This window comes from Diabrotica undecimpunctata, unplaced genomic scaffold (genome assembly GCF_040954645.1).
Source record: "Diabrotica undecimpunctata isolate CICGRU unplaced genomic scaffold, icDiaUnde3 ctg00000568.1, whole genome shotgun sequence".
In the NCBI taxonomy this organism is placed as follows: domain Eukaryota; kingdom Metazoa; phylum Arthropoda; class Insecta; order Coleoptera; family Chrysomelidae; genus Diabrotica; species Diabrotica undecimpunctata.
In genome coordinates this window covers 4,898,562-5,042,740 of record NW_027311885.1, presented here as the reverse complement: position 1 = coordinate 5,042,740, position 144,179 = coordinate 4,898,562, and the positions used below count along the sequence as shown (strand labels likewise).

At 32.6% G+C, this 144,179-nt stretch overlaps 4 protein-coding genes and 4 long non-coding RNA genes across 8 annotated transcripts; 4 read left to right on the top strand and 4 right to left on the bottom strand.

The window, feature by feature from the left end:
- Positions 1–43,236: 43,236 nt before the first annotated feature.
- LOC140431110 (uncharacterized) lies at positions 43,237–44,430 on the bottom strand. The gene has a single exon (XM_072519028.1). It carries the CDS (start codon positions 44,428–44,430, stop codon positions 43,237–43,239), a length of 1,194 nt encoding a protein of 397 aa, XP_072375129.1.
- A 29,334-nt stretch (positions 44,431–73,764) lies between these two features.
- Positions 73,765–83,966, top strand: LOC140431109 (uncharacterized). Its single transcript, XM_072519027.1, has 6 exons — positions 73,765–74,032; positions 74,150–74,916; positions 80,472–81,368; positions 81,938–82,916; positions 83,199–83,633; positions 83,734–83,966. The coding sequence occupies exons 1-6, from the start codon at positions 73,765–73,767 to the stop codon at positions 83,964–83,966; spliced, it is 3,579 nt and encodes a 1,192-aa protein (XP_072375128.1).
- A 9,555-nt stretch (positions 83,967–93,521) lies between these two features.
- LOC140431106 (uncharacterized) lies at positions 93,522–94,933 on the bottom strand. Its single transcript, XR_011949610.1, has 3 exons — positions 94,210–94,933; positions 93,863–94,106; positions 93,522–93,803 (listed from the first exon to the last, which is right to left on the bottom strand). It is a non-coding gene; the product is annotated as an uncharacterized lncRNA (long non-coding RNA).
- A 6,417-nt stretch (positions 94,934–101,350) lies between these two features.
- Positions 101,351–109,163, top strand: LOC140431108 (uncharacterized). Its single transcript, XM_072519026.1, has 4 exons — positions 101,351–101,674; positions 102,986–104,131; positions 104,693–105,795; positions 108,713–109,163. The coding sequence occupies exons 1-4, from the start codon at positions 101,351–101,353 to the stop codon at positions 109,161–109,163; spliced, it is 3,024 nt and encodes a 1,007-aa protein (XP_072375127.1).
- A 272-nt stretch (positions 109,164–109,435) lies between these two features.
- On the top strand, positions 109,436–118,008 carry LOC140452990 (uncharacterized). Its single transcript, XM_072547296.1, has 2 exons — positions 109,436–110,220; positions 115,444–118,008. The coding sequence occupies exons 1-2, from the start codon at positions 110,195–110,197 to the stop codon at positions 117,398–117,400; spliced, it is 1,983 nt and encodes a 660-aa protein (XP_072403397.1). The 5' UTR covers positions 109,436–110,194; the 3' UTR covers positions 117,401–118,008.
- A 4,287-nt stretch (positions 118,009–122,295) lies between these two features.
- LOC140431123 (uncharacterized) lies at positions 122,296–123,179 on the bottom strand. Its single transcript, XR_011949611.1, has 2 exons — positions 122,849–123,179; positions 122,296–122,794 (listed from the first exon to the last, which is right to left on the bottom strand). It is a non-coding gene; the product is annotated as an uncharacterized lncRNA (long non-coding RNA).
- A 6,289-nt stretch (positions 123,180–129,468) lies between these two features.
- Positions 129,469–131,173, bottom strand: LOC140431125 (uncharacterized). The gene is made up of 3 exons (XR_011949613.1): positions 131,041–131,173; positions 130,386–130,499; positions 129,469–130,072 (listed from the first exon to the last, which is right to left on the bottom strand). It is a non-coding gene; the product is annotated as an uncharacterized lncRNA (long non-coding RNA).
- Positions 131,174–139,726: 8,553 nt separating this feature from the next.
- LOC140453005 (uncharacterized) lies at positions 139,727–141,012 on the top strand. The gene is made up of 4 exons (XR_011952279.1): positions 139,727–139,883; positions 140,085–140,258; positions 140,634–140,857; positions 140,942–141,012. It is a non-coding gene; the product is annotated as an uncharacterized lncRNA (long non-coding RNA).
- The last annotated feature ends 3,167 nt before the right edge of the window (positions 141,013–144,179 follow it).

The following is a 144,179-nucleotide window of genomic DNA, read 5'->3' as shown; positions in this document are numbered from 1 at the left end:
CAAAATAACACAATAAAAGTAAAAGTAGAAGAAGAACCAACCGACCCTAATAAAGCTGACAATGGGATAAGACAGGGATATTTCCTGAGTCCTCTATTGTTCAACCTGATTATGGATGAAATAATAAAAAAGTAAGAACTAAAATAAGATACCAAATGAAAGAAAAACAAATTAAAATAATCTGCTGTGCAAACGACGCAATACTACTCTTTCAAAATGAAGATGATTTACAACGTATGCTGCACCAATTTCATATAACTGCCAGAAAATTTAACATGTTAATTTCCACAAAAGAGACAAAATTCATGGTTACAACAGCAAAGTTACTAAGATGTTAATTGGAGCTGAAAGGTCAGATAATAGAACAAGTGATGGAGTTTAAATATCTAGCCATCACATTATCTAGCTACGGAAAGCTCGAAACTGAAGTGGAAGATCCAGTGAATAGAGCAAACAGAGCCGCAGGCTGCCTAAATGAAACAATATGAAGCAATAAAACTATCGGGAAAGAAACGAAAGGCAGAATTTACAAAACAGTCATCAGACCAATGACATACGCGGCAGAAACAAGACCTGACACAGAGAGGACAAAAAGGATATTAGAAACAGCAGAGATGAAAACACTTAGAAAAATTGATGGTAAGACACTATGGGACAGAGCTAGAAGTACAGATATACGACGTAGATGCAAGGTGGAGAACATCAAGAACTGGTTAAGAAATAGAAGAGTAGAATGGAACAATCATATAAGCCGAATGACAACAAATAGAGTAGTAAAGACGGCAAGAGACGGTTAACCCGTAGGAAGACGATTAGTAGGAAGATCACGAAAACGATGGAACGGCAACTTATTGGAGGCACATTGAAAAATGACAGTCATGTCTATATAAAAAGAAGAAGAAGAAGAAGAAGAAGATACACAGGATAAACATTAATATTGCTGCAAGAAAGATAAAATAAATCAGTCATATTAATGTAGAATAGCAGAGGACAGAGTGTTTAGAGAAAATAATGAATCAGTCATATTAATGTAGAATAGTAGAGGACAGAGTATTTGTCATAGCTTTGGACAGGTGCCCAATTAAAAAAAGAACACAGGTCGTTCAAAAAAGACGGAACTCTAAAAAGAAAATAGAATAGATTTAAAAAAATAAAGGCATAAACATTTCTTTTCCTACTTTTTTAATATTGAAAATACGTAAATAGAACATTGAATTAAAATGTAATCTTTGATAATCTGTGATAAAACCATCACCTGAACAGTGGCGCCGATATATGTAGTTGAAATTGTTTACACTTATTTTAACTTTTTATTTTGTTATTATTTAGATATGAGTTGCGACCGATATCACAAACTTATTTATTTTTCACAAAGAGGCTCTTTAATACCTAAAATTATTACTATACAAATCTGATTCGAAATATCGTCAAAAAGTAATACACGGCATGTAAAATTTAAATTTTTAATAAAAAGTAAAAGATTAGGCATTACTTATGGGATTCAAAGAACGAGCGTTAAGGAAGATTGTAGTACTAATAAGATCACCGCAATCGGGCATACCCCGGGTAATGATTAATTAATTAATCGGCTAATTCTTCAGTCACCCCTTTAATATGATTTTGTCAAATTGGTCCTTTTTAGGACCAACTATTCTAATAACATATGTCTATAACTGTTAAGGGTATATCTAGAGATCAAGAAACTTTACTTTACTTAAACTTATCAGACATATGAGCTAAACACGAATGTAACTTATTTCTAGTGCAGGAAACACATATAGGGCCTAACCTAGGGTATTTGGTATATAGCTGATCGCTGAAAACCACATCATAGATATAGACATGCTATTTCTGTCGGAAAAGAAGCAAAGAATAACTTAAAGTAAGAAAGGACAAAACCAGTCAGCCGAGAGAACCTTTTAACGATGCTGAGCTTGGATCCACCATCTACATATTTAATGAAAAATAATACAACTACCGACATTGAGGATCTGAGCACAAAGCTTATTACGAAACCTGGACCAAAATGGATGATGAACAACTGTATTCAAATTATGGAGATACCCAAAATTTAGTGACAAGCCAAAGTTGTTACCTTGCTTAAACCTGGCAAAAAAAGACGGGTACGAAAAATATCCGGTATCAGGGGTGGTATTTTTCAATCTAAATGCCGCTTACGACACCTGAAATTACAGAATATTTCTCCAAAAACTATATGATTTTCCCTTAGATAACAAGCTCACTTACATTATCTGCGTATGCCAACATAAGAGAATATTTTTTGTATCACTCACTGGTAAGAATAGCAGATGAAGCTTGCTTGGGGTAGCATAAAGGCACCTACACTGTATAACATTTACACAAACAAACGATCCATACCGGTAGATACTAGGACTTCTATTATATAGACAAGACACCTATTATTGCACAATAAAAATAAACTATAAATCAATTTTCAGCCAAAACCCCTGAAAAACTCGTGGGTGCTCCTTCAATTTCCTCAACATAGACGTTTTCACAAAACTGAACATCCAATCTTGTCATAAAATCATTGAACTGTAGACTTCCTATAAATTCCTTGAAAATAGTTTGTATCACACCGGGTCAGTCACAGATTATTGTTTAAAACTAAAAGGTAAATTGAGGACCAGAAATAATATTCTTCGCAAGCTTGTCAGCTAAAAATGAGGCGCACATGAGGCGCACGTCCTTCCGCCGTTAAAACATAGACGCTTGTACTATATGCTTCTGCTGCCGAATATACCTTGTTAGACAAATTAACCATTCTTTCTTTTTGTGCACACTCCTACCCATTTTAACACAAAAATATCTATTGTAGCACTTAACCATATTTATTTTGAGATAACCTTCTATCGAGATACCATATGTAGTACACAAATAAGACCAGAACTAAAATATTAAAAAAGCTTTATACAATATATCGCAGAAGATTGGATAAAATAAAAGTAGTTTTTATTAATCAGATGCTTACATAAAATGTACAAAGACATACTCACGTAAACAAAATATATTACGAAATTTCTGTAATTAAAAAAAAAACATCAAATTCGGCATTGAACTAATAAAATTATATTAAATAAAAAAAAACAACATCTTTAAAAATACAGAAAAAATAAAATTTTCTATGCAAACGAACATTCCATTCAATAATAAGCCCAAATCCTTTTGTATCTACATACCTGTTTTTTAAAGAACCAGTTACATTTTAGTACTTAGTTATATCAGGTAATATGATATCCTCTGTTACACAGTGTAATGCGTATAACATTCCACTGTCTACAAACAGTAGATAAAAATAAGGAGCTCATATAAACCGTTCAGGGTATATGTTGAAAATATACGGTATAATCGCACAGTTGCCAAACTCTCAGAGCTTACTTAAACCGATAAACGTATGGTTCAAATATACAATGAAGAAGATCTGAACGACCCCTATAATATATACACGTGAACTAAGCCATATACATTTATGATACAGGGGTATTTACGGGCTCCAAAATTTTTTTATAAATTATTAAACTCTACATCTTGATGAATCGACTGAACCAATATTACGGAATTGTCAAGTGAGCTCCGTATATCGGTATCCACTTGACCACGGAGCTCAATTGAACCTGAATTTTAACATGGGCGGAGTTCACTTAATGCCGTAGATATATATATATATATATATATATATATATATATATATATATATATATATATTGTTTATTTTACAATTATTATATGCTAATTTCTTAAAAATGCCCTCACATAAATATATTTTTATAAAATTCTCTAGTATATAACTTATTAAAATAACCAAATACTTTTTATATCTAATATTATCTAGTAGTGTAACTTATAAATTATTTTCTATAAACACCAATCATATCAATATATATATATATATATATATATATATATATATATATATATATATATATATATATATATATATATATATATATATATATATATATATATATATATATATATATATTATTCAGCCTATATACAGGGTGGTTCTTAAGTAATTGTACAAAAAGAAACAGTAGATTGTACACTTTAAAATATTCCGATTTAAGCCAAATTGATTTAATAAGATGTTGATATTAAAAAAGATACAGGGTGTTAAAATGCAAATTTAAAATTTTATTTTTCGCTATAACTTTCATGTTTGTAAACATGTATCTATAAAAATTTACAACTGGGTACTTTTAAATATGAGAAATTAAAATTTGATGCACACTTTGATGTAGCTAAGAGAGGACGCCACATATGCCACATTTGTGGCATAAATTTGCACCTTACTTTTTTGCTCTTTAAGTTACCTGTATTTGTGATAAAAAATATTAAAGATACTATATTTTAACAAAAAAAAAGTAAACCTAATACTAACTTCAAAACTCAACAGTTTTCGAGGTAATCTCATTTTACAAATCAGCTGCATAATTCTGATTTAAGGCAATTACTTCAGGCAACGAAGGAAAAATAGACAAAAACATTAATATTTCTGAATTTTGGTATAAAATACCTTTAACTAAAGTTAATAGTTAACGAAATATTAAATAAAATATATATATCAGCAGGATAATTAATAATAGGATTTGACAAACTAACAGAATAATACGATTTTACATCAAACATTTTACGTTTTATGTTAAATTAAAGTCATAATCAAAACATTATGTTTACAAACCAAATTAAGAAATAGTTAAACTAAATAACATAACTTTTTGTCAAATTAAGTGTTCGATATGTCCACCATTTTCTTTAATTCATTTGTCAATATATTCCATAAAAGATCGTCTAATATTTTTTTTTATTTAAATTAACGTGCATGTGACATCTATGGTCATTAGCACGAGTTACGATTTACATGGTAATATCATATAAATTACAAAATAATGTAGTTAACATTTAACATAAAGAGAAAATAACAAAAACTTGTAATATAACATTTATATTTTGTTGAGCAGTTGACTTTTCTCGAGGAATTTAATAACCTTGTTGATTTGGTCTGTGCTGTTTATAACCTCTTTAAAGTTAGTACTGATATCGAGCTGTTGGCGTATTTTGGCATAAAAAGGGCATTCCATAAGTATATGCCTGATTCGGAGAGTCGAATTGCAGTGCTGACATTTTGATTGTGGAGATGATGTCATCAGGTAGCGATGAGTTAGACGGGTATGTCCTATACGCAATCTCCGTATGATTGCCATATTTTTTCGAGATAAACTGGGATAAGTAAGAAGGTTCACTGAGCGTTTAATTTCATGCAGCGCTGAAGTAACATTATTCCAGTGAATCTGCCAGGTGGATAGATTAAGCTTCTTCAGTCTAGCTTTGAGATCGTTGCAAATTTGTATATCGATAATGGTGTCCGTGGATGATACGGCTTTTTTGGCAAGGCAATCAGCTTTTTCGTTACCACTAATACCAACATGGGATGGTACCCATATCAGAGTAATAGTTGTATTTTGGTTTACAAGAAGCTGATATGTGTCATGAATATCTTGGACGATAGGGTGGTTGGTGGATATAGCATTAATGGAGTGTATAGAGGAAAGTGAATCAGAGCATATGGCTATGTGTGTATTTGGATATTGTTGGGCATATTTGAAAGCATGTGAGATAGTTAGTAGTCCACCAGTGTGGATACTACACCAAGGAGAAATTTTAGAGTTCGATAGGCTGTTGTACAGTGGTTACAGAATATCCAACACAACTTTCAGTCTTTGACGCGTCAGTGTAAAGAACTACTATGTTATATTTATTTTTATTTATAAGTTCTAGAACGAGAATTCTTAATGTACTAATACTGGTATCTTCCTTGTTAAACTTAGTGAGGGAAATATCATGATGTGGGAGTATGTTGGTCCAATAGGGATTATTGGAGAATGGTAGAGTTTTGGTTTCAGACAAATTTATATCTTTTAGTAACGGTTGTAGAAGACTAGGTATAGGATGTATAATTAAGTTAGAAGGGTTGTTATGGGGATGGTGTGATGATGTAATTAAATGATATACTGGATTGGACGGATTGAAAGAAATTGCAGCAGCATAGGAGAGAAGAAGGTTTTCTCGCCTAAGCCATAGAGGAGGTTCATTAGCTTCACAGTAAAGACTTTCTGCCAGACTAGAACGGAATGCTCCAAGACATGGACGAATAGCTGTGTTGTGTACTGTATTTAGTGAATTTAAGATTGATTTAGTTCCAGACATATGTACGAAACATCCATAGTCGAGCTTGGAGCGGATAAGTAATCTGTAAACTTTCAGTAACGTAGTTTCTTCCGCGCCCCAATGATAATGTGAGAGTGTTTTGATTATATTTAACCTTTTTAGGCCAACTCCTTTAAGTTTCTGTATGTGTTGTTTCCAGGTTAATCTTAAATCAAATATCAGCCCTAATATTTTGCAATTATTAACAACCGCTAATTTGAAGTTGTTGATAGTGATTTCAGGATCAAAAGAACTCATTCTTCTGCTAAATTTAATAACTTTGGATTTAGAGTGGGAGAGGGTAAGTCCTAGAGAATCTACTTTGTTTTGTAGGTCATTTACTCCTAATTGTAGAATTTTACTAGTAGTTGCGTTGGATTTACCATGACAGTACATTATTAGGTCATCGGCATATAATACGCATTTGATTGGTGGAGCTATATTTTCACTTAACTTGCTAATCGAAAGAATGAATAAGGATGTGCTTAAAACTGAACCTTGAGGAACTCCATCATGTTGGATGTGTGGAGAAGAAAGGAAGTTATTGACAGAAATCCTGAACGATCTAGATGTTAGGAAGTTTTTGATAAATGCGTATATGTTGCCAGTAAGGTTACATTCAAAAAGTTTGTCTAGGATTGCATTTCTAGAGATGGTATCAAATGCGCCTTCAATATCAAAGATAGTTGCTATCAAATCTTGCTTACAATTTGTTGCATTGGAGATATGGGTTTGGAGTATTACCAGATTATCTCTTGTGGAGCGCTGTCTTTGGTAACCAGATTGTTCTTTTGGAATAATCTTGTGTTTTTCAAAATACCATAAAAGACGTTTGTTGATCATTTTTTCCATTAGCTTACACATAGTGCATGTGAGCGAGATGGGCCTGTAAGATTGTGGAAAGATAGTTGGCTGTTTTGGCTTGAGTGTTGGTATAACAATAGATTTGCTCCACTGAGATGGAAATTTATGGGAAGTACAGATTATATTGTATAAATTGAGGAGTTTATTAAGAATATAATTAGACAAATGCTTTAGGAATGCATAAGGAATATCATCAGGACCAGCTGCAGTGATCTACTATATTCGGATGATATTAGACGATTTCTGTGTGAATATAAGTTATGATGAGATAAAGTAATATTATTGGTTTTATTCTTGAACTTTTCTTCGAAATGTATGGCAAAAGCGTTAGGAATAAGTTCATGTGAAGTGATCTCTATACCATTTGAAATTAAACGAGTAATTTTTGAATTAGTTTTGTGACCTTGAATTTGTCGTATTTTTTTCCAAAGTTGGCTAGGATTGGAGTTTTCGTTGATAGATGATACGTAATCTTGCCAGGATGATTTTTTACTTTTTGTAACTACGTGTTTGGGTTTGGCTTTGAATTTTTTGTAATTTATTAGATTTTCAAGGCTTCTACTTTTTTGGTACTTATTTAAAGCTTTTTTGGATAGACGAATCGCCACTTCACAAGAAGGGTTCCACCAAGGAACTGTTTTATGATTTGGAGATAATGATGTTTTGCCAATGTGAGTCTTAGCAGCTGAATGAATAGTGTCTGTTATTGACGTAAATAAAAAGTCTACATCATTGATTATTAGATGATCATGAGCGAGCAAGAGAGTGTCAACAGCTTTTAAATACTCTGGCCAGTTTGCTTTATTAAGGCGCCAATAGCTTTTGGCAGAGGTAGTCCCATTACAATTGTTGGAAATTATTATAGGATAATGATTGCTATCAAAGAGATCGTCAGCTGTTTGCCAGGTTAAAAAAGGTGCAGATTTAGGGTCACTAATACTAAGATCTATAGCAGAGAAAGATCCAGAGGAAATATTAAAATGAGTATTAGATCCTGTGTTAAGAAGACATGAGTTTGTGCAGTTAATAATATTTTCAAGTACTTTTCCCCGTCCAAATGTTGATTGAGAACCCCACATACTGTTATGTGCATTGAAGTCTCCTGTGAGTATAAACGGCTGTGGAAGTTGGAATATAAGGTCTAGGAGCTCTTCTTCTTTTAGAGAATGGTTTGGGGGAATATATATGGAACAGATGGTAAGTTTATTAGGGCAATATGTAGTTATGGCAATTGCCTCAAGATTCGTTATTAATGGTAGCATTGTTGAGAAGATTTCGCTGGACGCAAATATTGATGCACCTCCACTAGCTCTGAAGCAGTTCGTCCTAATAAAGTGGTATGCTTCAAAGGATTTAGGATGAGGAATATTAGTTGTATTAAAATTAGTCTCTTGGAGACAAAGAAAATCTGGATGGTAAATTGATATAAGATATTGAACATGTTCAAGCCGCGGATAGTATCCGTCGCAGTTTCATTGTAAAATAGTGAATTTAAAAACTTATTTGATTAGTAGAAAGAATATACCTTGTACTAATTACGTAATTTTAGAAATGATCGATATCATTGCAGTTAGAGTCACATGAATTATTGGACGTAAGGCTGGTAAGTTCGTCAGCGTCTATAGAATTTAATGTGCGTTTTAGCTTTTTCGTTATTCTTGTAATGCGATTTTTAAGTGGTCTATCGGATACAGGTTGGTATATTTGTGTAAGATCTTCGAGGAGAGAATGAATGTTCGTGGTGAAATTATGAGCTTCTTTGAGATGATCACTACTCCCAAAGGAATTTTCTAGGAAAGCAATTATTTGTAATGCTGATAACGAAAATTTTTCTGGATTAGCACAAATTAATTTTTCAATACTTGAATGGGCAGAAGAATTAATTTTACCAATTTCTTTGTCATCAGTTTTTGTTTTCTTTTTAGGAGCTGATTAAGGAGTTTCGAAGGTTGTTGTGTTTGGTGTGTTATTAGAGTTTAAGTTTAGAGGGCTAGCGGTAACCAGTAAAGAAGGTGATTCAAGACTTGTGTCAGTGGAATGAGTTCTTTTTATCCCAGAGTTAGAAGAGACAGATAATGGTGTTATAGACTGCTCATTTGGGATTGTTATATCAGTAGGTGGGTTATTTGAATGTATTTCTTCTTTTGAGGGGGGTGAAAGAGGAGATATACTAGAAGGAGGATCAATTGGGATTTGGCTAGAAGTTGTATTTGGAGAGGGATTGCTAGATATTTCTTGAGGGTTATGGCAGGAGTCTGCAGTGTGTCCAGATTGCTTACATAAAAAGCATTCTAGTTTGTCCGAAGTAATAAAGATCCTATAATTTGTATTTTCATATGAGATTACAATTGAAGTATTTAACTCAACGTATTCTTTATCTGGTATCACAAAGACTGAGCTTTGTGAAAAGCTCTGAAAGATGTGAGCATATTCGTCTTCCGGTGAACTACAACGAATAAGCGAGATAGGGGAAGCAAGTTGTAATCCAAGTTCATTTTTAAGTGCTTGCTCTATGAGTGCATTCGGAATCAAAGGACACACGTTAGAAAGTAGTAGAGTTTTTGCAGGTGTGATAAGTCTGCGAATAGATATTAACTATTTCCGTAAACTACGGTTACGGAAGAAAGATAGATGCAAATACGCTGGTCAGAAATACGTGAAGCAAAGGTTATTTCTTTAGGGGTAACAATTTCGCCGATTGCCTTTATGTAATCAAATAGCACTACGTCTGGGATAGCGTTCATAACAATGGCTTGAGTTCTACTGGGACATGTAGTTGCTGTTATAGATTTTTTCTGTGTGATTTTGGTTACTGCAGCCAAGCTAGGTTGAGCTGTTTGTGATGATGATGCCATAATTTGATTTTAATATTTTGGATGCCAAAATATTAAGTATTGCCAGAAACGACTGGTCTAATTTTATTTGTCGAAAGTATTTAAGTGATATTGACTTACCAATATTTACTTGATAAACAATCACATTAAACTAACAAGTTTTTATTAAAAATACTATTAGTAGAAGCCTGATGTTCACTCGTTGGCTTCTGAAATAGGAATGTCTAATATTAAATAGCATCATAGGTTTTAAAGAAACTGCTGCAGTATTTATTTCTTCCCATATTTGGTTGCGAATGTTTATGGGATTGTTATAAACACGTTGACTTAATGTGCCCCATACACCAAAATCAAGCGGATTAAATTCTGGGCTACGTGGTGGCTATAATGTTTAATGGATGAATATATTCTTTTGGCTACATTTTCAAATCTTATGGTATATTGTGGAACTACATCTTATTTGTCGCAGAGGTTAAATAATGTATGAAACTATGATGTATCTCGTTCATTGGTTACTTAGATACACACGGAATAACCTATCGATGATATTACTTATTTATATGATTACGTTACAGCTTACGAGTAACTATAATTACATCTCGAACAAATGGACTATCATGATTTACTAACGAACTAATATTGTGCTGAACTAAATTGCCTGTGTGTTTACTGTGTAATGAATAATAAGTATTCTTTTGGGATTTTTTATGAATTCAATAATTATATCAATATCTCACCACATTGCCAAGGAATAGGACTACCACGACCAATTCAACGTTCAGAAAAGTTGTATTTAAGTATGTTCTCACTTCCTTCTCTCTAGAATGTGGAGGTATACCATATAACATAAACCACATATTTTGGGTTTTGAGCATTTTACAATAGAGAAAAAGTAAAACAACGCCAGTGTAGAATTTTAAGAAGCGATAGAAAAGGGAAATTGTAAACATAATGACGGTCAACGTCTGAATACGGACACGGCACCTAAAGAAGAAGATGAAAATCTTTTCTCCAATAAGACATTTAGCAGCCATAATAAACCATTTTGTGATGTAACATCATCTTTGAGTTGTTTTAATAATAATGAATTATGCTTATCTACAGATATTCAGTGCTTTACCACACAAATAATATTATGCAGCTGACTTATAAAATTCGATTATCTCGAAAACGGTTGAATTTTCAGGTTACTGACAAGTATACCTTTTATTTGTAAAATAATGTATCTTTATTATTTTTTAACACAAATGCAGCTAACTTAAAGAGCAAAAAAATTAAGCGCAAATTGATGCCACACATGTGACATATGTGGCGCCCTCTATCTGTTACATTAAAGTATGTATAAAATTATAATTTATCCTACTTAAAAGGATCCAATTATAAATTTTTGTCTAAAAATATTTACAAACGTAAAAGTTATAGCGAAAAATTAAATTTTAAATTTCCACTTTAACACCCTGTGTCTTTCTTAATAACAACATTTTATTAAAGCAAGTTTGCTTAAATCGTAATATTTTATATTTCAGAATCTACTTTTTCTGTTTGTACAATTACTTAAGGACCACCCTATATATATATATATATATATATATATATATATATATATATATATATATATATATGTATATATTTTTTACGATTTTTAGCCAACTTGCGTTTATAAAATGTTAATATCAAGAAAGATACAGGGTGTTAAAGTGGAGATTTAAAATTTTATTTTTTGCTATAACTTTCACGTTTGTAAATATTTATGGATAAAAATTTACAATTGGATGCTTTTGAGTAGGAGAAATTTAAATTTTATACATACTGTGATGTAGCTGATAAAGGGCGCCACATCTGCTGTTGTGTAACAACAATATTTAATATTTTTATTTTAATTTGTATCATATTATTTTATATCACACTGTATATTAGTTTAAGATGTATAAAATTCTTTTGTACCATCTAATAATCTGTACGGCGCCGATAGCTTGCATTCAAATAACTTTCTAGACATAAACTGATAAAATCGTCAAATAATCATAACAATGAAGGGATTAATGATTTCCAAATTATCGGTTTAAGTCATTCGAAAATTCCCAATATTAACGAAAGTTGAAAAAGTACCCTTTTTAGGTAATTAATTTTACCAATGAAAGCAAAGTCGACGGTATTTTAAATGTAAACATATCCTTTACATACGTCGAGGGTCAGGGGGGAGATTTCGAAATTTCAAGAAACGAGTGTAGTAATTCAGGGGAGTTTGCATCAGTTCGAATCCAGGGTCCTGATTCTATTTCATTTCGATGTCGAAATTTAAAAGCGACTACGCCATGACAGTCGCAATCGCTAGCGATTCTCATTCATTTCGATTGTAGTTAAAACTGGAAATATTTACTTTATCATTTTGACACTGCTGAAAATTTGGGTTGGCCCTGTTGTTTATTGGCTGCATACGCATAGCACACTACCACCAGGTGTAATTTTATCTATGCTGCCTACGCTAGTTGAATGTTTGATTTGTTTACGTTTATACGTTATGTGAACGTCTGTTTTTTCTTGTTTGAGTTGTTAAATCATAAATAGTGGCTATTCTCAATTATATTTTGAATTGAAAGAAAAGATGGCAAGAAAAAAAAGGCGATGTGGGAGATCCTTAAGTTATAACCACTAAGATTTGACTTAGTGGTTATGTTCTAATATATTTTTAAATTTACTGCAGCTTAGTAACACCAACCCTAAACATTTTGGGTATTCTAGAGGCATAAACACCTTCCAAATATGGTTCTAATACCCTTATTAAATAATTTGCAGCTTGTTTATTATGCCGGAATTGCTGCCTAAATTGAGCATCGCTTAGTGAAAAAGAATTTTGAGTATCCCGTAACATTCTTCTTATCCTCCGTTGTGAGCGTCGGATATCTATCGTCAGTTTTCCTTGCAAGGATCAAAACACAACACCGCCTACCTAAACTGAACCTAAGTTCACTTCTCCCAGTTCAGCCCAACAGCCATGTCATGTCAGATGTCAGATTAATTTCGACTCGAAATTAAATTTCAACCACTTTCTTGAAGTTGAAATTAATTTCGATAAATCGAAAATTAGTGACGTCGTTTGGTTAGTTCAGCTGAAATCCACAAGGTTCGCAAAGTCGCATTTCGACGTCGCCATATTAATTTCGACATGTTTTGAGTCGAAATCTCAATTAGAATCAGGGCCCAGCATTGGATGAGCGCTAGGCTCCTGTCCGGGCTAGCCGCACCTCAGAAGGTCTAACACAGTCGGTATATTAATAAGTTTATTCAGTTCGTGTCAATATTGTGTCCCCGACAAGTTATCTAGTTTTGCACATAAATTCAAACTAAATTTCTTAAATTAGCTATCGTAAGCAAGTTATCGGCGCCAAAATACGTTGTTGTAATAATTATTTAAAAAGACATGTTAAAACGTTCTTTTCGAAACTTTCATTTCTCCCAGTTTTCTGGGTGGTCCTTCAAAGAAGTATATAAAGTGAACCTATATCCCTAAGGACAAATCATGTTCCCCAAGGGAAAAAACCAGCGACCTGCATGACCTAAGGACAAACACACCTGCATCTTCTTTCATGTTTCTTCGAACCGTGTATCTTCACATTTCAACTTCGAATCAGAGATCTTCGCATGTCTCATCTTCAAATTAGACATTAACGCAGCATCTTCAGGGTCGTCCATATTTTCGCTATCTCTCTGCGTTTATTACTATTCTTCTGTTTTTAATTTAAAAATCAAATTGTTTCACATATTTCTCGCTCATCATATTTTTATCTAATTCACTCAGCTAATCATAAATAAAACGGTTGATGATCTTGTTAAAGTAAAAGATAACCTTGTTAAGGCAAGAGGTCGAAGTAAAGCTTCGATAACTAGATTGGAGAATTCGTTTAAAGAAAATGAAAAAATTAATATTTCAAAAAATGAACTGATTTCTAGAAAAGACTATTTATCAAAAGTTTTTGACAAATATCTCAAGGTTCAAAATCAATTAGAAACAATAGACGATGCATTTTCTGTTGACATGGCAGATGTAGAAGACAGATTTTTCCCCTTAGAATCAGCTCTAAAGGATAAAATTGATAAAATTTCAGTTAATTCTGTTGTGAGCACCTCAGCTCAACAAAATTCTATATATTCAAATAACTTTCATATCCGCCTACCGGAAATAAAAATTCCACATTTCGATGGAAATATAGCAAATTGGCCTAGTTTCATCAAGGTATTTACAAAACTTATCGTAAATGATTTAAATCTTTCAGATATTGAAAAACTAATTTACTTAAAATCAATTCTCAAGAACGAGCCTCTACAACTAATTGAAAATTTGGAAGTTGTAGGCTCAAATTTTTCCGTTGCTCCCGATACATTTAAGAATAGATTTGAAAACAAATGTTTAATAATTAACACTTATTTAAAACAACTTTTGAACGTTCCTTCATTAGCAAAAAATACTGCTCAAAACTTGCGAGAATTCTTAACTCACATAAAAGAGAATTTAAGTGCACCAAATAATTTATATATCTCCAACAATCTTGCAGATTTAATTTTAATTCACATATTCACACAAAAATTAGATTTTAATATGAAACGATACTTTGAATACGAAAGAGATTTCAACGAACTTCCTACAATAGATGAGTGTTTGAATTTCATTGAAAAGAAATGTAAGATATTGGAAAATTTGATCTTTGAAGAAAAAACAGTTTATAAATCAAAACCGTCTCTTTTTACTTCTGTAAATAATAGAGATACCTTTTAAATGTTTCGTATGCAATTCTAACTGACACAAAGTATACTCTTGCCAACAATTTTTAAATTTTTCCGCTCAAGAGCGTATACAAAAAGTAAAAAACAAAAGTTTTTGTCTCAATTGCCTTGCTAGAGGTCATATATCTAATTCCTGTTCCTCATCTTTGAATTGCAAAACCTTCAAGGCAAAGTTCGTATAGGTCGAATTCTGAAAGTCAACCCGTCCAAAATCAATTTGTTCGTAATTCACGTCATCAACGTCCAAATCAGCATTCGTCTCAATCTACTTCGGAGAATATTCAAGCAAATTCGCAGAACAACTCTGTTCCAAATGCAATTCCGCAATGTTTAGCAGATATGCAAAATCTTCCAGGTCCGAGCAATATTTCGCCCCACTCCGTATATTCGAAAAATCTACAAATTTTACTCGCAACTGCTTTGGTAACTGTTCACGATGTTCAAAATAATCCCATCTCTGTTCGTTGTTTAACAGACTCCGGTAGCAAAGTTTCGTTCATAGCAGACAGGTTAGCCAAAAGAATTTGTTATTCACCCTATACCAGAAATCTTCAAATATCAGGTATAGCTCAAACTTCTTCTGTTTCAAACAAGATGGTAGACCTTAAAATCTATTCAAACACATCTCCTGGTAAAAACTTTAGCCGCATCTGCCACATATGTGGCATACATTTGCGATTAACTTTTTTTTCCTTTAACATAACGCTGTTTGTGTTAAAAAATATTAAAAGCACATTATTTTTACAAAGAAAAGATATACTTGTTAAGAACTTAAAAATTCAACCGTTTTCGAGTTAATCGCATTTTATAAGTCAGCTACATAATAATTCTTAGTTGTGATATTTGTGCGGTAAAGCACTAAATACCTGTGTATAAGCATAATTAATAGTTTGTTCCTATCAAAACAACTCAAAAATGATAATGTAACATCACAAAATGCTTTGTTATGACTGCTAATGCCTTATTGGAGAGAAGCATCTATCTTCTTCTTTAGGTGCCGTGTCCGTAGTCAGACGTTGGTCGTCATCATGTTTACAATTTTCTTTCTCTATTGCTTGTATAAGTTTCTGGCGTTGCATTACTTTTTCTCTAATGTAAAATGCTGAGGTGAGCGTCACGGAAGAAGCGCTATGAGGCGGCGTCACGAGTACCTTCACGAAATAACGGTCTTCACATCGATTTATTCTATTAATTCGTTTCTAGTAATCATATATTTTTTAACGTTAGCTGTTAATAAATTCCTTTCAAATTATAATCATATTTTATTTTTAAAGATCTTATTTATTTTATATAATAATTTAATTTACTATCAAATTATTGATCAAATTTATATTTTATTCTTCTTCTTCTTAGGGGCCTGTCCGTTCCGAACGTTGGCGATCATTCTGGCTATGATGACTTTGGTGGTGGCTATACGGAATATCTGTGTTGTGGTCTTTCTATACCATGCTCTTAGGTTAGTAAGCCAGGATATTCTTCTTCGTCCTGAGGTCCTTTTTCCTTAAATTTTACCTTGAAAAATGCATTGTTGTAGCTCGTATCTGCCTTGATTTCTCATTATACGTCCCAAGCTTACAGCAGTTTACGGCACTTCACGATGTTGATCAAATCCGCGGTTATGTTCATCTTCCGCAGTACTTCTTCATTGGTGACTTTGTCTATCCATGTTATCTTGAGGATCCTTCTGTATAACCATAGCTCAAAAGCCTGAAGTTTTGATTATAGTTTTCAAGTAGTTGTATTGTGAGACACGTTTAATTCTCATTTGGTTCACATACAGATTTGCTCCAGTTATGTTTTCCTTGCTGATCATTAACTTGGTTTTGCTGGTGTTTATATCCAGTCCATATGTTCTACTTGTTTCCGTTATTTTGTTCATTAAGTTTTGCAGCCCTTCTGTGGTATTGGAAAATACTATTGTATCATCTGCATACCTCAGATTATTAAACTTTACTCTATTTATTAAGATGCCTTTATCAATATCTTTTAGAGCCTCTTCAAAAATGTGCTCCGAGTACAGAATTAATATCAGTGGTGAAATTATGCACCCCTGTCTCACTCCCCTTAAGATTTTGACCTGATTTGTATATTCTCCATCTATTCTCGATCTATTTTATAAATAATTTAATATTTAGTCATACTTTGACGGGTCTGTATTTTGTTGATACGTTAGTAAGTGGCGCTACTATCAAACATATTTTATTGAATTATTTTAATATGATTTAATTTGTTTAAAATATACGTTATAAATGAATATTAAAATTACTTTATTGCATGTTAAAAATATTAATTAAAAAATATAGAAAACATAGTATGAAGCTTCGCGCTAGTTTACAGTGCCAGCTACTGTACCTACCACCTTTTTTTGAAGCCAGTTTTAATGCCAGTAGACAACCCCAATGCATTACGGGAAATTTTAACATACCTAGTAAGCTGATATCACGAATGCTTTTGATAACTAAAAATAAGTCTTGTTTTGATTAGTCAGTGATTTTTGTAATATCTAGTTTATTTCGGTTTATTAAAGAAAAGCAGAAAATGCCGAGACATAATAATTTTTCTACCATGGATATGAGAAGGAATATTTAAAAAGATACCCAAACAGGCTACAACCAAATCACCAAACCTTTAAACATCTTTTTCGGAATTTAGGCGAAAGTGGTTTATTTCGTCCTAAACGTGAGAACTTCGACCGAACGAGAATGCCGACCGAAAATCATTACGCCTGATCAGAAAGATGAAATAATGGTTCGCGTTGACGATGATTCCCAAATAAGTACACAACATTTATTTTCAGCTTTAAAAATCCTACACCGTAAGCATTTTCATCCTTACCATTTTACACGTATGTATTGACTAATGAATTAAAGACAATGGTGCACATATCGAGCACTAACTTTGACAAAAAGTTTAATGTTATTTAGTTTACCTATTTCTTAATTTAGTTTGTAAATGAAATGTTTTGATTATGAATTTAATTTAATATACAACGTAAAATGTTTGATGTAAAATCCTATTATTCTGTTCTTAATTATCCTGCGGATATATTCATTTTATTTAATATTCCGTTAACGGTTAACTTTAGTGAAAGGTATCTCATACCAAAATTCAGAAGTACTTCACAAATATCATAACTAAGAATAATTATGCAGCTGATTTGTAAAAGGCAATTATCTAGAAAGCTGTTGGGTTTTGAAGTTATTAACAGGTATACCTTATTTCAGTTAAAATAATGTATCTTTAATATTTTATATCACAAATACCAATAACTTGAACATCAAAAAAGTTAAGTGCAAATTTAAGCCGCGACATATGTGGCGCCCTTTGTCAGCTAAATCATAGTATGCATCAAATTATAATTCCTCATATTTGAAAGTACCCAGTTGTAAATTTTTATACATAAATTTTTATAAACATGAAAGTTATAGCGAAAAATTAAATTTTAAAATTCTACTTCAACACTCTGTATCTTTCTTAATTGTATCAACATTTTATTAAAGCAATTTGGCTTAAATCGTAATATTTTAAAGAGTGTAGAATCTGCGGTTTCTTTTTGTAGAATTACTTAAGGACCCTGTATATATATATTATTATATATATATATATATATATATATATATATATATATATATATATATATATATATATATAAATATATATATATATATATATATATATATATATATATATATATATATTGATATGATTGGTGTTTATAGAAAATAATTTATAAGTTACTATACTAGATAATATTAGATATAAAAAGTATTTGGTTATTTTAATAAGTTATATACTAGAGAATTTTATAAAAATATATTTATGTGAGGGCATTTTTTAGAAATTAGCATATAATAATTGTAAAAAGTTGTATTTTAGTAATTATAATGTGGTAGATATATTTAAGTGAGCCATGTGACTAGACAACCAACTACACATTTGAGTGACAGACAGATATACATACTCTGAAAGTGACATTTTAAATAATTATTACGAATATAAAGTGGGGTTATAATAATATGTTGTTTAAAATGTGTAGTTTATTAAATTAGAGTGTAAGTTACTGGTTTAAGTGTATATTCTGATCTGAAAAGCCTAAATGTCTGCCAAGATGGCCAGTTTAGTATGAAAGTTAGTTAGAGTACATTCAGTTAGTAAGAAGAATTCAGATCAGTTACAGTTTAGTCAGAATTAGGAAGAAAGTATAAAGTATGTAATAATCGGTGATTTAGTATTAAAATTTGATAATATTGGAAAGTATATTAGAAGAATATTGGTTGGATATTGGAAGAAATTAAAAATTATATTATGATTGGAGATTAGTATAAATCAACTTATGATAATTATATGGTGATTGGATATTGGTATATTGAAAAGAAGAATAAATATAAATGCTGTTTTCTGGTTTGCTTGGTGGTTTATAAATGCTTAAGAAGAAATATATTTTAAATTGGTGGAAGCTGATAATTGGAAAAAGTAATTTCACAAAAACAAGGATATCCTTGTGATCACCGAAGCACGAAGATATTGAGTTGTGATTAGAATCTATATAGTGGAAAACAGTTCATTTAGGCATTCAGTGACAGAAAGGTACAAAATTTTGTTAATATAATTTAGTTAGTGTCATAACAATTTCAATTTTGAAGATAGTTTGTTTAAATTTTACATTGTCTATAGAATTTAATTAGTTTCATAAGAATTTTAATTTAAAGATAATTTATTTTAAATTTACATTGGCTAGGTTAGATATATATGTGTGTTTCATAATAGATATAATAAAGATAATTTAAAAAAGTACTTACAAACTAATTCTTTGAGAACCGCGATAAAAAACCTATATTATTAAAAACACTCATTGCTCATCATTCACAAACAATACATCATAACAATTTGACGCGCTCCGCGGGGCTCTCTATTTAAAAGAATTAGTTTGGGAAGATAAGTGCTCTCATATAATTAAATTAATTATCAGTAGAAAGAAAAAATTATAGATTTTATTTTTAATTATATTTGAACAAGTAAAGTCTCAAAATGTCTCAAGGAAAGAAAGGTACAAGAAGCAAAAAGAATGAAGAAGATGTGGAAGTAGAAACACAACCTATACAAGAGGAAAGTTTAGTTCAAGTTCTACAAGATACTGCAGAAATGAATCCAGAAAGAGAGGAAAATGTCAATATGGCAGCTTTGATGACATTAATGATGCAGATGAACAAGACAATGGAAGAGAATTCAAAAGAAATTAAAGAAGACATGAGAAAAATGGAACAGAAAATGGAAGAGAATACAAAAAAAATGGAAGATAATTCAAAAGAAATCAAAGAAGACATAAAAAAATTGGAAGAGAATTCAAAAGAAGTCAAAGAAGACATGAAAAAAATGGAACAGAAATTAGAAGAGAATTATAGAAAATTAGAAAAGAAAATAGAAGATAATAATAATAAAATTGTAAAACAAATAGAAAAACAAATGGATAAAAAACTTGAAACTGCAGAGAAAAAAGTAGCAAATGAAATAAAAAATATACGGAATGACTACAAGAAAAGGATAGAATACAAAGAGGCAATATGACAAGTAATAATAACAACAGAAAAAACAATAATAACTTTCAATATAATAAAAATGATAATCAACAATATAGACAATCATATAATAATTATAGATATGGTGATAGTTTACAAAATTTTAATAATAATATCAGTAATCAAAATAGACAGAACTTTAATAACAATACTAGTTATAATAGACAAAATTTTAATAACAATATTAATTATAATAGACAAGATTTTAACAATAGAAGAAATACAGAGCGGCCTAACTATAACAGACAGGTAAATTGTGTACGAAGGAATAGAAGCTGCGAAGACAGGGAACGAAATAGTACAAGGCAAGAAAATGTGAGTAGAAGTCATAGTAGGGAAAGACATAGGACATCAGATCCAAGTGGTCAGAAACAATCTAAAAATGAGAATAATCAAAATTTTGTTCAGTAAACTTTCTGAATTACAAGTTAGGCCATTGCTATTATGAAAAACCTTCTGAATTTATTTCTTTAGATGAAGATAAAATTATTGAATCTATTAATTTAATTTATATAAATGCTTTGGCCAAAAATAAAATGATTAAGATTATGATAAATACTGGTTCAGAAAGTACTTTAGTCTCGGAGAATTTTATTTTTAATACATTAAAACTATCAGATATAATAAAGATTCCAAAAATTAAAATTGTTAGTGCAAATAATAAGAAATTGGGTGAAATTGATAAACTAGCCAATTTTAAAATTAATATTCTTAATAAAGAAATTAATATGCAAGGATTTATTGTCAAGGATTTATGTGTTGATATATTAATGGGAAATGATGAATTGGAAAAGAAGAAACTAAGAAAGATTTATAAGAAAAAATGGTAACTTTGGAAGGGCAAATAATTAAATTTATGCAGAAAGATGAGGGGGAAGAAGGAATAAGAGTTGATAGGATATTGTTAAAAGAAAATAATGATATTTATAAAGAAGAAATATATTTTGATGATAGGGAAATGTCACAAAAGAATGTAAAGAATAATTATTATGGTGAATATTTAAGGAATCGAAATTTTAAGCAGATGGATGCCTACTAGGTGGAGTGCGTAAAATTGGAAGCATTTTGATGATAGGGAAATGTCACAAAAGAATGTAAAGAATAATTATTATGGTGAATATTTAAGGAATCGAAATTTTAAGCAGATGGATGCCTACTAGGTGGAGTGCGTAAAATTGGAAGCAAGGAATAATGAGTACATAATGAAGAATAATTTTATTTGTAAAGAAGAAGATATGATAAAAGTTTTAAATTGCCCTGAAGAACATAAATCAATAGTCGTTTCCATATTGCAGCAACACAAGGGACTTGTCAATAAAGAAAATAGAATTGCACAAAATTATATCCATAGTATAAAAGTTAAAGAAGAAAAAGATTTTAAAACAAAATCATACCCAATACCATATAAATAAGAGAAGAAGTAAATAGAACGATTAATAATATGTTAGAAGATGGAATCATTGAGAAGGCAGATACACGTTTTATAAACCCTATAGTAGTAGTGCGTAAAAGATCAGGTGAAATCAGGTTATGTTTGGATGCAAGGAATATTAACAAGATCACTGAAAAGCAATTTGAAGCACCAATGAGTATAGATGGAATACTAGGAAGAATTACAGGAATGTCATTTTTCACTAAAATTGATTTACAGCATAGCTTTTGGTTAATACCTCTAGAAAGAAAAAGTAGACAGTATACAGGATTTCAGATAGATGGAGTAGTATATCAATTCAAAGTAGTACCATTTGGACTTCCATCATCTTGCAGTGCTCTATGTAGATGTCTTCATGATATTTTGGATCAATATGAACATTTTGTAATTCACTACATTGATGATATATTAATTTTTTCTAAAACGGCTGAAGATCATGAGAAACACCTAAAAATTATAATCAACAGATTAGATAAAGTTGGACTAAAAATAAATCAAGAAAAATGTACATTTTTTCAAAAAGAAGTAATATATCTAGGTTATAAACTTAACACTAAGGGAATCGAAATGGATTCAGAACGGACACAAGTCATTCAGGAATATAAAACACCACACAATTTAAGAACTTTAAGAGGATTTATTGGAATAATTAATTATTATAAAAGGATGATACCAGATCTAAGTATAAAAGAAATTCCATTACTTGAACTACTAAAAAAAGGTGTTAAATGGAGATGGGATCAGAGAAGAGAACTAGCATTCCAAGAAATCAAAAACATTTTTCTGTCAAATTTAAAAATATATCACCCAGACTACACAAAGCCATTCATATTAAGAACAGATGCATCAATATAGAGATTTTCAGGGGTATTATTACAAATACATGATGGGGTCGAATACCCAATACAATTCATTTCAAGAATTACAAAGCCACATGAAAAGGGTTACTCAGTTTCAGAATTAGAACTAGCAAGTATTATACACTGTGTCCCAAAATTAAGATTTTATTTGTTGGGTAATGAATTTACAATAGAAACAGATCACCAAGCTTTAACATCTATATTAAATAACAAATATGGAAAGAGTAGAATACATAGGTGGAGTCTAATATTGAGTGAATACTCCTTTGAAATCAAATACATTTCTGGAAAATCCAACATAGTGGCAGATGCTTTATCAAGGTTAGAAAATACATCACAAAAAGGGCAGCGAACAATTAAAATTGGATTAAATCTGTTAGTAGAAAGCACTGGATTATATTCTAAAGAAGAAATCATAAGAGATCAGATCAATTTGAGTGAAAAACAAAAAGTCCTTAAGAAAGATGGGGTTTATTATAAAATAATAAATGGCATAGAAGTATATGTAATAAGTAGAACTTTGGCAAGGAAAATATTGAAAAATTTACATAACAATTACATGCATATTGGTTCAAGAAAGCTATGGATGCTATTTAGGGACAATTATTTTGCAAAGAATGACATAAGTATAGCAAAAGAAATTACTATCCAATGCCCAATATGTCAAATAAACAAAGAAAAGAATTTCAAAAACCAGAACACATATAGATCTAATGTTGTATATGAAAAACTAAATACAGTGCCCATGGATTTTATCTCAAATTTAGTTCCAAGTCCAACAGGAAAAAAGCATATACTAGTGATAGTTGATTTATATACAAAATTTATTAAACTATATCCCTGTTCAAGAACAAATGTTAAAAAACTGAAATTATATATTAATCAATTTTTCGAAGAAATAGGACCATTTAGAAATTGCATAATAGATAATGCTACATATTTTAACAACCAAAAATTTCGGGCATTTTGTGAGAAAAAGGGAATCAACATTCATTTTACAAGTATCAGACATCCTCAGGCAAATCCTGCAGAAAGATATATTAAAGAAGTTATAAAATATTTAAGAATAGTGTGCCAGAATCAACATGAAACGTGGCAGCAACATATACCACAAGTAGAATATTTTTTAAATAATACACATAATTTAAATACAGAGGAAGTACCAGAATATTTAATGTTTGGCCATATAGGAAACAGAAAATGGATTAGTAAATATAATCAGGATATGTTAGAACAAGTAATGCAGAAAGTGAATAACCGAATTAGGAGGAAAGCTGAAAAATATATCAGAAGACAAAATCGAAAAATAAAAAAACCAATCACATTTCAAAAAGGACATAAAGTGTTAATTCGTTCACTTAGAAAAAGTAATGTTAAAGAAAACCGTTGTAAGAAATTACAACCAATGTTTGAAGGTCCATACAGAATTGAAAATCAGAATGGACTAAATAGTTATGTGTTAATAGATGCAGAGAATAGACTAAGAGGCATGTTTCATATCAATGACGTCTTTAAATATTATGAAGAGAATGAATAATGTTTTCTATTCTTTTAACACTAATAATAACAACACTAACAGCTTACTGATATATCCATTTTATTCAATAGACTTGATAGATGGTAGATTTCATTATTGTGAATCAATGTGACATCATACTTGTTGTCTTGTACATATGGAAATTATTTTGTACCCTAAAAATCATAATTTGGGGTTAGATACAAAATTGATTCTATAAATGTCTTTCTAATATAATAAAGTGTAAAACTTGCCAATTCATATGGATGAAAGCCTTTTGAATGGAAATAATTCCTAGATTTGTATCCTAACATCCATTGTAAAATCTAAACACACAACACACAAACTTCCATTTGACATGACAGTTTGACATAGACAGCGAACAGGGATGTATTTAATAGAACAATTTTTAAATAAGAAATTAAATTAGTGAACAAGAAAATTAATATTTAAAAAAATAATAAGTAAATTATTTATTTTAAATATTATTTTGGGGTATTGATATGATTGGTGTTTATAGAAAATAATTTATAAGTTACTATACTAGATAATATTAGATATAAAAAGTATTTGGTTATTTTAATAAGTTATATACTAGAGAATTTTATAAAAATATATTTATGTGAGGGCATTTTTAAGAAATTAGCATATAATAATTGTAAAAAGTTGTATTTTAGTAATTATAATGTGGTAGATATATTTAAGTGAGCCATGTGACTAGACAACCAACTATACATTTGAGTGACAGACAGATATACATACTCTGAAAGTGACATTTTAAATAAATATTACGAATATAAAGTGGGGTTATAATAATATGTTGTTTAAAATGTGTAGTTTATTAAATTATAGTGTAAGTTACTGGTTTAAGTGTATATTCTAATCTGAAAAGCCTAAATGTCAACAAAATTATTAATAGAAAATTAAAGAATTCTCCAGAATACAGAATTTGACCTTTGTTTACGGTCGAACATTCTCGAATAATGGTTATGTCTGTGGATCGAACATATACTTTTTCTAGAACATCCATATAGAGGAAATAGAACAAAATCGAATAGGATTTCTTACCAGATGGTTCTGGAAGATTGAAAAGGTATAAATACTCGGTGATTTGGATTCAAGATGACCAGTTTAGTATGAAAGTTAGTTAGAGTTCATTCAGTTAGTAAGAAGAATTCAGATCAGTTACAGTTTAGTCAGAATTAGGAAGAAAGTATAAAGTATGTAATAATCGGTGATTTAGTATTAAAATTTGATAATATTGGAAAGTATATTAGAAGAATATTGGTTGGATATTGGAAGAAATTAAAAATTATATTATGATTGGAGATTAGTATAAATCAACTTATGATAATTATATGGTGATTGGATATTGGTATATTGAAAAGAAGAATAAATATAAATGCTGTTTGCTGGTTTGCTTGGTGGTTTATAAATGCTTAAGAAGAAATATATTTTAAATTGGTGGAAGCTGATAATTGGAAAAAGTAATTTCACAAAAACAAGGATAACCGAAGCACGAAGATATTGAGTGGTGATTAGAATCTATATAGTGGAAAACAGTTCATTTAGGCATTCAGTGACAGAAAGGTACAAAATTTTGTTAATATAATTTAGTTAGTGTCATAACAATTTCAATTTTGAAAATAGTTTGTTTAAATTTTACATTGTCTATAGAATTTAATTAGTTTCATAAGAATTTTTCCGAGGAGGAGGTTGTCAATCCTCTACCGGACGCATCCCCAGGTGGCGGATAGGGGAATGCCTCCCAGATATGGGTGGTATCGGGGAAATGAAATACCCGACGCGGACCAAAACTGACAACAGTAGCGTCTGACCCAGAGTGGGCGGCTGCAAACAGCGTCTGACCCAGAGTGGGCGGCTGAACAATAGGTCCTCCAAAAGGGGGTTGTGGCGTTAGGCGTTAGCAACCTAGCACACTTAAAAAAATCCAAGGGCTAACGAACAATTGGCAGAAATGAAAAATTTTAAAATTAATCCCCGGGTGGCAATCCACACCTCCGAAGGAGGGAGCCCCATCGGATACGGGGGGGCACTTCTGCTTTGAGTTCAACAAACCCGGCTTCGAAACTCAACCGAAGACAAAGACAGAGAAAACTAAGAATCGGCACATGGAATGTGCAGGGCTGGAGAACAAAAGCCAGTGAAGTAACATCAGAATTCGAAAAGATGAATCTCGATATCCTCGTCACAACGGAAACAAAATAGAAAGGAAACGGCACGGAAAGAATAGGGGAACTAATCCATTGTTGGAGCGGAGTAGAAAAGAAAGACCGCGCAAAAGCTGGAGTTGGAATTCTACTAAAGAAGAAATGGGAAAAATCTATAGACGATTGGGAACCCATAAACGAGAGAATTGCCAAACTGAAAATCAAGATATATGGCAGAGAAATTATAATACTAGCAACATACGGTCCAACGGAAGACAGTCCAGCCAATGAGAAAGAACGATTTATCGAACAACTTCAAGAACAAATGGATAAGAGAAAACCTAAACAAGAAATAATAATAGTGGGGGATCTAAATGGAAGAGTCGGAAGAAAAGACAATGACAGAACAGTTGGTCCATTTGGAGAAGACACAATTAACGACAACGGAGAAAGATTGGTAGAACTATGTGAAGTAAATGATTTGAAAATTATGAACGGATTTTACAAACACAAAAATATACATAAATACACATGGTCTCAAGAGACAAGAAAACTAAGATCCATTATTGACTACATTATCATGAACCACAAAAGCTCCATCAAAGTGAAAGACATCAGAGTGAAAAGAGGGGCAGAGTGTGGAACAGATCACAAACTTGTGGTGGCATGGATGGAATTCCCCTATATCTGGACAAAACAAAAACATACATCGATTGTTACAACGGGAACGACAATAAACGAAAAGAGGCTCAAATTACATCTATTGCAGGAAGAATCAATAAAAGATTTATACAAAAGAAGACTAGACCAAAAACTAGAAGAATTCAGATATGACACGTTAGATGAAATGCATGAACACATAAAAACCTGCCTGATTTCAGCGGCCTTAGAAGCTCTTGGAGAAGACGACCAAAGGAACACCCATCAGAATATCAAATTAAGGGAAGACACATTGAAATGCATAAAAGAAAAGAAAAAACTACACATAAAATACCTAAACACCAAAAAACAGGAAGACTTAGACCTATATAGAGCGAAAAACAGAGAGGTAAAGAAAAGAGTAACAAATGAAAAGAACGAACGATGGGAACAAGCATGCACAGAGATAGAACGACATATCGGAGGAACGAGAAATTCAGAATCATGGCGAATATTAAAAGCACTTCAACGAAATAAGACAGAGAAAACCCAGATCGGCAAAATTAGTGAAAACGAGTGGCAAGAATACTACGTAGAACTACTTACAGAAAACCGTCCCCAATTTCAGGAAGAGAATATAGAACATGCAGGAAATGGGGCATACGACCAGATAGAAATAAGCCTGGCAGAAGTTAAGAGAGCAATCAAGACATTGAAGAACAAAAAAGCCAAAGGACCCGGAGGAATACCAAACGAACTAATTAAAAACGGAACGGAAAAGTTATTCCGCATGCTACATAGAATGTTCGAAAGAGGACTAAATGGAGAAGAAATACCTGCGGAATGGACACAAGCATACATCACATCCATACATAAGAAAGGAAACAGGAAAAAATGTGAAAACTATAGAGGAATTAGTATAATATCGTCGGTAGGTAGACTTTACGGGAAAATTATTAAAGACAAATTAGAAATTGAAATAATAGGAAAAATTGGAGAAGACCAAGCAGGGTTCACAGTAGGAAAATCATGCCTAGATCATACGTACACATTAGAACAACTGATAGAGAAGAAAATGGCAAAAGGTAGACCGGTCCATCTGGCCTTTGTTGATCTAAAGAAAGCATATGACTCAATACCTAGAGTCAAATTATGGGAAGCAATGAACGATCTCGGAATCCGACAAACACTAATAAAAGCAGTTAAAGCACTATACAAAGAAAACAAAGTAGCTATTAAATGTGGAAATAAAGCCTACAATCCATTTAAGACGACAAAAGGACTTCTACAAGGCTGTGCTACGTCCCCTACTATGTTTAAAATATTCTTGGAAAAGACACTCAAGCCATGGAGGAGAAAGTGCGAAGGAATGGGCATATCAGTAAGAGACGAATACCTATACACCTTAAGTTTTGCCGACGATCAAGTAGTCATCGCACAAGATGAAGAAGATCTCAGCTTTATGCTCAGAAAACTAAAAGAAGAATATAAAAACAACGGAATGGAAATAAACTTAGAGAAAACCGAATACCTAACAACAGAAAACAAGGATATGAGAAACCTTGAGATAGACGAGGGAAGACAAATAAATGGAACAGATAAATTCAAGTATTTAGGAACCATAATATCCAACCAGGGAACAACAGAAGAAGATATAAACAACAGACTGAGACAAATAAAAAACTGTATAAGACAACTAAACTCAGTGTTGTGGGATAAGAACATTACGATAAAGACAAAAAAGAGAATATATAACACCCTGACAAGAAGTATCCTGACATATGGGTCCGAAAACTGGACAATAAACAAGAGAAATAGAGGTAGAATAAGAGCAGTAGAAATGGAGTTCCTGAGGAGAAGCTGTAGACTTACAAAAAGAGACAGAATTGAAAACGCAGAGATTAAGCGGAGAATGGGAGTGCAATCAGACATAATCGACTATATAGAGGAGAAGAGACTATCCTGGTACGGCCAGGATTTCAATAAAGATAAAATGTACAAAGTGTTAAATTTGAAAAATAAAGTAACTGATAATATTAGAAAAACGGTAAACCTGACAACGTTACGAACATCAAGTTTCAAATCTTCATATTGTAAAATAGATGTATTCCTGGTTTTGTATTACTCCGACCATCCATTTAATAGATAATTAGGCGTTTTCAGACTTTTGGTCCACTCCGTATATATACACTGACTGTTGTTTACAATTTTATTGTCTTGTCTGCGGTGGTCTCCAATTAATACTGTACGCCTCGCACAGTATTTCGCCATATTATGTCGCGTCTGTATGCTTTATATTCTTTAGGTTTTTGTTCAAAAATTATTTTATCGTTAATATCAAACAATTTTGATATTAAAAGAATTATTTGTTTCTTTTTTTTATACAATTTTAAGGTTATAACATGTGCAATAAAAATACAAAGAAACATTATAACTTAAACAGGCAGATGTTAAATATAAGATTTATTCTTGAATTAGCTTGCTTCTGAGTTGTAATATAATTCTGGCCGAAATAGTTCGCTACATATGCCATAAAAGTATTCAAAGGAACTTAAACCTGTTTTAGATTTTCAATTTCTTTTAAATTACTTTTTAAATGAAACAAAAAATTGTAAACAAGTTTATTTAGTACGTTTACATCATGTAATAAAGTAAAAAAGAAGGGTTAAGGAGCTAGACGACAAAATGAATGTGACAAAAAGCAACTAGGAAGAGCAAAATATTAGAGCGAGTGGCTAATAAAAGCATATGAAAAGTTAATCATTTGCAAAAGTGGAATATTGAAGAAACCAGACGATATGGCAATCCTGATGAGAGATTCAGTAGCTAATGCGGGAATGAGGGGTAATTTAGGGCAAAGAGCTCCCAGAATTGTTCACAGAACAAGATTAAAATGAAGAAATTGGGACAATGTCCCAAATAATAAATACTAAAATTAGATTAACTAGGTAAGAAGATGTGATCCTAGAGTTAGGAGGATTCCGGGTGATATCGGAATAAGTCAAAAAGTTTGTGGCGCCAAAAACATAAAACATGGGGGACTGTTAAAGGTATCAAGGAATATATCAGGAAGGTCTAGCTCACAGTGTAAGTTTTAGTAAAGATAGTAAAGATTCGTGCAGATAAGAAGTTGAAAAGATACTATAGACATCAAACACATCGTTATATAGCTAAACATTGCGAAAGAGAAACCAAAGAAGGGTGCTAAGAGTCCGGGCATGGAGGGTCATGAGTAATCCTAGTGCAAGAGCAATACAGTATGCTGCTTTAATTGTAGCGAGGAAGGTCATAGATCAATATCGATTGTTGTCCAAATTTAGGCGAGGCTACTGAGTGAGTTAAGATAGATATAAGTCTGAAAGAACGCGCGTGTGTTAAGAGTGCTACAAACAAATATAGGGACGGCTACGTTAGCTCACACTGAAGTGCATAATAGATTTGTGATGATATGAGGAAACGTTTAAAAAATAAGAAAGAGAAAGAGTTATTATAATAAGGTAAGTTAAATAGGACGAGCTACGAGTGTCCGATGTTCCTTTCATACAAGGATCCTGGGAATTACAGCGTCACATATCTCACAACTATCCTCAAACAAAAATCATTTCAGATACACAGCCCAAAAATATTGACAATATCATTTTATTCATCTATTTTAAAATCTATAATATATATGTGAATTGGCATTATGGAAGAGGTAGATAAAATTAAATCAGATTTTGTTGTTGTTTTACTGAAACAAAATAATTTGTTTAGTTTGTATTTTGAGAACAGTTTAAGTGGAAATCGAAATATCAAAATAAACATTTTGTTTTAACTAAAATTATGGTTAATTTTCATTAGAAGTAACAATTAAAACAGGCCCCAACAAATTAGCTTCATAAATATAAGAGATCATTTCAAATATGCTTAAAAACATATTGAAGGACAGAATATTTCTAGTTTCTTTTAATTTTTTTTAGGAGTTGCAAAAGGAAGCGGGACGGCCGAATATTTCGATCCACTGAAAGTGGAGCGGAGGGAAGAGGTCAATTTTAAAATCTTAAATGAGAATCCCCATTTTTATTACAGATTTGAATTTTTTATGCAAAAGATATTTTTTTGAATCGTTAATACATCGCGCTATAATCATTGAAAACGATTTATCCTGATACTCTAAGAAAATTATTGAAAAGATCTAATATCTCGAGAAATATATTGTTAAAGGAAAAACCAAAAAACAGATATTTATTAATTGATGGATACGACCGTTACTTGATGGAAATTTATTTATAAATGATGGAAATAAATTTATTTTAAATTCTTATCACTACAGCTGTTTCGGCTGATTGCCTTTCTCAAGTGATCTGTTTTTGGCATGGGTTTACACTTTATAGTCTCTAATGAAATAGGTTGAGGAGGGGAGAACTGTTTATGAATTATTCAGAATTATATCTGTGTTTTTTAATTTGTTGATTTCCATAGATTCTAACAAAGATAGCTTAAGGCCTTTATTTTGAATGTGAAGAATTTTAAATTCGTCATTAAAAGAATGATTATGATCTAGAAGGTGAAGTGCGTAATGTAGAATCTGTTTTTCTATTTTTGAAAGGTCTTTTATGTTCTGCTATTCGTTTATTAAAAGTTGTACCAGTTTGACCAATGTAAGTTTTTGGACAGTCGCCACATTTAAGTTTGTACACACCACTGTGTAAGTGTTTTTTATGTTGGCTCTTGTTGTTTTTAATACCTTATTCATTCATAATTCATTCATTCATCATTAAGATATTTAATACCTTTTAAAAATCTATCGAATGACATCAAGCAAGACTCCCTACTAATACCCACTGGGAGTGGAGTGGGTGGAACTTTGAAATCTTAAATAAAAACCCCCAATTTATTCAGTACGCTAACAATTAGATTGCAGATACTGTGCTGACTTCGTACTGTGTATTTGTTTTTCTGCGATTACAGCGCCATCTATCGCTGTTAAAAAATAATAAAGCTTGTTTATTTTGTAGAATCCGAAACTGCAATAAAAGATTATGTTTTCTGATCAAGATGTCAAAATTGCCCCTTGCCTCACCCTCAGCCCTCAGGGGGTGGATCTGGGGAATCGTGTTTGGTGTCATTCCATAAATTTTAAAAAATATTGAACGCTTTTTTTTAATGTTTTTCGATCCGTTGCCAATTAGGCGAAATATTCAATCGTACCGCTTCTTTTATCACACCTTGTATACTTAACAATGTAACTTTTAAACGCAAATATATACCAATTGATAACACCATAAAATAACGTGATCGGGAAATCTCTTTTATGTTTAAAAATAATGACTTTTAAATAGTGGTACTTAATAACAGGAAAAAAATAAGTATTTTTTCACCAAGTTAGGACCATTCAACAAAAAGCCTTGGAATATCATCAAAGATGATAACACATCCTTATTTGTGGCCACAACATATTTAGTTGTTCACAAATTATTACAAATTTGCGATAATAATATATTATCATTCTAATGCTCTCTATTTTCTCTACAATAATTATTTTACTAAATCATATTATGTTAGTCCACCTATGTTAAGCTTTTATTTGCCCAGTCGCCGTCATTATCCAGCCTTCTGCGTCCAAGTTAAACATAAGCAAACATTTTATTTAAAAAATATTTTATTAAAAGGCATATTTATTTAAAAAGAACCCTTTCGGGTTACTTCACAGAACCTTTTCGGAATAACAATTCCATCATCCGTGCTGCTGGTATAATGGCACCAGGTATAATGAGTGAAGCCACTAAATATATGTACCTATGGGTACAAACTCTTTAAATGTTCTTTAAAAAAAATTGTTTTAAATAAATGTTAAAGTTTTAAAGAGATTTACTTCATTGCAACGTAAAACTCTTGGGGTTGCTGGCCCTAAAATGTCCTCTCTATACGGACCTTAAGTAGCAACATACTGAATTAGATTTAATTAAAACAACGCCTTTATCTCTAAATCTCCAAAATCTTCATTTTCTTGAATTTTACTTCCTTTTTGGTACGGTTTCATTTTCTGGTTTCTGGTATCTGTACCATAATCATCTGTATCTTAATAACGAAACCATTTTTGTTGTAGATTCAAAGGTAATTCAAGCTGTCCGAAAATCAGAAAACAATAAATTTGTAGTACCTATAAAAGGTAATGTTATCCTTAAAGAGTCGGCATGCACTTCGCAGAAGGTAACAAGGTTAAGAAGCACTGAAAAAAATAAAAATACTACTAAATTGGTCATAGAAAATGCAAGGCAGCAGAGCATTGCATTTCCAACTAAACACTTTACAGATTTTAAAGATCAGATGGAATTTACGAAAAAGGTGTGTAGACTAGCTCAAATTAAACCTTTTTCAACAAATGTGGCTTCCAATTTGCCACATAAAAATATTAACACAAAAAATTTCAGTGGCATAAGATCACGTAAACCAATAGAAATAAACAGTAAAAATTCTTCTGATTTAAAATATCATCAAATTCTCAAAGAAAATAAAATTCCTACTAATATTGATAACACCCAAAAATCAAAGGAAAATGATTTTAAGCCTCTTAAAGAATATATTGATGTCAATAAGGTTACAAGTTATCATCTTGAAGATAACAAAGGAGAAGTAATGTTTTTAAATAATTTTCAAAGGGAAAAAGGTTACATACAAGAAACTGAATGTATAAAAGACGGTTTTTACGAAAATACCAGTAGGAAAGATGACACTGAAACAAATCAGATATTTTACAAAAACGTTGACAAGACAAAAGTTACTACTAAATGATATTCTAAAAAAAGATGCAAAAGTAGATTACTTAAAACAACACAGTAATACTGCAGAAAATGCAGAAAAAAAATCATATTTTGTTGTTAAACAGATAAGTGAAGAAACTGTTACAATTCTTATAAAAAATAAAGCTATTAATAAGCCCATAGATGCAAGAAAACTAAATTTTCAGGAAAGGCCATTTTCTAGAGGCAGGCTAAGAGGAGAAGACTTTTCTAACAACGAAAAACAAACTTGTACTAAATATAAGCAAAAGCCTAGCTCGTATATGGAACTTGCTTTGCTAAAAGACAGTTCAAATCGAGAAAAGCATATCTACAATAATACTCATAACATTTTATGCCCAAACACAAATGCTGAACAAGATGAAAACACAATAAACACAGATAATGAAATAAATAAGATTTTGGCCTCCAAAGATTTTATTTTAGAAAACGGTAAAATGATATTTAAAATACCAAAATTTAGACCTAAACTAAGTACGCCAGGCATTAATTAAAGATTTATACACCGAAATACTAGATAATAGTGTACAAGCCTCAAACATTGTAAATTATGCAGAAATATCTTCCATGGAGAAACAACAACTACCAAAATCTATCGCAAAATAGAATATCTCCGAAAAGGTTTTACAAATACCTAAACCTAATATTAAGATTAGTCTTCCTGATTTAGTTTCTTGTGACCATTGGTCCTTATTAAATAAACAGAAAAAACAAAAGTTGGATAATCCAATTAAAATTAAAGAGCTGGAAGCTAATAAGACATTAATATCTGATGGAGGTGTTTGCCAAATTGGCACTGTGACAGAAAATATAACAAAAAAACCTTCGATAAAGACAGACTCACAAGCTACATCTGGTCATAAAGATGATACCATTAAAAATATTTTACGTAAACCTAAAATTTTCCCATTTTGGTGAAAAACGAAAGTTAGATGAACATTCAATAATGGTAAATAAATTAGATCCTCAAAAAAACTTAAAATATGATAAAGATGTCTGTAATACTTTCAACTATAATAGCAATATTTTAAAAAGACCATCAGTGGAGAAAGAAATAAGTCACAACAAACAATATGATGAGGCAAAAGTTTTTTCAGGAAAATTATCACCTATTACAAAAATGAAGCTGCCCAATTTACGTGAAAAATATAAGTTACACCTGGATCCTATTAAACCAAAAATGATGGATCTAAATAATCAATTGAAATCCTATATAGATACTTGTCAAAGTATTATTCTAAATGGAAATAAAGTGGAAAGACCGTCGATACGAAAAGAACTCCTTCAAATAAAAAAGAAGATAAGGATAAAAAGAATCCAAGAAAGCCCAAACCAGCTATCAGATTTCCTCCATCAAGTCATCAAGAAAAACCCAAGCTTTACGACGACCCAATAAAGTCAAAAGAACTAGGTACCAAAAATGAATTAAAATTTGATATAGATATTGGTCAAAGCGATACAGCTCAACAAAATAAAGCAGATAAAAACGTAATAAACAACGATTTTATACTAAGAGAAAGACTTAAGTCCGTTATTGCGTATGTTAAAGAACTCCAAAATAAAAATGAGAACAGTAACTTAATAAAGCAAGCGGAGCAAATAGATAACTTAAGTACAAAATCGAGAAAATATTCAAAGTTATCCCAGCAAGTTTTTGATAAATATAAAAATAGAACCCATGAAAACTGTTTCATTAAAATGAATGGATCTAAAACAATCTCTGAGCAACTAATGAAGGTTTTAAAATTAAATTTCAATGAACTAAGTATCGAAAATATTAAGGTAAGTTTTATTTGGTAAATACTTTTTATATACTACTGGACCATCGAGTCAGTAGTTTATGACTTATTTTACTTTATCTGTCTTTTTCTACCAATATTGAAAAGGTGGTGGCTATTCTTTGTCATAATCTAGTTTTTAGATAATAAAGTTTTTAGACACTTAGTTATTAAATGTTATATTGGTTTGTTCCTTCTTGGCTTATAAGTCACTTTTGTTTTTGCTTTTTGTTCTCTAGGCACTTAATATAGATATTTAAGTGCCTTAAACACCTTTATAGGAGAAATATATTTATAACCTATTCTCTAGCAAAATCTTGCAGAAACTAACTGCGGAGCAAGCTGGCTGTAGATCAAATTATAGCTGTGACCAGGTACTAGCACTTACCACCTATACCGAGGCTTGTTTTCAGAATTGTCTTTCAGAAACATCCGTAGTGTTTATAGTTCACCCAGCAGCTTATGTACAAGGTGTAAGAAATAATTTCTAGCTAAACAACAGCTCGACCAATCAAGCACATGCTATATAACAGTAAATTCCAAGTTGTTATTTTTAACAAAATAAGTAAAAAAGGCAACTGAACAATGAGCTTTTACATCACTTAGTCCTTGCAACATTTTTCTTTTATTCTATATTTTTCTTCCACATACCAGTTCTCGTTAATTTTGTTATGCTAACGGTATAACACTTGATTCTAGACATAAATTTATAGAATCAACAGAAGAAACTTTAACGAAAGTTTAAAGAGAAACTCTTCTTTAAGAACAGTTAAAAAAAATCTCTGCCAAATGAAAAATAAGAGATAATATAATTCAAAAGTATCATGGGACAACTTAGAAATCTCCAGCTGCTACTCTGCGATGAGCCTGGTGTATTCCGTAGTGGAATATTACGCTCCTGTAAGGATAAACATATTATAAACGATATACCGATGCCCAACTTTACAGTACTATGATCATAATAAGCATATCTGGTGTCTTTGGATAATGAAATGATGGATTGATGGAATCATCCAATTGGTTTAGAAACAGCTTCAGCTGATACCTAAAGAAAGAGTGCGCTAGTCTTTTCTTTCTTACGTTGACTATTCGTTCCGGATATTAGCGATCAGCATGGCTATCCTAACTTTGTTTGCATCTATTCGGAATAATAAAACTGTAGCCGTATTAAACCACTTTCTGAGGTTTTGAAGCAAATTTAATATAATTTCTAATAAATATGTATATTACTTATACAAACATATTCTAACAATTTCCTGCGTAATATTTTTTTCTAAACAAATTAGTTTGAAAAAATGTACCTTTTGGCGTTTTTATTATATTATTAAAAAATATAAGGTTTTAATGGTTTGAAAGAATCTGCAAAAGGCTTGAGAATAGTTCTATTGGGTGAACTGTAAAGATGATGTAAGAATATGGTGCCAACAATTTGAACTGTGTGCAACCAGTAATGGTATAGTTGGTAAAAGGAGGGCACCCATGAAACACTATGTTGGTAGTCTTATGGAAAGCGTAGTACACGACATTGCAGGTCCATTTCCAGAGACGGATGATGAAAATAAATATATCCAGGTAGCTGTGGATTATTTTACGAAATGGACTAAGGCCTATGCGATACCAAATCAAAAAACTGCTACCATTGCAGTGATACTGGTTAAAAAATTCTTCAGACGATTTGGTGTTTCGTTGGAGATCCACTCCGACCAAGGGCGAAACTTCGAGTTAACCTTCTTCCAAAACGTTTGTAAAATGATTGGTATCAATAAGACCAAAATAACACCCCTACATCCTTAATCATATGGAATGGTCAAGAGGATGAACCGAACGATGGGTAAACACCTGTCCAAAGTTGTATCCGAACATCAAAGAGATTGGGACCAGCACATTCATTTATTCCTAATGGCCTACCGCTCGGACCTGAATGAAACTATAGGCCAGACCCCTACCTGTCTGATGTTGGGTCGTGAATTCGAACATTCGAATGAACAACATTTATGAACTTGCCCTCCAACACATTTAGTTAGCCAGTGACATAATGAAAGATCAAGATGATTCTAGATGCAAGGATAAAAGATTTGAAGTATGTGGTATTAAATAGGTTTGGTGGTAGGTTGAGGTGCCTTTTAGGTAATCAACAGGTAGTCTTAGGTAGTCAAATAAATTCATAATAGACGTATTTAAATTACTATATTGGTTTAATTATAATGTTTATACTTTCGACTATTCACTGGATAGATATAATAAACAATAACACCATTGCTTGCGTGATTCATACTAACTTAGTTTATTATTAACCCAATAACGTTTGATCCTTGTTCTTATACCATCTTGAATTATATGATTTCATCTGATCAAAAAACAATTTTACAGTAACAAAAAAAATGTTTTTAAATAATAAAGTTATCTGATAAATCAATATAGGCCTTATGTTTGTTGTATTCCAACACACTTTTGGGCTTCAATAATTCACCTGAACGTCTGTTGACCACCACCATTTCCGGTAAAAATTTTGTGTTTAGCATAAGGACATCCCTCTTGTCCTTCCATTTTTCTACAAAAACGCCAGTATTGCTTTCTTCTGCAATAACTTCTACACGTTTTAATTTGGCTTGCAAAACAGTTTTTGGGTTTAATTTTCTGTTGCTACGAAGAGTTCCAATTATATGGGCATTATTCTCTAGCATTTTATGTGCCAATTCTACTGATGTGTAATAATTGTCCACTACAATAGTTCTTCCGTTGTTTAGCAAGTCTCTGGTTAAGTTCAGAACAACCTGAGATGGAACAGAATGCTCTTCTGAAACCTCTTTTTCCCTTCCACAGTACACCTTTGGGTCATATAAACAACCCCCCTCCAAACACAGTTTAAAATGTTTAATTCCAAATTTAAATCGTTTATTTGAGATATATTGCTTAAACTTTAGCTTTCCTTTAAAAGGAACAAGTGTCTCATCTAGAACACAATATACACCAGGTACTATGGAAGCTTGAAAAGTTTCCTGTAACTTTGATAGTAAGGGACCGATTTTATGTAGCCTGTCGTTCATATTAGATAGCTCGTTGTTCGTAAAATGCCACATTTTTAACAAAACTTGAAAGCGGTTTCTAGACAAAACATGTTTTAGTGAATTTTGATACAAACTTTTTTTTGACCAGTAGGCAGAAAGGGAAGGAAAATGAACTAATCCCATCCACATAAGGCATCCTAGAAATGCTTCCATTTTAATTCTCCGTGCTTTCTTTCCAAGTTTGAACTCGGGAGTGATTAGAGGTATTTTTAGCTTTTTGTTGATGTGCACAGATATTGGTTTCCGAACAAATAATTGAATAATTTCATCTTTTATCATCATTTTGTAAAAAAAAAATATGGAGTCGGTTCATATTGTTTGTAAACAGTTGTCTTGATTCCTGAATCATTTATAGTAACAGGAATATTTTTCCAATAATTTCCTGTTACCTGGCCCCATGTAACGGGATTTAATTAAGCATCAGATTTAAGTAATCTTTTAAATTACGTGACACACATTTGCCAAAATATATTATTTGTTTAGGACATTGAAAATATCGGTGTAACTGGAACGCGCTTTGACCTAGTGAAATTTGCAATGTAATCAAAAGCTTATTAAATAATGTGTACAAATTAAACAAGTAAAAACAATAATATATCAACAAGCGCACGTGAGGTAAATAGCTGGAAATCACAGGATTATTGGTATTATTATCAATATTGTTAAGAATGAAGAATCAAGAGAACGGTCTAAGTTAGTCAAAGTCAACTGAGTACTATCTAGTATTGTACTTAGATAACTAATAAACTAAATCATGAGTATCTAGTGTCTTTTAAATAAATCTACCATACGAGACGATAAGTGAAGCATTATTTATTACATGGCGATCCTGCCATGTAATAAATTTTATTTACGATGCAAGAGGAAATATCAAGACCTTCGGAGAGACTTGGTGAGATTTTGGCTCACAAATGTGAGTGCAGAAGATTATAAAGAAAATGATAACAATGAAATGAGAATAAAACGAGATGAAAAAAGAATCAACCAATTCTTAATGAAATACGAAGAGAAAAATAATAATTTTTTTAAGGAAAGTATAAAAACTTGTATAGTACAAGATAAACATAATACAATCAATACATAATATAGTACAAGATAAGCCGATCAAGAAGAGTTATAATTAATGACTTCCACATGTTAGAGGAAGGATATGGAAGAATAAATAGGATATATTAAATACAGAAATATAAGTTAATACTATTTCTGGAACGAATTACGAAGAAATGTTGAGAAATATGTGAAATATGAAGAGATGCGACGACTGCCAAAGGCATAAGCACTAAATCATAAACAAGGAATCCATGAAAATGTACATGGATGAAAATGGAAACAGATATATTGACGTACAATGCGAATTAAGCAACTACGTAGAAGAATATGTAATAGAAAATAAAATAAGCCAAAACAGTAGCCAAATCATTGGTAGAAAAATTTATCTTGAGGTATGGAGTACCCAGAAAAATAATAGCAGACCAAGGCACAGATTTTATAGCTAGAATAATTAAGGAAACAATACTTTGCTACAATTATGAGTCAATGAATATACTCGTAATATATACATGTACTTTTGAATGCAAATAATATAAAAATATATTTAAATGAATATAATGTGTAAATATAGTTTTAAGTTCGTACAATATATATATTTAAAATGTGTATAACAAAAAGAAAAATGTTAGACTGTATAGTAGTAGTTAAACAAAAGAAATAGGGATAAATGAATAAATGAATAAAACAACAAAACTTTATTGTAAGATGTCAAACTTATTAATAGTGTATATGAAAAGTGAAAATAGAACTATTACTTGGTACCAAGAATTAATATAAGATTTTGTTATTATAAATTTTTATTTATTATTTAAAATATGTAAAGGTTATTGTAAATATTATGTGCACATAATAGGGAGTAAGATATAATATGTAATCAACCACATAATAGGGGGTAAGATATAATATATAATATAATCTAAATGATTTAACGTTAAAAAAAAAACGTAGGTAAAATATTAAGCTAATCTAAGGCATAATAAAGGATAATAAATAGCATATTACAAGGGAACAATCATGGTAACTTTATAATATGCTGATGTTAGGTTAGGCGAGGTTACTAAATTGAAAAAAAAAAATTTAGATATAAGGAAATATGTACCACAAATTTGTATATAATTGTATAAATATGTATATGTAAATACTGAATGTATATATGTACACTAATCAGTTGATGATGACACGAGAAATTTTCTTCTTTCGGAAGGGAAGAGTAAAAACAGTTCATGTAATTGATTGAAAACGAACAGCACTCAGAAAATTTTTCTTCTGAGGGATAGGGATGTAACGGGATTTAATTAAGCATCAGATTTAAGTAATCTTTTAAATTACGTAACACACATTTGCCAAAATATCTTATTTGTTTACGACATTGAAATTTGCAATGTAATCAAAAGCTTATTAAATAATGTGTACAAGTTAAACAAGTAAAAACAATAATATATCAACAAGCGCACGTGAGGTAAATAGCTGGAAATCACAGGATTATTGGTATTATTATCAATATTGTTAAGAATGAAGAATCAAGAGAACGGTCTAAGTTAGTCAAAGTCAACTGAGTACTATCTAGTATTGTACTTAGATAACTAATAAACTAAATCATGAGTATCTAGTAACTTTTAAATAAATCTACCACACCAGACGATAAGTGAAGCATTATTTATTACACCCATTCAAAATTTATTATTGGCGAAGCTTCAGAGTCATCATCAATACAGTCCATATTATGTTGTGCTATTACCGACTCAATTATGTGGTCTATATTAGTGGATGCCGTATTTATGCAACTAGACGTGAATGGTTGGGGGTCTTCATTATTACTTTGTATCTCTGATTTTGGAGAAACGTTTACTTGTTGGTCAAATTTTATAACTTTTGTTACCCGCTGACATTTTTTATCAAAACTAGATAAGGTAAATGTACCTTTCACCGACCACCTAAGGTTTTCCTTATAAGCAGATTCAATAATAACAAGAATACATATTTATTTTTCTTTGCATAATTTTTAAAAATAAGTTTTAATCTTTCCGATTCAGCTAGTAATATAGAAAAAATAATATTATACAAGTTTAATTATTGTTTTAAATGTTTTAGTAATTATGTACAATTTCATTAAACTGCTCCCTTCACCGACCGGTCTGAAAAATATTTACTTATCACCGACCGATTTTGTTGCTATTACCGACCACAAGCACCTAATTATCGGAAATTTCAGTCTTATCAGCGACCTGCTTAGGGACTACTTATTTAAGTAATTATAACAACATAATATTAACTTATTTATTTAAAATTAATCATATCTACTGGCTTAATTGAAAAAACAAACTCAGTTGAAGATTTTAATATTTTTAAAAATATAAATTTATAAAAATATATTATTACATTACATAATATATTGGGCATGTATAATAGATTCAACTTTGGTATGAAATAATTTTATTTTTTTATTATTATAGTTTTTATTGCATCCATCTCTGGAATTGCATAGATGCCCCTTTTATTCACGAGTTTTGGAGGATTAATTTTTGAAAATATTTCATTTTCTGAATATGCTAAAATATCCTCTTTCTCAGGCCATTTCCAATGTGAACCACTTCTTATCACAGTCTTCACTCTTAATCCCGCACCGTCAAAGCCAAGACTCACTCCAGGAAAGTACTCTCCTTCATAAATAATCACAGCATATTCTCCTTCAGAAATATTAAATTTATTTTTTGTTATCTTTTCTTGTTTCACCACATTTTTTGTTTTCTTTTTGTTTGTATTTGATTTTAAAATCATCTTCCTTTTCTTATTCTCCAATAATTTTTCTTCTTTTTTTTTTCTTTTCGGCATCGATTTTCCGTTGGTAATCTACAAATTCTTCCGATGTGGCGACTGTAGGAGTAATTTTTTTCACTACCTTTTTATTTGTTTCAATATAATTTTTTTCTGGCCAGAATAAAGCTTTTTTAAAAGGAGTTGCAACATTTTTAAGAAGAGGAGGAATATTTTCCGAGGGCGTCTCCGGTGTAGATTTTTTCTTTTCTGAAGGTTCATGATCAATAGTGTTTTCTTCTGGGGTAGTATTATGCTGCTCCAAGAATGGAAGCTTAATAGTTGCTAAAAGAGAGCCGCTTGTTTGAGTTACTGGAATATTTTTCGAGGGTGTCTCCGGTGCAGTTTTTTTCTTTTCTGAAAGGTTATCTTCAATAGTTTTTTCTTCTGGTATTGTATTATGGTGCTCCAAGAATGGAAGCTCAATTGTTGCTAAAAGAGGGCCCCTTGTTTCAGTTACTGGAAACAGAGTATCTTCCGAAACAATGGAGTTTTCACATTCTGCTTCCTGTACTAAAGTACCATCAGGTTGTACCAGCATGATTTGCTCTTGGTCCCAAATAGAACTATCTAAATCCAAATTGATGTTCGAAATCTCATTATATTCTGGCATATTTGCTTCTAGAGTTACGTCATGGATATTATTTTCATGTTGGACGTTCGGTGTTTCGTTTTTAACTTTTTTCCAGAAATAGAACAATCCTTCGTTTGAGAGACTTCCTTTCCAAATATCGCCACAATTATAAAATTCTTCTAGAAGTTGTCTGTCAATTCTTTTTTCGATTTCAATTAAAAATGGACTTTTCTTTAAAACACCTGCCATTTCTTCTTGCGTTTTTGACTCAACTTGAGCAAGGTAGTTTGCTAAAGTCAAAGTTATTTTGATTATATGGAAACAATCCACAAGTTCTAAAACCATTTCTTACTGTATCTTCGGTAACGCTAACCCTAATACATTTGTCCGGTTCCTCTGCAAAATCTTCGCGTTTTAGTTTTTTGCCATTATTCTCAATACTCCAATTATGAATCCTGTTTTTCCAGGAAAGTTTAAGAGGCCTAAAAATAGCAACATCTAATGGTTGCAATATATGTGTAGAGTTGGGCAGAAGAGCAATTAGTATAATACCTTTGCTTTTGCAGAACTCAGTTAGATGGAGCGTTAAATGTGAAGAATGTCCATCTAGAAAAAGCACAACAGGTAAAGGAACGTTCTTTTCAACAATCCATTTTTTATAGAATACATTCGTAATGAATTCATAAAAACATTCTCCAGTCATCCACCCGGAGTCAGAATGGCCAATACCCCAGCCCAGGGGCATTTTCAAATGAATACTGGCTGGTACTCTTTTATAGGGAAAGAGAACAGTAGGTTTCACAACTTGTCCTTCTGCCGACATTGTTAAAAGTACCGTGAGGCATTCTTTCTCGTCATTAGCGATTCTGGTATAAACTTTTTTCGAACCTTTTCTTACGATTACACATTTTTCTTTTGGTGAAAGGAAAAACGCTGATTCGTCGCAATTAAAAATTCTTTTTGGGTCTGATAGAATTTCCTCTAAATTATTTGTTTTTAAATATTCTGAAACTCTATCAAACCAACCTCTTACACTTTTTTCTGTTATATTTGCCCGAGGTTTGGTTAGATTCTGGCATACTCGATGAGAGAGCTCCGGATGCCTGGCGAAGAAATTTTCGTACCAATGACGACCTGGAATTCCGTGTTTAAATTTATTTGCTCGTTCTAGACGGCGAACTAGTTCTGCAACACACCCCAACAGCTGATTTTTTGTTACAGGAAAACCAATAGTTTCTAAATATAGAATCCAATCTACTACGGTTTGTTCTTCAGCTGCAGTCAGGACACAGTGAGCCCCACTTGTAGTACCTTGTTCATATTTGTTATGAATTTTATCAACTAGAGTGCTTTTTGTAATTTTGAATTCTCTGGATGCTTCTCCAAACGACATTCCATCTCGAATTGAATCCAATGCTTGCTGAAGAATTTCAGTGGTATAGTTTTTTTGTTTTTCAGACATAGCTCAAAGTTTTTCTTGAATCTGGAAAAAAACGTTCATAATATTGTTACGTAAAAATATGAGTCATAGTTTTAACCTGTAAACATGTTTTTATTCACTAATATGTTTTAGATTATACGAGACCTTTCGACCAGCTGGCATAAACCCCAAGTAATAAAAAACTGGTTCCATTCGAATCTTCCGGAATTAGGCCTGTCCATTCGAGACGAAACCAGGTCAATTGAGGTCAACATCCATGGAGTTCTAGAGCAGCTGTTTTCGTATAAATATGAGGGAACTTTTATTTTGAAAACAGTTAATAAAGAAGATTCGCGCTCGCGATATTTATTGTTACGCTCGCCTTTTAATAAATTATGTATATTTAGTGATAAATAAATTAATATCAGTTATTGTGCTTTTTAATAAATTTAGATAAGAACCTTTTGATAAAGACATTATAAATTAAAGACATAACAATTAATAAATACACAACAAATGGTGTCAGAAGTGGGATCGAACATAAATTAGACTTATAATAATAATACAAGTGAATATTTGTAAATTGTGAAAATGACGACGATTTATGAGCTGACAGTGACTAATTTAAGAAGACATCTTGAAGACAGAGAATTAGCTTCTACCGGAAAAAAGGCTGAGTTAGTCCAACGACTAAAGAACGCTTTGCTAGAAAAAGGACTAGATCCAGAGACTTACATATTTGAAGATGCTGTCATCTCGTCGATTTCGAAATTAGAGAACAAAGTTTCTGGCGATATTTCGAAAGTTTCCGGCGACATCGCATCATTAGAGAACAAAGTTTCCGGCGACATCGCTTCTTTGGAAGACAAAGTTTCTAACGAGATTTCTTCGCTGGAAAGCAAAGTCTCTGCTAATATCTCTTTGGAAATCTCTAAAGTAACTTCTGAGATGTCTGCCCTCGACGATAGAATGTCTTCGCTAAAAAACCAAGTTGCTGCCGATATGTCGGCCTTCGAAGAAAAGATTAAAGAGATAGAAAGGAAGATGGAGGAAACCGGGACAGCAGAGAGAGGAAACAATCCAATTACAGTGGAGACAAAAGAAGACGAGACGAAATGTAAGTTGGAAACACGACCGAAATTTGAAGGAAGTGGAGGTTCTGTCCATGTGAAAGTCCCAACTTTCGACGGAAAATCATCATGGAACAACTACATGAAACAGTTCGAATCAGCCGCAAGAGCAAATGGATGGTCTGAAAAAGAAAAGGCTGTAAACCTGACTATCGCTCTTCGAGGAGATGCCTTAGATGTGCTTCAGACCATAGCCGTAGAGGAGACCGATGATTTCGAACAACTGAAGAAGAGGTTAAATATGCGATATGGCCACGAACATTTGGAGCATGTATATCAGTCACAGCTTAAAAATCGTAGACAGAAGAAAGATGAGGCTCTTCAAGAATATGAGGTAGATATTGCCAGATTAGTACGATATGCTTATCCAACAGCTCCCGAAGACATGATGGAAAAATTGGCCGTTCAAACGTTTATTGATGGTCTTCGTGATCATGAAATGCAGAGAACACTGCGATTAGCTCGTCATAAAACGCTGGTTGATGTCTTATCCGCCGCCCTCGAATACGAGTCAGCTACGCAGGCCTCTGGCGGGTACAGTAAAGTTAGAACTGTAAAAGAGGAAGGAGATGAAGATAAACTTGACCAGCTCGTTAATATGATAAAAAGCATGACATACAAGAAAACGAAGACCATCAGATGCTGCAATTGTGGCGAAATAGGACACGTACGAAGCTCCTGTAAGCACCCTAGGTACGACGCAAATCAAGAACCTCACCATCAGGAAAACTAGAACGGGTCAGCCTTAGGGGGGCAGTTTCGACCCAGAACTTTTCCAAAGACCCTCTCATACTAATAGCTTCTTTGAAATGTCGTGAAGATAGTGTATATGTAGATGGAGACATAAATGGTAAAAAGCATACGTTGTTGGTGGATACCGGAGCGACCAGAACCATTATACGCCCGACAGTTATAAACAGCCGAAAGAAACTGTTACCAACGAGGTTGCGACTTCGGACCGCTACAGGTGAAAATGCTAACATTCATGGAGAAATCCAGGTACAATTGGGAATTGGAGCAGAAAAGTTCGTCCATACTGTTATAGTTGCTGACATCGAAGAGGATGTTATATTAGGAATGGACGTAATGAATATGCATGGATTCCAATTGGATTTTAAGAATAAGGTAATCAAAGTTGGCAACGAGGAGGTATTTCTCCATCCACATAATGACAACACTGTGCAAGCAGCCATTACAGAAGATACAGTCGTGCCTGCGAGAAGCGAAACGATCATAGTAGCGCGGCTACAGGGATTTGTGGACGAAGGGAGACCTGTTATGATGGAGCCTTGGAACCACGACGATGAGGTTGGCCGTGGAATCATAATTGGAAAGGAATTGGTGACTTCGGCTAAGGAAATTCCTGTGAGACTTATCAATGTCAACGACTACCCAGTGACCATAAAGAAAGAGACAAAAGTAGGAACTTGTGTACCTGTGACATCCATAATCCGTCAGGCGACAACATCTGATAATTCCAACGATAAATTCGACCAAATGGTTGCAGTTGCAGGACAGTCTTTAAATCAGATGGAGAAAAGGAAATTAAGGGAATTTCTTCGGCAGTATCGTGATATTTTCGTACCGAAAGGAGGAAAGACGGGAAGAACTACGGTTGTTAAGCATAAAATTGATACTGGTAATGCTAAGCCAATTCGTCAAACAGCTCGACGATTACCACAGGCGAAAAGATAGGAAGCTGAAACGATTGTTCAGGAAATGAAGAAAGACGGAGTGATAGAACCTTCTACGAGTCCATGGGTCTCTCCGGTGGTCCTGGTTAAGAAGAAAGACGGAACGACGAGGTTCTGTGTGGACTACCGTTTGCTGAACAACGTTACCAAGAAAGATAGTTATCCTCTGCCTCGGATCGATGACACATTGGACACATTGGCTGGAAGTAAATTGTTTTCTACTTTAGATTTGAAGTCTGGATACTGGCAGGTAGAAATGGACCCAGTAGATAAAGAAAATACAGCCTTCACCACAGGATCTGGATTGTGGCAATTCAACGTTATGCCATTCGGACTTTGTAATACTCCTGCGACATTTGAGAGGCTTATGGAAAATGTGTTGAGAGGGTTATCTTGGAAAACATGCCTGGTTTATTTAGATGACATAATCGTCTTGGGGGAGACATTCGAAGATCATTTGAGGAATTTAGAAAACGTTTTTAATCGACTTAAAGCTGCCCAATTGATGCTAAACCCCAAGAAGTGCCAGCTATTTCAAGGTAAAGTCAATTATCTGGGTCATATAGTCAGTAAAGAAGGAGTGGCCGTGGATAAGGGAAAAATCGATTCCATTAAGGAATGGCCAAAACCAACTGACAAACATCAAGTGAGAAGTTTTCTTGGACTATGTACTTACTACCGGAGGTTTATTAAGAAGTTTGCAGATATCGCTAAGCCATTAACGCGACTTACAGAGGAAGCAAGAGAATACCGCTGGGATACAGACTGCCAAAATGCCTTTGAGACGTTGAAAAAGCATTTAATAACAGCACCATACCACCAACAGAAAATATTTTTAAAATCTTACAATATTCAAGGACTGCATTCACCTTATTCCAACCGCTTGGTCGGTAAAGGGTTCATTTTAAGTTTTAAAGCACCTTTTACCGACCATTTTTTAATTGTAAATAAATTTTAATTGGAGAAAATAATTAACCAACGAACACAATAAATCTTTAAAAAACGTGGTTTTGTGCCATTTCTGGTTATAAAAGTGCAATACTAACCTTGATATATTAACAAATGCTAACACACGTGCGTAACGATTCTTATAACCTGCCTTACGGAGTCTTGCAACACTACTGAGAAATCGGTTAAAATTTGTCAATTTTGGCATTAGTCATCGGCTGGCTTATGTTTGTAATGTTGCCATATGTATTGTTTATTAAAGGAAACTGTTAAAAGTTTTAGTAGTTATATGGACTTTTCATAATGCGTCCAATACTGAAAAAATTCATTGCGGTCGGTGATAGGAAATGGTCGGTAAAGAGTACAGTTACCTTAATCTTGTTCTTTTTTTTTTGGCGTCACAGGATCATCAGAATCAGAACTTTCGCTATCTGAGGGCTCGTAGTCGCTTACATCTAGCGAAAAATTGTGTTCATCTCCAGAAAGAACTTCGTCCCACAATATCTGCAATCTTTTATGTTCACGTTCGTATTCACCCATAATTCACAAACTAAACTTGAAACTACTAAATTCAAAAAATAAAAACTAATAAATTCACAAACTAGTCAGTCTATATTATAATTCCACTATTTGGAAGTGTGATTCATAGTTTGAAGGCGGAGAAGTGGGGAAAGACGTATGAAAATCCAGTGGCGTACACTCACTTTTATTTCAACGTTAATTATATTATATTGTTTTAATATTATTGTTCGAAATAGGCCACAATATATTTATCTGCAGATTTTTACTGAAGTTTCCATCTCTATATTCAAAGACCGTTTTCAAAGATATAAATTATAGTTAGATTTATTTTATTTGTTTATTATTACATATTTATATAATCTTATATTATTTATTTTCTTTTTTTTTTAACTATAAAAACGGTCTCTCGGTGAAATAGAGATCGAAACGTCACTAAATTAAACATGTAAATAGGCTAAATGTGGCTTATTTTTAACATTCTCCCTAAAAATATGGAATGTCACAAGCAAAAAGCTATAGAAAAATAAATATATCTATCATTTGTATATTTGAAAACGATCTCTTTATATGGAGATCGTAACGTCAGTAAATTAAACATTTGAATAAATATATTGTTACTTATTCCCAGCATTATTTCTAAAAATACAGAACGGCAAGCAAAAAGCCACAGAAAAATAAATATTACTATCATTTGTACATTTGAAAACGATCTCTTATAGAGATCGAAACGTCAGTAAATTAAACCTATAAATAAATATTTTGTGGCTTATTCCCTACAGTCTCATACAAATACAGAATGCCACAAACAAAAAGCTATAAAAAACAAGTAATTTTGGAGAAAGCTTACTGATGCCACCCGGCTATCGCGGAAGTTACGCTAAAACGTCTTTTGACGTGACCCGTCCTTAAAGAGTTACACAATGAAATTTTTTTAAAACAAATTTTAGGACAGTTTCCACACCACCCCAGAGGTATGTCTTGTGGCGCGTTACTTTTTTTAAATGGGTGTTCGCCAAGAGCCATATTGTCCCATTAAATAAAATAAACAAAACACTTAAACAGTATTAAACAAAACAAAATAAAATCCTATAAAACAAAATTAAATTCTATAAAAACAAAATAAAAATAATTTTTGATGTAACAAAACATTGTTCTATTCTATTTAAACACAAACACTATACACACTTACTGTGTTCTTCTCGTTTTTTTTTTGTTTTTGGTTTTTTTATGCTGATATTCTTACTAAACTGTTACAAAATATTATTCGTTGTCTAAATCTGAAGATGAAGTGCTGCTGTCATTATCTTCACCTGATGTAATTATAATTGGCTCTATAAAACTTCGACATGAGTGTCAAGTTCCCACATACGATGTTCTTCTTTAATTATGTGGCCTATACATTTAGCCCATTTCTCTGATGTTACATGGAGGATTGCTTGATTGGTTCAATGGGATTAAGTTCGCAATGATAAGGTGGTAGACGCAGAACTTTGAAACCATAATCTTTTGCAGTTTCATCCACAGTATATTTAAGATATTCACTTTTCCTTAACCGTGCAATGTCAAGTAGCTGAATTTTGAGCATTGATTCTTCGTATGCAATCTCCTTTGCTGTAAGCCATTCTTGAATTCTCCCTTTCCGCCATGCCGTCGTCGGTAATTGTTCTAGTCTGCGACTATGATATGGCACATTGTCCATAACAACCACAGACCCAGGTTCCAATGTTGGTAAGATTCTCTTAAACCAGCGCTCAAATACTTCGGAAGTCATTTCTTCATGATAATCACCTGTTTTTTTTTCGACTCAAATTGACGCAAACCATCATCAAGGAACTCTGTGTCACTTCCTATATGGGTGATGATTAAACGCCGTCCCTTTCCTGATGGAGCTTTTAATCCTGTAGACCAGCCTTCTATAAATGCTTCGCGTTTACTTTTGACATTTAAATCTTGCCAAACTTTTCCAACCGTATGACCTTCGTTAATTTAGGTTTTATCCAAATAATATATTTTGCGTCCTGTGCTGCAAATTTTGCGTATTTCTTCTAAATATTTTTTTCTCCACAGAATAATTTCATTTTTTTCTAATAGCATACTTTTTCTATTGCGTTTTTCAGTGTTGGAATTTTACTCCGAAAATAAAATGAATGAATTTTTCAACGTATAATATTCCTTGTCTCGTCATCTAAAACAATGCTTTTCCTACCTCTAGTTTCACCTTTTTCTTGCTTTTTATTTTTCGTGTATGTATTTTTGTATGTATTTTTAAGTACACGATAAATACAGCTAACGGATACTTTTGTTAAACTGCTACCAATGCCGACTGCTTGGCTAACATTTAATGCCATTTTTTGCCGAGAATTCCTTCATAAACGTTTCGTATCATTACCTTCTCTTCGGACGTTAACATTTTCCGTCTCTTTTGCGGCTTTTCATTTTTGGAATCAACATCAGAATTTTGCTGTCTTCTCTTGGATCAACTCGGTTTTTCGTCCATTGTATTTCAATAATCACAGAATATAACTAAAAATTCTATATAAACCAAAACTTCAATAAAACTCAAATCAAATAATTACAGAATATAACTAAAAATTCACTATAAACCAAAACTCCAATAAAACTCAAACCAAATAATCACAGAATATAACTAAAAATTTATTATAAAACGACAAACTATAACACTCGTATTATCAATAACACGTTTTATCAATACTACAATACAGTATTGATAAAACAGTATTGACAACAATAAGTTTACAAACTTATCACATAAAATATACTCACAAACTGCAACACACGCACTACCCTCAGAAACGCCAATAGAAATGTACCATTGTTAATTTCTTGATCGGCACTTGTTCAGCCATAAAATAACAAAAACGAGTTTTACGACTATCTCTGGGTCGGAATTGTAAATCGGAGTTTCCTCGCTAATTCCAAAGTTGCCAAACGATTGAAAAATAATGTTTTAAAATATCGACTTTACTTTTACAAACTTAAATATGTAACGAAACGGAACATATAAATACAATTTATGTCATTACAATTTTGTGCTTTATTTTTACTATTAAAAAAATCATGTTTTTTGGTATTTTTATGACGGTAATAATTGCTGCGTGGAAGAATACAGGTTTGGTATGACCATAATTACTACTTGTGAACAAGAATTGGATACACTGTACGACAACTCCTGGTCAAGTCTTCTATAGAGAAGCACACATAAATATACTACTTTATATTTTCTTATGAGAAAACGCAAATTGCAATTGAGAAAACAGGTAGTTTTCGAGGACCGCTGTGTGCTGTGTAGCTAAACGATGAAATCACTCTTCGAAATTGAGGATTTATAGTATAAACACGAAAACGCGTCAAACGCGCGTGCTTCATGTGTGATGTGTGGGACACACATGTCCCCGACGGCCGTGTTGAAAAAAACATGTGTTATCGCCATGGGGGACAAATGGTGTCAGACAGAAAAAAAAATTTTTTGTTTAAAAAATATTAGTTTATAAATAAAATAAGTTATTCATATATTTAAAATAATAAAAACATTGCGGCACTTTAGGTGTTATATATCACTTATGTATCTCGTTCATCTAATTGTCATCTATTCATCTAATTTCATATTCATACATCACTTATATATCTTTATTCATCTGTTTTCCGCACATCGTAATCCTAAATTCTGCTTCGATCCATATGCACAAGCCTTAGCATGATATGATTAACTCAAAAGATTAGAATCGACACATAATATATGCGTTTTTAATTCTTCTTCTATATTTCTCATAACTCTTTATCCTGTTTTGATCCATATGCTTGTCCTCAAACCAGCTATGGTAACCTTCAAAAACCAGAATGGATAATATCTAAGCTTCTAAACTTTTATAACTTCTTTTTGTACATTTTTTCTTGTGACAGGAGCAGTCCGTTCCTGATTATGTTTGATTATAATTTTAAGTTTGTCTTATAATTTAGCTTTCGCTTATACTTTTTTTCTGATTTATATAATTCTTTCTTCTTAAAATTTATTTTCCAGTGTCTAACAGTTGCTTATTGCAATGTTCCACTCCATGCTTTTTATGTAAACACTAATCGTTATATTAATAAAAAAAAAATCATTAAGATCTCATTTGTAGACAATATACTAATATTCAGGTCCACATAAAAATAATTTGACATAAAAATCAATGGTAATGTATAATAAACATTGATAATAATACAGTTATAAAAAATAATAAAATATTCAAAAATAAAACATACAATAATAAAAACAATTGTTACACAGTTTTTATAAAAATAAATGAAATTTCTACTACCATATTATATTCTGTGTCTTTCCACCAGTCTTTTTCTTCTAGTCCATCCGGGATTGTCCAATGTTCATTTTGAAGGGCTTTGAGCCTGGTAACGGGTACTATTCATACAAAATGACTAAAACTCTAATAAACATAATAAAATAGATGCAGGTTACACACGTTATCAAACCAAATAAAAATAATGTACATAAAAAAATTAACACAACAAAATTGAATAACCTATATATAATAAATTGAAAAATAGAAAACTTTTGAGCTGGATAAAAAACAATTTATTTTAAATATTTATTGAAGCATGGTATACAATCATAAATCTAAGATTATTTCACTATCAGAATCTGAGCTGCTTATATTACTAGTGTCTATTATGATTGATTGAATGTTAATGACAATCCTAAGTTTTTTTTTAGATACACTGTTTATTAATTTCATGAGTATGCCAACCTATTTTTACCAAATTTCTCTGTTATATTGTTTCTTTTCAGATATTTATAATAACATCAGAATGTTCATCTCTACCAATATGCTTATTGTAATATAACTTACAGTTTGCCAAATTAATTCAATAGCGTTGAATTCGCAGTGATAAAGAGGTAGTCTCAACACTTCATGGCTGTGTTCTCTTAGTAGCTTAATCAATCATATACACATTTTCTTTTCCATTCATTTTCGCAATTTTTAATAATTCAGGTTTTGTGAGTTTTGCTTCATACTTGATCTTGTTTGTTATCAACCAGGTAATAATTTCCATTCTAGTTGAAATAGTGGAAGGTTGCTTTTCTAAAAGAACACTATGGTATGGAGCATTATCCGTCAATTATTGGAATTAATTATTTACTGATCTATTTAGTAAAAATTTCATTGTTTATTTTCCCATGATAATCAGCTATTTTAGATTTTGAACAAAATAATGCTTGCTTGCTTTAATAACAGATTCTTGTGAAGAACCAGCGTAAACAATTCTAAAATGTTTGTTTACCATCATACCCTTCTGGTTTACGTACACTTTTAACATTTTTGTCTTGCCAAGAAATTGTTTTATTTCCCTTTGAATAAATTCACGTTTCGCAAAAAAAACTAGGTCTCTAGGATGCAGATTATTTATATTTTTTATATATTTACGAAGGACCTTGGTTCTTAAAGCAGCAATACTGGTGAGCTCAATTATTGCTTTTCGATTATTGTCCTTTTCGTATTTAAATCCCAATTCTTTTAACAAAATGCTAACAAATGTTTTGCCAATAAATACAACTTTTTTATTCCTTAATTACTTATACTTTGAAAAGTAACACGTTTCTCTAAAAAAAAAACACAGATAAGTACAGAATAAATCGCACTAATTCACGGTAAACAAATTAATATTTTGTTTTTATAAAACTATAAATTATTTCAAATTGAAATAATCATTTAGCATAAATTTTCTTAAACTACTTTCATCAATATTTTTTACAACATACATTTATAAAAAGTATTGATTAAAAAATACCTTCTGGTTTATATTTAATTCAGGTTGAAGAAATTTGTACTCACTTTGTTGGTACATATCATACTGTATTCCGCACTGTCATTTTTGATCCCTAAGATGGATCAGTTGTCTTGTTTTGCGGACGAGTTCTACTTTTTCCGTAGTGATATTTTTAATGCATCAGCGACTCCCTTAAATAAAGAATTTTTAAATGATTTTGTTAAACGAATATACATTTAAATATGTTACCTGCTGAAAAGTGGCCCCAGAGCCCCTCCATTCATTCCTAATTTGAAATACTCCAACACATTTACCACAAGCTTGAGAGGATAATGGTTTACCAGGCATACTCTAAAAATAAAAGCCTTAAAAATATTTCATATTACTCCGTGGAGGTGGTTTTAGCCATATTGAAACAACTAAATGTCAATTTAGATTTAAAAATATATTATTTATAATTATATATAAAAATATGTATATTTAAAAACGAAAAGAAATTGAATATTTAAATCAAACAAAAATAATTTATAAACACACTACAAACTCTAAGGCTACAAACTCTGTCAAAACAAAATTTTTAATTATTGTCAATTTTCAGCAGATAAATCAATTACCGACCATCGATCTATGTCTGTCTTTGTTATAGTTTATTTTTATGAACGAGAGAGTAATTAGCATAATTTTAACTGGTACCTCCGACCACTCCATGGGCGTGCTCAAGATTAATTGAAAAATTACTTTGAATAATTGTAAAAAATAAATGAATTATTTCAGTGTTATAAAGTGTTATGTGTATGTAAACAAAAGTGACCTCTTTTATCACACACTATATTAGAACTGACTGGCCTACATTAAAAAGGGTTTTAAAAAATTCACATTTTTTTTAATTTTTAAAAATTACAAAAGAGAAAAAGAGTTTTTAAAACCGTCTAAGGTATGTTAAATAGATGAATAAAAATATTAATATAAAACTTACAGCTACTTGTTACAAATCCAAATCAGATTCAGAAGATGAACTTTCAGAACCAAGATTTATAATAACTGGCTCGATCATTTTATCAGTAATATTCTCCAGCTTCCACATTTTTTCCTCTTCTTTAATAGTGTGATTTACTGCCTTTTCCCAGTTTTCAGGTTTTACATTATTTACGGCCTTCAAAAACAACTGTTTAACATCATGAATTTTAAAAGTGGTATTTTTTCTTGAAACTTCACTCTTTATCTGTGCCCATACCAGTTCAATCGGGTTTAATTCACAATGATATGGTGGGGATCTAAGTACTGTCATTCCACGATTTTTGGCAATTTCATCAATTTCGTATTTTTTAAATTTTTCTTTATGAAGGGCACACAACGAATAAAGTTCCTTTCTTATAGATCCGGGATGGTACGTAATATTTTTTGAACTCAGCCAATTCTGCAAGTCTTTTTTTAACCACTTGGTTGTGGGCAGTCCTTCTATAAGTCTGGAGTGATAACTTGCATTATCCATTACTATTACACAGTTCTTAGGAAGAAGATCTATCATTTGTTCGAACCAAAGACATCAGCGTTCATGTCTTCATGGTAGTCACCGGTACGAGTTGATTCAAAAGTTAATATACCACCTTCAACAAAACCGTCTGAACTGCCAATGTGTACTATTATCAGCCTGCGTCCCTTTCCTAATGGTGGGTTTAAACCAGTAGATAAGTAATTTACAAAAGCGTGCCTTTGACTTGTAACAGTTTCATCCTGCCAAAATTTATTTGGTGTATGACCCTCGTTGATCCATGTTTCATCAAGATAAAATATTTTTCTTTTTTGGTTTCTCATTTCCTTTATGGTTCTTAGAAAATGTCTTCTCCATATGACAATATCGCTTCTTTCTAATAAAATAGACTTTCTGAGATTCTTTTTCCAGCGGAAGCCTATTTCTTTTAAAAGTTTCCATAACGTACTTCGACTCATTTCTGGGTAATCCTTATCATCTCGAACTGAGACAAGAACTTTATCCAATGTTGGAAATTCTTGTCTAAAGAAGAATTCATGCACTTTCCGTCGAAGTCCTTCTTTAAAATGATATTCTATTTGAAATTTTGGTTTCCCTGGAGCATTACGTGGCATTTGAATACTACCACATTTCTCTTCTTTAATAACTCTGTAAATCGTAGATTTCCCAACACCAAGTGTACTGCTAACTAACTCAACGGTCTCATCAACACTTTCACATAAACGTTTGTCTGTAAATGATTTAAAACAATTAAATATTAATGTTTTTTCATTAACTGTTAAAGGACCAATTTTTCGGCGTTTACACGGCACTTCCAAATTTTCCATAACACTAGTATACACAATAAACTGCACCTTGTAACTGAAGTACCTACTTTTAGTGAACTGTTAAGAATTTTGAATACGCCACTTGGACCTTCCTACAAAATGGAAAAACCCACTATCACATTTTCTGTGGAATAAGTTTAGAAGGTAATTATCTAGTCAATTACTGTCGTAGATTCCTGGAATTAAAGAATTAAATGTTTGATTGTTGAAACCCTTACTTCGTGGAATGCACTCATTTCAGATAAAATAAAACGTTTTATTTTATCTAAAGAATTAAACTTTATTTTGCAAATAGGTAGGTACTTATTAAACTTTTATTGGTTATATATAACCAATAAAATAAACATCTTACATTTCTTGCAAATTCATTAGTACCTGTTAACCTCCATCACTCCGACACTGGCAACCTTATTTAGGGATTAGTAACCCTCACAACTATTGGATTCTATTCTGCTCCAACCTTTATACCTGGTGGTCATAGTCAATTTAAAATTGTTTTCCTATATACTTCTGTAAACTTGTTGACAAATATCTGTTTTTCATTGAGTCACCCGTATCAACAGTTTAGGGATTTGCATACATAATTTATTGTTTTATTACTCTCTCATACATAAAAATACACTATAAAGGCATAGTATTGTGTATGGACAGGCGGCTAAGTTAATCGTTTTAGTTTCTGGGAGTAGAAAATACACACATCACAAAACCACACACCACACACAATACTATTAAATTTAAAAGCCTAACACGAACATCAAAGATTAGAATGTATAAAACGGTGATTAGACCGGTACTCATGTATGGGTGTGAAACGTGACCCTGACCAAAGAAACTGAAAGAAAACTTAGATGTTTTAAGAGGAAAATCCTCAGAAGAATCTTTGGCCCTTATCACGACATTAATAGCAACCAATACCGAATGAGAACAAATGCTGCAGTCAAGAAGGTGTATAGAGTGAGCGATATAGTCCAAGAGATTAAATCCCAACGTCTAAGATGGCCATGATAACCGCCAAGTTGCCAAGTTAATATGGGAGGAAGCCCCTCACAGCAGCCATAGGACGAAATCCCTTGGGACGTCCACGAATGCGATGGAGAGACAATATATGGTCAGATATAAGAACAACTTTGGGTCAGTGGGGGCTACCCACTGACCCAACTATTATGGACAACTGTTCAAGATGAAAGCAAGTTGTGCAGTCAGCCAAAACTCACCCCGGGTTGTAGTGCTACGGGAAGAAGAAGAAGTAGAAAAGAGACGTAATATAAAAAAAATTCGTGAATAATGTCATACTTGTGCAAATATCCAGTGGATAAACTGTATATTATTTTTAAGGTGTCCGAATAAAATAGTTCCCTTCCTTCCCCTCCACGAGGTCAGTGTTTGTACTTCATTTTTGAAACTTTACTGACGACTTTCCTGTAGTGAAAATTGAACCAATTGTTTTTTACATAAACTTTAAATATTCAAAATTAAAATGACGTAAATTATATGCCATAATTGTTATAACTAATCACACAATCTGTGAATTTTTAAATAAGTTTGGCTAATTTTGCCCGATTTAACTTTAATTGATTTAATTTTCTTTTGAATTCGTTAGTGTATAAAAATATACGCTTTCCGAATATGTAAAAATAATTATTTTGTAAGAAAAAAAAATATTTTATTTGCTTATAAGTAAAATATGAGCATATTTTTGTAAAATTGGTTTTTAATAATAAATTTATTTTTTATTTAATTTTTTAACTATTTTCAAAGAAGAAGACTTTCTCTTTCATTTGCTACCCAAAAAAATTATGCTAACTGCATTTTTTCTGAGTTATTTTCTCTGTTATTTCAAAAAACATCTTTTTGGGATTAACAAATAAAATACAATTTAAACAATTCAACAAATCTTTTTGAAATTTTCATAAATGTTAAGCATTACAAAATACAACTTTGAGGTAAATATCACGCCGTTTTAAAGCATTTCGCATACTTACACAAATTATCCTTAAATACCTTACGTTTTTTAGTGATAGAATAAACGTGCAGACGTGCATTTCCTCACACTAATTTATAAATAAAAATTACCAATAAATCCCATGCAGGAAATGGTTGGGATGTGTGTGTAGAAGTATTATACATCAAAATATCTTTTAGTACCCTAGTTTTTTAGTGTCACGGCAAAAACCTTATTACCCTTAACTACATGACCAAGATATTCTAATTTGCGCTCTTTGATTGCATCAATAATCTCGTATTCCTTCCGATTCTACTTAGGACTTTAACATTAGTGACACGATCTATGCATAAAATTCTTAAGATGCGTATGCAACACCACATCTCGAAGGCCTCGAGCTTTCTTAAAGAAGCTTCAGAAAGTGTCCAGGACTCTACTCCATATAATAACGTAGAAAATTCATAGCATCTGATAATAGAGATTTTGGTAAGTGGTAAATCGTGAATTCTAAAAACAGACTTCATCTTTACGAACGCTTATCTTGGGTTTTCTATGCGTTGTTTTATTTCCGTTTGAGTGGTCCCATTGGCTGTTTATGTTGGTACCAAGCTATATGTACCTAACTGTTTATCAGGTCCATTGGTTTTTGCTTAACCATAAGCCGTGTATTTAATATTTCACGCTTACTAATTACAATCGCAGTCGAATAGTACGGGTCTCGCGACGGCCAGCGTTGAGAGAGGTACAGACGAGAAGTAGCGAAAGCGAAAATCGTCCCGTGTATTATCGATACGCAGATGAATGGTAAATCAGAATATAACTAAACCGAGGGGTGTTATTTTTACCGACTCCTCTCGGAGGTTAGACCTCTGAGGAACCGTTAAAGAAAAAAATCGGGTTAAACACAGCGTCCGTTTAGGGATGACACTTTGAACGTTGAATAATTGCATTTAACGTTGGCAGAAACGGCCCCGGTGCCTGTGTTTAGAGAACAGCAAGAGAAACCCTGCCTTAATAGGGTAGTGAACAACCGTGTAAGGGCCTGGGAGACACCCAGAATCCAATCGACAGCGGTCGATTTTTAAAGAGTCTTTTAAATAGTAAATCCAAAATTTCCGTCGATTGCAACATGCAATCACCAAGCGCTTCCGCTTACGAGGTCGAAAGCCTTCCTCCCCTTTCCCCTGATCCATCAACGGATTCAGAGCTAGTGTCCTTAGATGATACGGCTTTTGACTCCGCCCCCTGCAGTCCAGCGCCCACATCTGAATCGGAGGCAGATGCGGACGAACAACAATACCCTAACGTCACGGAATCTTTCGTAAAGCGTCAACAACACAATAAAACCGAACCGCTAATGGTAATTTATTCCGGATTACAGGCCTCTCAGGCAATAGAAACCAATTTTAACACAAGTATAAATGAAAAACAGACCCCTCAGGTACTAGAAAATAACTATAACATTAAAATAAATTCCCTTCAGGATAACGAAATATTTCTAACTCCGATTGTAAACACTTTGACTAACTTAAAAGAAAATTCAACGTACGAAGCAATTATAAATGCCCCTCAGGCACTTAATTTTGTAGAGAAAATTAATCATAATGACAATCTAGGAACTGCTCAGGACGCCGTAGATGAGTTTGTTACAAATAAGCAAAGAAACAAAAGGCAGCACGCTATAAGAGATATCTACTCCGAGGAAGGAAAAACCAAAAAATCGAAAGAAATGGAAGATAATGCAATGGCACAGTCGATTAAAACGCTAACAAAAGAAATAGAACAACTAAGAAAAGAAATACAATATCTCCACACATCCTACGGAGACCAAATACGGGGATTAAGTGGTCAGATAAATCAGTTACAAAAAACCATTGACTTCAAAGACAAACAAAATAGCGAATTAACAACGCAAATACTAAAAATATCTAGCGACATAAACTCCAAACACGATAAAAAACAGCCAAGCCAAAAGCAAACAGCCACCCGTAGTGAGGAGCCTGAAGACCAGGGAAAAGACTCTGAAATAGAGACAATAATGGACATAGAGAAGAAAACCAACCAAGCTCAGATTGGAAAATACAACAAAACAGAAAATCAAAAAAGGCGAAAAAAGCCGATAAACCTGTCGAAAAGACAGACGAAACCGTAAAAACAAAAACAGTGAAGAACAACAGCACTAAAAAAGTAGAAAAAACTGACAAAGTCACTCCAAAAAACAACTGCGAACAAGCAGAAATAACAAAAGAAAATAAGTCAACTGAAACAGGGACAAAACCAAAACCAAAGCCCAAAAAAATCGAAAAGCCGGAAACTGTTTCTGAAACAGAAATAGTACAAGAGGCTGAAATAACAAAAAAAGCAGAGCCTAAACCTCCAGCTATAATCCTTAAGTCTGTGGATTACAGCCAGCAAATCTTGAAAGTAGCAGCAAACAGAGGTATCGGTTCCTCAAACAAATTTGCGAAATCAGAAAGAAGCATTATTATGCAAACGAAGGATAGAGTAAACTACCTGAAAATGGTCAAAATTCTGGAAGAATTTGACGAAGAACTAAAAAGAAAAGAAAATAAAAATATAGAATACATCGCGTATCCTATAGACCTGGAAAGGACAAAAAGGGTAGTGCTCAGAGGTTTAGCAGCCAAAACTGACGTCGAAACCATCCACCAAGCATTGGAGGATCAAGACATAGACGTCATAAGAGTGACTAGCATGATCTCGAAAACAGACAAAAAGCCAATGCCGATGTTCTACGTCACGATCAAAGAATCAGATGACCAGAAAATAAAGAACATAAAAACCTATGTTACATGAAAGTGTACATAGAAGACGAGTATAAAAACAAAAAAGAGAGTGCTACAACTGCCAGGGTTTCTTCCATGGTTCGAAGGCTTGTCACTGCGGTTCGAAATGTGTAAAATGTGGAGAAAACCACAAGTCAGGAGACTGCGAAAAGGATAGAAACACTCCCCCAAAGTGCGCTAATTGCAACGAGGCTCACACGGCAAACTACAGAGGGTGCAAAAAGTACCTAAAAGAAAGCCAACACAACAACAACAGGCAACAAATAGGAATACACAAAGTATTCCCACAAAACAAAACGTAAGTTACGCCCAAATGGCCAAAAAGAACAATAATGTGGAACTGGAGGCAAATATAAACACAAACGTGCTGAATGAAAAACTAATTGCTACCTTCCAGGAGCAAATAAACCACGTCTCAACAATGTTTGAGAAATTAACAACCGTTATGAGCGCCTTGAGCAGTTTCGGGACAAACCAATAATGCCAGTACAATTGGACGATCTACAAATAGGATCATGGAATTCTGGCGGATTGAGACAAAAAATTAACGATCTGGATGAGTTTACCAATAGGCTCAATCTAGACGTTGTAGCCTTACAAGAGACTCATCTTACGGAAAGGGTGAAAACCAAATTTCCGGGTTACAGCGTCTACAGGAATGACCATAGATCACGTTCTGGAGGCACGGCCATTATGGTGAAAAAAGGAATAGAACACCAATCAATTCCTACACCAGGTGGTCTGGTCACTATGGAAGCCACCATAGTTCGGACCATTACGGCCAACGACACGCTGAAGATTGTCTCAGCTTATGTCCGACCGAATGAGCCGATCCAGGGCGAGGATCTGGATTCTTGATACAGAAGAACCAACCGTCATAATTGGTGACCTAAATGCGAGATCGCCCAATTGGTTTGACAGAACTAGTAATAGAAACGGGAGATTCTTGTGTGAATATCTGGAAAACCAAATAAATACAGTTGTCACAGGTCCTATGGAGCCCACATGCTTCCATGGAGGGGACAGACTACCTACTTATTTGGACATTGCAATTCTTCACAACGTGGGACAACAACACGATATAATCTCACTCAATGAAGGAGACTCTAACCACAACCTAATCGTGCTAACTCTAGGCGCCGTAGAAACAAACTACGTGCAGCCATACAAGAAAAAGAGGACAAGCTGGCCCAACTTCAAACGTATCGTCTCTGAAACAATAGGAATAGTTCCTGACATCAACAACAAACGGGAACTAGAAGAGTATGTGTTGAAATTCGAAAGAACCATACAAAATGCGCTGGAAACCAGCACAAAAGAAGAAACCTCAACAACACCCAGAGGAAGATTCAGAGACATCAGCAACGAATTAAAAACTCTCATAAGAGAGAAAAACAGACAGCGAAGAAGGACAAACAGGACTAGGAACATAGAAGAAAAAAGAATTGCCAATGAACTAAATAGGGAGGTTAAAAAACAGCTGGAAATTCACAGAAATAACAGCTGGGACGACTTCATCCAACAGCTAGACCCTAATAAATCAGGTTTCTGGAAGCTTTCTAAAGTCTTGCGAAAGGATAAAAAGCCAATACCCACTTTACATGGGGAAAACGGCCTAGTTTATTCTGAACAAGACAAAGCGGAGGTCATAAAAGATTCACTAGAAAGAGGATGCAGAAACAACTACCATCCCGATGAAGATCCAGCGCCAATGACCAACGCTAAGAAGGCTCCAGGCCCAGATAACATCACAAACAGGGCCTTAAAAAATCTGCCAGTGAAAGCAATCGTTCATCTAACGAACATAATCAATCATATCATAAGATTAAGACACTTTCCTGACAGGTGGAAGGAGGCCCATGTTATAATGATAGAGAAACCGGGTAAAGACGGAACTTTTCCACAGAACTACCGACCCATTAGCCTACTATCATCAGTAAGCAAAATTGCTGAGCGAGTCATCTTGGCAAGATTAAGAGAAGAATCTGAGGCAATGGATGCAATCCCTTGCGAACTGCAAATACTAAGATTGACAGAGTACATCACTAAGGGGTATAATGAAAGAAAATATACAGCAACCGCCTTCTTAGATGTCAGTAAAGCCTTTGACAGAGTATGGCACGACGGATTGCTGTATAAAATGAACGAAATGGGGTACAGTGAAGCGATGACATGTCTCCTCTCCTCGTACCTAGCCAACAGAAGATTCAGAGTTCGAATAGGGCCCACCCTATTCGAAGTCGGAATCATGGAGGCTGGAGTGCCACAGGGAGCCGTGCTGTCGCCTTACCTGTACACCATATACACTTCAGATACCCCTGGTGGTGATCAACATACTATGCTCAGCCTTTACGCCGATGACACTGCTATAGCTGCTAGCAGCAGAAATCCTGATCTGGCCACTAGATACTTGCAAACGGCACTAGACCATTTGCAATCTTGGTGTGTTACGTGGAAAATTGCAGTCAACCCGGATAAAACTCAGGCAGTCATGTACAAAAGACGGCACGGAATCCCCAACAGGGAACTATCTATCTTCGATACTCCGGTCGAATGGCAAGACGACGCTAAATATCTCGGAGTAACGCTAGATAAACGTCTCACCTTTACTAAACACATAAACAGAAAAGGCAAAAATCCTTAAAAGTCAACTCTCCTAGCTTATAGGGAGGAAAAGTAATCTGAGGTTCAAAACGAAAATAAGAATGGCAAATGCCATCATTCTGCCAACCCTCACATATGCCTCAGCAGCGTGGGGGCATGCATGTGAAACAAACATAAAGAAAATCCAAACTGTACAGAACTACATGATCAGAGAGGCTCTTAAAATTCCTAAATATGTGCCACTAAGGTACGTATATAGGGATTCGCAGCAAAAGAGCGTCCTGAACATGATGGTCGAACATGCATATGAGCTTTTTGAAAACCTCAGAAACCATCCGAACCGTTCGCTAAGAGAGTTGACAAACTACGATCCTAATATAAGGACAGTACATAGACGGCCAAAACAACAGCTGGCTGGATACAGGGGAAACCCTAATTGAACGTAAAGAAAAATATTCACATGAGAAGCCCTAATTTATGGCTTAGCAGATTTGGCCCACAAAAACACAAAAAAAATACAACAAACAAAAAAGAGCTTAGCTCATCAAAAAAAAACCCCTAACTCCCAACCCAATCCCCCAAATTTTTCTTTTTTGTTTTTTTTTTATTATTTCAGTTATATTTATTTCACTAACCAGTTAAAAACAAAACCAAAAAACCCAAACACATATACACGGGATGTGTGAGAGCATTATACACTTGGGAATGCACATTCCACCCACCCATTAAAACCCCTACCCCTATTATTATTTCACCCAAAAACCCACTAACAAAAATCTGTATAGGCCAATAAAGTAAAATCAATATACAGGACAAAATCCTAATAAGTAAAGCCACAAGGCTGAGGCCCCTCAGGCACGTCCCTAAGGAAAAAGACCCTTCAGGAATAGCCCTTCAGGACTAAGTTGCCACAGTCAACTCGCGAAAACTGAGCATCGAGGTCGTGTGCGACAAGCACGGGCTCGATGGCCAGGCCTATCGATCGCCCAGTCGGCAAGGAGACCAAAACTTGTTTTGCCAAATTGACGACTGTGTGACCGAGCACACAACAACCGAACAGGGGGCCGACAGTTTGCTGTCGACCCCCTGATCGGACACACATTTTTTAGGGTCACAGAGCCCAAAGTAAAGCCATAGTAAACTCAGTAAAGTAAATAGGGAGAAAAGCTACACTAAGCTACCCCTACAGATAGGTGGCCTAACCACAAGTCATGGAAAACGGAGGGTGTTTCTTTTCCCAAATCGCCCGACGTAACAGTTCAAGCCTCCTCTGCGTATGTCAGACGTAAAGGAGGGGTGGTGGAAAAACCTGGGGGTCAGATAGGTACCGAGCCAAAATGACTTGCTCTTTTGGAACGAGACCGGTCTGATCTTCGGACATGGGGGTCCCACTGTCTAGCAGTGGTACACTCATGTTCCATAGGGGTTGGGATGAACTCATGTGTGTGTGTGTGCTAATTACAATTTACTTTGTTTTTTTCGTATTGAGATCAAGTCCATGTTCTCTTTTTATATCTGATATAAGCGACATTTCTTTGCAAACCGTCTAACCTATCTGAAAAAACTACTGCGTTGTCGGCATATCTAATGTTGTTTAGATACATTACGTTGACTAATCGCCTTCCTGTAGTTCTTTCAGTGCTTGTGGTATTAAGATATGTTCAGAGTACATGTTAATTAACACCGGGGACAGAATGCACGCATGTTTCACTCTTATAGCTCCATGGAGATTATCTTTGTTAACTGATCGTCCACTTTAATGTTCGTAGTTTGATTGTAATATAAATTATATATGATTCTCAAGTGCCTATCATCTAAGTCCACTTCTTTTAAAATAGTTATGGGCTTATCATGTTTTTCTCTATCAAAATTTTTTTTCAGTCCATAAAACAAATACATACGTCACTGTTGATACCTTTTCACCTTTGTATAAGCACTTGTACTGCGAATAGAGCCTCTCGTGTACATAAGGCATCGCAGAATCCAAATTGTATCTATGACACTTGTTCTTCGCATTTTTTATATGTATATTCTACTGTGTATCCTGTTAAAAACGTTTTAAGTAGGTGGTTCATTGGGCTTATTGTTTTGTAGTCTTCGTATATTCTTGCATTTAATTTTTTTCTTATATTTACGAAGGTTGACTTTTGGGGGATTTTTTCAGTACCTAACATATATTTTGTCAAATATAGTTGTTATTCATTTTATTCCATGTTCATCTATAAGTTTTAGGAATTTTGCACTAAACTTGTCAGGCACTACAGCTTTACTATGTTTAGTTTTTTAATTGCGTGTCTTTAATGGTGTTTTGTCTTTCATCTGCAAAAGTTACTTTTCATATTTTTTGTGGAATCTAGTTTCTCTTACACGCTTAATAGTGGTTTGCCTTGGTTTTCTGCCAAACATCCAACTTATATTAATATTCTAGGCTTATATAAGCCTGAATTGTCGTGCGATAGTAAGAAAACCTGTCACAGCTAATTTCCGGGTATCTAATATCAGAATACTTTGAAACAAACATATGGTAACACAATAGATAGGAACAAAGCATAGAATACATATTTATATATAAACTGGTTCTAGAATTTTATCCGAATTGTACAATATAGTTGACAGTAAATAAAATTCGTACTGGATAGGGTATATATGCTGATATCTTAGCAAACTGGAGAAAAGATTAAATCTTCAGATTTTACTGCGACCGTGGAACTCAAACCATACAACACATTTTTTTCCATGAAGGCCGTCTGATATAAACCTATGGCACTGCATGTCTTTGGAATCACCTGATAGTCTTCAAAAAGTGTTTACTGCCTGCGATTTAATGACTCGCAGTCATGCAAAATATGGCCTGCTATCTTTTAGATGTGATGCTACAGAGGCTACAACTTAATTATCTATAAAACAGGCCCATTATACGCAGGGGCCCGTTGACTGGAGCATGTTTAATAAGGAAGTCTTTTATGACTTAAAGCTGATTTTTGCTTGCTTTTCACATTACTTCAGCCGTCACGTCTGCCTGCCTATACGTCTATCCAATATGCATTCTGTCATGTTTTTGTCCGGATATATTTTCCCACTGAAAGTAATGTTACCTTCGATCCAGTTTTTTTCCGGTCACGTACGATAATTTTTCGTATTTTTTCATGGCCAGCTCTTGCCATAAGTATTTTGTAGCTGCTTCTATTCTGCAAAGTTTATCAGCGCTTTCGTCGATGACATAGAACCAACACCAATCTGACACTATTATGTTTCGCCAGTATGTCAAGTTTCTCTTGGCATTTCAAAAATTAGCCTAGACTCACCTTGGTGCATAAAAGCCTACCATGGCGCCATGATTCTTGCTTGTTTTCCGCAGTACTACAACCTTATTAGCATATGTTTGTCCAATATACATTTTTCCGTGGATTTGACCGGGTATGTTTTCTTACTGTGAGTTGTGTTGCCTTCGGATCCAGTCTTTTTTCGTTTTGGACTAAATAATTTAGTAGCTGATGCTATTCTGGTTATTGAATCAGATCTTTCGTTGTCGTGTATTATCCGGAGACCTGTAACCTATACCAGTACGAGTCTGTTATGCTCCGCCAGTCTGTCGACTTTCTGGTAGTATTACACACTAGCTAGAGTCCACCTTAGGGCTTATAATAGCCCCGTGGTTTCTTGGCTATATATGCCTATATCGATCCGCATCAAATCGAAAGTCCTTGTGTTAATTTCTCATGCACAGTGCAATATTGCAGAAATCTCTGCCTAAAAACAAAAGTATATTCTCCTAGTGGAATAGAAATATTTAAATTTTCACTAATATTTAATATTCCTGCACCCTGACAATTCCGAAGTTTTAGACCCATCTGTGTATCAGGTAGAACCCTTCGGTTTGGATAGAGTTTAGTCTGCCCTATCTCGCTCGTAGGTAAATGTCCACTGGGAAAGGTACTTTAGAAGTATATCTGAGAAATCATCATCTATTTGACATCCCTGACTTTATTTATGATGTTAATAGGTCCTTATCTAGTCAATATGTTATTCAGGTTTTCTCACAGCTTATAACATCCCATTGTCATCTCACCCTTTATAACTATGTGTAAATGGCCCTGTGATTCCTATACAAGCAAGTTTTCGCACCGTGCCTAACTTGAGGATGTCACTTTTTGTTCCAACTTTGTCACCATATCACTGACGGTGGTATATATATATATATATATATATATATATATATATATATATATATATATATATTGTTATGATTCATTTTATCAGCCAAAGATAAAATTAAAATTACTAAATAAATTTTCAAGATATCCTGGAGAGTTTTTATGCTATGTAAAAATTAAAAATAATATTGGTTTGCTCGTAATATATTTCAAATTATAAAATATAATAATTCAAAATATTTCAACTGATAAACTATAAACAATATTTCAAAGAAATAAAAGTCCATTATCTTTGGATTACCTGTAGTAAACAAAATTTAAGATATGCATAAATTATTTTCTTTGTAAAATATATTCGAGTGTCGTGAGGAAGTTTAAGTGAAGTGAACAATACGACCGGGTTTTCCAAATGGACTTGTACAGTGAATAAGACAATAGAATCGAAATATTTAAAATGTATAATTCTCCGTTAGTTTTTAAGAATTTGTAGAAACGATTAGCATGTTAATAGTTTTTAGGAAAGTTATAATTGTAGTTAAGGTTGTTCTTTGTTATCTAAATGGGGATAAATATGACGAACTTTGATCGGCAAAGAGTGAAAAAAAGTGGGCGAGATGGAGGAATGAGAGTTTAGCTAGATTTTAGAGGGGAAAAAGATCATCAGTTGTTTTCCAAGGGTGCAAGGTGAACAGTCGTAGTTCTTTGGCGGTTCCCAAATGATAGTAAGCATTAGAAGTGAATGTTTGTGAGTTTTCGTGGACTAAGTGTATCCTGACGGAAGCTGATCCAGTAAAATATTGTAAGTCATACTTTTCTACTTATATATTCCAAGAGTCACTGTTCAGGCCTTAACGAGAGATTCAGTTTATCGAGAGGAGAAGAAGTTTATCTTTTGAACGATACGTGCATCTGAAGGAGATCATTGAAGACGAGAGGCTCGCAATAATTTTTTGTTGTAAGATTGCTGATTACCTAGGGAACTGCTAAGAATAGATAGTGTATTACAAGGAACAAGGATTTGGACAACTCATCATCAGAGAGATAGTTTTTTTTTATTCGTCAGTTTTTCCTTTATCAACAAAGTTTTTTTTTAATTGCTTCAGAAAAGATAGAAATATTTATCAGGAGATATAGAACAACAATTTTGATTTGAAATTTTAATTTATGTAGTATATAACATTAATTTTTGAAGGTTCACGTATGTAGAACAAAATTTTGATAATCATTGTATGAGATATTTTTTGTTTAAGATATTTGAGTGTGAATTTTATTTCAATATATAATTTTGTATCATATATGTTTATTATTCCGGTATTCCTCAGACATTACCTATCATATGTAAAGCATAGATATTGAAGCACGAATATAACCCTGAGATAAGAGAATTAAATAGTGTGATAAAATCATAATTGCATCATTTAAATAAGCTTAATTAGTTAATTAAATAGCTAATTAATTGCTTGGCGCATCTCTGACTTTTAATATCACATTAATATATATATATATATATATTAATGTGATATATATATATATATATATATATATATATATATATATATATATATATATTAGAAATTATTATTTCGACCAAAAAATAATTTATAAATACGTTCAAATTATCGGGTAAAGTTAAAATTTTTAAAAATTATAAAAAGATTTTTATTACAGACCACTATATATATATATATATATATATATATATATATATATATATATATATATATATATACGTAATTATATACATGGTTGTGCAACAAAAACGAAACAGAGGCATTTTTGGAGAGCTAAACTTTCCAATTTTATATCTGCCTTTCTCATGGCTTCCAGGAAAATCAAAATGTCAAATAAAATATTTTTAATTAAAAATGGGAGATTATTTCCATCAAATACAGTAGTTAATCCATTTATATTATTTTGATTAAATTTACTGTCTCTTTCGAAATATTTTTTTTTCTTGTTAAATTTGACATTTTCTTTTGTGCACTTTTTTTCAGCCAGCTATTTTCACTTAGTTAAATTAATTATTAATACACAGACACGTGTCCTTACTAATATAGGAACAATAGGAACAATACGTGTTGTGAAATTTTTCGGTAACGTTATAAGCAATAGTGGGTTAAATACAGTACCTGTAAAAGTTTCGACTGAGCTAAATTTTTTCAACGGAGTTGTGAGTTTTAGATCTGTGTCTTTTAGCAAACTTTTTAAAATTTGTGACAGAGAATGTGCTCGAGGGTGACTATTATCTGGGACAGAGTGGGGAGTATTAATTAGTTTAATTACTGGGTTTTTTGGATTAGCAGAAATTCTAGAGAAGTAAGACAGAAGTAAACGTTGCCGTCTTATAAAAAGTGGAGGTTCTGAGGATTCGATATAAAGACTTTCAGAAGGACTTGATTTAAAAGCGCCGAGGCTAATGCGTAAAGAAGTGTTGTGAATTGTATTCAGACTTTTAAGGTGAGTATCGGAAGCAGATATGTAAAGAATGCTTCCGTAATCCAACCTAGAGCGGATCAATGTTCTGTAAATTCTTAAGAGGACTTTGTCTTCTGCCCCCCATTGATGATGAGCTAGCGTTTTTAAGATGTTGATTCTATTTAGGCAGTTTGTTTTTGTATTCTGTATCTGATCTCTCCATGTGAGTCTTTTATCGAATATTACTCCTAAGAATTTGTGTTTTGTCAACAACTTGAAGAGGAGAGCCATTTAGGTGAAGTAGAGGAGGGTGAGTGTGATGTCTTCTAGAGAAGGTTATGACTTTAGATTTTCCAGATGAAAATTTAACTCCAATTTTAGTAGACCAGTTATGAAGATTGTTAAGAGTGTTTTGGAGTAAAGAGCATGTGCTCCTTGTAACTTTACCTTGGCAATAGAGAACAAGATCATCTGCATATATTGAGTATTTTATTGGAGGGAGAACAAGAGAGTTTATATCGTTGATGCTAAGAAGAAATAGTGTGGGGCTGAGAACTGAGCCTTGGGGTACTCCATTTTGTGAGATATGTGATGTAGATGTTTTCCCGTTTGTAACTAATTTGAAAGATCTCTCTTGTAAGAAATTGTTTATAAAGGTGATAATATTACCCGTTAAATTGAGTTGCTCAAGTTTTCTAATAATGCAGCTCTGTTTATTGTGTCAAAGGCGCTTTCTAAGTCTAAGGCAACTGTGATGACTTCATTCTTATTTGATATAGCTTGGGTTATTTCTGTATGGAGAAGTACCAAGTTATCCATCGTACTTCGATTGGGTCTGAATCCCGACTGTGCTGCATCTATAAGATTATTTTCTTCAAGAAACCAAAGCAAACGTTTATTTATCATCTTTTCTAGTAGTTTGCACATTGTGCATGTTAGTGAGATTGGCCTGTAGGCACTGGCAAAGTTAGAAGATGAGTCATTTTTCTTGATCGGTATGATAAGCGACTGTCGCCAAAGACTCGGAAAGCTTTGGCTGAACCATATCTTATTGTAGAGCGCAAGTAGCTTCAAGAGGGTTCCTGCCTGTAGATGTTTGAGAAAGAGACGGGATGTCATCAGGACCTGCAGATGAGTTTTTTATTGATGAGATTGCCAACTTTAATTCTTCTACTAATAATAATTAACTACTTCTGTGAAGGCGAGGTTTATTGGATTGGTTTGGATAGGGTTAGGTGGTGAGTGGTTTGTGGGGTACGAAATGGAGAGTTCAGACTTAGTTTTGTTTTGAAAGTATTTGGCTAGCGTTTCGGTTATTTGGTTATCATTTGTAATTCTTTTTTGCTTTCCTTCAGAATTCGTTTGGATTTTGCACGAATTTTCTTAAAATGAATAAGGTCTTCGATGCTTCGAGTTTTGCGATATCTATTAAGAGCCTTTTTGTATTCTTTTATTGCGAGTTTACAGGAGTCGTTCCACCATGGGACGGCCTTTCTTGGGGGATTTATGGTGCATTTACCTATACATTGGTTGGCCGCAGTTAGAATGCAATTTGTAAATTGCTCTACGGCAGCGTCGATGTTTTCCTTAAAAATAATTTGGTTTGAAAGGTCTTCAAGAGTGTCACTGAATAACCTCCAATTTGCCTGGGCAATTTTCCATTTATTTATAACTTCCGAATTTTCGGGTATATGACTTGAGATTAAAATGGGGTAGTGATTGCTATCATATAAGCTATCTAGTGTTTGCCACTGAAGCAGAGGAGCGGTTCCAGGATCGCAAAAACTTAGATCTATGCAAGAAGAGGTTCCAGACTGGATGTGGAAATATGTGGGGCTCCCTGTATTCAAGAGGTTAATGTTAGAGTTGCTTATGATATCTTCGATGTGTTTACCTCTCCCAAAGGTGCGCTGAGATCCCCATGTTGTGCTGTGAGCGTTTAAGTCCCCAACTAAGATGAAAGGGTTTGGCAGTTGTTTTATGAGGTCGCTTAGTTCTGATCTAAATAAGTTGTAGTTTGGAGGAATGTATATAGAACAAATAACTATCTTGTTGGGACACCATGCGGTTATCGCTATCGCTTCTAGGCTTGAGTGTAAGTCAAACTCTTGATGGAAGATATCGTTGGAAACAAAAATAGATGAACCGCCACTTGCTCGTAGGTGTGTGGGTCTTAGGAAGTTGTAGCTAGTGTAATTTTTAAGGTAGGGGTTGTGATCTTTGGTGAAATTGGTTTCTTGAAGACAGATAAACTTGGGCGAGCAGTCCGATATAAGTTTTTGTAAATATTCTAGCCTGGAGTAAAAGCCATCGCAGTTCCATTGAATTAGACTTAGCATAGTGTTAGTATTAATAGGAGCTGAATTGAGAGGATTGGGATGGTTGTGAGCTGTCAGAATTGTAGTTATCTTTATTAGAATCGACGGAAAGATTTGGACTGGGCGTACTTTCGGGTTCTTCTGGATCAGTGCCTAAGGCTTTTATCAGTTTTTTGGTTAGACGGGTTAGCCTGTTTTTGATAGACCTCTCCTGACAAGTTGGGTATAATGCTTGAATGTTAGAAATTAACCCTGATACATTTTCTGTAAACTTAAGAACTTCAGCGTAGGGGTCACTACAGCCGAAAGTGTTTTCGACAAAGGCTATCAAGTTTTCTAGAGGAATAACAAGTGATTCTGAGGTTTGCTTAAAGGATTCTTTGATAGCGTCTTTTGTTAAATCGGAAAGGTAACGTTCTGATGGTGAACTTGTTCTGGGTTTCTTTTTTGGTTTCTTAATGTCTCTACTAGGGGGAGGCATGATGTTGTCCTCGGACGGATTTGCGACGGAGATGTTATCGGGAATATCAGTCTGCTCACTTGTACTCTCGATTTCAGAGTGGCCACGTTTATGTGTGGGCGTTTTAGTCATTATGGAATTGTTTGGTTCTGAAGCAGACATATGTGGTGATGTTGCGGGTTGTATAGAAGACTGTGGTGGTAATTTATAGAAGAATAAAATTTGAGACAGGAAGACGAAACTATAAATGAATGGTATAATATATATAAAGTCAAAAATATGGCAACTCAATGTGAATTTGGTGATAAGTTAATGTATAGAGTACAAGAGAAATTCGTAGTTGGAATAAAACCAGGCCCAATATTAGACCGTTTATGTGAAGAAGATCCCCATAGGACTTTAAAAGATCTTTTAGAAATAGCACTGCCAAAAGAAGCAGCTTTGAGGGAATCCAGAGGAGTGGACATAAATTATTCAGAAGCCAAAAGGGAAGGTGGTAAAAAAATTCAAGCAAGACAACTAGGTTCATCAAATCAAACTAAGACTGGTAGGATATTTGTAAGTAATAAAAGAGATAATTTGTGTTTTTATTGTAATAAACCAGATCATGATTTTAAAATGTGTAAGTTTAGAAAATTTATTTGTAATAAATGTAAAAAAGTAGGGCATATTGCAGCAGCATGTAAAGTTGGGGGAAACAATTTTATAGAAATGGATAATAATGTAGATGCTAAGGACAATACCTCAGAGGTAGATGGTATGGTGGAGATGCTGCAGCTGGATGTTTATAATGTTAAGGCTTATATTAAACCAATGTCAATAATAGATACAGGAGCTGGTGTTTCTTGCATTCCTTTTAGTATGTATAATCAATGTTTTTCAATGGTAGAGTTAAAGCCAAGTTTGATTAAATTAAAGTATTATGATGGACCAGTGGTAATACCAAAAGGTAAAATTGAGGTACAAAGCAAAATAGGTGATAGAGTTGAAAATGTTTCATTGACAGTAGTGGAGGGAGCTACTAAGGCACTGTTAGGCAGAGATATCTTTATAAAATTTAATTTATCCATAAAGGGAACAAAAGTCTATATTGGAAATCATGAATTAGGTTTTAGCAAGTGTACCCAGATTAATGAAATAAGTATAAATGAAATTGACTTTAAATCACAATTAAATGTTTTATTAAGAAAATATGAGAAAATTTTTAATGATGAATTAGGTAAATATATAGGTGAGCAAGTTCATTTAGAGATGGAAAAAGATGTTAGGCCAATTTTTCAAAAACCACATCAAATTCCTTTTGCATTTAGAGAGAAAGTAAAGGCAGAGTTGCTTAAGTTAGAGAAAGAGGGGGTAATAGAGAAAGTAGAAAATGCTTTGTTTGGTACACCATTGGTACCTGTACTCAAACCTAATGGTAAGGAAGTAAGGGTATGTGCTAATTATAAAGTAACAATTAACAAATATTTAAAAGACTCAAATTATTCACTACCTTTAATAGAAGATATTTTTGCTGCCTTGAAAGGTGGGGAAAAGTTCACTAAATTAGATTTTAAAAACGCGTATAATCAGTTAGAATTAGATCCTGAAACATCACATTTACTATCTTGGAGTACACCTTATGGAATTTTTAGAGTTAAAAGACTCTCATATGGAACAAAACCAGCTTATGTTACGTCCCTCCACATATATTCTCAGTTTTATTAATAATTTTTATTATTTTATTTTTTATATTTAATTCTTTACTTAACGTGTGTGTATGTCTTGTCATCGTAAATTAATACGGACCTATACAGTCCCCCTCCGAGTCTTAAGGGAGCAAGCTACGGGACGAGACGCATTTTTAATCTTAGTTTAGAGATAGTCCTGTATAAATCGGCGCGTTAAACACTCCAGTATTTGTGTAACTAGTACCCTGACCACGTGACATTGTGAGAAGATTTTGTTCCCGAATCAGTGCACTGAGGAAGAAGAAGAAGTATACATCAACATCACAGCATCACAGGTACCGTAATTTGATTGCATACACACATAGTATTTATATTAATTGATAAATTTGCCTATAACTTATTTTCATATTAAAATTATACCAGCACCTAAATAAACAATTATGAGTGAGTATTTCTCCTATAGAACTTAATTAACTTCAAACATTGGTCCTTCAGATGCCAAATTAAAATTAGTTTAAAGTAATTTATTCAATTAAAAACGCGATCAAATTATATAAAATTTTAAATAGTTGGGCAAAGCTTTTCTCAAAATTCGTTTAAAATCATTGAAAAAATTCCACTATCGATACACATCTGGCGACGGATGCGATAATCCCAAGCGAGGTCTCTACCTGCCCCTCTGACAAAACTCTCAAAAATCACGTACAATTCTGTGGGTAGTACAATTTAGAATTCTTTAAATACAAGGGGTTTATATGATTATATATTTATTTTATATAACTTAGGAAATTAAATAAAAATGCAATATTAATTGAACACTGGTTTTAAAAATATTTTATGCGTATATTTCTAGTTACAATTAAATAAATATATATTGATTTTGTTTAAATAATACTTGGAGTGTTTTTTTTTGTTTGCTCGATTATACATACTCATATATAATAAATATTTATTCTTACTGATACTTATTGAGTTTCATAACTTTAAAAGTATTACATATATTACATATTACGAGTACATACTGAATTTATTGAGATCATTCTTTAAAGGTTCTTTGTGTTACACAAATTTCTTTTTCTATATATATAATACAATAATGTCTTCCAGAAATTCAAATAAAATTGTTCGTTTGCGTGCATTGAGAAACGTTGACATTTGTAAGATTAAACAAATGGAAAAGCTGGTAGATGAAGTGTTGGTTGATGCTTCATTAATTCCAGGGTTTCTCTTTGCTGCAAAAGATTATGAAGCTATCAATACTAGTTTCAATAATCAGCATACTGAATTAATTAATTTAATTGCTGTCGAGGAAGACGCAAATTTGGATACGGAAGAAATAATTAGGTTTGAATTTGCCAATAGTATTAATAAAATAGCTTCTCTTTATTTTAAACATAATTCTTTATTAAATAATACTACTAGTGGAACTCAAAATGTGTCCGCTGATCCACAAATCAAATCAAAACGTAACGTAAATCTTCCTAAACTAAATTTAAGTATATTTGCGGGCGAGATTACAGATTTACCCACATTTATCGATTTATATAATGCTCTTGTACATAATAATTCTGATCTTTCTAATATAGAAAAGTTTAGTTATCTTCTGCAATCACTTAAGGAAGTACCTTACAATTTAGTTAAAAGCATTAAGCTGCAAGATTCTAATTATATAATTGCTTACAACACCTTAATTGATCGCTATGAAGGTAAACAAGACTTATCTAGAGCATTATGGAAAAATATTCAAAATGCCAGTGTGGTTAAAACTGATGATCCTGTTTCACTTAGAAAATTATTAGATATTTTCAATGAAAACTTAGCCTCTTTAGAAAAATTACTTTTTTCTCCCTCTCAATGGGACTTTATTCTAATGAATTTACTGATGGACAAATTGGATGTAGAAACAGTTAGAGCTTTCGAATTACACTTTGCTTCAAAAAATGTACCTTCCTATGAGGAAGTTTATAAGTTCGCATTGCAGCGTTGCACTTCATTGGAGTCATATAAAAGACAAGTCAGCAAAAATGTTAAATCTACTAATTCAGATACTTCTAATAACGTAAGGTATTCATCTCGTCAAACTTCTACATTTTTGACCAGTTCTGTCAAAAATAAGTGTCTATTTTGTGGTTCGGATCATGCTTTATTTAAATGCAATCAATTTCTTGCTGAATCACCTCAAAAACGCTTTGACTTTGCTAAACAGAATAAATGTTGTATAAACTGCTTGTCTAAAACTCATGTTACGATCAAATGCCTTTCATCCAAAAGATGTACACATTGTAATAAAAAACATCATACTGCTCTTCACTTTGATAATCTCAATGCGAATGATTCTTCTTCTTCTTCTTCTCACAACGAGGTTGCTAGTTCATCTAACGATCCTATGCCTTCTGTATCCGCCTTATCAAATACTTTGACAAATAATGTCTTGCTAGCTACAGCTACAATCCATGTTCTCGATCGTTTTGGTAAAGCCTTGTAAGTTAGAGCCTTATTAGACAGTGCGTCTCAAGCTAACTTCATTAGTAAAGAATGTGCAGACAAATTAAGTCTCCCTAAATTCAATGCGGCTTTATCGATACAAGGTCTTGATAGAATGTGCACCCCAGCCAAATCAGGCGTAAAATTGAATATTTCTTCGTCTTATGACATAAACTTTCATTGCGAGATAGATGCAATAATTCTTCCTCAAATCTGTCAAAATATGCCAACTGTTCCAATTTCTTTAGACAACTTGCCGTATCTTCAACATTTCAGGTTGGCTGATAAAATGGCAAATATTCCAGGTAAAGTTGATGTTCTATTAGGAGCAAATATCTTTCCTTACATCTTAACAGGAGGAATTAATAAAACCCGTAATGATCAGCTTTCAGCTCTTGAAACAAGTTTCGGTTATGTTTTGATGGGAAATATTTCACCTACAAATATAACAAATATTCATTCCTTTTTCACGTCATTTTCTGCTAATGATTCTGAGCAATTAGATGCGACATTAAAACAATTCTGGGCCATTGAGGAAGTACCAGAAGTTAAATCTTATTCTCCGGAAGACTCATTCTGTGAGAAGCTGTATACTCATACCACTTATAGAAATTCCGAGGGCAGATTTGTAGTAAAGCTGCCTTTCAAAAACGAAATACCTTCTTTTGGCGACACAAAACGTTTAGCCTTACAAAGATTTAGTTCTTTAGAGCGCAGATTTGCCAAAAATGAATCACTTGAGATTCAATATTCAAGCTTTATCAAAAGTTTCATAGATAATCATTATTTAAATCCGATTCAGCCAAGTACGGCAATAAATAATGCTTATTATCTACCACACCATTTTATTTACAAGGAGTCCAGTACTACTCCATTGCGCGTTGTGTTTGATGCTTCTGCACACGCCCCTAACTTTCCGTCTTTAAACGATACGTTATATTCAGGTCCAAAATTACAAAATGATCTTGTAAATTTATTGCTTAAATTCAGGTTTCATAAATACGTCTTTACTGCAGATATTAAATCCATGTTTACTCAGATTCTTATCGCTCCTGAGCAACAAAGATTTCAAAGAATACTTTGGCGTTTTTCGGAACAGGAATCTATTGCTGAATACGAACTTACTCGGGTTACTTTCGGTGTGTCTAGCTCACCATATCTTGCAATTCGTACTCTACAGCAGCTAGCACTCGACGAACCGGACTTACCTGTAGCCTCATCTATACTCCTAAAAGATACTTACGTAGACGATGTGGTGACAGGAAAGGATTCTTTAGAAAATAGTGTTCTTGCTATAAAAGAATTAATATCTTTATTGAAACGTGGTGGATTTGAGTTACGAAAATGGGCAAGTAATGCCCCTCAGTTATTCTCTCTCGCTAATATTCCTTTGGATCATATTCTGCAACAGTCTTTTTCATTTGACTTAGATCAATCTTCGTTAAAGGTATTAGGACTTGAATGGAATCCATCATCTGATGATTTCTTTTACAAAATTTTACCTCTTCAAGCTTCCTGCACAAAGCGAAATCTCTTATCCCAAATAGCTCGCATATTCGATCCTTACGGTATTCTTAATCCTGTCACTTTGATAGTGAAGACTATTATTCAACGTCTTTGGCTACTTAATTTAGATTGGGATGCAACTCCACCTTTGGAAATTACTTCAAGGTGGGAACAATTTAAAATTGAACTGCCTATACTGTCTAGTTTACTATACCTCGTCATATTTCTTTAAATGCAATTATTTCCTGTGAGCTTCATGGCTTTTGCGACGCTTCTTTACGTGGATCTTCTGCTGTTACATACCTTCGTGTGTGTTATAATACAGGAGTCATCAAAACTTATTTTCTTTTAGCCCGAACAAAGGTATCTCCTACCAGGGTGCAAACTATTCCTCGTCTCGAGCTCAATGCAGCAGTAATTCTTAGTAAATTATTATCTTATATACTGCAGACTCTCACTATACAGTTTAGTAGAATTTACGCATGGTCAGATTCGACTGTTGTTCTTCATTGGATTAATTCACAGCCATATAAATGGAAAACCTTCGTCAGTAACAGAATTTCTTATATTCAAGACAGGATAGCTTCAAAACACTGGCGATATATTCCTTCTTCATTAAATAGTGCGGATCACGGATCCCGTGGACTTTTCCCTGAGGATTTCTTAAATACTCCTGCTTGGTGGGTGGGTCCGGAGTTTCTTCGCACTACTGAAGATAACTGGTCATTCTCTTTGACCGATTCTATTGAACATAACTTAGAATTGAAACAGAAAAGTTGTCTTTTGTCTTTTCCATCTGATGAATTTGTCGATAATCTCTGTAATCGATTTTCTTCCTTTTCAAAATTAAAACGTATCTTTTCCTATGTTCTTAGATTTGTTGGTAACCTAAAATCAGTCAATCAACGAACAGTTGGAAGGCTTTCTATTCAGGAACAAAGTAACGCCACTAATCAACTAATTAGATTAGTGCAACAAAGATATTTGAAGGAGGAAATAGAACAGGTTAAAGGTAATGCTATAAAATTCAAATATTTGAAAAAATTAAATCCCTTCTTTGATTCACATGATCTCCTAAGAGTGGGCGGAAGACTTAGCCAGTCAGAATTAGCGTATGACAAGCGCTTTCCTCTTCTTTTGCCTTCTAAAGGTAATTTTATCAAATTACTTATTTCGGAAATTCATATTGTACATCTACATGCAGGCATTCAAGGTACGCACTTCGCCTTGTCACAAAACTTTTGGATAATTTCATCCAAACGTGTTATTCGTAGTGTTCTTTCAAAGTGTCTTTCCTGTTGGAGACTAAAACCTCAAAATTATCAGCCACCTATGGGGGCTCTTCCCGACCTACGGATATCCAAGGCCAAACCATTTTCTTGCGTTGGCGTCGACTTTGGCGGTCCTTTTGTGATACGAGCCAATAAGCTTAAAAATGCTAAACGAACGAAAGCCTATATTTGCCTATTTGTATGCTTTGCCACTAAGGCTTTGCACTTAGAATTGGTATCTGAACTTAGTACCGAGGCATTTTTAGCCTCATTCAGACGTTTTATAGCACGTCGAGGACGTTGCTCTGTTGTTTATTCTGATTGCGGAACAAATTTTGTAGGAGCAAAATCCTATTTAGAAGACATTAAGTCACATTTTGAAAAAAACGACGTCATTACATGGCATTTAAATCCTCCGGCAGCTTCCCATTTTGGTGGATTGTTTGAAGCGGGTATAAAAGGCGTAAAAACACATGTGTCTAGAGTCATAGGCGAACAGGTTTTAACCTATGAAGAATTCAATACATTACTCATACAAATAGAGGCTGTCTTAAATAGTCGTCCCTTATGTCCTGTCAGTAATGATCCAAATGATTTTTCAGTGTTAACACCTGGTCATTTTCTTACACTAGAGCCTTTAAAGATAATTCCCGATCGGGATTACAGTGATGTTCATTTAAATAGACTAAGTCGTTGGCAATTGCTGCACCGATTACATGCAGACTTTTGGCAAAGATGGAGCAGAGAATATTTACATACTCTTCATCAACGCTCGAAGTGGCATAAAAATGAGGGTAATCCTAATATAGGTACACTCGTACTAATACGTAATGAGACCAAACCTCCCTTACAATGGCAAATGGGTCGAATTAAGACTTTAATTTTTGGTCAAGATGATATTTCTCGCGTAGCTATCGTACAAACCGCGAAAGGTGAACTTAGGCGACCTTTGGTTAAGCTATGCCCTTTGCCTTATACTGACTAAAAATGCAAATATGCATTTTGGTGGGTGGGAATGTTACGTCCCTCCACATATATTCTCAGTTTTATTAATAATTTTTATTATTTTATTTTTTATATTTAATTCTTTACTTAACGTGTGTGTATGTCTTGTCATCGTAAATTAATACGGACCTGTACAGTCCCCCTCCGAGTCTTAAGGGAGCAAGCTACGGGACGAGACGCATTTTCAATCTTAGTTTAGAGATAGTCCTGTATAAATCGGCGCGTTAAACACTCCAGTATTTGTGTAACTAGTACCCTGACCACGTGACATTGTGAGAAGATTTTGTTCCCGAATCAGTGCACTGAGGAAGAAGAAGAAGTATACATCAACATCACAGCATCACAGGTACCGTAATTTGATTGCATACACACATAGTATTTATATTAATTGATAAATTTACCTATAACTTATTTTCATATTAAAATTATACCAGCACCTAAATAAACAATCATGAGTGAGTATTTCTCCTATAGAACTTAATTAACTTCATTCAACCAGCTTGTTCTATTTTTCAGTGTATAGTGGAGAAAGTTTTGCAGGGTTGTAGGGGTACAGTCAATTATTTAGATGATGTGGTAGTTACAGGGAAAGATAACAAAGAACATTTAGAGAACTTGGCTGAGGTTCTTAAGAGACTTTTAAAATCAGGATTTAGGTTAAATTTGAGTAAATGTGAATTTGTTAAAGATTGTATTTTTTATTTAGGACATAAAATTTCAAATAGGGGGCTGGAAACCGATAATAAAAAAGTAGAAGCAATTGTGAAACTGCCAAAACCAAAGAATTTGACGGAGTTAAGATCATTTCTTGGTATGATAAATTATTATTCTAAATTTATTCCAAATTTGGCAGATAGGGTGAATCCATTATATAAACTTCTAGAAAAAAATAGCAAATATTTATGGACAGATAATTGTCAAAATTCATTTGATGCTATTAAGAAGGAGATAACTTCGAGTCATGTGTTAATGCATTTTGATCAAAATAAACCTATTAGACTAGTTTGTGATAGTTCAGAATACGGGTTAGGTGCTGCATTATTGCATGTATTGCCAGAGGGATCACAACGACCAGTTTGCTCTATATCAAGGGTCTTAAATAAGGCAGAGAGAAATTATGCTGTGGTTCATAAAGAAGTCTTAGCAATTGTTTGGGCAGTACAGAAGCTTTATCATTACTTAGCAGGTAGAAAGTTTGAAATTTTGAGTGATCATAAGCCCCTGCAGGCACTTTTTAGTGAGTTTAAAAGTCTCCCGAAAATGGCCTCAGCAAGGTTACAGCGTTGGGCATTGTTTCTGTCAGGATTTGATTATGTTTTTAAATGTATTAAAGGAGCTAATAATGTGCAGGCAGATGCTTTAAGTCGACTTCCTCTAGAGAAAACAGTAAGCGAAAAAGAAGAAGATGTTGATTATCTACATTTTATAGAAGGGTTGACTCCCATTGATACCCTCAAGGTAAGGGTAGAAATCAGGACAGATCCGGTGTTAGGTCGTTTGTTTAACCATATTAGGTATGGATTCCCAGAGACAGTAGATGAAATAATGAAACCATTTTTAAATAGAAAAGAAGAATTATCTGTAAAGAAGGGGGTGATTATGTGGGGATTTCGAGTAGTAGTGCCAACAAAGTTAAGAAAACAATAATTGCTGTTAGAGTTGCACAGTACACATGAAGGAATTTCCAAGATGAAAGCAAATGCACGAGCTTATTTTTGGTGGCCAAATTTAGATACAGACATTGAATCTTATGTAAATAATTGTAAAATTTGTTTAGGGTTTAGAGCAGAACCAAGTAAAGCTAAGTTAATATCATGTGAAAAGGGAACATGTATGTTTGAGAGGGTGCATGCTGATTTTCTGGGTCCCATAAGAAATAAAATGATTTTGATAATCATTGATACTTTTACAAAATGGCCAGAAGCATTTATTATGAATAATTTGACCGCTGAGGAGACTATTGAAAAATTTAGAGATTGTTTTGCTCGGTTTGGTTTACCTAAAGTAGTTGTTACAGATAATGGCCCTCAATTTTCATCAGGTGAATTTTCAAAATTTTCACATAATAATGGTAATAAACACTCTACATCACCACCATATCATCCAGCAACAAATGGTTTTGCAGAGAATTTTGTTAAGACATTTAAAAACGCTGCTTTGAAAGGATTGAGGGATGATTACAACTGTAATAATTCTTTACAAACTATAATCAGTAAGTTATTGTTCCATTATAGAAATTCAGTAGGTACATTGTACTACAGGTGTATCACCCTCCAGTCTTGTATTTAAACATAAAGTTAAAACCCGATTAGATTTGTTATGGACATGTAGTGAGAATCAGAGTTCTAAATTAATTGATAATAAATTAAATAGTAATGGACGAATTGAAACTTTTCAAGTGGGGGATAAAGTCCTTTGTAGAGATTATCGTTATCCTAATCGTAAAACATGGGCACAAGCAATAATAGATGAACTTTTAGGTGACAGGATATATTTGTGTAAGTTAACACAGGAAGGTTTAATTTGGAAAAGACATTTGGACTAGATTTTGCGAGATAAAGGGTCTGATTCTAACTACGATAGTCTTAATGAAACCATTGTAACTGATATAACTAATAATAATAATACAATTAGTAACAGTGTTGGACCCTTCTCAGCTCTAAGAGAAGGGGAAGTGTTAAAACAAAGTTAAAGCGAGAAATTTTGAAGAGTCTGGTAATGAAGTAGCAAGTAAAGCAGATGTTAGTGAGGTTAATGGTTAATGAGAAACCAGAAACCAAAGAAAATGTGACAGCAGTTCCAAGTAGGCCAAAAAGAAATGTAAAACCACCTGTACGTTTAAACTTATAGTGGGGAGGTATTGTAGTATATTATAATAGAGAAAAGAAGAAGAAAGTCATAACACATGTCAATTGTCTATAAATAAAAATGTAAAAAGTTTTATATCACTTTTATATTGGGAATCATATTTCGACTGTAGTCGGAAGAGGCAACCGTAGTAAGTCTACGAACCGTGTTCACAGCCACCTTAAGTTACAAACCATGAAGTAGAAATTTGGCAACATCTAAGGGTAGTCCTGTTTGAATGTAAACAGTAGTTTACAAATGAATCGATAACTATTTGTCTATTCTTATATTTTTTTAATTAATATTAAGTGCTTTTATGTGTCTAGTCAGTTACTTAAGTTAGTCGTTTATTCGACTAATTATTGATATTGTACTACAGGTTGAAACCATGGTTGAAATAAACTCAAATGTAATTATAAACACAGTATAGATAACAACCAGTATTCTCACTCTACCGCGGTACCTTTGATCTTTTTAGACAAAATTCGGTGACCTTGACGCCATATTGTCTGGACGAAAACCGTGGACTGGCCCTGCACATATGGACGCGACAGAGCCGACTTTGATTTATTTAACAAAATTGATTTTAATTTCAACCAATTTCAAAACTCTTCTTGCTACTCTTTCATTCTTCGAGAAATTAATAAAAAAAAACCTAAAATTGTTTCTTTCTCTGCGTTGTATTTATGATTTTGTTTTCTAACGTTTCACAACTATTTGTTACAGAACTGTCTTATACACTATCAAAAAAAAATCAAATGGAGAGTTATGCAACAGTTTTTAATAAATATGCTAGTTTTAAAGCTGTATGGTTATAAAGTAGAATAAAATGCAAAGTTTCATTTCAAAATTCAAATACAGAGTTTGAAATCAGTTAATATATTTTAATTATATCTCACTAAAAACACAAGAGGATGTGAACAAAACTCCTAAATATGTATATTGATTAGTGATTGATCTTACCTGTTCATTGTAATAGACTATTTTGACTTGTTATTTCGATATAAACGATTAAATCGTGTTATTGATGTTTCCAAATAATCGTTTTATTATTTTTTTCTTTTAGTTTTATTTTCATATTTTTGAGTATTGAAATTTCTGTTGTTGAATTTTAATAAATAGTACAAACGTACAAGGCTAAATAAAGTTGTACAATATTTGAGTGGTCTTTGTTCAAAAGGCGACTCAAATTTATGGTACTAAATCGAAAAACATGTTTTAATAATATTCGGTTGTACAGCTAATATTTCAAAATTCTTTTGAAATAGAATGTCAAGTATACCTCCTTATAAAGTCAACAGAATCAACAGTAGGGATTTTTAGATTATCAAATGTGTCACCGGTTCTATTTTTATATACATTAACATATGAATATACAGTTTTATCCGACAAATTAGTTACACTTTTTGAGTAGCTGTCTGGTATATTATTTATAAATAATATATTAGGGCTGGGTAAACAAAATTTGCTACACAAAACATTTTTGTAAAACTTTTGGCCCATTGAAGTACATTAAGAGACATCCTGTTTAAACTGATTACTGAATCTTCTACCTCTTGCCTTTTTTCTAGACTGTAAAATTTGAACATTTATGAAATTAGCTAAATTTAACGAAGGACAAAATTTAGATGTAAGTGCCATGTAGTCTTCAATTGTCACATTATCGACACATTTCTTTTCTGTAGAATGTACAGAATGTTTTCTGAATTTTTTATTTAAATAATGGTAAACTGTACTTCATAGCAGAATTTTTCTTTGAGTTTTTTCTTACAATCCTTGTTGATGTACATTAGATGTCTAACGGAATCGTACAAAGTGCTAAAAGTAGCGTCATCCTGTTAATGTTAAGAATGTATTTGTGGAAATAAAAAATAAATTTTTAAATGAACTTCATTTATTATTACATGTTGCATTAGATATTACATTTATTTATTTATTTAATAATAACAAAGGTGACAGACCCACTGCCAAAATTAGACAAAAATACATTGTAGATAAATACAATTACAGATAAAAATCAAATATACATGTATAAAACAAGTACACATTAAGTTTACAAAGTATCATTTTGTAGTTTAAAATTTCAGAAGTTAAACAAATTATATCTCATGAGCACTGATTTGCATGTATGAGAAGTCAGATCATACCTATATTTTGTTTGACATTAATGTAAGATAGGCTTAACGTAAACCTGGTAACTATGTCAAATATGTCAATGTCAAGTCAACACCACTTCCCAACGGGGACAATGGGCGACATGATCATGTTGTAATGTATGAATATTATTAATATATGTTCAGCCAATACAGTAGTTTAATTGAGACCTTATTAACATACTTTAAACATGACGCAGTCAATTTATGGAATCTACGTGTCCAAGGATAAAGTTAAGTGCTAAGTTTATTAAAAAGAAAAATTTAAGTGTTCCCAAAATGGCAAGCATGGTCAATGGAATAGGTTATGTTAAGTTACCCCAAGATTTCGACCTCCAGGGTCAGAGTGCCGCTTCTGAATGGAAATTTTGGAAAATTTCATTCGAAGATTATTTAGTAGCAACAGGACAACACGACGCTGTAGATCAGATGAAATTATCCATCCTGCGAAATATTATTGGCCATGAATCAGCACGGATTATGGCTACTTTTGTTATCCCTGATGAAGAACTAAATAAGTATGAATTCACAATGCAGCTGTTAGATAAGTATGTGAACCCAAGAGTTAACGAATGCTTTGAGAGGTACAACTTTATAAAACGAGTACAAGAAGATGGGGAGACATTTGAACATTTTTTGACAGAGTGCAGACATTTGGTTAGAAGTTCCATTTACAATGCCCTAGATCCCGATGAGTCATGTGAAGACAAGGCATTAAGAGACAAAATTGTTATGGGAATTAGGGATCCGACCACACGAGAAGCCCTCCTGCGAATAGACAAATTAAGTTTAAATAAAGCTATAGAATTCTGCAGAACAAGTGAGCAAAGTAGATCTCAAAATTTACAGTTTCAATATAACACAGGAAATATTAATCATACACAGAAGATAGAGAAAAAGAAATATGATATAAAGAAGAAACCTTGGAATGAAGAGAAAGAAGTTGAAGAAGAAGTTTTTTATGCAGAAGGTGTGCAAAAAAGCATGGTCCGAGGGAATGCCCAGCTTATGGCAAGAAGTGTAACAAGTGTGGACTAAAAAACCATTATGCAGTTGCCTGCAAGGTCAAAAATATTAAAAGTACTGAAAAAGATGATTGTGAGTCAACCTCTTCTAATGAATTTTTTGTAAGAAATGTTAACAGCAGGAAAAAGGTATGTAATGTTGATTTGATAGACACTTGGGAAGAGTATATAGAGGTTGAAAATTATAAATTGAAAGCTAAGTTAGACACAGGGGCAGATGTAAATGTTATTCCTTTAAATGTTTATAAAAAATTTAATTGTCAATTTAAAACCAGGCCTACTGAATATGTGTTAAAGGCATTTGATGGAAATGTGTCTCATCCTATAGGTGTAGTAAATTTAAATGTAAAATGTAAGGGTAAGAATATTTTTGAAGATTTTGTCATTGTGGATGGTGTAAGTCAGGTTCTGATATGTGGACAAACATGTTTAAATTTAAGTTTGGTAAAACGTATTGATTCTATAAAAATAAATAAGATAGGCCGGTCTGATTTAACAGATAAATTTATCAATGAAAATTTTGAAGTTTTAACAGGGTCAGGCAAATTTCCTGGCACATATGAAATTACAACAAATGATAAATTTGAACCAGTTTGCTATCCACCTACCAAGTGTCCAATAAAAATTAGAAATTCACTTAAACTGAGCTAGATAGATTAGTCCAAAGAAAAGCAATTGTTAAGGTAGAAAACATAGACCCCAGGGCAAGTATTAATAGAATGGTGATAGTCGAAAAGAGTAATGGTAAATTAAGAATATGTTTAGATCCCTCAGATCTGAATAAACATATAGTACGCAAACCTAGAGTTGGGGAGTCCATTGAGGAAATATGTTCAAAATTATTAAACAAAAATGTATATTCTGTTTTTGATTTATCTGAAAGTTATCACCAACTTTCAATTAATGAAAATTCTTCATGGAAATGTTGTTTCTCTACACACTATGGAACTTACAGGTTTTTAGTTTTACCTTTTGGGTTATCAAATTCTCAAGACCTTTTTCAAGAGGCAGTTGAAAAGCATTTTGGTGATATTAAAAACATTGTAGTTTGTCATGATGATATGATCATAGCAGGGGCGTCTCAAGATGAACATGATCAAGCGGTCAAAGAGGTGATAAATAGAGCAAAAGAGGTGGGTGCTAGATTTAATAAAGAGAAAATTCAATTTAGCAGAAAAGAAGTAAAGTTTATGGGACAAATTTTTTCTCATTTAGGAATGAAAGTAGATCCTGAGAGGACAGATGCTTTATGTAAATTAGAAACTCCAAAAAGTAAATTAGAGTTACAAAGAATAATAGGTTCCTTTAACTATATTAGACGTTATGTTAAAAATATGGCTGAGCACATGCAAATTTTATGTGAACTTTTAAAAAACAATGTAGAATGGCAATGGTTGCCTAAACACCAGGAATGTTTTGATAAGTTAAAGAAAATAATTTCAAATTCTCCAGCTCTGGTACCATTTGATCCAAATAAAAAGATAGTTTTGCAATGTGATGCATCCAAAAATGGAATTGGGTGTTGTATGTTTCAAAACTATGATGGTATGTTGAAATTAGTTGCATATTCATCTAGGTCTATGAATGAACATGAAATAAATTACAGCCAGACAGAGAAAGAGTTATTAGCCATTTTTTATGGTACACAAAAATTTCATAACTTTATTTACCAGTGTGATGTTGATGTCCTAACAGATCATAAACCAATAATTTCAATTATGCAGAAACCAATATGCAAAATTGGGTCAGTAAGGTTGCAGCGTTTAAGGCTAAAATTATTAATGGGCGACATCATCATGTGGTAATGTATGAATATTATTAATATATGTTCAGCCAATACAGTAGTTTAATTGAGACCTTATTAACATACTTTTTAAACATATTTGAACCATAATTAGTTCTGCGATGAGATACATGGAAATGTAAATTCTGAAGAAGTGACCGGGAATGAATATGAAAAGAAATTAGCTAAAGCAATTTAGGAGTATGGACTATTCTCTATGGATAATTAATTGCTTTTGTTCAAATGTGATTTTGAATGATATTTTACATTGTTGTTTACTTGATCTTGATTAATGTCAATATAATTAATTATTAATTAATTAGAAGAAACACTCTAATACATTTTTATGGAATATGATCAGATATTTTAGTTACATCTCACTAAAAACATAAGATAATGTGAAGAAAGTCCCTGAATGGGGATATTAATTATTGATAGATATTATCTGTACATTGTAATAAAAATGAGTATTTTGACTTATTATATTGTTATAAACAAGTAAATAATGTTTTATTGATGTTTCCAAATAATCAATTATTATTTTTTCTTTTGGTTATATTTTCATGTTTTTCAGTCTTGAAATTTCTCTTCATGAATTGTAATAAATAGTACAAACATACACAGCTAAATAAAGTTATACAATATTTTATTTTAATAATATTCGGCTTTGCAATCAATATGCCAAAGGAATATAAAAAGAAATTAGCTAAAGCAATTTAGGAGTAGGGGAGACCGGGGAGAGTTCGGACCATTTTTAAAAATTAATTTTTATTAGAAAAGTGTATTGATATATTTACCTTTTAAAGTAGTTAACTTAAGCTTCCAAGGTTCAGGCATAACCAATCAAGAGCAGAATATATCAAATCAATAAATTAACAACAAAAATAAAAAAATATTGCAGGGGGTCATTTGTCCGAAGTCTCCCCAGAAACGGGGAGACTTCGGACTAGGAACTGGGAGACTTCGGACAGTACTGGGAGACTTCGGACAGTACAACATATGTTACTTATAAAAATGTATTTAAAAAAAATAGACATGTTTAGATATTAAAAAATTAATGCAATCAATAATCTTCTAAATCTGTATTAAAATAGATCATATTTTCATATCTTTGACGTGTATCTTTCAAGGGCTTCGGTAAAATACATTTTATGTCTTCAAATATAACAAAAGCATCTTCTTCAGTGGAGATAAACCGATTAGAAGTGGCATGTTTTTTATAAAATTTTACGTCGTATCCTTTTATCTGTTTTTCCTGAATTTCTGCAACATAGTGCCGAAATGTAGCTGGTGTTTTTCCATAAACTCTGGCAATTATAAACTGACCATTTGCAATATTTGTTTCTTCTGTATCCACTTCGTCATCTTGCTCTATGAAGTCAGAGGATTTTTCATTGCTCATTATGTCTTCAGAGGAAGAAGAAGAAGATGTTTCAACAATTTTTTTAGTGACTTTCTGTCTTTTTTTAGGATTTACTTTCCTTGTAACAGATCGTTTTAGTTTCCTGTTGGCAATTTCGTCTTTTTCTGGAGTATCCGTGGCAATGATACATTTGCCCTTAGGCCTCCCTCTATTTGATGTTTTACGTTCTGGCGCCTTGGGAAACGGTCTAACCATTTCTGGAGAAATGATGTTTGGAGAAGTTGAGTGACTCGGAGAAACTAAAACTTTGCTTGGCCCCGGTTTGGACAAGCTATCAAAATCTCTTTTTCCGAGTTCCGGTTCTGTAGTAGGCATTGGTCTATCTGTCACGTAAGAAGATAAGAACTCTTCTTCTCCGAATATATTCCTGTCAAAAGGCCAAATACCTGTACACTTGAAACCACTTTTAATATTAACTGGATTGGCAGCTCTGTCCCAAGCAGAAGAACAAATAGCAGGCAAGTCATATATAGAAAGTGTCTGACCAGGATTAGACAACATCCAGGAATTAGCACCATCATTAAAAAACTTTTTGAAAGGACCAAACACTGTTCGGTCCAAAGGTTGTAACTTATTAGAAGTATGAGGTGGTAGTGTCAAAACAGTAATTCCATTTTCTTTGCAGTAATCAAGTCCCTCCACTGAGAGATGGGACTCGTGGTTATCCATGATTAGTAAAATTTTATTAGTATCAGAGCAGAGTGTATTTTTGACAACATGTTTAAGTACTTTCAAAAAATTATCACTTGTCATCCATCCTGAAGGAGATACTAATCCTAAAGCAACTTGAGGAACCCCTTTCATCATGCGGTTTTCATCAAAACGTTGCCGTGGGAATACCCATATAGGAGGCAATGCTTTTCCATCAGCAGAAATTATGCCCACTTGTGTAACTAATTCTCCACGTTCACGTGAGGTCACCTGCCCTATTTGATGTTGACCTTTTCTTCCAATTATTTTAGGTACACGCTGAACTGTAGTAACCCCAGTCTAAAAAATAAGTGATATTAATTATCAAAATAACTAAACAAAATTGTTAATTGACTCACTTCATCTAAATTGAAAATCGCTGAAGATCCAAAAGAATGACGACGTAAAACTTCTTCTAATTTATTTTGAAACGTCTCAACAGTAACTTTGTTAAAACTCGTCATTCTAGCGAGACTAGTGGCTTCAGGTGTTCTAATAGATAGTACAGGATGACGTTTCATGAAACCTGAAAACCAGTCTGTTCCAGCTTCTTCATTTTCGCTCCATGTAGTAGGCATTTTAACATGGTTTTTCTTGGCAAATTCAAAAGCTAAACGTCTTGCAGCTTTAGGCGTTAGTCCATGAAACATGGAAGAACAATCTAATAAATATTTTTCAAGCATTTTTTCCATTATATCGGTAAACACTTGAGATTGCTTGAAATTTGGAGAGAATGTTACGTTGTCTATACCCACAGCTCTAGCTTTCTTTATGTAATCTAGAAGACTAGATTTAGGAACGCCGTAGGTTTTGGCGCTATTCCGAATGCTCAATTTGCCGTCAAGCACCTCTGATGTGGCATTTTTCATAGTGTCTGCAGAAAATTGTCGTTCTGTTACCCTTGTATATGTACGGGGCATTATGAGCTGTAAGAGAAAAATAGAATAACTACAGATCAGGGGAGACTTCGGACACACAGGGGAGAGTTCGGACACTGTGTCCGAACTCTCCCCTAATGCAAACATTGGTAATACAATGGGTTTATAAAAAAACTTACCTAAATATTGCAACAACATAAACGCAAATTAATGAAATAAGTATAGTAGATTACAGCACCAAAGTTTTATACGTGGTAAGTCTATGTATTTTAAAATATATCTTCTGGATTGCACCGATATTTTTAGAACAAAACTCGACAAAACACTTCACAATAGATAACTCTGTGACTACGACCGAAATCACAGCTGTCAATACATAACCTATAATTATGTACAAATAAGGTTGTGTTTACCAAATGACAACAGTGCATCTTCAAAAATGTGCGAAATTCAAATGTGTCCGATGTCTCCCTGTGTCCGAACTCTCCCCGGTCTCCCCTAAGGATTATTCTATACATAATTGCTTTTGTTCAAATGTGATTTTGAATGATATTTTACATTGTTGTTTACTTGATCTTGATTAATGTCAATATAATTAATTATTAATTAATTAGAAGTAATACTCTAATACATTTTTATGGAATATGATCAGATATTTTAGTTACATCTCACTAAAAACATAAGATAATGTGAAGAAAACCCCTAAATAGGTATATTAACTATTAATCGATATTATCTGATCACTGTAATAAAAAAAAGAGTATTTTGACTTTTTATATTGATATAAACAAGTAGATAATGCTTTATTGATGTTTCCAAATAATCAATTTATTATTTTTTCTTATGGTTATATTTTCATGTTTTTCAGTTTCAAATTTCTCTTCATGAATTTTAATGAATAGTATAAACGTACAAAGCTAAATAAAGTTCTACAATATTTTAGTGGAAATTGTTCACAAGGGTGGCTAAAATTTATGGTACTAAATAGAGAAACATATGTTTTAATAATATTCGGCTGTACAGCTAATATGTCAAAATTCTTGTGAAAGAGACAGTCAAGTATACTAATAAAGTTAACAAAATCACCAGTAGGCATTTTTAGATTACCATATGTCTCACCAGTTCTATTTTCATATCTGTTAAATATGAATATACAATAGTATCTCACAAATTAGTTACACTTTTTGAGTATCTGCCACATATTTCACAACTATGGAATTCTTAAACATTTTTTCATTAAATATCCACACAAATGTTATAAAATTTCAATTTTTCAATTGTCAATATACTTCTTTTCTGTAGACTGTAACTTCTGAAGTTTTTTTTTTTAATAATGGTTTTCCTTCCTTAATTGTATAACTGTACTTCATAATACATTTTTCAGGGAGTATTTATTGATAATTGTTGTGACACTTGAGTTGAACTTAGTGTTACTGGATGTGTAGTTACATGTTCAGGTTCTCCATGGAATATGTTGTTTTTACCAGGAGTAATAGTAATATCCTGAAGTACAGTTATAGTGGATGGTTTATGTTTAATACTAACATTTTTCTCTATATCCATAGCTGAACTTTTCACTACTTCTAAAAGAAAAAGAGAAAGCTTAGATATGTGTTACATCTTAATTATTTATTTTATTTACCTTCATTAATAGGACATCTTGGAAGACATATGTTTTGGACTACTGCAGAATAAGTATGATCAAAAGTTGATGAGCCCTCCATTAAAGGAAAATTTGTGGGAACTGCTGAAGAATCGATTTTGTCATATCATTCAGAAACATCTTATTGTCGAAATGAGTACCACAAAGACGATGACTTCTATGTAAACGTTCTGCCTTATCCAATTAATCTTCTCGTCCACATGCCATTAACCAAATGTTTGCCCTAAATACAAACATTTTTTAAAACACGATGAAAATCCACCGTTAATAAATAATATAACATCTTAGCATCTGTAATACACAATTTTAATCCTAATAACACTCACCTATTAACATCTTTTGGAAACGAAAAAAAGCTAATATTACTTTTTCTAGAATTATTACAACACTTTATAGCTGCACAAGTGTGGCAAGTCTTTTTGTTTTTATTTTTGTACATATCGACGTACTTATACAACGCAATTGCGAAATAAAAAATGTATAAAGATTATTTGTATCTATCTATACCACAGTATTCGCGATTGAAAACAAAGTATCTGACCTCTGGCGGAATAAATTTAAACTACTATAAGTGGTATAAACAAACCAGACAGCTGTTGATTTGAATAGAATTATTAAATTTTTTTAGTAAATTTCAGCATTATGACTATGTCACAGTATATTGCCAAAAAATATTCTTTATAAAGCAATATACTGTGACTACGTTAAAGTATTTTAAATCAAATCGATATTGTTCTGTTCCTCAATGCAATTCAACAATTCAAGATCGACAAAAAATATTTCTCTATTTCTCTTTCCTAAACTGGAAAACTTGAGAAAATCAATAAAAAGAAAATACCACTATCATTAAGTCAATAACATACTGAGAATACATAATTTATTTTCTTGAATAACAGAAATACAAATACTTACCATGTTGGGATAGTATCGTGAGGTTTTTTCCTCATGATTTATTACGGAATCTTTTAAAGACAAATCTTTTTTGACAGGTGACTCTCCAAGTTAAGGTTGATTTCATGTAATCAAATGAACTATCTTACAACAAACTCAAAAAGTTATTTATTTATGTTAATATACAGTAAAGTACTTACTTACGTGTCAAAACTAGTATAAAATAAAAATTAACATATTAAAAACATAAGGCATAATATAAAATAATGCATATACTAGGTAGTAAGACAAACATTACACAAAACATTATACTCTGGGTTCCCAGGTATACACAAAATAGAATTCTGGATTCATCAATACACAAGCCAGTTCCAAACATTAAAGTTAAAATTTAAGAATTCATCACTTCACCCTTCAACCAATGGACTCTTTGCTTCACCACAATACTCAAAGATATCATTAAGGCTAATTTTCATTTATAAATGATAAAATAACTCGTCTTAAACCAAACTATGTATACATGTAAAAGCAATGGTAAACATTAGTTGTTTATACCATTTATATCGGCCATGACACTGCAATCGACCTGCCCTCTACATTCAGTTTCAATCGCGAATAGACAACAACCAGTATTGCCACTCCGCTTTGGCGCGAAAGTTCGCGCAATTTTACTCGCGCAGACAGCGACGATATTTTCTCTGGACTCTGAAAAATTTGACGGCTCTCATTGGTCATTGGCCATGTCATTGGCCATTGTCATTTGTCATAAATAAATAATATAGAGGCCATTGTATTTGTTTACTTTTTGTGTATTTATAGATACAAATAAACTTTATACATTTTTTATTTCGCAATTACGTTGTATAAGTACGTCGATATGTACAAAAATAAAAACAAAAAGCCTTGCCACACTTGTGCAGCTACAAAGTGTTGTAATAATTCTAGAAAAAGTAATGTTTTCGTTTCCAAAAGATGTTAATAGGTGAGTGTTAAATTAGGATTAAAATTGTGTATTACAGATGTTAAGATGTTATATTATTTATTAACGTTTCATCGTGTATTAAAAAAATGTTTGTATTTAGGCAAAAATTTGGTTAATGGCATGTGGACAAGAAGATTTATTGAATAAGACAGAACGTTTACATAGAAGTCATCGTCTTTATGGTACTCATTTCGACAATAAGATGTTTCTGAATGATATGAGAAATCGATTACAACCTTCTGCAGTTCTCACAAACTTTCCTTTAACAGAGGGCTCATCAACTTTTGATCATACTTATTCTGCAGTAGTCCAAAACTTGTCTTCCAAGATGTCCTATTAATGAAGGTAAATAAAATAAATAATTAAGATGTAACACATATGTAAGCTTTCTGTTTTTCTTTTAGAAGTAGTGAAAAGTTCAGCTATGGATATAGAGAAAAATGTTAGTATTAAACATAAACCATCCACTATAACTGTACTTTCTTCACATGCTCTTGTGTTTTTAGTGAGATTAGTGAGATTATATTGACATTAATCAAGATCAAATAAACAACAATGTAAAATAACATTCAAAATCATATTTAAACAAAACCAACTGTTTATAGAATAATCCAAGCTCCTGAATTGCTTTAGCTAATTTGTTTTCATATTCCTCTCCGCTCACTGCGTCAGAATTTACATTATCTGACTTCTCATGCATGCAAATCAGTGCTCATGAGATAGAATTTGTTTAACTTCTGAAAATCTAAACTACAAAATGATACTTTGTATAACTTAATGTATACTTACTTATTTTATTCATGTATATTTTATTTTTATCTGTAATTGTATAGGTATATTGTATATATCTATAATATTGTCGTTTTGTATATTTTGACAGTGGGTAATAAATTTTATAACATATGTGTGTGGATATTTAATGAAAAAATGTATAGAATTCCATAGTTGTGAAATGTGTGACAGATACTCAAAAACTGTAACTAATTAGTCAGATACTTCTGTATATTCATGTTTAAGGGATATGAAAATAGAACTGGTGACACATTTGGTAATCTAAAAATGGCTACTGGTGATTTTGTTAACTATATTAGGATACTTAACTGCCTCTTTCACAAGAATTTTGGCATATTAGTTGCAAATCAGAATATTATTAAAACATATGTTTCTCTATCTAGTACCATAAATTTTAGCCACCCTTGTGAACAATTTCCACTAAAATATTGTATAACTTTATTTAGCTGTGTATGTTTGAACTATTCATTAAAATCCATAAAGAGAAATTTCAAGACTGAAAAACATGAAAATATAACCAAAAGAAAAAATAATAAATTTATTTTTTGGAAACATCGATAAAACATTATTTACTTGTTTATAACAATATATTAAGTCAAAATAATCTTTTTTTATTACAATGAACAGATAATATCAATCAATAATTAATTTACCCATTTAGGGGTTTTCTTCACATCCTCTTGTGTTTTTAGTGAGATGTACTTAACTAAAATATCTTATCATATTACATAAAAATGAATTAGAGTGTTACTTCTAATTAATTAATAATTAATTATATTGACATTAATTAAGATCAAGTAAACAACAGTGTAAAATATCATTCAAAATCACATTTGAACAAAAGCAATTGTTTATAGAATAATCCATACTCCTGAATTGCTTTAGCTAATTTCTTTTCATATTCCTTCCCGTCCACTGCGTCAGAATTTACATTTCCATGTATCATATCACAGAACTAATTATGGTTCATATATAGTTATGATCCGACTTCTCATACATGCAAATCAGTGTTCATGAGATATAATTTGTTTAACTTCTGAAATTTTAATTTACAAAATGATACTTTGTAAACTTAATGTTATTTTATACATGTATATTTGATTTTTATCTGTAATTATATTTATCTACAATGTATTTTTGTATAATTTTGACAGTGGGTCTGTCACCTTTGTTATAAATAAATAAATGTAATATCTAATGTAACATGTAATAATAAATGAAGTTCATTTATTTTTTATTTCCCCAAATACATTCTTAACATTAACAGGATGACGCTACTTTTAGCACTTTGTACAATTCCGTTAGACGTCTAATGTACATCAACAAGGATGGTAAGAAAAATTGTGTTATGAAGTACAGTTATGAAATTATGGAAGGAAAACCATTACTTAAATAAAAATTCAGATGTTACATTCTACAGAAAAGAAATGTGTCGATAATGTGACAATTGAAGACTATATGGCACTTACATCTAAATTTTGTCCTTCGTTAAATTAAGCTAATTTCATAAATGTTCAAATTTTACAGTCTAGAAAAAAGGCAAGAGGTAGAAGATTCAGTAATCAGTTTAAACAGGATGTTTAAACTCTTAATGTACTTCAAGGGGCCAAAAGTTTTACAAAAATGTTTTGTGGAGCAAATTATGTTTACCCAGCCCTAATATATTATTTAAAAATAATATACCAGACAGCTACTCAAAAAGTGTAACTCATTTGTCGGATAAAACTGTATATTCATAGGTTAATGTATATAAAAATAGAACAGGTGACACATTTGGTAATCTAAAAATCCCTACTGGTGATTCTATTGACTTTATAAGTAGGTATACTTGACATTCCATTTCAAAAGAATTTTGACATATTAGCTATACAGCCGAATATTATTATGTTCTCGATTTAGTACCATAACTTTTAGTCACCGTTTGAACAAAGTCCACTCAAATATTGTACAACATTATTTAGCCGTGTACGTTTGTACTATTTCTTAAAATTCAATAACAGAAATTTCAATACTCAACATATGAAAATAAAACTAAAAGAAAAAATAATAAAATGATTATTTGGAAACATCAATAACACATTATTTAATCGTTTATATCGAAATAACAAGTCAAAATAGTCTATTACAATGAACAGGTAAGATCAATCACTAATCAATATACATATTTAGGAGTTTTGTTCACATCCTCTTGTGTTTTTAGTGAGATATAATTAAAATATATTAACTGATTTCAAACTCTGTATTTGAATTTTGAAATGAAACTTTGCATTTTATTCTACTTTATAATCATACAGCTTTAAAACTAGCATATTTATTAAAAACTGTTGCATAACACTCCATTTGATTTTTTTTTGATAGTGTATAAGACAGTTCTGTAACAAATAGTTGTGAAACGTTAGAAAACAAAATCATAAATACAACGCAGAGAAAGAAACAATTTTAGGTTTTTTTTTTTAATTTCTCGAAGAATGAAAGAGTAGCAAGAAGAGTTTTGAAATTGGTTGAAATTAAAATCAATTTTGTTAAATAAATCAAAGTCGGCTCTGTCGCGTCCATATGTGCAGGGCCAGTCCACGGTTTTCGTCCAAACAATATGGCGTCAAGGTCACCGAATTTTGTCTAAAAAGATCAAAGGTACCGCGGTAGAGTGAGAATACTGGTTGTTATCTATACTGTGTTATAAACGTTGTTAGGTTAGGTGTGGAATTTCATTATTCTCAGTATTTATTAGGTAATTTTTAATTCTTTTGTTATATTAACTCTTTGGCAATGAAATCACAGTTTTTGCGACAACTGTGGGTTTATTCTCCGGTTAATATCGTAATAGTTGAAATGCCACAAAAGCTTAAATATATTGTTCTTTTCAGTTACAGATGTCAAGACATTGTTGTGTACCTCGATGCAAAAGTAATTACACAAGCATTCTGAAGTTGGAAGGGCCTGTAAGCTCATTTTCTTTCCGAATAGATAAACAATTATGTAATAAGTGATTAAAAGCTATCAAAGAAGACAATTATACCCCAACAAAATCTTCTGTTCTGTGTGCTAAGCATTTTCATTCTGAAGATATAGTACTTCATCATACATGGAAAGACAAAGAGTGTTGTGTATGAAAAACTAAAATTGGATTTAAATGCTATTCCTAGGATTTTCCCCAATCTTCCGGCATATATGTCTATTCCTAAACCTATAGACAGAAGTGATCCATGTGAAAGACGACAACATCACTTTGATAAAGAGAACCACCAATTGGAACAACTGGAAAAAGACTTTCTCAAACAAGATTTAATAGACTCGTTTGATAACTATATTAACAAATGCAGCATGAAGATTACTTTAAATGGGTGGAATCAAAAAGTGACGAATGACAGTGTATATTTTTATTTTTTAAACATTAAAGAATGTAGTGACTCATAGGACATTGGTCTAAAGATATTAAGTAGTGTTCAAATTTCTAAAAATTTAAAAGTTACTGTATATATAGTGTACTGTATGTATAGGTGAAAATTTGTTTATATAGGTTTGGTCTGATTCCAACATTTACCTTACTTATCTTACCTTGGATAAGATAGTAGCTAAGAAACCACTCAGTCCCTGTTTTTAAATGACAGCCAAATCAATATCGTTCATTCTGTAATATTTACTAGGTATTCTTAGCGATAGTAATTGTAAATAGTCCTTGTTGTAAAAAACAACCTGTATAATATAGTTATTTTATCAAATTGTACGCTTATATCGTCAGCTGTCGTGTTGACGTGTGTGCGACTGACTCCCTACATCATAAGCCCTCTACTCCCCGCTTTATATAACTTAGGACTAGGACTAGACAGTGACAGTTTGCCTCTCGGCAAGTGAAGGCCGGGCGTGTGTTGTCGATCCCAAAAAGTGCGTGGTGCGTAAGTAATAAATGCGCTTGTAAACCCGGTGTTTTGTGTTAAACGTATATCAGTTTGTTTCTCTCAAGTCTATGTATCTCTGTTACTGCCTCTCAGCACTGTAAAGCTAATATTTGTATAACTCTTTATGTAACTGTCAGAATTGCGATAATTGTCAATGTTTGAATCAGCCCTTAAGTTCACTGTAAATAAATCGAAGGAAAATACCTCTTAATTGTTTTATTGCTTCAGTGGTCCTTTATAAATATTTTGAAGCAATTAGGTGTTCAAATACGCCTCTCTTAAATGTGGATAGTTTGGCAACAAAGTTTACCCTTTCCATCATCTTGTGGTCCTTCGAGCCGGATATATTGTTTATCGCAATTCCTTTTCATAAATCAAATTAATTTTCTCTTATTTTAATTCTTTTCCCATAAAAATTAAAATAATACTCATTACTAAGTGCTCTTCACAAAATAGAACTTTGCGTAAAAACATAAGATAAACAATCTCACGGCACATGGAACATTACGTCACCACGCAAGTGTTTGAAGTGTTTCCACCCAACAATCTTAGATGTTAGATTTATCGCTCTTCGAGGTGCATCTCAAGTGAAATTGCTTACAAGAAACATGTGATGTGACTATGGATTTTTATGGATTTTTTACGATTCATTTCTATTTGGTGAGTCCGTTCCAAGATATATTTTTATAATCACGTACAGGGACATTCAAAAGTTCGAACGCATATTATTAGTATACAGGACTAGTTTATATTTCGCAGGATTAGTAAAGACATTATTTTCTGAGACTCTTGTTTATTATACGGGGTGGACTAAGCTGTGTTTTAGACTCTAAAATTTTTTATTTCTCGTGTATCTCTCATAGATAAATATCTCGCAAAGCTTTCGATACATCTCTAACCGCAATGGATCAATTAAAGAAACAACGCAAACCGTTGAAATCAAAAATCTCTCGTATCTCTAATTGGTTAAGGGATAACTCTACTCAAGAAACGGATCCCTTGCAGTTCCAACTCCGTCATACTGAACTAACGAATTGTTACACCAAATATGATGACCTCATGGATCAGATTGAGGAACTGGACGAAGAAAACACTGAAGAACGCGATAGGGAAGAAATTGAAGAAAAGTACTTCTCAACTCTGGCAGGTCTTCAACATAAAATGGAGATGCTCCAACCTCCTTCACACCAGTCCAGTTCCACTTCTCCACGTTTAGCTAGTGCTAAAGTGACTCTTCCCGAAATTAAAATTCAAACTTTCTCAGGATGCTTCTCAGAATGGAGTGCATTCTATCAGCTCTTCGAGACGTTAATTATTAATAACCCGGAACTCAACAACGTCCAGCGTTTTGTTTATCTCAAATCCTTTCTACGCAACGAACCTCTCCAGTTGGTAGAAAACATCCAAGTTTTAGAAGAAAACTTCCAAATCGCGTTAGAGACTCTTCGAAATCGCTACGAAAACAAATCGCGCGTAATTAGTTTGCTTATACAGCGTCTTTTGAAAGTTCCATCCTTAGTCAAAACTAATGCAAAGGCCTTACGTGAATTTTTGGTCACCGGAAAACAGACCTTACTCGCGCTAAAAAATATGAATGTACCCATTGAGCATTGGGATCTCTTATTAATAGAAATATTTTTGCAAAAAGTGGACTTTACCACTCACCGGTCTTTCGAATACGAGTTAGGGTCAAAAGATATTCCCACGCTAAATCAATTCTTTGATTTTTTAGAAAAAAAGTGTGACATTATGGAAAAGTTAAACTCCTTAGATAATAACGATAAAAAAGTTATTAAAACTCACTCTAAAACGGTTCTCTTCTCTTCGGCAAATAACAAAACTAACTCGTACTCCAAAACATGCGTATTTTGTAATAATACTACACACACTATTTATGCATGCACAAAATTTGCTAATCTTTTCTTACAGGATAAGTATAAATTTGTTAATGAAAACAAACTATGTCGCAACTGTTTAGGAACTAAACACTTTTCTCAAAATTGTTCGTCTCAACGTTCATGTAGTATATGCAAGAAAAGGCATCACACACTCTTGCACAATGACCATGAAAATAGCTCTTCTTCTAGTAGATCTTTTCAACGACAAAATCACGCAACCTCTCGCAATGTACAAAACACTTGGTCTGATGGTGAAGCCGGTCCAAGTAATTCTGTCTCTCTCTCTGAATCTCAAACCTCTCAGGTGTCAAATGTAATGACTTCTCTCTCTGCTCTGTCAATAAAGCAGGATGTTCTGCTGGCAACCGCTCTAGTCACTATTTATTCAAAGCATGGCGTACCCATACACGCTAGATGTATTTTAGATAGTGGATCCCAGTCGTCATTTGTCTCTAAAGATTTGGTTCAAAAATTAAATCTCTCTCCTTACAGCAAAAGGTTACAAATCTCTACTATCTCTGAACATAGTTCATTCTCGAACAAAATGGTCGATCTAGAAATTTTTCCATACAAAAGAAATGGTAATGGTTTCAAAATCTCCTGTTCTATTTTAGACAACATAACTTGTAGACTCCCTTAGGTATCCATAAACAGAAGTAAATTTAATATCCCCTCTACAGTCACTCTCGCAGATCCCACCTACTCTGTCCCTGGAAATATAGACCTTCTTCTTGCCAGTGACATATATAGCGAGTTGTTATCGGATGGTTTAATACGTTTAGGTAAAGGACTCCCTGTTCTCCAGAACACACACTTAGGGTACATTATGTTTGGTTCTTTACCTCCTTACGCACTTCACAAAGGAATTTATAGCTCACAGTTGTCCCCTACACAGTCAAATGTCTCTTTGTTTGTCCAGTCCACATCTGAGGAAGATAAGCTCGATAATATAATTCGACAATTCTTCGAAGTCGAAGAAGTGACCCCCTCTGTTAAAATCTCCTCCTCTGAGGATCTGGCTGAACAAATATTCACTGAAACAACTCAAATTCTACCTTCTGGTCGGTTTCAGGTAAAGCTTCCTCTCATTTCTGAAACAGCACATAAAATGCTGGGCAATTCTTACAATATGGCTAGGAAAAGGTTTATTAGTTTAGAAAATAAACTCTTAAAGCACGAAAATGTATACACTCAATATAAAGCATTCATCAATGAATATGTTTCTCTTGGACATGCCAAAAAGGTTCCTCTTTCTCTCACAAATGTGCACTTAGAAAATAAATACTTTTTACCTCATCACTCTGTCATAAAAGAAGAATCATTAACTACCAAATTACGGGTGGTTTTTGATGGCTCCATGAAAAGTTCCAGTGGCTATTCTCTTAATGACATCCTGTTGAAAGGAAAAACTCTTCAGCCTGAACTTTTCGACATTCTCCTTCGGTTTAGATTGTATACCTATGTCTTCACTTCCGACATACAAAAAATGTACAGGCAGGTACGAATTCATCCTGATCACACATTCCTGCAGAATATCCTCTGGCGGGATTCTCCAGAACAGGACATCGAATGTCTTGAGCTTCAAACCGTAACTTATGGAACAAAAAGCGCAAGCTTTCAAAGTACTCGTTGTTTGATGGAATTAGCTAAAACTCATCAAAACAAATACCCATTGGCCTCCGATGCTCTCTTAACAGGATGCTATGTAGATGACATTCTATATGGGGCCAATGACACGCAAACTCTTCTTAAGGCTCATAATGAGATAACTGACCTACTCAACAAGGCATGCATTTCTCTTCATAAATGGTGCTCTAACTCAAAAATGTTTTTGGAAAATGTTTCTACTCTCTCTACAAACTCTGCGTATATAATTTCACCAGAGAATGCTTCTAATAAGGTTTTAGGTCTCTGTTGGAACCCCAGTACTGATACATTTTCAATTTCTGTACCTCAATTATCAATAAAGGATAATTACACAAAAAGGGAAGTACTCTCTATTATCGCTCAAATTTTTGATCCACAAGGGCTCATTAATCCCGTAACTGTTCTTGCTAAAATTATTATGCAAAAAATTTGGATTTCTAAAATTAATTGGAATGACTCCGTGGATTTAAATATTTTAAATGAATGGTTGAAGTTTATAACTGATCTCGCTGCTCTCAAAGACATAAGCATACCCAGATGTCTTTTCTCATGTCATGAAATTTCTTCTATTGAAATTCACTCTTTTTCTGACGCAAGTTTGAAAGCATATGCTGCTTGTTGTTATATACGGGTCATCTACAAATCAAAAAATATCTCGTGCTCTCTTATTGTTTCGAAAAGTCGTATTGCTCCTTTAAAGACCATAACGCTTCCAAGGCTGGAACTTATGGGTGCTTTATTGGCTAGCAAGCTCACCACAAAGGTGGTTGATATCATAAAGGATAAATTGCCCTCTATTACCTCTATAAACATGTGGAGCGATTCTGAGATAGTTTTGGCATGGCTCAGATCACATCACTCCAGATGGAATCAATTTGTCGCCAACAGGGTAGCTCAAATTCAAGAAAATTCTTCTCACTCTCATTGGAGACACGTAAAGTCTAAAGACAACCCTGCTGACATCCTCTCTAGAGGAATGATGCCCTCTAACATACTCAACTCCACTCTTTGGTTTCACGGTCCTCAGTTTTTGCAAACATTTGACCTAAATTTGTCTGAATATAGTCCGAAGTTTAATTCTAATAAATTACCTGAAGAAAGAAAAGTTGTTCTTCACACTCGAAGTGCTCAATTTGATTTCTTTGCCATGCTTTCTGAAAGGTTCTCCAGTTTCACGAAATATGTAAGGACTATAGCTTATGTACTCAGATTTGCTAATAACGCAAGGTCTGGCACTCAAAAATTATCTGGTGCACTTGAAGTATCTGAACTTCAAAATGCCGAAATGAAAATTATAAAATTATTGCAAAACTCATGTTTTTCCTCAGAAATTGCTGATCTCAAAGGCAATAAGATTATTTCTAATAAGTCTCTCTTACAATTTGCTCCTTTTCTTGACAAAAATGAAATGCTCCGTGTAGGTGGACGTCTTAGGTATTCCGAAGTTACCTTTGATCAAAAATATCCTCTCCTCCTCCCCTCGAAAAATCATGTTGTTCGTCTAATTCTCAAAAAAGAACATCTCAGGCTCCATCATGCAGGTCCTCAGAATACTCTCTCTCAAGTTCGCCTTAGATATTGGCCCTTGAATGGTCTACGGGAGATTAAGAGGATAGTCCACGAATGTCATGTTTGTTTCAAGTTTAATGCCAAACCCTTAGCTCAAATCATGTCTGATTTACCTAAGGAACGCTTATGCTCTGCTCAAGTTTTTGCTCATGTAGGTTTGGATTTTGGTGGTCCCTTTCTAATAAAGGCCTCTAAACTTCGTAAAAGTCCCTTGATAAAGTCATACATAGCTCTGTTTGTCTGTATGTCCACACGTGCGGTTCATATAGAATTAGTCAGTGGGCTTACAACAGAAGCGTTTCTTCTCACTCTCAAGCGCTTTATCAGTCGCAGAGGTCTCCCTCAGACTATTTTCTCTGATAATGCGACAAACTTTCTTGGGGCTAAAAATCAGTTATTCGAACTCTACAATTTCTTGAAAAATAAGGAAACTAACTCTTCTATTCAGGAATTTTTAGCCTCCTCTCAAATTCGGTGGAAAACAATACCACCTCGATCTCCTCATCATGGATGACTCTGGGAGAGCGCTATAAAGAGCGCTAAACATCATATCTATAGATTGTTGGGCAATCTCAAAATTACATTCGAGGAATTCAGTACCGTGCTTACCCAAATTGAAGCCGTACTTAATTCTCGGCCCATTTGTGCCCTCTCTAATGATCCCTCCGATTTCACATATCTTACCCCTGGTCACTTCCTAATTGGAAGGTCTCTCACCTCGCTACCCGACCAGGAGTATACATCTATCCCGGAAAATCGACTTAGCATCTGGCAAAATCTCTCTAAGCTCCAGCAACTTTTTTGGAAAAGTTGGTCGACTGATTATCTGAATCGACTTCAAAATCGTCCAAAATGGTTTCTCCCATTTAAAAATTTACAACCCAATGACCTTGTGCTAGTTAAAGAAGACAATCTCCCTCCTCTCTACTGGTCATTGGCACGAGTGATGGAAGTCTTTCCGGGTAAAGATGGCCGAGTGAGAATTGCATCTGTTAAAACTAAGGATGGGATTTTCAAACGCTCGATAACAAAATTGTGTCCTCTTCCTAGTGAAGGATTATGTTAATGTTATTAGGTTTAGTACTTTTACTCATAATATGTTGTTTGTATGAATTTGTATACTATTACTCATATTGTTTTTTTTTATGTACTCTTTTCTTTTTAATGTCTTTTATAATGTTAAAGCTAGTGCTTCAACGGGGGGCAGTATGTTGTAAAAAACAACCTGTATAATATAGTTATTTTATCAAATTGTACGCTTATATCGTCAGCTGTCGTGTTGACGTGTGTGCGACTGACTCCCTACATCATAAGCCCTCTACTCCCCGCTTTATATAACTTAGGACTAGGACTAGACAGTGACAGTTTGCCTCTCGGCAAGTGAAGGCCGGGCGTGTGTTGTCGATCCCAAAAAGTGCGTGGTGCGTAAGTAATAAATGCGCTTGTAAACCCGGTGTTTTGTGTTAAACGTATATCAGTTTGTTTCTCTCAAGTCTATGTATCTCTGTTACTGCCTCTCAGCACTGTAAAGCTAATATTTGTATAACTCTTTATGTAACTGTCAGAATTGCGATAATTGTCAATGTTTGAATCAGCCCTTAAGTTCACTGTAAATAAATCGAAGGAAAATACCTCTTAATTGTTTTATTGCTTCAGTGGTCCTTTATAAATATTTTGAAGCAATTAGGTGTTCAAATACGCCTCTCTTAAATGTGGATAGTTTGGCAACAAAGTTTACCCTTTCCATCAGTCCTTGCATTCCTGAAGTAAGAAACTAGCCTCAGCTCAGTGTCAATCATCTGCAAAAATGGCATATTTCTCATTGTTTAAGTCTCATCTTCCATATAAGCTTCCTTTTTGGGGTTTTAGTAAAGCAGCCCAATTTGATACTATTTTTAAATTACAAAAAAAGCAATTAGTTATCTATTTGGTCTTAAAAACATACTTCATTGCTACTTTCAAAAATCACAGAGTTGTGATGCTTCCTTCTTTATATATTTTAGAAACTTTGTTTGATTTACAACCATCTAAAAATTTTTCCCGAAACACCTGATCATGGCTACTCCATTAGAAGTTCTAGTTATGATGTTTATTTACCGATCTTATTGAGTAAGTAAAGAATTCTATTCTATATAGTGCAAAAAAACTATATAATCACCTACCGGAACAAATTAAATCCGCAACATCTTTCACCAAGTTCTGTAAAATGACAAAACCTAAATCTCTGAAAGACCATATTATTCAGTCCATGAGTTTCTTAATGAATGACAAAGAAACAAAATTATTAGTATTCTGTACATTTACATTTGAGTGCCTCACGCAGTAGCTACAATTTGTTTTGTATTTTAGGGTTGCTTGTACAAATTATGAAAGGTGTACAATAATTTTATTAATTTAAGATTGCCCTAAAATTGTACAATTTTCAGTGACAGTGATTACAGTGTTATTGTAACTTCTCAGTTTGTTATTGTAATATCAATAAAATTAATGAGACATAAATTAAAAGTGTTTTTTTTATATACTTTACAAGAATATTGTAATTCATAATAATTGATTTATGAGTCTCCTCTATGCGTTTTTTTATGGCTTGTATACTGTTATTTTCTGTTAATCTCTTAGATAATACCTACAATTAATTAGAGCTCTAGATTTTAAAAAATTTTAATGTTTACTATTCCAATACATTTCTAACCTTTGTATGGAAAATAAATATTATTAACAGGTTTAACTTATTTATTTCATATTTTCCTTTTATTAAATTTAATTAAAATTTCTCTTATTTGTGCAATGTGAAAAAGAGATCCATGAATTATTATTTAACCTTTAACTACCCGCGCTGGTGTATAAAATACACCATTTCTACTAAAACAACGATAAAATCCAAATTCCGTATACCCCACTTTTTTACACTCTATGTAACTTTGGAACGATGTGTGTTTTTTACGTGCACACGCAGTTGCACGTCGAGAGCTGTAGAGTTTGATGATTTATTTATCACTTTCTTCGTGCAATACAGTTTGGTGAATAAAATACACCGCGCGGGTAGCAATATAAGTATAATTATTTGTTCAGTAAATTGGTGTTTTTTTTTTGTTTTTTGGACATTTTCATTATTTTATTTATTTTTATTATATTTATATTTTATTTTTAGGGACAAAGTAAAAATCAGAAACCCCAACAAATTAACACAGATGGAATTAGAGGAGCTGGCTCAAGTTATTTGCAATTCCGATTCGGAAGAAGAATTACCAAAAGACGATGCTGATACTTCTTCTGAAGAGTACGTAGAGGAGACTGAACAAGACTCAGAATCAGAAATAGAAAGTAACGACTCCCATGACGATTTAGAACATGTTGAATCTAGCAGTTACTTTATTGCCAAAGATAAACTGACTAGATGGAATAAAAATCCACTCAAGAGCAAATTTAGTAAAGTCAGCGCTAAAAATCTTGTAAAAATCTTTCCTGGCGTGAAACAAAAAGCAAGGGATATTCAAAACGAAGTAGATGCTTTTATGAGAATATTCACAGATGAAATGATAGTGTACATTACTATAAATGCACGAATCGACACATTACGAATGTTAAACCACAGTTTATAAGAGAACGTGATGCAAAAGACGTAACAAAAGTAGAAATGCAGGCATTTATAGGTTTGCTTTTGTTATCTGGATACAAGAAGCAAAATCATACCCACTTTTTGGAACTCTGGACAACAGATGGCACTGGCTCTGAAATTTTTCGGGCATGTATGAGCAAAAACAGGTTCTTATTTTTACTCGCAGTGATTCGATTCGATGATAAAAGTACCAGAAATGAAAGAAAAAAGGTAGATAAGTTAGCTGCAATAAGATGGGTCATAGATACATTTGTAATGTACCTACCTACTCACATGTAAGATAATTAAAGTATCTATGTATTTCTATATAGTTTTTAGTCACCTGGTATATGTTATTTACAATTATGAAAAGTTCTCATGTATAATCACTAATAATTATTTGCTGTTAGAAATCAGAATCAATACTCTTCATAAATATTTTCCTATTTAGAATAAATAAGTTTCGCTAGTTTATTCACCTAATACTTCGTATCTATGGAATAATAATAATTTATTTCTCTTATTTCTTTGTTCGATAAGCTATCCGTATTTGCTATTTTAATATTAATATTTGAGTCCAATCTCTTGTACTCAAATCCATCCAGAAACATCGTTAAATAATTGTAGATAACAGAACTTATATATTCATAGTTTTAAGAAATAACAAGCAGAGTGTAATTTTCATCCTCTAATATAATAAATTTATACATGTCAATATATTCTGTTTAATTCCAAAACAAAGAGTTAGTCCGGAGAAGAAATAAACGCATAGTATTCCATAACAAAATTTGGTGTCAGAACGTGGGATATTAGTAGCAGAGTTCCTCTGATTGCTGATAGAAGGAGAGCTGAGGAATTTTTGAATTGACTTGTTTCCTTCGAGGAATCATTCAAAAAAAAAACTGTCAGTGTGGAAAAATCGCCACTACAACTAATTACATTGGGGTCCAGTACATCCAGTTCGAAATCCAGTTCCAGTCATAACCCAATTGTAGTTCCATCGGAAGTAGAGGTGAACCCGTGGAATAATAGACTATGCGACCAACAACAATATTCTACTTGTAAGTACATTCTATCTTAAATTCTGTCTCATATTTTAAAAATCTTGTAAACGTATGTCTACTTTATATCCTGATATAAGTAACTTATTTGACGAACAAATACCTTCTCCCGACTCAAATTCTCTTTCAAATTCTTCTACTTCTAATTCAAATAAAATGTCAGTATCAATTGAAATAGCTGAAAAACTTCTCATTCGATTTGATGGTACAAAATCAAAATTATACGAATTCATAGACAATTGTGATAAAGCATACAATTTAGTAAATCCGCAATCCAAACCCATCTTATTAGCCATTATAGAAACTAAATTAACCGATAAAGCTAGGGCCATAACTAGAAACAGAACATTTGACGAATGGAAAGATTTAAAAGACTTCTTATTAGATGCTTATTCTGAACGCCGAACTGAAGGTCAGTGGCAATTGGAATTACATTCCTTACGTCAGATGCCCAGTGAAAATGTAATGTCATTTGCAAATAAAGTTGAAAATTGCTATATAAAATTAATAAATACACTTGATCCAGACTTATCTCCAGATGCAAGAAATGCATGTACTAAACTCTTAAAAACTCAAGCACTAAATGTCTTTATTAGAGGATTAAACAAAGACCTCTCTATTTTAATCAAAGCCCGAAATCCAGATTCCTTAGAAAGAGCTGTTGCTATAGCAATTGCCGAAGAACAAGAACAGTTATCAAGACAAGAAATTTTCAGACCATTCTGTAATATTTGCAAACGAAATAACCATTCCTCAAATAACTGTCGATATAAAAACAATTCAGATAGAAATGTTAGACATCTTCAAAATTCTAGTTTTCAAAACCCAAAATATCCTAATTCAAATCTTCAAAGGTCAAATTCTCAAAATCAAAATTATAAACCTTCAAATTCAAATTCCAATTCTGATTTTCCTCCAAACTTAAGAAAAGAAAATACCAACACTTCCCAACGTTTTTGCAGATACTGCAAAAAACCAGGTCACGTTATAGAAGAATGTAGAAAACGCGAATTTAACAATAAAAACAAAAATCCAACAAATTCTTTAAACTTCCAGAATCCTCGACAACCAACGGTCGATTCTCGAGGAGTTCGTTCAGTTCAGGCCGTATCACAACCATCAACTTCTCAGTCACTTCCTATGTAGATTTACCCTTAGTAAATAATTCTAATCCATCCTCTTGCAAGTTTCTAATCGATACAGGCGCAGATATTTCTTTAATTAAATATTCAAAAATACTAAACATTCCAAAAATTTATTCTAAGTCTATTACTCTACGAGGCATTGATAAAAATGTCTTAAATCCAAATAAAACTATATGTAGTTGTAACGTAAATTTCAAGATAAAAGATTTTGTCCAAACTCATGTTTTCTATGTCGTAGAAGACGATTTTCCTCTTCATTTCGACGGTATATTAGGTAGCGATTTTTTTGAAATAAATAAATGCCAAATTGATTATAAAGAAAATAAATTAAACTTTAAAAATTGTTCTATTTCAATCGAATATATAAAATCTCCATTAAACAATGACAATGACGAATTTCTGAGAGATCAAAATATCGAGACAAGTTCTAATATCGATGAAATATTTCCTTATGATGCTAAATCCATAGAGGATCATTCTTATTTAGAAACCAATGATATCCAAATAACCTTAAGTAGTGAAGAACTACTATCCAATCCAATTCAATCTAAATCTAACTCTAAATCCAAAGAAAATTCAAGTCCAAAATGTGTAAAATCCACTGAGATATGCACAAATAAAACTTGTAACTCTTCACGAAATCATAAATCAAAATCCTGTTCAGAAGAAAAATCCTGTTCAGACGATCTTATACTAAATCAAAACTCTAATTCTAACTCAAGAAGTAATAAAACTATTCTATCCGCAAGAACTGAAACAATTGTTCAAATTAAAGTAATAAATAATGAATTAAGCGAAGGATTATGTCCCGAACGCGAAATCTTTAAAGGTGTATTTTTATGTCCTAGTGTTGTTAAAGTAAAAAATGATTTCTTTTTAACCTCAATCGTAAACACTACTGAAACGGATGTTGAATTAAACGATATTCAAGTAGCAATAGAAAAAATTCCAAATTTACAAAACAATGCAAATATACGAAAAATGTCTTCTTATAAAGATAATACGAATTCTAACAGAATTGCTAAATTAAAAAATGCCTTGAGAACAGATCATTTAAATAGTGAAGAAAAATCATCTTTAATTTCTATTTGCAAGGAGTACAATCATATCTTTTATCTGGAAGGAGATCAACTTACCAGTACAAATGCCATAACTTGCAAAATTCCTTTAAATTCTAATGTACCTATTAGCACTAAATCATACAGGTATCCTGAAGTACACAAACATGAAGTCGAAACTCAAATAAAAGGTATGCTAGATCAAGGTATTATCGAAGAATCAACTTCGCCATGGAATTCGCCCCTTTGGGTTGTGCCAAAAAAGGCCGATGCTTCAGCAAAGAAGAAATGGCGAATTGTTATAGACTATCGACGACTAAATGATATTACTATAGGAGATTCATTTCCACTTCCGAATATAGTCGATATATTAGACCAATTGGGTCATTCAAAATATTTTTCAACAATAGATTTAACATCAGGATTTCACCAGATCAAAATGGATCCTGAGGATTCTCCAAAGACTGCTTTCTCAACTCCGTCTGGACATTATCAATATTCACGAATGCCATTTGGATTAAAAAATGCTCCCAGTATTTTTCAAAGGCTAATGAATACTGTCCTCTCAGGAATACAAAATTACAGATGTTTTGTCTATCTCGACGATATAGTCATTCATGCCGATACATTAGAAAATCATAATAAAAGATTAAAAGAAGTATTCGAAAAATTGTCTACATTCAACTTAAAAATACAACCAGATAAGTGCGAATTTTTTCGTCGCGAAGTAATGTATTTAGGACATTTAATAACTGAATTTGGTGTCAAACCGGACGAAAAAAAGGTATGTGCTGTTACAGATTTTCCTATACCCAGAACACAAAAAGATATTAAGAGCTTTTTGGGTCTCACTGGTTATTATAGACGCTTTATAAAAAATTTCAGTGCTTTAACACAACCTTTAACAAAACTGCTGAGGAAAAATGTTGAATTTAATTGGACAAGCATTCAACAACAGTCATTTGAGAACCTGAAATCAATACTTTGTTCAGAACCAATACTTCAGTATCCAGATTTTACCAAACCCTTTGTCTTAACAACGGATGCTAGTAATTATGCAATAGGGTCCATACTTTCTCAAGGTAAAGTACCAGATGATTTACCTATTGCTTATGCTAGTCGTACCTTGAACAAAGCGGAATCAAACTATAGCACAACAGAAAAAGAATTACTTGCAATTGTATGGAGTGTTAAACACTTTAGACCATATTTGTACGGAAATAAATTTTTCATTTATACGGATCATAAACCACTCACATGGCTATTTAATGTAAAAGATCCCGGATCAAGACTCGTTAGGTGGAGATTAGCATTAGAAGAATATAGCTATGAAATTATTTATAAACCAGGTAAATTAAATCAAAATGCTGATTGTTTAAGTCGTCCTCCTTTAACCATATCTGAAACAAATATTTGCGAAGAAAACAAAAACCCGGCAACAATCACCTTACAAATAAACAAAATGAGTAAAGAAAATAATGACACTTATTCACAGTTCTTATCTAAATCCGAAACTATATTAATAACAAATGATAATATAAAAGAAACAAATGAAAAGATTACATCATTTTCACAAAATTTAGCATTGTTTGTTTCCGTAGATTTAAATTTTAATGAGATCGTTCAGAAACAAATAAATAAACAATTCAGTCATATAGAAAAATTGAAAGCCAAAAATCCAAGACTAAATGACATTATATATATTTCTGATCAAAATAAAAACTTTTATTACATATTTATAAAAAATAATTATTGGGACAATACCTCTTATGAAGATATATTTAATTCCCTAATAAAATTAAGAGACTGGTTATTAAACGATAAAATATTAAAAATTTGCCTACCCAGAATAACTTTTAGCTACGATAAATTAAGTTGGGGAAAAATTAGATCTATGATTAGATTTATTTTTAGAAAAACTGATATATCTATTATCATTTATCATGATATACTAACAAATCCTGAACCTGAGGAAATAACTACAATATTACAAGAGAATCACACTAGTCCTACGGCTGGACACTCTGGTTTTCATCGGACATACAATCGTATAAAAAAACATTTCAAATGGAATAATATGAAAAATGATATTAAAAACTTTATAAAAACCTGTGAATCTTGTCAGAAAAATAAACTCGTTAGAAAAAAATTCGTAAAGCCCATGGAGATAACAACAACAAGCTCAAATCCATTAGAAAAAATATTTTTAGATATAGTAGGTCCTTTACCTTTAACCGAGTCAGGTAATAAGTTCATATTAACATTACAAGATGACTTAACAAAATTTTCTCAAGCTTATGCAATTCCGAATCATGAAACCAAGACTATCGCTGAAAATCTGGTTCGTGGATTTATTTGCAAGTTTGGAAAACCCGATATAATAGTTACTGATCAAGGCCGAGATTTTACTTCCAAATTATTTTCTCAAATCGCCAAGCTTTTTAAAATCAGACATATAAATTGTACTGCTTATCATCCAGAATCAAATGCTGCATTAGAAAGGAGTCACGCTACTTTAGCAGACTACCTTAAACATTATATTAAAGCTGATCAATCCGATTGGGACGAATGGCTAGATTTTGCTATGTTTTCATATAATACAACTAATCATACTTCAACCAAATTCACACCATATGAACTAATATTTGGATATACACCTAATCTACCTAGCAGTATAATACGACCAGTAGAACTCAAATATACATATGAAGATTATTTAGATAATTTAACACTTAAGCTTAGAAAATCTCATGAGTTAGCAAAAACGAATCTATTAGAATCTAAAGTAGTCAGTAAAAAATATTATGACCAAAAGATTAATGACACCGTTTTCTTAGAAGGACAATTAGTATATCTCCAAAATGAGCAAACAAAGAAGGGTCAAACCAAAAAACTTACACAAAATTATAATGGACCTTATAAAATTCTAGAGATAAATTCTCCTGTCAATTGCACAATTTTAGTAAATAAAAAACCAATAAAAGTTCACATGAATAGATTGAAACATGCTTTTGTTTCAGGTATGCAATAATATGGCTGACAAATAGTGAACAAATTCACAAGAAATATACCAATACTCCTATCAACAAATCACCTGGAATCTATTACGAACACATAAAAAATGTTCAATTTATTGAAACTCATTGGAACATATTAAGTCATATTCCTTTACAACCTTTTACAGACAAATTAAATTTTGTAGATCTCACCTATCAAAAAACATTAAGACTGTGTCAAAACAAACCAGTTCTTATTGAATTACGATTATGCGATACTTCACTAAAACTCTTAGGACAAATCATACCTAGACTCTTTCAAGATGAACAAACTTTAAAAAACATAATTCTGCATGAACATTTTAGACCAAAACGCGCTCTATTTAATGCAATTGGATCTGTTTTCAGGACCTTATTCGGTACCTTAGACAGTGATGATGCTGAAAATTTCAATAATGCTATTAACAAAGCTGAAAGTAACGAAAATCATCTTCTTGATTTACTAAAACAACAAATTCATGTAGTAAAAGCCACGATTGCAAATTTTAATAACTCTATTACAAATCTAGACCGAAACAAAGTGATTTTTGATAAAAATTTTGAATCAATTACCAATTACACAGATAAAATGAATAATAAATATTTTAATTTAGATTTAAAACAAAAAATTGAAGAACATTTTACCTTACTAACTTTCTTTATAACAGAATTACAACAAGAATATTCTACTTTAATAAACGTTATTCTATTTGCAAGAAATAATAACCTTCATCCTTCTGTTATAACACCTGAGCAACTAATTCAAGAATTATCTAAAACGGTAACGCATTTACCTAGTACATCGACTTATCCATTTCCATTGACTATCGATTATGCTCATAAATATTTCGATATCATTTTACTTAAATATATATATTTTGATAACAAGATTTTAATTACGGTTAGTATACCTTTGGTTAGTAATACTCCTTATTCTCTTTTTAAACTAATATCTCTTCCTATAATTCATCCAACATTAAAGAGACTTACCTTTATTCTTCCATCTGTCAAATATCTTGTTCTTTCAGAAAATAGAAACATTTATGTTACTATTGATACATTAGAAGACTGTTATTCATTAGATGAAGAAAAACTTATTTGCAAAAATCCTGATACTTTCCGATTTACACACACTAATCCAATTTGTGAAACTGAATTGTTAACTTCAATAACAAACATACCATCTAGTTGCGATACTCGTATAATTCAAACAGAATATGAAATTTGGCATAAATTAAACAAACCAAATTCTTGGATATATGTTTTACCCAAACCAACAGATTTAACTTTAAGCTGTCAGACTAGTACGCCAATATCTATTGTTCTTTCAAACACAGGTATTTTTTCTACTTCGAATAATTGCAAAACTTACACCGGATCAACTATTTTGATATCTGTCTCAAATCCAAAAGAAAGTAATTTTCAGTCTATCATTCCAGATTTATCCCTTCCAGAAGTCTGTTGTGATGATATTAAGATAAATAATGAATCCAAATTACACCTTGTTCCCTTACAATTAAATAATCTCGATCGAGATGCATTAAATTTAGCAAGCCATAAACTAGATAATTTAGAGAAAATGACCTCAGAAACAAATATTAATTTTTCAGACACAATAAAAAATAGTTCTTATTTCACTTATGCAATCTTATTTTTGATAAAATGTATGTTACTTTATATTTTATACAGGATAATTAAATATTTTTACCGACGATTTCGTAGAAATCCGTCACATAGTTGTCAACAAATTACAAATTGTTTAACACTAAATATATGTCAAAGTAAACGAAAACATGTACATGAGACAGATTTAAGTATAGATTGTAAACATAATAAAGACAATAATTATAGTGAATCCAAAAAGTGTGAAGAGACTAGTTTCACAGAGACTACACCGATAAGACGAAGTGAAAGACTATCGAGACTAAAAGAAACTATTTAAATGTGTTAAAATAAAATAATAATGTATACAAATGTTTTATACCATTTAAATGAAAATTCATTTTACAATTATTTTCATTCTTACAAAAGGAGGTGTAATGTACCTACCTACTCACATGTAAGATAATTAAAGTATCTATGTATTTCTATATAGTTTTTAGTCACCTGGTATATGTTATTTACAATTATGAAAAGTTCTCATGTATAATCACTAATAATTATTTGCTGTTAGAAATCAGAATCAATACTCTTCATAAATATTTTCCTATTTAGAATAAATAAGTTTCGCTAGTTTATTCACCTAATACTTCGTATCTATGGAATAATAATAATTTATTTCTCTTATTTCTTTGTTCGATAAGCTATCCGTATTTGCTATTTTAATATTAATATTTGAGTCCAATCTCTTGTACTCAAATCCATCCAGAAACATCGTTAAATAATTGTAGATAACAGAACTTATATATTCATAGTTTTAAGAAATAACAAGCAGAGTGTAATTTTCATCCTCTAATATAATAAATTTATACATGTCAATATATTCTGTTTAATTCCAAAACAAAGAGTTAGTCCGGAGAAGAAATAAACGCATAGTATTCCATAACACATTCGTAACGAATTGCAAAGACAATTACACTCTTGGTGAATTTTTAACAATTGATGAATGTTGATACCTTTCCGAGGGCGTTGTAGTTTTCTTCAATATCTTCCCAACAAACCGCGAAGTATGGACTGAAACTTTTTATATTGTGTGACGCAAAAACATTTTATGTGTCAAACTTTGAAGTTTATTGTGGTAAGCAGCCCGAAGGCCTCTACAGCATGCCAAATACACCTAGTGCAATTGTGCACCGTTTGTTGAACGAAGTAAAAGGTACTAATCGGAACTTGACATGTGATAACTGGTATTTAAGTTATCCGCTAGCGAAGGAATTATTGGAAGAGAAAACTACCACGATTGGGACCATGAAAAAAAAAAAATAAACGGGAAATACCGCAAGAGTTTTTACCTCATAAAAATAGACCTTCGTTATTTGGATTCCAAAAAAATGTAACATTGATTTCCCATGTACCGAAAACAAATAGAGCGGTTGTATTGATCTCAACGATGCACGAGGATGGATATATAGATCCAGTGTCGAGTAAACCTGAAATCATCTTACAATATAACTCAACCAAAGGTGGAGTTGATACTGTTGATAAAATGTGTAGCACATACTCAGTATCAAGAAGAACAAGACGATGGCCATTGTCTATATTTTTCCAACTCATGAACATGGCGGGAATCAATGGACAACTTCTCTATAATGCAACTCATGTCAATGCAGCTTATAAGCATAGACGGGAATTTTTGAAAGTTCTTTCTTTAGGTTTGATGAAGCCATACCTCTCTGAACGCACCAGTATTCAATCACTGCCAAGTGATATAAAAGGTTTTCTGGCGAAATATAAAAAACCAACAGAGGACAATGAGGAACCACCTGCAAAGATCAGAGCGCGGTGTTTCATTTGCGGTAGGAAAAACAATCGAGTCACAACAATTATCTGCGGAAGTTGCAATAAGTCAGTTTGCAAACAACATATGACAACAGTTGTTACATGCGATTGTTGCAAAAATGGAGAAGCAAGCAGTGAATAATACAAACTAACAGTGACACATGTGAAGTTTTCATTTTAAGAATTTACTTGTTTTCTTGAGTTATTTCTTTGTTAAGATTTTGTCTTTAAAAAAAAGTATTTTTTATTTATATCATTAAAAATGCATAAAAATTAAGGAATCATGTTTTTATCCCTATACATTAATATAAATAATTCGTATGTATTGAATCTGATATTAATAAATATGGTGTATAGAATACACCGCGCGGGTAGCTGCGTGAGATTTTGGAGCGCGGGTAGTTAAAAAAATATTTCCGTTATGAAACGGACCACCATTTCTCCTTCATAGGACAACTTTAATCATATGTTGCGATGTTGCCTTTTTTACTTCACGGCTTGTAACTTTAGGTGGCTGTGACTATGTTGAACTATAAACCATAGATAAATAATATAGTGTATACAGATAGATAGGCAACTCTATATATAAATTTGGTTTATTAACACCACTGGTAAGCAGAGTCATTGGGCGCGTTCAGCAGACGGAGCTGCTCCACAACTGTTGAGTAAAAGTCTGCAAAATCAAACCGCTACCGATACGCTACTTCCGGAGCGGCCTGTCAAATTTGGTAGCGTAAAAATGTATCGCTACCTCCATCCAACATGTTGAGAGAAATGAGAAATGTCATTCATGACATTTCTGTACTAAAATTGAGGGTTAGGTGTTTGTTTGTTTTGTTTTTACGTTTTTACTTCCAGCCATATATTACTTTATTATATGGACATATCCATTGAATTTATTTAACTTGTTTAGAGGTATTTCTTGATTGGATTTCTAATTCCTTTCCAGCTGTTTCCTAATAACAAAAATGTTTGGTTCCATTCCTTCATGTTTTGTTCATACTTTCTTTTCACTTCATATATTAGCTATTAAAAATGTTTACGTCGAAATTGATCATTACTTATAGTTAATGTTATCTAAAAAGAAAACTCTGAAAACTTTTGTTTTCTACATCTCTATAACTTTTATTATAATTTCTTCCCACTACAGCTATTGCAGCATTTTGTCTTTCTCAATTGACAAACAAATGTCTGCTTTACACTTTATAGTCTCTGAACAAATAAAGGAGGGGAAAGCTGTATGTCTCAAATTGGTCATTCAGAATTATATCTGTATATTTTAATACATCTCACTGCCATGAGAAGCATAATGTGATACACGGGTAATACGATTTTACAGCCGCGAGAATCAAATATCGAATACACACGCATTTGTAATGCTCACACATCACAAATTATGAAAGCTCTGAGAAGCAATTGTGGTCTCTCATATCAAAGTATCATTAATGCAGTTTAAACGTAGACGGCTGTAAGCAACAGAAACTATATTTGGCCTCTGAAATATGTGAACCAATGTTTGATTCTCACAGCCTGAAAAGTGGGTTACTGATAAAAACTACTTAAGTCAACTATTATATATTTATTTTTTAACGAAAACTATTATTTAAATACATTGTTATTTTAATAAGAAATTAACAAAAACTTTATATATTAAAAAAATATTGTTTTCATTACACTATTTAGTTTCTCTTGTTTTTTTTTTAACTCATTTTCACAGTATAAAGAATTGCACAGAGTACACAGTGAAATCAACAAACACCTACGGGCTAACAGTTGGAAATAAATAATATTCATTTAGAGCAAAATTGTATTTTTCTGTAAAATGGCCTATATCGTGGAAATGGACATATAATTGTAATAAACGATATTACATTGATAAACACGGTCGCATGAATCATATGGACTTGTTTTTGTGTGAATCGGCATGTGATGCACACTGCTGTAATATACGATATCAGTCAACAAGGCTGCGTGAATCATATAGTGATTCTCACCTCTAACTAACACAAATTAAGGTTTTTTTTAAAGAAATGTGTAGATATATACTTAGATTTTAATTTTGTGTGTATATAGAGTTAAAAAGATATACAGCCAGAAGGGTCCTTTTTTTTCACTATGGTGCAGTGTGAGGGTTCATAAATTTCTTAATATAAGGATTTGAAATTGTTCACTAAACGAATTATTATGATATAAAAGGTGAAGTGTGCATGTAGAGTCTGTTTTTTGTTGTTGAAAGCTCTTTTGTGTTCTGGTATACATTTGTTTAAGGTTCTACCGGTTTAACAGATGTAATATTGTATGTTGGGTTTTTGATTAAGTTTGTTATACCCCACTGTATAAATGTTTTTTTATGTTGGCTCTGGTGCTTATTATATTTGCTTAAGTAATTGTTTGTTCTGAAAGCTGGTGTTATTCCTCTCTGTTTCTGGTTTTTTAGTTCTGTTGTTATCATGCCTATAGATGTAATTATTGTTTCAATTCGTTGATGGTTTTATTACTTACATATCAAAGTCTTTCTTTCAGGCACTATATAGCTTTCCTTATTTAGATGGTAATTGTGTGTAATGTTTAATCTAATTGTCAACTATCTAATATGTTGTTTCCAAGTAAGTGAAAATTTACTATATATTTACTAACGATTTAAAATGCTTTAAAATAAACAAATGCCAGGCCGAAGTCTGCAAAAGGATATTGATCGCCTCTAAGTGGAGCACACAAAATGGTATTTGGATGCGTCAAAATGTCATAGTTTTCATTTGCACCTTCCTCATCCCCCAATAATATTCGAATATAGTAAACACAATTTAACCATATATTCTACTTTTGAAACCAAGGATCTAGGTGTGAACCTTGACTCTAACTATAAATCACACATTTCCACAACAATACAGAAATCTATGAAGCTACTTGGATTTGTGAAGAGAACCATCAAAGATTTTTCTTACATCTCTGCTATTTGATCTCCTTCTCCATGGTTAGATCCCTTTTCATTTACTGGTCTACAGTTTTGTCCCCTATTACATTGCATCTAAACTGAAACTTAAGACTGTCCAATTTTCTGTCATGCCATTGTATAGATGCATGTATACTGTGAATATGTTGCATTAGAATGTATACTGAACTTCTCTTGAGGTATATAGAAATCAAAGAGACTTAATAGTTCTATTTAAAATTATCAACAGCCTGTGCACCTGCTTCAAACTTCTCTCCAAAATATTTGTTTATTATTCTCCAATATTGCAACTAGGTATGTGCAAACTTTTTATATTCTTTTCATAGATTCAATTACTCTTATAACAGCTTTACTCCCAGAACTCTTCTATTAGCTAACTCTTCAAAGAAGCTCCAAATTTTTAATCTATCAGTTTTCCCCTTCAAAAGTGATAATTCTGATCCAACTTTGTAATACTTTCGACTTCAGCTTTTGTATTGTGTTTAGTGTTACATTATCTGCATGCATTAGATAACTTAATACCATTATACCTTGTGACTTTTTCTGAATTGATTTGTTATCTTATTTTGTGACTGTATATGTTATTTTTTTTTTTTGTAATCATACTATTCATATATTCTTCTTCCAAATCAGTTTATTGTATTAACTACATTTATAGCACTGTAAATAAAACTTGTAAAATGTTGTAAATAAAATGATATATTTTTAGTAGCTTTTGTTTTATTAAAATTAATTATTTTACAGAGGAAAGTGTGTTTATAAGCCAAATAAGAAAAGTTTGTAAATATAACATAAATATTAATGAACCAAAATATATACAAGTATCATCATTCTATTTGCCTTTTCACCACATTAATAGATGTTCCACTTTTTATCTAAAGGAATTGTAGGGTATTGAATTGAAATGGGTATAACTCCTAAATTTCCTAGTTGCTGAGTAATTACCTAAAATATTTATATGTAGTTTTCAAAGAACTAATAATCTTTACTAAAACCTACTTCATCACATTCCCTACTCATGCGAAAATGCTTTACAAAAAGATCTCCCATATATTATTGGTGAATGGTTTCCTCATAAAAATTTTGATTAGGAGGCACTTGAGCTCTCTCAACATTATTTAGCTCTAATTCTTCATTTTGTGTCAACTGATCCACAACATTTCCAATTAGCTGGATAATATTTTCCTCGTCCGCAAGTTCTTCCACTAATACTCTAATTATGTCATTCCTTTCTATATTCCTATTATATGAATGTGACGTAAAGTTAAATAATATTTAAAAGTCAAGCTAAATTGGCAATCTACTGACAAACGTAAACAAAGAACAAAAATATTTAATTTTAAAATGACAAATTATTTGACATTGACAGATAAGGTAGCGGTAGCGGAATCCAGCAGGTTTTGACTTATGACATTTGGTCCAGCGCTAACCGATGGATTCGGAAGTAGCGGAGCGGTAGCTGCTCCGTCTGCTGAACGCGCCCAATACTAATCACCATTTGGCGGGAAATTCAAATGGTCAAGTATTAACTTTATCCCTTTAGCGCTTCTGGTGGGTCATTTCGGTACTAATTAAAATTTAGTGGGAAATTCAAAATATTTTATTATTTTCCAATGGAATAATCTCATATATCGTGAGTGATGTGATAATACCTATCTGCTTTTTCATAAGTTTTGTAGGGAGACGAAAAACTTTATTTAGAGTCACCTCCTGTTTTCATATGATATTTTTTTGACTTGTTTTGTAGTAAAGTCATAGAATTTACTATAAAACAAGTCCAAACTTACATATAAAAACCGGAGGTGACCCTAAAAAAGTTTTGCGTCTCTCCTACAAAACTCATGAAAAAGCAAATAGAGATATTGCCAAATCACTGACTATATAATATTATTAAAATAAAATATCATAACTTATTAAGCTTGTAAGTAATACTCATAAATTATTTGCAACAAGACAAACTGGAAATGTGAGTATATTAATAATATTCTTAAGTTGCAAAATATATAAGTTTTTATTATTTCTTCTGTCAAATGTGGCTATAAGGAAAAGGACATATAAAAAAATTATACAATTTTTTTTTCTAAATATATGTGTATTTATTTGCTGTTTCTGATAAAATAGATATAAAATATATTTATTACATTGATATAATATACTTTGATCATTTAATAATAAAATTCTATAACTGAATAACATATCATGAATTTACATAGCTCATGATTTTAATTTATCTCATTTATCTCATACTAGCTCAAATTAGTGAGATGAGGTTGCAAGAAGCAGAAATACAGCTAGAAGAAATGGAAGATGAAAGAGAGAAAGATAATATCCTAACAGAGGAAAAAGTCATCAAAGCAATACAAAAACTGAAAGAAAACAAAGCTCCTGGATTAGTTGGCATACCATCTTAACTTTTAAAACATGGCACAAAAAATCTGACCTATAGTATACGTAGACTAGTAAAACTGATATGGAGGCAGGTGAAACTACCTGAATACTGGAACGTAGGTATAATTGTACCTATACACAAGAAAATGAACTAAACAGTTTGTGATAAGTAGAGATGCATTACCCTGCTAAATGTGACCTACATTCTTTACAATCGACTGTCGCGATATTGTGAAAGCATAATAGGAAAATATCAGTGTGGGTTTCAGGAAAATATCCATCAAATATTCCTTTTAAGACAAGCTTTAGAAAAAACATATGATTATGGAATTGATACTTATCATTTGTATGTATATTTTAGATGTGCCTATGAAAATGTAGACTGAAACGCACTATACAAAGCCATGGTAGAATTTAATATCCCAATACACTTAGTGAGGTTGCTGAAAGCAACCCTCTCAACAGTTGAGTGTAAGGTTATAGTGCAGAACGGAATATCAAGAACTTTCCAGACACAAATAGGTTGACAGAGAGATAGCCTATCATGCCATGTATTCAAGATTGTTCTTAGTGAAAGCTATTAGAGAATCCGGAATAACAACAAGAGTGACCATTATTAATGGGAGTATACAAATACTAGCATATGCAGACGACCTTGATATCATAACAAGAAGAAGGGTGGACCTGGTTCAATCGTTCACAGCATTGGAAGCAGCAGCAGAAAGAAAGGGACTACATGTTAACACTAATAGATATATGATATACATGAAGAGTATATGAAGGTCAAAAATAATAATCAAGTAGAAAAACCTGAAGATCTAATGGTTGGAAAATATACTTTCGAAGGAGTAAGGGAGTTCATATATCTAGGCTCACAAATAAACCACTGTTATTTTATAATAGAAAAATTAATCTTGTGTGACTTGAAATACTAATTAATATTTTGTTGGGAAATAAGCCACAATAAAGTTAAAAAGAAGTTTATTAACGTTTCAATTTCCACTTCGGAAATCGTTCTCAAAATACAAATTTTGTTTTTGTTACTTAGTGAAAAAATTTTTCTAATAATTTAATTTTACAGTTCTCCAAGAAAGTAACGCACCACTTTAAAATATTAAAATATTTTATTAGCATTAATAAAAATTTCCATTGTAATGTTATATTTTGCAAGCCCTTGTATATGCTATTCGTACACTCTATATTTATTGACTGTGTTTGATCGCTATAGTTTTTTTTGCAACAAAACAAAAAGGAGCAAAAAATGTACTAATTCTATAAATATACTAATTTCCAAAAACTCATGAATTTTATTCGGCTACTGTTTAATTATTGATTATTGTTAATTATGTTTATTATGGAGCGTCAATCACGTAATTTAACCCGAGATGAACGTGTCCAAGCAGTGATACTGTTAGAAGAAAGTTGGAGTTACCGAAGAATTGGTCGTCGGTTTAGTGTGTCCCACACATCCGTCTCACGGGTGTTAGAAAGATTCCTCGAAACAGGGGATCATACTCGCAGACTAGGGCAAGGAGGCAAGGACGAAACCAGGTAACTACCCCTATTCAAGATCGATTTTTAAGAATTTCTGCTCTTCAGCAACGATTTGTAACACACCGAAGTCTACAAATTCAGCTTTGAGACGTGCATGCTATACAAATTAGTACTGAAAGTGTTCACCAGCGACTTAGGGAATACAACTTAACACCTAGGATTGCCTCCCGAAGTCCTCTATTAACTGCAGAGCATCAAAGGAGGAGACTACATTTTGCCAGAGAACACGTTAATTGGTTAGATGCTGACTGGGAACGAGTGCTATTTACTGATGAATCCCGATTTTGTTTGTACAATAACGACAGACGTGTTCGTGTGTTGCGACGACCCAACGAACGATATGCTCAGTGTAACTTCTCACACACCACATTTTTTGGTGGAGGATCCGTTATGGCGTGGGGTGGTATTTCTTTGACCGCACGTACGGACCTAGTGGTCATACAAAATGGAACTGTTACAGCTGAAAGGTACATATTGGAGATCCTGGAGCCACATGTAGTACCATTCGCTCCTTATATCGGTGAAAATTTCTTACTAATTCAAGATAATGCCAGACCTCACGCTGCAAAGATCGTCAGAAATTATCTAGAAGAGGTAGAAATTAACACTATGAAATGGCCAGCACTTAGTCCGGATTTAAATCCGATTGAAAATCTCTGGGATATCCTTGGTAGGCGATTAAGAGTGACACCGATCCAACCAAACAACTTACAGGAAGTGGGAGAGAGGCTGATCCAGATTTGGAGAGAACTAGACCAAAATGAAATACGGCAATTAATTTTAAATATAGGCCAACGATGTGAGGCTGTTATACGTAGTAGAGGTGGATACACTCGTTATTAAGACTTTTTTCATATTTTAGTTTACTTTTCTTATCATTATTTATTTAGAATTTTCCGTTTTATTTTTTTTTTCTCCTGTACTTCAACATTTTCTGATGATTAGACAAATTGTTATAATTACTAATAAAATGTAAAATAAATCTGGAGAATTTTAATTTTTTATTCTTTGCCTGTTTACAAATGAAATTGATTTATTGAAGTGGTGCGTTAATTTCTTGGAGAAGTGTATCTGACTCAATCATATTGACAATTCAGACCAATATTATACATTTTAGAGTAGAAGACTTTTAAAATGATATTGACAATATTGGTAAGTTGCGTTCCTGGGACGACTTTAATATAAGATAGTTCATTCGATTACATGAAATCAACTTTAAATATTTTTTTTGCGCCAATTGTTTTATACTGTCTGCATATGTTCTTTTTGGTGTCTTTCCTTTTAATATTTATTATTATTAATTACCATTAAAATCTGTATTGATTTAATGACTAACTGATTATATGAAGAGTTTGGATATAATAATGCATTGCAGCAATATGTTCTTGCATCAATAAATCTAGATTCTGCTATACTCAGATCTTTTTTTCCAACTAGGTCTGCCCTGCATATTTTACATCTTTTGATTTTTTTTAATAATTTTTTTGCTACATATCCAGATATATATGTTAATTTACCTTTGTCAATGTCATTTAAATTTGGAAAAGTGTTTATTTGATTTAGAATTATTATATTTTTAGCATCACTAACTGGTTCACGAGTTTTTGTTAAAAATGCTTTTAAATTTGACAATGAAGTTGAACCATCATTTTCACAATTTGCAGATGGCGAATGTGATGCTTCATAATTATTTATTATCAATGATTTAAAAGAATAGCAAGATGGATTGATATTCCTAATACCATGAGACCTAATGGATCCAAAGAAGTTCTCTAGATGATCTTGATTTAAATTTCTTATTGCTAAAAATTTAAATCCATCTTTATTCAATTTGTTCCACAAATATTTTAAAGCTTTGATAGTGTGAATCCAGTTCAGGAGGCTGACGATTACTATTTATAAATTTGAATGTTTCAAATACTTTTATTGCTTCTGTCCAAAAATGTTCATGTTCCGATCTATTAGTAACGGCTACTCTTAGTCGTTTTCCCTCTTCCGGTAACACTTTTGCTCCAATCACACTGTCAAAAACTTTGTCCATAAATAAAATAAACTCTGCAGTGTGAAGAGCTTCCTTTGGCATATCAGAACCTAAAATAGACAAGTACAAAATTAACACATTTTTACAGAATGAATGTTTTATTAATGTTTATAAAAAGAATGTTGCAAACACCATTTATTAACCAGTGGTCTTATGATAAAAAAATAATTCTAATGCACTAACCTATAGAGTTCTAAAAATATTTTCTTTTTAATACAATATTGAAAATGCATAAAATCTGCAAAACAAAAAAAAAAGAAAATTGATATTTTCAAAAACAATTGTTAAATACGATTATTGTTTGCTTCCTGAAAAATTTTAAAATTGACGCTTACACAGGGAGCTATTCAAATCTTTTAAAAATAATTCAGACCATATGTTACTGGAAATATAATATTGGAGGATATAACTTATTGTAAATTATCTTTTAATACCTAATTTTTTCGTTAAGTGACTTGCTTTTACTATAGTTGAGCCGCTGAAAAGATGGAATGATCATGTGAATGGCATGTACTCTTAAATATTCCTCTTCCTATGTTATCACTTTATGGTTCAGAAACCTGGACTTTAACAAAAAGCAATGAAAACATGTTAGGATGTTTCGAAAGAAAAATACTAAGGCGCATCTATGGAGCGGTAAATGAAAATGGTGTCTGGAGAAGACGATACAACTTCGAACTCTATAGGATATACCAGGAACCAGATATCGTAAAACACATAAAGATAGGACGTCTGAGGTGGGTAGGCCATGTAATGCGGATGGAGCAAACCGACCCAGCTAGAAAAACGCTCGTTGATAGACCTATTGGTCAAAGAAGAAGAGGAAGACCCAGAACAAGATTCCTAGATAACATCGATGAAGACATGAGAAATATGGAAATACGTGCTTGGCGGAGGAAGGCGATGGATAGGGACGACTGGAGAAAAATTCTTGGGGAGGCTAGGACCCACACAGGGTTGTAAAGCCAAAATGAATGAATGAATATGTTATCACTTTTCCCACGTTTACACCGCTCAACAAAAACGAACTAACAATGTTGCTATAATATATTTATACCGTTTTTTAGAGGTTATTGATGTACATTAATTTTAAACATTTTCACAAAATTCACCAGCCGGCGAAACTGAAACACAAATCATGATACATAAAACATTTAAGTTATAGTATCATAACACAAATAATGACGGTGTAAACAGTTTCCGATAAGGTCTAGTTTCGAGCGCCTGTCGATGCCTGCATTAAGTGATCATGCGACCTTGGATTCCATGTTTTCAGCGGCCAGGGTATAGTAGTATATACTTACTGTGTGTTGCTAACATCTTCATTGCTGCAGCAACTCTTCCACTGAATATTTGTGCTGCGAATGAAACTTTCATTTTTTTTTAAATTTTTTACATGCGCTTCAGTGAGTTTATTGCACATTTTGTAATCATTATCATGATCCTCCATTGTATATAATTTTGTGATATGATCCCAACTGGCTATTTGCTGACCATATCTCCATGAGAAAGAAACATTGTACTTAAAAAAGTTGTTCCTTATACATTTCAACATATGTGAAGAATCAAAAAATAGGTACCACCTCTTGTACATTTATTTCGAATCCAAATGATTTGTTATCTTTTTTGTCTGCAACATATTTTTTTCTGTCTGTCTATATAGCTCTTTAATAGCAGCACAATTCGGTCCTCCTTGATCACACACAGTTGCCACCACTTTCAAATTAATTTCTTGGGCTTTTGGCCATTTCATCAAATATTATTGTATATTATTTATCAATATCCTGCATCTTATCTACAATCCCCTTCAATAAATCAAAAAATGTTTGATTTATTCCAGTGTTAAAGGGTATTCTTCTTAATAACTGGACAAGAGTCCGTCTAGATGGTAATGCAAATACTTTTCACAGTACTCTATATGCTTTTGGACTTTGTTTCAAAACCGATAAGGCAAAAATTTTATCGTCTAATGTAAAGCTCCTTCCTTTTGGTGAAAGTTTTTGTAATGTCAATTACTTAGAATGAAATTATATGATGTTGAATTTACATTCTGAAAACCGGGAAAATTTGCTAGGTTTTTTGCCATATTTATTTGTTTCTTTATCATTACCAATTCTTTATTTAAGCGTTTAGCAATTATTCTTGTACGCTGGGCTATTTTATATAGTTTTTTAGATCTAGGTGTTAGGTCTAGTTTTTGCTGCCAATGCATCTTAACAGACTTATTCTTGAATGTAAATCTAAAACAATAACAACCATAAATTAATACAAGTTTTTAAATTGCAATAAGGAAGGGGAATTCAGGATAAAAAAGAGGAAAACAGATATAAAAAAATAATAGGAGATTTAAAGAATAGGATAGACTAATGCCCGTATTTATAGTTGAGTCTCAAGAACTCATCAAATCACAAGACCAACCTTGAATAAAATTTGTGTTTAGTTTACACACAAATTTTATTCAAGGTCAGTCTTGAGACTTGACTAGGTCTTGAGACATGACTAAAAATATGGGTAAATTGAAATAAAAAACGAAAAAGCCTAAAAATCACTAACCTTTTCTACTTTTTGGTGTATGACAAGGTGTGAAAACAACACCAGAAACAGGTGTCTGGCATAACATTGGTTCCTCTTCATCCACAATCATCTCAGTAGCAGAGGTTGTGGGTTCTACAAAATAAATATTTTATTACAAAGGGTCCTATTACAAAGATATACTATATATTATAGTTCGTTTCACAGATTTTGTCCCATGAGTGAAATCATACTTGAGGCAAATTTAGATTAAAATCTTTATCAGATGAAGGCATTTAAAATTCTATACATTAACAAATGAGATTATTTACTACTAAACATATTACATGGCTGCATTGTCAACTTTGACCAGGCTACATACATTAATGCCCATTTGCACAAATTTCTGTTAAAATTTAACAACCCCTTTAACTGATAGCTATACATGTTATTTGATGATTTGTGTTTGGTATGTAGTAGTTAAGTTTGAATGGAAAATGGTGCAAATGAGATACATACTATTAGGGAAAGCTTTACAATTATTAGCCAATAGATAGCCGTTTTATGAACTTCGGTCTTCTTTAGATTTAATGGAGAAGCACCCAAGTTTTATCTTGCCACAACCATAAACTATATACAAAAAAAGCAAAATAGTATAGTCTTATAAAGCAGAAACAAAATGTATACGTTTACTTACCGTCTTTCAAGTTGTTTTCTAGTACCCGTTGTTTTGGCCCCAAGTGATAACTTTTTTTTCAACGTTGAAATATCCATAATCCAAAAATGTTCAAACTAAAGATTGAATAACTAATAATTTCACAAATTTTAAACACTCTAGCTGAAAATCAGCAAAAATGTATTGAAATGTATGTATGACATATGAGGAATAATATGAGGTTATGATTTAATTAACGATCAGTGCCCAAAAAATGACATCAAAATAATAGCAGGAGACTTTAATGCCAAAGTCGGAAGAGAGAATATATTTTCGCCCACCATCGGAAAAAAGAGCCTACACGTAGAATCTAATGATAACGGTCTCAGAATCATAAACTTTGCGATGTCTAAGAACATGGTTATAGCTGGGACAAGATTTCCCCATAAAGATATACATAAGGGAACTTGGAAATCTCCTGATAATGAAACGATTAACCAAATAGATCATATAATCATCGATGCAAGACACTGCTCTAACTTATTAGATGTTAGGTCTTTTAGAGGAGCAAACATAGATAGTGATCATTATCTAGTTAAAACACGATTTAAGGAGAGAATATCCAATTTAAAAAAGGAGATGGGAAGAAGGAGAGAAAAAATCGACATTAATAAACTAAAAGATCCCGACATTGCAAATGTATACAGACAGCAAATAGAAGACCAAATAAGGACAAAAAACTTAGAAGAAGAAATTAACCAACTATGGGCAAATATACGAGATATTGTGTTACAGAAATCCGTTGAAATATTGGGCAAAACCAAATGAGAAAAAAGAAATCATTGGTTTGATCATGAGTGCGAAATGGCCACAAATAGAAAGAACGCAGCATATCAAAAAACCATTGACGCAGGTTGTACACGGAGAAAAAAAGAAGAGTATAGACGTCTTAGAAGAGAGGAAAAACGTATCCATCGACGTAAGAAGAGGGAATACGAACAGAACACTCTCAGTGAGATACAAAGTTTATTCGATAAAAATGAAACGAGGAAATACTACAAATCCTTAAATATTAGCCGTCGAGAATTTAAACCACGATTAAAAATTTGTAAAGACACTAACGGTGAAATTCTACATGATAAAAACTCAGTTCTTAACAGATGGGCACAACATTTCAGCGAACATCTAAATGTAAACGATATTGAAGGAGAGTACAATATAGAAAATGAACAAAATATACAACGTCAACTACACAGTGAAGACCCAACAAGAAGAGAAGTGTCAGATGCGATCCTAAAACTCAAAGACAATAAAGCCCCAGGAATCGATGACATCTGTTCGCAAATGTATAAAAAAGGTGGTGATCAACTTTTTGCAGCAATCCATAAACTAATAGTACTTATATGGCAGAATGAACGGGTACCAGAAGAGTGGCTGAAGGGAATAATATGTCCATTGCATAAAAAGGGGGATCAACTGGAGTGTAAGAACTATAGAGGCATTACTCTGTTAGCATCTGCGTATAAGATCTTCGGCAATGTATTATCTGAAAGACTTAAACATTTTACAAAGGATATTGTTGGTCAATATCAATGCGGATTTACTGCTGGAAAGTCAACTACACATCAAATTCAAGCACATAGGCAGATTCTAGAAAAGTCACTAGAATATAACATAGAAACACACCATCTCTTCGTTGACTTCAAAGCAGCCTACGACAGTGTGAAAAGAACTACATTATATAATGCAATGATAGACTTTGGGATCCCACCTAAGTTAGTTAAGTTGACCCACCTAACAATGCAAAACGTAAGCTCATGCGTTAGAATTGAAGGAGAAAACTCTACGTTCTTTGACATTAATAATGGTCTAAGACAGGGGGACGCGTTGGCGTGTCTGCTCTTTAATATTGCCTTGGAAAAGGCAATCAGACAATTAAATATTAGAATGAATGGAACTATTTTTAATAGATCGACGCAAATTCTCGCATTCGCTGAGGATATAGTTATAGTGGGCAGAAGTATGAGAGACATGGTGCAGTGTTTTACAAGGCTTGCGGACGCAGCAAGTGAATTAGGACTTGTGGTAAACGAGGAAAAAACCAAATATATGTTGGTTTCTAAAAACCCTCGAAATATCCAAGAAATAATTCAAATTAACAACCATACCTTTGAGCAAGTCAAAGAATTTACATATCTTGGATCGCTAGTAAACGCAACAAACACGACAAGCGACGAAATAAAAAGACGCATAGCAATAGCAAACAGAACTGTTCACGGCCTCCGGAGACATTTAAAAAATAAAAATATAAAACGTGCACTAAAGCTTAATATATACAGGACCTTAATAAGACCAGTTTTGATATATGAAACGTGGATCTTATCTCAAAATGATAAAAGACTTCTTGGTATTTTTGAGAGAAGAATTCTTAGAAAGATTTTTGGGGCCGTAAATGAAAATGGGCTATGGCGTCGAAGATACAACTTTGAACTGTATCAGTTATACACCGATCCAGATATTGTGAAGTTTGTTAAAGTGCAGAGACTTAGATGGGCTGGACACATTGCTAGGATGTCAGATCACGAATACACGAAGAGATTAACATTTTCACAACCAGAGGGCACAAGAAGCAGAGGACGACCACGAATGAGATGGATTGATGATGTGGAAGAAGACCTACAGATTCTAGGGGTTAGAAGATGGAGGGAAGTTGCCAGGAATCGACAGGAGTGGCGACTTCTTTGTGAGCAGGCCAAGATCCACAACGGATTGTCGAGCCACTTATGATGATGATGATGATTTAATTAATACCAGGGCCCTGATTCTAATTGAGATTTCGACTCAACACTTGTCGAAATTAATATGGCGACGTCGAAATGCGACTTTGCGAACCTTGTGGATTTCAGCTGAACTAACCAAACGACGTCACTAATTTTCGACTTATCGAAATTAATTTCAACTTCAAGAAAGTGGTTGAAATTTCATTTCGAGTCGAAATTAATCTGACATGACTGACTGGACTGGGAGAAGTGAACTTAGGTTCAGTTTAGGTAGGCGGTGTTTTGATCCTTGCAAGGAAAACTGAGGCAAAAAGTATTAATATGGCTGTGTTTTACAGACATTTGCTAGTTTTGGAGGAATTAGAGAGGATAAATATCCGACGCTCATAACGGAGGATAAGAAGAATGTTACGGGATACTCAAAATTCTTTTTCACTAAGTGATGCTCAATTTAGGCAGCAATTCCGGCTTAATAAACAAGCTGCAAATTATTTAATAAGGGTATTAGAACCATATTTGGAAGAAGGTGTTTATGCCTCTAGGATACCCAAAATGTTTAGGGTTAGTATTACTAAGCTGCAGTAAATTTAAAAATATATTAGAATATAACCACTAAGTCAAATCTTAGTGGTTATAACTTAAGGATCTCCCACATCGCCTTTTTTTTCTTGCCATCTTTTCTTTCAATTTAAAATATAATTGAGAATGGCCAATATTTATGATTTAACAACTCAAACAAGAAAAAAAAAGACGTTCACGTAACGTAAACAAAACAAACAACAAACATTCAACAAGCGTAGTGCAGCCAATAAACAACAGGGCCAACCCAAATTTTCAGCAGTGTCAAAATGATAAAGTAAATATCCCCAGTTTTAACTACAATCGAAATGAATGAGAATCGCTAGCGATTGCGACTGTCATGGCGTAGTCGCTTTTAAATTTCGACATCGAAATGAAATAGAATCAGGGCCCTAATTAATACCAAACCTCGACGTAAGCGACCCTTACGGATATTTTGTTAACTAAGTTATGGCATGTGAACTATTCCTACTTCTCAGTATTAATAGCTCAAGTAGACTACTATTGCAGACTTCTTTCTTTGAAAAAAGAAGAATTATTCTAAATAGTGGAAGTGTATACTAAACCCATAAAATTTTGGGTAGTATATATTTAAAAGATATATATTAGTTGTTATAATTTAACCTAACCTATTTATTATATATATGGTACAAATAAATAAATATTGATTGTCGGTAATTTATTTATTTATTTATTTATTTATTTCAACGGTAGAACCATTTACAATAAAATACAACAAATGGTAAAAAGTAAAGATCATGTACACAATCAAACAATATAGAATTTTAGAACAATATAGAACAATAAGAAACATCAAACAATAACAAGTAAACAAGTAAACAGTTAAAATTTGTACATAAAAACAGTATATTAAATCACAAAAGTTAAAAAATATATATATAAAAAAATATCACATATCTAGATTGATAATTACATTCTCAAGTTGCCTTTTGAAAGCGTTAATGTTTGTACAGAAAGGATCCAATAGGAGGTCATTGCAAGAGCTCAGCATTCTCGACAAGGGAAAATGACGAGCATAATCAGTCCTATGAAAAGGAATATAAAAGAGTGCAGTGTATCGAGTTCTATGTATTGTGTTTAAGTGTACATTGGCTAATAACGAAGGACAATTAACAAAGTTGTTTATAATTTTAAACAAAAATAACATATCAGCTCTCAACCTGCGGTTCTTCAATGTAGTAATGTTAAATTGAGACATTATTATAGAATAATCTATGAAATAATTATCAGTATTTTTTATATTAATATGTGCTTTAAAAGCTAAAGATCAACTTCCTCTGTACGCTCTCCAATCCATCAATGTATACTTGATGAAATGGGGACCAAACAACAGAGCAGTATTCAAGACCTGAGCGTACCAGAGAGCAATACAATAATTTAAATACAATAGGTGAGAGATCATGACTGTTACAATAAATAAAACCAAGATTACGAAATCCTGTTTCCTTAATTTTAAGAAAATGGCTTCTAGATGTCAATGCACAATCCAATAATACACCCAAATCTCTTATCTCAGTAACTGAATCCAAGAGTACATCATTAAGAACATATCTATTAGCTATTAGATTATTTATACGACCAAATGAAATACAAGAACATTTAGTTGGATTTAAGCTTAAACCATTTTGTTTTGACCATAAAAATATATTATTTACATCATCTTGCAGGAGATCTCTATCCGATTTATTATGTATACAACGAAATAGCTTAAGATCATCAGCAAATAGCAGGAAGTGTGAGTTTTTGATAGCCTTACCAATATCGTTAATGAACAAGTTAAAAAACAAAGGACCACAGTGAGACCCTTGTGGTACACCAGAATAACAATGGAATTCTTTTGAAATATAATTGTTAATCCGTACTTGCTGTGTACGTCCCATCAGAAAACTTTTAATCCAATTAACAATGAGGTCACCAAAGCCAGATGCATGAAGTTTGTGGACCAAAAGATTATGATTAACCTGGTCAAAGGCCTTTGAGAAATCAGTGTAAACGCTGTCGACCTGAATTTTATTCTCAAATGCACCCAACAAGTATTGTTGGTAATTGACAAGGTTTGTTACTGTTGACTTCCCGTTAGAAAATCCATGTTGTTCATCAATAATTATGTTTCTGCAAGCCCAGGTGAGATTTATCGATACCAATTTATCAAGAAGTTTCGGGATTGCTGATTGAATAGTTATACCTCTATAGTTGTTAACACACTCGCGATTGCCAGATTTATAGATGGGTGTAAGAAAACTATTTTTCCAATATTGTGGAAATACAGATGATGATAATGATAAATTGAAAATTTGTTGTAAAGGTTTACAAAGAGAAAAAATACAGTTTTTAATAAGGGCTGCAGGTATACCATCAGGTCCCAAAGAATATGTAGTTTTTAAACTCATAATCCCCTCGAAAACATCAGTCACACTAAACTTCAGAATCTGACAATCCACACTATAGTCCAATTTAAAATTAGGTACATTATACTCACCATCATTATATGTACCTGAAAAATAACTGGCAAAAAGATTAACTATTTCATCACCATTCTGAGCTATTACATCCCCACCTTTATTAGACATTACATTAGGATAAGCACTAGACCCACGTGTAGTACTAACATACCTCCAAAAAGAGTGGGGATTACTTGAAAGATTTGCTTGAATATTCTCTAAATAGTTCTTATAACATACTGCTTGTAATGATTTACATCTTTCCCTTAACATCGAAAACTCCTCATATGAGTTGCCTGAGGCTTTAAAATTCCTGTGAGCTTTTTTTTTCTGTATGACAAGCTCAATTAATTCTCGCGAAAACCAAACTGGAAAGTTTAATGATTTAAACCGTTTAATAGGAACAAACATATTGATGGCATCATATAAAATATGGTAAAAATTTTCTAAGCAGCAATTTACATCTGATTCATCCAATACCTTGTTCCAAGGAATTGAAGCTAAATATTCATTTAAAACTTGATAATTACATTTTTTAAAATCATGATAGAAGACATCATATTTAAAAAACAAATTTAAATTGGCTGCATGTAACAATATAGTATAAGCTGAATGATGTTGCGAAGTATTCAATAGAATATCAGTTGAAATCGACACAACTGCATCCCTCTGAGTACAGAAAACTAGATCTAAAAATTTATTATTAAGGTTAGGCAAAGCATTTACTTGTGACATATTTTGAAAATTGTAGCAAGTACAAATAATATTTGCTGGAGAGTGATGCGGACACTTAACTGTAACACCATTACTAAGATTATCCCAGGATGCTTCAGGTAGGTTGTAGTCACCACAAATACAGAATTCACAATCACTGAATCTATCCGCTAAGTCCAACATACAGGTGGAATGCTCCTCATATACTGACCCAGATGAACGTGGAGGAAAGTACACTGCACCAATGACTAACTTTTTTGTGCCACACATTACCTGTGTAAAAACGTGTTCCACAGAGGAATCCATAGGCCTAACCAACATTGAATTAAGGCTCTTATGGACAGCAATAAGAACACCACCAATACGAGTCTTTGAACTAGTTTGAGGATCCCTGTCATGTCTATACACATTAAAGTCACTCAATCCCAATTCAGCATCTAAGATTCTAGGTGTAAGCCATGTTTCAATAATAATAATAACATCATAACTAGAGAGACTCACAGCATGTCTGAAATTCTGAAGTTTAGTGCACATACCGCCAACATTCTGAAAATATAAGCTTAATGATCGTTTTTTGAATTATTGGATTTACTGACAATGATTTTGGGAACCCCATTAAAGTACTTGATCTTCAAATCATTCTCACCCTGTGTTTTTCTGAATTCTAACTCCTGATAAACGGCCTTTATTTTCTCACGCTGTAAAGGGGTAAGATCAGCTCCAATGCGCAAATTAGAACCCATTAAAGATCTACGTTGTTTTAAACATGAGATAACTATTGCTGAATCATTAAATCCGACTTTAAGAGGTCTTGGTTTATCAGTTAGTCGACCAAGGCGAAAAGCTTTAAAGGTGTTGTTCGTTACACCTATTTTATTGAGAATTCCTTGGACCTCATTTCTATCGTGTTCAGCACGGATGTTAGATTCACTGGAATGATTTTCAGGTACATTATATATAATAATATTTTTGGCTCTCCGGGTTCTGTCCTGTATTTCCCCAAAAACTGCATCGGTACCTTTGACATCTGCACAATTTTGAATGTTATCATTTCCAGCATTACTTACTGACTGGTTGCTAGTGGTAGATTCTTTGATAATCCTAAGATCATTTTTTAGATCATCATAGATTGTTTGATAACTTGTTTTTAAACTTTTCATCTCCACACTTAACTTACCAATTTCCTCCTCTAGTTCAATAATATTCTGGGTGCTAGCAGTTTTTACTTCACTTAAAGTGTTTTCAAGCGCACTGACACGATTGTTTAGGTTTAGGGCGTTCATAATCCCAGGTACACAATCCTTACACAAGTAAGGCATGATTCTGGTAGCTAACAATAAACATCTTATCTCCGTTGAACTAATTCCAGCACAGCTCCTGCACATCACTCTCTTGCAAAAATCACATGGGTAACCAAACACTTCACCGGAGTTCTTAGGCTCTTTAAAAATGCAGCTTACCGAACACTTACAACATTTGGCTTGCATTTTGAGGTTATTTTTCGATAGTTTCCAATTTACTAGTAAATTTGCGAATGTACACCAAAATTTTTTTAATTTTCAGGCAATTTACAATAATTATTATATAATAGTACAGCACAAACAATTTAAAAATAACAATATACGAAAAATATTAAAATATTAGGACACCAAGTAAACAAGAGTACATAACCTTTTTCTTCTTTTTTGATTATCTGTAAAGTATTAAAATATATTTATAAAATATATTTTAATACTTTATTCTATATTTTATTTATTAAAATATAGATAAAGTATCTGTATTTCTTCTTTAATTTGTAAAGTTCTATTTTATATAATATTTAGTTTGTTTACTGTAGTATATTATAATAGAGAAAAGAAGAAGAAAGTCATAATACATGTCATGTCAATTGTCTATAAATAAAAATGTAAAAATATCACTTTTATATTGGGAATCATGCCCGGGTATCTCTTATGGGAGTGACAGTCCTCTGCAATTTGTATTTCCTAAGGACACCAGAGGGCGTAGCATTCGTAGCAAAGCTTTGTGACTGCGCAATACCGCAACCAACAAAACAAGTACGCCGTACGCCATTTTTATTGTGGTCATATTGTGGTTTCAACCAATGACGTATAATATATAGACTCCGTGAATGCTTTAAAAAGTGTCCACAACATGAATACCTTTGCTTTGTGCCTTTATTATTGTTTATTGTTTTGATATGAAGTTGTGTGTTTACATATTTTTTGTGACAAGCAAATTTTATTAAAAATTTTTGAGAGTCATTTACCTACTATTTTAGTAAAATGCCATTTAGGTATCTTGTTTGTGGTCGCTGAAGTTCGAAGAGCGAAACGTTGTCACTTTTCAAGTAAGTATTTTTTATGTGTATGTTTTATAAATATTAGTATATGTTTTGATAGCCAGTGGAGGCGTTTAGTTGTTATTTATTTAATAAATAAATAAATTATTATGCATTATACTGAATAATGACAATTTCCATTAAATTTTTTGTCTTTTTTTTATTAAAATCATTTAAATATAATTTTTCTTACTAATTTTTTTTTCATAGATTTCCTTTTGACGAAGAAAAACAGGAAATTTGGATATACATTTTACAATTAAATAAGAACAAGCTTTCCAGATGGTCACGTATTTGTTGGGATTATTTTGATCCAAATGATGTTATCATGAAATCTAGCTTTGTTCGTCTAAAAGAAAATACAAAACCATTAGCTATACCAAGGTGAGTAATGTTTTTATTAAATTTTTACATTGGTATTTAATATTTATATAAATGTTTTGTTTATTGTTTCTTCTATATTGTTTTCTCTTTGCATACAGGTCTTCTAAAGACGTTAAAGAGGTGGTAGGAACTAAAGCTCTCCCTAGTCCATCAGACACCCACAATTTAAATTTCGAACTGCTAGCAGTGAACTAACTTTGTCTGCCTCAGAAACTGAGAAATTCTTAGGCAAGGAAAATATTGAAGGGCATGCTGCAGATAGAGAATTAATAGCTAAAAAAAAATAACAAGAGGCAATATTCATTTAATTTTTCATTTGCATTATTATATCCTTGAATAAGCAATTTTTATTTCATTATATCTTTTTATTTTTAGGAAGCATTATGTGGGGGATTTTTCCATGTCAGACTTAGACTGCTCAAGAAAAAGAAAAAGATACATGGAATCAGTAAACATGTATATAGCAAAAAAAAAAGAAACAATTTGACACCCCAAGAAAATCTACTAAAAGATGAAAACGACAAGCAACAACATTAAACGCATTGGTACAATCATTAAAAGAAAAACTGTATGTTACAGAAAATGCTGAATCTGTGTTGGTAAGTTTTTTTTCACATATTCCAAAAAGAACAAAATTAAATTATTATTATATTCTTTTATTTTTGTATTTTTTATTGTTTTAGGCCTCTTTACCAGAATCAGCCAAAGCATTGTTTCAACAATTTTTAAAGGGTGCCAAATGTGCCAAATATTCTTCAGAATTAAGGTCATTTGCACTGGCTTTAAATTGTATTCAGCAAAAGCCTATGATTTTTTAAGAAGAGCTTTTAATAGGTAATTCATTACCACACCCATCAACCATAACAAAATGGTACCAAACTATTGATGGCGCACCCGGATTTTCCAAAGAAGCTTTAAATGCTTTGAAAAACAAAGTTGAAGAAGCAGGGAAGCAAAATAAAACACTTGTAACACTTGTGTGTAATTTAGTGCTGAACGAAATGTCTATTCGTAAGCTAGTAAAATGGGATGGGAAAAAATTTGTTGGCTCTGTAGATTTTGGTACAGATATAGAATCTGATAATATACCAGAAGCATGAGAGGCACTGGTGTTTATGTTAGTACCCTTAACCCTTTCAGTGAATTTGTCCCTCCAGAGGGACATAATGATAAGTACCCTTGAAGTATACATCCGTTATTTTTTGAGGAAAAAATTATATTATTTATTTTACTTGCTTTATTTGTCAAAGTTCTAAGGTTGTTATTCGTAAAAGTACCATTTTTACACTTTTTATTGGTTTTTTGTAATGTCCCTCTGAAGGGACATTGTGTCTTGGTGAATTAAAATAATAAAAAATTCTATTTACGCTAGAAATATTTATTCACATAAAAATATTAAAACAAACATTATTTTGAATGAAATTTTGAAAAACAGTTCCTTCCCTTCATCAGACACAGATGGACTTCACATTTGGAACAAAATATGTGAGTCTTATCGAAGTAAAACACGGATTTATAAATTTTATTTACCAGAAATATTTACTTTGAGATTAAACTGACATTTATTAATTTAATTATAACACTAGCAAATGCATTCATTTCGAAAATAAATTTTATTTGCCATGTAAAACAGATCATTAAGAATTTATAAGTTTGAATGTCTTAGGTGATGTTAAAAATCTGATTATCTGCCATCTATTTACAAAAACAAAACGTAAATTTTTCGTTTTAAACTTTTAAATCTCAAATTAGGCTCATCTTCCATAAAAGTAAATAGTAACAATAAGGTCGATAATTGCTCGTCGTCCCCACACCTACGTCACAGCCGTGTGTTGCAGCGACAGACAAATCTGGGCGGTGAAACTGTCCTATGTAGTCAACCGTTCTTGGTCACTCCCATAAGAGATACCCCCGGGCATGTATAAAATGTTTTGTTATCCAACTTGCACTAGTTCAAATTTTTACCGCACCGCGCCGCATCTTTCGTTTGACATCTGAAACCATGGCAACACTACATACATCAACGTCATAAGTCTTTTGCTATGTCATACCCCCCACCTAATGTGACTAGTAGCGCCACCGCCATTACGAACGGATGGGCCCATGCGGAATAGGTACCGTCCTATTCTCCTGTGACAAACTATGACGAGCGGCATGACAGTGCTTATGACAAATCACACAGGGTAAACATGTAAATTTCAGTTCATGGGCCCTGATTCTAATTGAGATTTCGACTCAACACTTGTCGAAATTAATATGGCGACGTCGAAATGCGACTTTGCGAACCTTGTGGATTTCAGCTGAACTAACCAAACGACGTCACTAATTTTCGACTTATCGAAATTAATTTCAACTTCAAGAAAGTGGTTGAAATTTCATTTCGAGTCGAAATTAATCTGACATGACTGACTGGACTGGGAGAAGTGAACTTAGGTTCAGTTTAGGTAGGCGGTGTTTTGATCCTTGCAAGGAAAACTGAGGCAAAAAGTATTAATATGGCTGTGTTTTACAGACATTTGCTAGTTTTGGAGGAATTAGAGAGGATAAATATCCGACGCTCATAACGGAGGATAAGAAGAATGTTACGGGATACTCAAAATTCTTTTTCACTAAGTGATGCTCAATTTAGGCAGCAATTCCGGCTTAATAAACAAGCTGCAAATTATTTAATAAGGGTATTAGAACCATATTTGGAAGAAGGTGTTTATGCCTCTAGGATACCCAAAATGTTTAGGGTTAGTATTACTAAGCTGCAGTAAATTTAAAAATATATTAGAATATAACCACTAAGTCAAATCTTAGTGGTTATAACTTAAGGATCTCCCACATCGCCTTTTTTTTCTTGCCATCTTTTCTTTCAATTTAAAATATAATTGAGAATGGCCAATATTTATGATTTAACAACTCAAACAAGAAAAAAAAGACGTTCACGTAACGTAAACAAAACAAACAACAAACATTCAACAAGCGTAGTGCAGCCAATAAACAACAGGGCCAACCCAAATTTTCAGCAGTGTCAAAATGATAAAGTAAATATCCCCAGTTTTAACTACAATCGAAATGAATGAGAATCGCTAGCGATTGCGACTGTCATGGCGTAGTCGCTTTTAAATTTCGACATCGAAATGAAATAGAATCAGGGCCCTAATTAATACCAAACCTCGACGTAAGCGACCCTTACGGATATTTTGTTAACTAAGTTATGGCATGTGAACTATTCCTACTTCTCAGTATTAATAGCTCAAGTATACTACTATTGCAGACTTCTTTCTTTGAAAAAAGAAGAATTATTCTAAATAGTGGAAGTGTATACTAAACCCATAAAATTTTGGGTAGTATATATTTAAAAGATATATATTAGTTGTTATAATTTAACCTAACCTATTTATTATATATATGGTACAAATAAATAAATATTGATTGTCGGTAATTTATTTATTTATTTATTTATTTATTTCAACGGTAGAACCATTTACAATAAAATACAACAAATGGTAAAAAGTAAAGATCATGTACACAATCAAACAATATAGAATTTTAGAACAATATAGAACAATAAGAAACATCAAACAATAACAAGTAAACAGTTAAAATTTGTACATAAAAACAGTATATTAAATCACAAAAGTTAAAAAATATATATATATAAAAAAATATCACATATCTAGATTGATAATTACATTCTCAAGTTGCCTTTTGAAAGCGTTAATGTTTGTACAGAAAGGATCCAATAGGAGGTCATTGCAAGAGCTCAGCATTCTCGACAAGGGAAAATGACGAGCATAATCAGTCCTATGAAAAGGAATATAAAAGAGTGCAGTGTGTCGAGTTCTATGTATTGTGTTTAAGTGTACATTGGCTAATAACGAAGGACAATTAACAAAGTTGTTTATAATTTTAAACAAAAATAACATATCAGCT

Excerpts from the sequence above, each read along its gene's own strand:
- LOC140452990 (XM_072547296.1), top strand. The coding sequence starts at position 110,195 with ATGCGACCAACAACAATATTCTACTT. Across the intron at positions 110,221-115,443 it reads CCAACAACAATATTCTACTT|GTATGCAATAATATGGCTGA; the intron begins GTAAGTACATTC and ends CTTTTGTTTCAG.
- LOC140431110 (XM_072519028.1), bottom strand. The coding sequence starts at position 44,430 with ATGTCTGAAAAACAAAAAAACTATACCACTGAAATTCTTCAGCAAGCA.
- LOC140431109 (XM_072519027.1), top strand. The coding sequence starts at position 73,765 with ATGGCAACTCAATGTGAATTTGGTGATAAGTTAATGTATAGAGTACAA. Across the intron at positions 74,033-74,149 it reads ATCAAATCAAACTAAGACTG|GGCATATTGCAGCAGCATGT; the intron begins GTAGGATATTTG and ends GTAAAAAAGTAG. Across the intron at positions 83,634-83,733 it reads TTCTTTACAAACTATAATCA|ATTTGTTATGGACATGTAGT; the intron begins GTAAGTTATTGT and ends AAACCCGATTAG.
- LOC140431108 (XM_072519026.1), top strand. The coding sequence starts at position 101,351 with ATGGATCAATTAAAGAAACAACGCAAACCGTTGAAATCAAAAATCTCT. Across the intron at positions 101,675-102,985 it reads CACGTTTAGCTAGTGCTAAA|GTATCCATAAACAGAAGTAA; the intron begins GTGACTCTTCCC and ends AGACTCCCTTAG. Across the intron at positions 105,796-108,712 it reads ATAAAGTCATACATAGCTCT|GGACAAAGTAAAAATCAGAA; the intron begins GTTTGTCTGTAT and ends TTTTATTTTTAG.